Genomic DNA, 141,735 nt, shown 5'->3' with positions numbered 1-141,735 from the left:
CATCCAAGAGTTGCACGAAGGAATTTGCGGAACTCACTCCGGCGCACGGACAATGGCTGCCAAAGTATTCCGGGCTGGATACTACTGGCCGACCGTCCAAGGTGACTGCACCAATTTCGTACAAAAATGTCTTAAATGCCAAGAGTTTGGCAATTTGTCCCATCAAAAGCCTGAGGAACTCCATTTTATGTTATCACCTTGGCCGTTCGTCCAATGGGGTATGGACATCATTGGTCCTTTCGCCCCCGGTAAAGGCCAGTGTAAATTCTTACTAGTCGGCATTGATTACTTCACCAAGTGGATCGAAGCCGAGCCCCTGACTGCAATCACCGCCCGCAATGTTCAAAATTTCGTATGGAAAAATATCGTTTGCCGCTTCGGGCTTCCACAAATCATCATCACCGATAACAGTCGGCAATTCACCGACCGAACGTTAGCTGAATTTTACGAGAAGCTCCACATCAAACACATCGCTAGTTCAGTCGAACATCCGCAAACAAACGGACAGGCAGAAGCTGGAAACAAAATTATTTTGAACGAACTGAAGAAACGTCTCGGCCCAGCAAAGGGCAACTGGACTGAAGAACTCTTAGAAGTATTATGGGCATATCGCTGTACTCCTCAGACGACTACACAAGAAACGCCGTACAGCCTAACGTATGGCACCGAAGCTATGATCCCCGTCGAGATTGGCGAACCCTCTCTCCGCCGGCAAACCCTTGATCTTGATCTAAACAAGGAAAGCCTCTCGGTCGGTCTCGATCTCATCAACGAACTCCGGGACAAGTGTAGAATTAGAGAAGAAGCATGCAAAATTCGGGCGGCCAGACGATACAACTCCAAAGTTAAACCAAGATTGTTCCACAAAGGCGACTTAGTATGGCGAATGCGGAGCAGCGCACGGAAGGAAGGAGGCAAGTTCTCCAACAATTGGGAAGGACCTTTCCGCATAGCTGATACGGCAGCCGGTGGAGCCTATTATTTAGAATATTTATCTGGGAAGGAAATACCGAGAACGTGGAATGCCACACATCTCAAATTTTATTACAGTTGAACTCTTTCCTCGCTCAGTCGGTTTTTCCCTAAGGAGGGTTTACGACCGGGAAGGTTTTAACGAGGCACTAAAGTAAAATCCAAATCTCCTAGTCCTTTACTCAATTCATATCTCGTTCGGTTTCATAGGTATTTAACGAAATCAGAATTTATCGGATTTATATATGCCTCGTTCGGCATCAGAATTATTACTTTTTACGTAGTCAGAATTTTATATGCCTCGTTCGGCATCAGAATTATTACTTTAACGTAATAATAATTATTTATGCCTCGTTCGGCATCAGAATTTATCGGATTTATATATGCCTCGTTCGGCATCTGAATTATTACAACGTAATCAGAATTATTTATGTCACGTTCGGCATCAGAATTATTTACTCAATCTGATGCCTCGTTCGGCATCTGAATTATTACCTCAACGTAATCAGAATTATTTATGCCACGTTCGACATCCGAATTATTTACTCAATCTTATGCCTCGTTCGACATCTGAATTATTACCTTAACGTAATCAGACTTTTTTATGCCACGTTCGGCATCAGAATTATTCACTTATTTATGCCTCGTTCGGCATCAGAATTATTCACTTTTTTATGCCTCGTTCGGCATCAGAATTATTCACTTATTTATGCCTCGTTCGGCATCAGAATTATATTATTACCTCAACGTAATCATAATTATTATGCCACGTTCGGCATCCGAATTATTTACTCAATCTTATGCCTCGTTCGGCATCTGAATTATTACCTTAACGTAATCAGACTTTTTTATGCCACGTTCGGCATCAGAATTATTCACTTATTTATGCCTCGTTCGGCATCAGAATTATTCACTTTTTTATGCCTCGTTCGGCATCAGAATTATTCACTTATTTATGCCTCGTTCGGCATCAGAATTATATTATTACCTCAACGTAATCATAATTATTATGCCACGTTCGGCATCCGAATTATTTACTCAATCTTATGCCTCGTTCGGCATCTGAATTATTACCTTAACGTAATCAGACTTTTTTATGCCACGTTCGGCATCAGAATTATTCACTTATTTATGCCTCGTTCGGCATCAGAATTATTCACTTATTTATGCCTCGTTCGGTATCAGAATTATCTTATTACTAATGTAATCAGAATTATTTATGCTTCGTCCGGCATTAGAATTATCTTATTACTTTAATGTAATCAGAATTATTTATGCAAGTGTGCATTGCCCACATGTCGGGTCCAGCAATTTTCTATGCCACATTGTTCATTAACTCTTCAAAAGAGGCGTCAGGCTGTGAGCCAGGGGTCTCCCCCTCGGCCTCCTCATTTAAATTATCATCGGGGTTGATCGGCACCAGCTTTCCATCAACTATTATTTTTTCTGTCGTACTGGTCGTCCTCCAGGGGTGCTCCATGCAGGCAGGCCGCTTGTCCGATGCCTAACCGAAAATATTCTTCGCTAATGCGAACGTCCCGTCATTCCGTTAAATTTAATGTCTGACAACTCGAAAGGCACAACAATTATTACGACTCTTCGGCTTTTATTCACCTCGAGCCTGGGGGGCAAGTGTACTGGTAGGCACCGGACGTACGCACGTGGCCGACCGGCCTTATACACTAAATGGAAACGTACGCACGTGGCCGACCGGCCTTATACACTAAATGGAAACGAACGCACGTGGCCGACCGGCCTTATACACTAAATGGAAACGAACGCACGTGGCCGACCGGCCTTATACACAATAAATGTAAGGGCATTTATGTGACAAGCTAAGGTGGTTAAGATACACCTCCGAAGAATAAGGAATATGCGTTTAGAGAATATATGTTCCCCGGGTATTCCGGAGCACGACTGACAAGACATATCCATAACCACCCTGAGCCCAAGGGATAGAAAGCCCATTAGGCAATCCTATAAATACTGTGCTCAAGCCAGAGAAAGGTACGTTTTCATTCACTTACGAAACTGCGCTTAGAATCTCATACTTACTTGAGCGTCGGAGTGCCTTCGCAGGTACCCTCCCCCGCCCGACCGAAGTTGATAGCACGAAGGGACGACCGACCAAAGGAGACAGCAAGAAAGGACAATCGACCAGAGGAGAAGAAGATCAACACGTCAGCAATTACACCACGTCAACCGACCGTGCCTGGGCCCCATCTCTCCACTCAGGTACAGTTTCCACAGTTGACGCTAAATATTCTTATCGAGTTTGACGTTTAACCTTTCAAGGTGTTAAATTTGAGTTTTGACGGTATCCACTCTGTTCGTTAGAGGATTGTGAAACTTTATTGAGTATTGAGTAAAAAAAAAAAACTCTCAAATACTCAAAACAAAAACAATAAGTGTGTATTAATATTTAAATAATAAGTGAGTATGAAGAATTCTGTAAATAAGAAATGTTCGGTGAAAGTATATTTATAGATGGTAGAACTCAATAACCGCTAAAAGGGACCAAGTTTCACAATGCATCCCATATTTTATTAAAACTATTGAAATAACCGATGAATGGTTAATAGCGAAATCTTAGAAATATCTGCATGTGGTTATCCATTTTGATGGATATTAATTGCCTTGACTTCTTGGGCCAAACCCGGATTCATGGGTCGGGTAGTACACTAATTTTGTATACAATAATTAAAAAAATCATTATATTAATTTGAATAAGGTAAAATAAATAAAATGTAAGGGGAAAGATTACTATAATAATTATAACACTTATATGATTTTTAACTTGAAATTTTAGATAACAGATGATCTAAAAATATGAAATTATAACTTCATCTAACCTTGAAAAAGTATTTATAACACTAAATTTAATAAATTGTTGTAGCAGTATCATAGGCAACATTATGATTGAAGATAGACATTGTTCTCATTGAATATAGAAAACCATAAAAAAATTGAAAGGAATAAACCATGTTTCTATGAATTAAAAATATCTTTCTCTACCAACCCTCTCTTCACTAAAAATTATCTTCTTCCCCTAAGCCAAATCCCTCACTCAAGTAAAAATCCACTTCTCCCTCATTAGCCAAATCCCCTTTCTGTAATAACTTTCTAAATGAAAACTATAGGGAATGAAATACAAATAGAAAAGAAAAATAAAAGAGAGAGAAAATGATACGAATGTGTAACGGAGATATTAAGAACACCAATAATTTCACTATCCGTACATTTGTAATTTATAAATATAGAATTGATTCACATTCTCATAAATATTCTGTACATAAAAAATAGGTTTTGGAGATTGGTAATAGATTCTTTATCCTGAATTCTTAATCACTGTTTTAAAGAAATGCTTTGTCCTATGCACAAAATTTCAGGTTCATGCATACAAAAGTAATAGAAAATAGTAGTAAATTGAGGAATCTGGTTCATGTTCTACAACTCAATTCCTGCTTAAACTTTTCCCTCAACAGGCTCAACCATGGGAACAGATATGTGTAAACATCATTGTGCCCGGCACATGCAAGAAACACATCACTTCGTTGCTGAAAGGGTTGGATTATTTTCACCACTAAAGAAACACAAAATCAAATGGGACCCTTTTTGATACCATTGGGATAGCCACAGCAGAACAGACAAATGAAGAACCAACAAAATGACCATAAGCAGGCCCCCAAAAACGTGTCATCTGTTGCCCTTTATATCCCTCACAACATTATCCTAGTATTCACAAGATAAAGCTCTTACATAACCTCTCATAAATGTTAACCTTGTTTGTTGCAATAGGACAAACTTTGATGGTAACAAGTAACATCAACTTCATTTTTAAAATGTTTTACTTTAAGTTTAAGAAAAATAACACAAAAAATGGTAGTTATGTCTGAATACCATGCTGAAAATAACCAAAGGTTAATCCATTTACACCATCCAAATTAAAACTACTTTAAATAGCATTTATTTTTCATATAAACAAAGTGAACCAAGATTACAAACACTAAACTATATACTTTGAACTACTTACTAAGTAAAATATATCAGTACTTAGTTTTGTTTTCTCAACTGTAATATATTCTCATTTTCGGACAATCATGAAGTGGAAAACAGTGTGATTATGATGACAAAGACATTTGGATTTGTCATCAAGAGATGACAGTAAATACAAGATTGTGAAAAGCAGAAAATTTACATCTTCATTACTGCCATAAAAGGGGATACATGTCATGTTTATCCATGGACATATCATTTCCTAACTTGATATTTATAGAAGTTTATCTGTTGTTGTTGTTTGGTCGCAGCAATATGGCTAAGATTTCAGAGAACTGAGGGCGTTTGGAAGGGGTGTTGTTCCAGCACTTTGTCATAATGTATTTTAGAGTTTGTTGGCAGTCTTTTGGGATTTCAGGTCTAAGGCCACATGCAGCAATGCCCACTGCTGCTTGCACAGGTGAAAATGAAGAATATGCTGCCTCACCAGTTACCATCTCCCAAATTACCATCCCAAAACTATACACATTACTCATCCATGTCTCTGTCACATTCTCTGGGTCCCCTGCTATTATCTGTTCTCAGCCCAACAAGAAAAAGGTAAAAAAACTAGTGAGTATGAAGACAATGTAACTATTGTCATGTTTGAATAAAAAAAAGAGAGTAAATAGTGAATGCACTGAATGTGTAAAGGATTCATCTAACTATAAAATGCTATTAAATTTATTGACTTACAAGGAAAAAATTTGTGAAATCTATAAAATTAATCAATCACTGGTTTTCATTTTTTTAAAGAGAATATAACATGCACATTTAAAAGTAAAAAAAAAAAGGAGTCTGATTAAACATTATAAGGAAACATATTAGTTCACAACTGTACATGGTGACAACTTGTCATCTCAGTCATTTGTGTGGTTGTGTCTGGGTCACGCAAGATGAATGTTTGTCACCTACACACGTGAACTGGTGTGTTTGTAAGTGATGTGTAACGAGATTTTCTCAAGCAAGACTTGCTAATAAAGTATGACAACCAAGTTGTTTATTCACAACAACCAAATAATCACTCTTGTGAGTGAAAACTTTTACATGTCTTTCTATTCAGTTATCACTTTTTCTCTTTGAATGAATGGCTTTAGTGGGTAGCTTTTGTGTGTTTTTTTCTGCCTGCACACGAGGTGTGAGGGTTTTGTGAGTACCCTTTATCAGTAGGACAAATAGCTAGAGTGCTGGGGAAAAGATCATGCTAAAGGCTTAAAGCCTTAGGACATGCGGGCTCCAGCAAGGAATTAATTCTGGTATAATTGGTATCACACAAGCACACTTATTTTCCTAATGATATACACGAGTGCCCAGATAAAGGTAAACACAAAAAAGTGAAAGCTAAAAAACAATTATTAGGACATGTTAGGCATGCTCTAACAATGATGCCAGGACAAGTGACGTAAAGTTTCTTTTAAATCTAGGATAGTTCAGCATTGCTTTACATACAATGGATCTAAACAGCATTCTCTGAGACAATAAAACACACCAAAGTTACTCTAAATTGCCTATAGTTGAACATCTAGTATGTCATTTTCAAGGTGTACTGAAACATGAGGAACAGACAAAAAAGATAAGATAGCTAAAACACTTTAGACTGGAATTTGTCACCGAACTAGATAGTGTATGTATATGAGGACAAATAGAGAGAGAAGAAAATTCAAACTACAATTTGATCCTAGTCCTGAACAGTACGTTTGCTGAAACATTATTTAGGACAATGAACAAATTACAGGCACTAAACTTAACAAGGATACAGTGAGATTTTTAAGAAACTTCATTAGAGTTAGACTGCAAGAGATAAACTGTTTTTTTCAGAGTAAGAAGGGAAAGAGAAAAAGGCTTGAGTAATTAGGTGCTACAATGCTGGTAAGTAGGTAATGTTCTAAAATTCCCATAGGAGTACACCAGGTTGGCCAAATAAGCATAAGATACAAGCAACATTTTTTTTTATTGATTGAGGAAGCATATAGCGAATCCATGAGCATAGGATAGGAGCATTAGGATATGTTCACCCTATGTTTAGAAGAAGCAGACCATTTTGTGTCAAAAGATTTTCTTGAGAACAGTAGGTAAAAAGCATAGAAATTCTCCTCCATTATCTTACCTAAAAGCCATGAGGACCTATAGAGAAGTAGGGACCCTATCTTTCAAAAAGGATAGATACCAAATTGTGATCAAATTCTTCACTTTTTATTTCTTATAAAGAAAAGGGTGATGGTCAGCTGGAGAATATTACGGACTATGCATGGCAAAGACACTACAGAACTACATATGACTATGGAACATATTCCTGAGACTCAATTTTACGCAATTGCAACAAGTATTTTGCTAAATAAAACGAGCGCGAATGAATAGGGACAAACCTCAGGAGCTAGCCACCTGTAACCATCAGTTTCATACTCCATAGCTTCTCCAACACTCTTGCAGGCAGTGACGATACCCATATCTCCCAAGCAAGCATTTCCGTGCCTATCCAACAGAATTCTCTGTGTATTAAGGTCTCTATATGCAACACCATGTTCATTCATAAACTTGATCCCTTCAGCCACATCAACTGCAATCCTCACAATATCCTTATTCTGCAGCTTCTTGTTCTTCAACATCAGATCATGAACAGATCCACCTTCCATGAACTTGGTCACCACGCACAACCCATGATTATCATCCACGCAAATACCGCAGAACTGCAAAATGTTCCTATGACCACAAGTCATGAGTTCCAGCAGATCTTTGTGGAGCTCAAACTCATAAGAATTCCCTTTATCACATCCCTTCAGCTTCTCAATCCCAACCCTCTTTCCCATATATACTCCCTTATACGAATTTGGCCCCATCTGCTCTACAAACTCAACACTATCTGAGTTCAACAACCATTTCTCAATCTCATCCCCACCTGACTTTACGGTCTGCCATTCATCCACTGAAACAACAAAACATGAAGAAGGCAAAGGCACCTGAAGCTGAATCCTTTGACTTGAATTCTCAAACTCCTTTCCCCGGTAACCATCACCGTTTTCTTCTTCAATCTCCACAAGATCTCTCCCTTTGGAATTTTCCTCCTGGCACCCACAAAGCCCGAAAGGAAGCTTCACAGCACCAGTTTTAGGCTTCTTCATAGCAAACTTCAGAGCATTTTCAACCCTGGTCCTCACCAACTTATCATGCCCAGACTGAACCACAAGAAGCACAACTCCCAAGGTGAAACCCTTCTTCTCAAAGATCTGCATCCTCTTGCAGCAAATGGAGGAACTATCCAATGCCCCCGACATCGCAGGCCACGAAATTGGAGAGTTGCAAGCAAACGTGAGCCTCAGAGCAGTACCTTGAACCTCATCATCACACTCCTCTTGAATCAAAATCGCAGGCTGGTCACTCTCCGAAGCTTGCTCCATCAACTTTATGTGAAGAAACACATCCTTCATATCAAACTCAGCCTGTGCATAACTGCAACACATCGAAAAAAACACATCTTGTTAAAAAAATAATAATAAGAAGAAAAAGCAATAAAAAAACACCCATGATTCCACAACCCATATCCGTTGTCTTTTAAGTCGTTTAAAGCTAAAAGCTTCACTAAAAAAAAAGTCCACCACCGCGATTTCAGACACAAACATCAAGGTTTTTAAAGTATCTAAACTTCAATTGCGACTGCATCAGTTGCATTTATCAACAAGAAATGTGATAAAACCAAGATGGCAGCCACAATTTAAAACACAGAGTGAACTTGGGAGGGTGAGGCATGAAAAACAGCAAAACCCACGACGAAAAAACGAAAAGCGGAAACTAAGATCAAGCATTGGTATGGCAAGATCGAAACTTGACAAAATCGGCGACCGCATCAACATTTTCAAAACAACCTCATCCCAGTTGAGCCACAATGTAAAAGTTTCCATCCACGATCAGCTTGAGACACATCACTCACATGTCAAGACTTTCAAACTCTCCAAACGCACAAAACTTCGAACTTTCCCACAACACCCAAAAAGGAAACTGCTAGTAAAGATAAAAACTTCGGGTGACATTAATTTTTTGGGACCTGAGGGGCAATGAATCATAATGCTTGCGGATGTTTGACATGAGTTTCTCGGGGAGTTGGCTTCCGGGGTAGAGCTGAGTGAGGTTGCGAACGACACTTCCCCAGGCAAGTTTCCGGGAAGAGGCATCAGCTTTGGAGGAAGGAGGTGAATCGAGGTTGAGCGAGTTTCTGAAGGAGGCGATGGCTTCAGAGACGTTGCGGGTGAGTTTCTGAAACTTCTTGTGGACGTTGGGGATGGAGGAGGGGTCCTTGGGGGTGGAAGCCGAGCCTTCGGATCTGTGATGGGTGCGCATGAGGACCTGCTCCACCGTGTCATCGTCGGCGGCGGTGGTGGCGCGGCTGGACCAGCACTCTAAAGCTGCAGCCATTGTTGGATTGGGTTGAGAGAGGAAGATGGTGAGTGGAGATGGAGAGAGTGAGCGATGAGGAGTAATAAATGAGTGTAATCATTTTGCAATGTAACCGCCGGATATTTTGATGACAACTTTTTTAGGTAAATAAATCACTGAACAAACAAAGATGGAAAACAAAAGAGACTTTCTTTCAGTGCCATGCCATGGATTACCTTCCACTACAACATAAGCTTTTCAACTATCTTCATTTCTACTTTAACACTACTTAGTATTTTACATTTTTTTACTAACAACTTTTCCTCTTCTCCCCCAACATAAAAGAACATGTTTCATTATTCCACTCGAACTAGCTTGGAGTTTGTTGTGTCAAATTGTGTTGGGTTATGTGATGAGTTGAAAAAAAATGTGTTATTATGAGTTGAAAAAGTCTCCTTCTACCTTGCATAAATGGTTAGAAGAGTAATGCTAATAGTTAACAAAAACATCTATTATTTTCTCTTAAACCGCTATTGCCAATGTATATTCTCACATTGTAAAGTACATTTGATCTTTATGTAAATCACTAGATTCAAACTACTTATCATACAAGTCATACATAATCTCATATTATTCAATATTCCTTTGGTATAATTGGCGTAATATATATTTTAAAATACATAAAGTTAAGAATGTTGTTTATAATATGCTTTCTTACTTTTGATACAAAATATAAAAAACATAATTATAATTTAATAATTGAGTTAATAAAAATTACATCTATATAAAATGATTTATTACTAACTATGAGAAACTGGTAACTTGTAGAGTAATACTTTAATTCCTTGCCATAAATAAACCAAGTAATTTGAAAATACATATTTTAAATAACATTTTTTTTTTCAATTTAACTAAGTGGGGCATGCCAAATATTAGTGAATGAATGTTTTCAGAGCAAAAAGAATAAACTGGTCAAAGTTTTAAGCCATAGTAAAACAACAATTTATTACTCCTGGGAAATAATTCAATTAAAAAACCACTGTGTCAAACTAGTTGAACATGTTGGGTATAGTTTGATTTTAAAGGTGTTAAGTTTTCTGAATGTCAAATTTAAGGGTGCATAAGTCATGTTTGGTTGGCTGCATTACCATACATTTATATCAGGAAATATACCAAGAAGTGTTTTTGGATTGTTGTTGTTCGGCCTTACTCAAACATATTCACACTTTTCCTTCAATGCACAAAACTAAGAAGATAAGAAAAAAAAAGAATAAAATGTTTAACTGATTTTTGTTTTCTGTCATTAATGTTATTGATAAGTGTTATAGTTGGATAATTATTATTTTTTTCTGATTTTTTATTTTTTTATAACTTTTATGGAACTATTTAGAGAGCGATTAATTATTTATACTGAATTGTCTGGTTGTATCGAATGATCGATATACCGAGAATATCATAAACTAAATTATTAATAATTTTTAATTTTTTTAATGCTATTTTTGGTCTTATATTTGATAAAATGTGTAATTTTGTTTTGAATTTTTTTCCAGCAATTTGAGTTGTGTAGTTTTTTAATATGTGTAAGTTTTGTGAAAGTCCATTGAAAGAAGAGAGAAGAAGTGAGTGCACTGATTACAGTGGAAGGTGGCAAAATAAATGATGATAGATGGTCATATTGATTGAACTATGTGGGCCCCAAGGGGCTTGATAGGAGGCCAAAGTTGTTGGTACCTGGTCTGCCATGTGGCCCACATCCTTCATAAATCAATTAATAATGGGCTTTATCTGGCCCGTTAATTAGGGGAATCAATCAGTTTTGTGACAAATTACTTGCCTTTTTTTGTTTCCTCTTCCTTTTCTTTTCAGAGGGCCCACTTTCCGGACAATGAATCACTTTCCTTCTACTTTTTCAGTCCAATAAATAATCTTAAGTTTCAACTATTTATTTTGTTAGAAGTGAGAAAATATTGTAAATTGTTTATTACAATATTGGTTTGAATATTAAGATTCACGTACCAAGAATGATAGAGAAATTTTAAAAATCAAAGGACAACAAAATATAATTTATGGATTTTTTTATCAATAAATTTCTCTTATTATTAACAAGTGTTTTCACTATGTTTTTTTAAGTAATACACACTAACTAATTTAATAATAAAAAGCAAGATTTATAATTTATTTTTTTAACTTTCTAAACTGTATTTTTAAAAGTTTTTTAGAAACCTATCGCTTTATATAAAAATTAGAGTGATTATTTATAAGCTATTTTTCAATCAGGGTACTTCTAAGAATATTTTTTTAAATTTTTTGACCACTTATTTATTTTAATATATCTTTTCATCTTTGTTTTTCTTTATGGGATTTCAATATTTTTAAAAAATATAAAATATAAAAATTATCAACACACACTGTATGTGTGTATATATATAAAGTAAAACAATAATTCTTCAAATCAGATAGTTAAACTCATAAAAGTAGATTAGTGGTTAAATCTAAATGATATAATATAAGGTTAGTTATTATAAATGATAAGATAAGATTAGATATCAGTTTAGATAAGATAAACAAAAGTATGATTAAACAAATAATATTTATAAAAATGATATGGAAGTGGTTTATGAGGAAAAAAACTTGCTTTCCTTCATCATAGTATAACTCAATATCATTTATGGTTTGATGACACTGCATAATAGTAATTCCAAGGCATAATTGAATTCACCTTTTCTCATAGGTACTTATTTTTTTAAAATATATACTTACCCTTTTAATTTATTTATTCATAATATATATTTACCTTTCTAAATATATTTTTCCTATTTTCTATAATTATATATTGTTATTATTAGTATTATTATTATTACTATTTAGGAGAGATAAATTATGTGACAGATACAGCAGGTTATCATATTGGGCTGGGCTTATTTTTAGGCCCAAATAAAAGAGCCCGACAACATCCTATGCAAACCAAGTTAACTACATAAACCTCGCTGTGTTTCTGCCGCCACCGGCAGCATTGTGAATTCGTGATTTTTTCCGAAAACCCTGGTCTTTGAAATTCACCGGCAAAAACGTGAAGTGAAGTGAAGCCATTGCGTTGCTGGGTTGAGAATGGGGAAGAAAGCAAAAGGGTCAAGGAAGGGTAAGAAGGCGTGGAGGGCTAACATCAGCACCGAAGAGATCGAAGATTTCTTCGAGAAATCAACGAAGGACGCTCTTTCTGGTGGCTCTCTCCAAGCCCTTTCTAGTGATTCCCTCTTTTATGAAGACAAGTCCAAAGGTAATTTCTTTCTCAGGTTCTCTTTTCTGGGCATGCTTTTTTTTATCGTACCTATTGGCCTGTATCTGAAAATCGTCTTCTTTATAACTAGTTTTGATGTGAGTGTTCCCTTATAAATTATGCAAAACAAAAAAATTAGAAGATGAAAGATTATAATTAGTAGTGTTTTACCATGATTTGCATAAAATTGTGTATTATAATATGCTCTTTTTTTTTTTCAATTTTGTTGGAAATTGAGGTTTCATTATAGTATACACTATAGGACGTGGTGTTTGGGCTTTAAGGTCACATAAGATAATTTATTAATTTACTGCAGCACCAGTAGCTACATATACGGTAAGATGTGAAGATATCTGAAACATGTCGGTTGTATGGGTGTTGTGTTTGTTTCCCCAAGAGTTAGTTTTTTCTCCCTTTCTTGCACCAAATTAAATTTTTAGCTTGACATAAGTAATTGCTAGAATTTTCGTTTTAATTTAAAGTCTAACGTTGACACCACTGAATATGGATTAATTGGCGGGATTTTTCTATCATTGTGGTTTCAAGTTTGATTTTTTGGTATGCATTGTAGATGAAGAGTTTTTCAGCCCATAGTGGTCCTATTAACTTGGACATGATGGGGATGACTGTGATTTTTAAAATAGCATACATTTGACATATTTCTTGGTAATTTCTTGTTAAAAAGAAATTAAAAACCATACATATCACCATATTTATGTAAAGAGGATTTATGTTATAATGCTTCTGCTTGGGTGTTTGTTATAGAAAACCTGTATTTTTTTCGCCTGAGGGGGTTTACAACATATAGTTTTTTTCATCCTTGGATACATTGGGTTTGCCTAATTTAATGATGTGATTACACTTCTAGATCTTGCGGTGAAGAGGAAGATTGAGAAGCACAGGGAGAAAGTGCTGCGCTGTGATAGCCTGCTACAGAAAAACCAGTTTGTTAAGCCAGTGCCATCTTCTATTCTGAAGAAGTGTTCTAAAAACCGCAAAACGGTCTCTAATGTGAAAGAGGTCATTCAAGATGGTACCAAGGTCAGTATGTTGCCCATTAATGCAGAAAGGATGAATAGTTGTAGGAGCTGGCCATGTTTGAAATGGTCGGCTACAAAGTGCAAACCTATGTGAACAAAAAGGAGGGGTTATTTTTTTTTGCTCTTCACCTCAAACCCTATGTTGAATTTGTTTTATTGATATTTCTTGTTTCTAATATATTTTCCAGGATGATTCTACCATGTTTGATCTATGGAATGAGAAAGGTACCTTCTACGTTTGTTCATTTAAAGTTTTGGTTACTTTTTGTGTTAATTATGGATGTTAAACACGGTTTTATTTGATATCATCATGCAGGTGAGGACAACAAGCAAGTGAAAAAGGTATATTTTCAAGCAGTGGTGATTCTAACAATATATGGATTTCATATTCATATTACATTCTATATCTTCTGTACTTTCAGTGCTGTAGTTGATAATTTGATGGCTACCTTCTTAACAGGTATCAAAGCCTACTCTCATTCCAGCAGTAGAAGTTGATCCTCCAGGCTGTTCTTTCAATCCCTCATATGAAAGTCATCAGGTAGTTTCAGAATAAATGCACATTCCCCTGTCATTTTTTTTTTCTTTTTGTCATGCATCTTGATGGAAATTTTAAATTTTACTGTTAAACCAGGACACATTAGCTTCTGCTGTTGCGGAAGAAATGCAAAAAGTCTACAAAAAAGAATTGGGGCCTGAACCTGTGCCATTAACTGTTCCTGGAGAAGCTATTGCTGAAGAAGATGTGAGTCTCGTTCTCTTTATTTATATTTATATAATTATGTGAGTTGAAAATGTTTTTCACATTTATTATGCTTTATAGAGGTACTTGAGTTTGTATGGATTATGTGATTGGTTCTACTTTGTCAACAATCTACTTTTTTGTCAGATGTATTTTCTTGATGTGGATGATGGGGATGACGATGATGATAGTAATCCTGAAAATGAGGATGAAAATGAAGATTCTGCATCAGAGAAAAAGTTAGTATCTTAAATTTTAATTAATTGGACTGCCTTTGTTTAAATATTGTTTATGAACCACATATTTTTCTCCATATTCCTTTTGACAATATACATTACCTTTGATCCTTAACATGTTCTCAATAGTTTCTCTTGCTAATGTTAATGAAGTTTCTTTGATGCTTATTACACGATGCTATTTTTGGTATACACTGTCTAAATGCTATTGATTTCTTACACAATCTCCATTTTTGAATACTGTATTATATCTACATAGTGTGTTTGCACCCAATAATAGTTGTAGTTTTTTATTTTCTGAACCAATAATTTATGGTCGTCTGATTGTTTGAATAATCATTGGACAGGCCTATTAAAAAAAAAAGAGTGACCAAAGTTGTGTTGAATAAGAGAGCTAGGCGGAAAGAACAACTTAAAAAAGAAGCAGAAGCTAAGAAGATAAAGGAGTTGTCAAAGGAAATTGATAGGTAATATCATCCCTCTTTTTCACACTGTGCCACAACAAAAAAACGTTTTTTTAAGCATATTTTGTTTTCTGGTTACAGCATACCCGACATTATTCAGGAAATTGAGCAAGAAGAGGAGGAAAAGAAGAAGAAACATCTTAGGCGAAAAGTTGCTAAACAGGAGATGTTAAAGACACGCCCACCTCGCATAGGAAAGCACAAGTAAGTAGTCTTTTGTGTTTATCTTAATTTACTTCTCTTCCCATAGTTCAGGGGATGAGTGAGTTGTTAACTGCTATTCAACATTTTAGTAAACCATTATTAACTCCATTTGTAGTTTTGTTCAAGTAAAATTTAGAGTTAAGTTTTTGTGGAATTTCTTTTTAACGTGTACCTTAAATACGGTTCCTTACTTTTATGAATGTTGTTTATAAATTCCATTGTCATAACAGATTTGAGCCTGCACCTGTTCAAGTTTTATTAAGTGAAGAAATTACTGGATCAATTCGGAAGCTTAAGGTTGACTTGTCATCTTTGCTCTGATTTTGATTGTTTTGGTATCTCAGTTTTGGTGAACATGCAAGTAAATTTTCCCATGTTTGTTGGTTATCTAGGGCTGCTGCACCCTTATAAAGGATCGATACAAAAGCCTAGAAAAGAGAGGATTGATTCTTCCAACAAAAAGAAGGTTAGTTTCAAGCTTCTGTTATTTTGTCAAACAGATTTGGTGGAAGGATTTGCATTTTGTTTTTGGATAAATATGGATCATGCACTGCATTGTGTTGCTACTTTCTTCTGACTTGTCTTACCCTTTACTTATTTCTGCATTGTGGGTTTATATGATTTTACCGAAGAAATTGCTGCACAATTTTTCATTTGGAATTTGATTATGATGGACCACTGCATTTTTTTAAACAAAGTTAATAATTCATGTGTTTTGAGACATTATGCATGCAAAGCTTCTGATGTTATTATGTTTATTCATTGTACAGGAATTAGACTTCCCTGTATCAGCTACACCTTGTGTCAACTCCAAAATTCTTAAGGAAGATCATCTCTGTCCACTGTTTGGCTTAATTTTGACAAATTTTGTGTATTTTTTTATATTTAGAAAGTGAAATGTTTACATGTATTAGAACAAACTTCATTATGCATCTTTATAATAGTATTTAAGAATTTCTTCACCTGTTATTTAATGATTTTAGTCACGTCCTTAACCTATCTTGGAGAAATGTTGAGTATGGGCAATCTTCTCAATGGTCATGAACCACTCGAGAGGGAGATTATTTTTTCACTGCATGGAATGAATGGTAATCACTATGCTATTCCTACTGCTTGTGTTTCCCAACAAAACAAAAGACTGAAATTAATATATTCAATTTTGTATAATTGTCAGTTCATTTATCGTGAAAGTGATTGTATTATATTTATGTGTTCTGATAATATATTTATGAATAGTATTGCATTAATAATAGTATCACTCTATTAGAGTGTTGTTATTAATGTGTTTCTTTGATTAAGACAACAAACCTTTATTTTTGGTATTGACGTCTTTTAATATCATAATGGTACTGTGAGAGTTACATATATTTATACTATTAGAAGATGAGAAATGAAAAAAGTGAAAAATAATGGAAAAAAACCTGGAAAATAAAATTGTTTAAATTAGATAATATGAATAAAAGTAGATAGAAAGTTAAATACATTTATTTCTTATTAGTATAATTATTGTTTGTTATTTAAATTATTTATTTTACTATAATAAAGAAACACATAAATATTAAAAAAAATTAAACGTCAATAATCTATTGATTATATTTTTAACTTAATTATTATTTAAAGTAAATACATAAATATTTACAATATAATTAATTATATCTTCATCTATTGAATATGAATTTTCAGCATAAATCTCTTAGTTTTGTATGAAAAATTTAGCAATGCATTTCACAATTTATTTTGTCAATACTCATGTAATACTTTACCCATGCATTTTAGTCAATCTCTCAAAATTGTATATAACAATATATGATCAATCCAATATTTCAAAATCATATTCAATATAAGTTATTATAGATAATGAAAATATAAATTATATTTATCATTCGATATTCAATCAAACATTTCAAAATATTATTCGACATAGATTATTACAGACAATGGAAAATACACAAGAAATATGATACCAAAGCAAAAAATAGGATTGTTATGACAATGAAACAACGAACTCGTTGCAAGGAGGACGATGATCCAACAATTGTCGTCGATAATGGCGGTCAAAAATAACAATTACCGTGAAAAGAGTTTCGCACCTCGGTACTATGATAATGAGAAGAGTGAGACATGTTAGATGGTTTGCGATGAGACTGAGAACAGTGAGAAGGCTTTGCAGTGAGAGTGAGAATAGAGATTTACGATGAGAGTGAGAAGAGGGGTTTGTGGTGAGATTGTGAAGGGTTTCTAATGAGAGTGAGAAAAGAGGTTTGCAATGAGAGGTGAGAAGGAAGGATTTGCACAAAGTAAGAAAGATTTGCACATAATGAGAAGAGTTCCAGTGAACGAGGGAACAAAATCAAAAGTGAAAGAAAAAATACGAAAAAAGAATTAAAGAAAAGTTTGTATATTTTCAAAATGTATATTTTCAAAAGGTTAGAGAAAAATAAACATTGAGAAAGAGAAAGGTTAAGAATGAAATAAAACATTTATTTTGAAAGATAACTATTACAGTTCTAAATATCATATTTTGGATAATAATTATGATAATTATAAAGTCATAGTATTATAGAGATAAACTGTGTTGGTTGTTAATAACTGTTATATTATAATCAGCATCACATAAATGTTTTCTTGCACTGATATAGAAACAATTTTATAGTTTTCATAATCCAAAATCACGTGTAAATATAAAATTATTTGTTAAGTAAGAAAGCTATATGGGATATACTCCTTAGATAACACTACAATTACATATATATATATATATATATATATATATATATATATATATATATATATATATATATAAGAGGGCTTTTGGTTTTCTGGTTTTGGCGATGTATGTTGAAAAAGTGGAGATGCATGCATAGTGAGTGATGAATGATTAATTTTGTGAGTTTGTGAAATTGGGTTTTGAAAAGTAGGGAAGTAATTGGTTATGGAATGATAGATTATTATGATGTTTGTTGGCGTGGAATCTTTCTAGGGTTACTTCCCTCATTACTATTAGTACTTTTATTCCAAATAACATTTTATATTAAATCTTCCATTGATTTTATTCTAGACAATGCATCACGGGATCAGGAATCAAACCTCCACTACTCTGGATTAATATTAATTATTATTATCATAATAAACTCACAATTTTAATGCCCATTACTTTTATCAAACCAAATTTCTATACCCCAAAACATCCCCATAATCTCTATTACAACACTCAAATAGTGGTCTCATTTAAGAACTAATTATGGACAGTAATACAAAATGCAAAATTAGATTTATATGATTATAATCTCACAATTTATTATTTTTTTATTAACCAAAAATAAATTAATTTACCCTACTAATAAAAATAATATATGATCTTAAGATCAAATTTCATTAAAACGATGTATCTCAAAGCAAAAAGACAACAATTAGCTGATTAAAACCTGACCTAAATCAGAGACAGAAGTATGCATAGATGTGGGTTTGGCCTCTGGATTTTATTTATTTATTTCAGTTATATATAATTAATTAATTAGTTTTATGTAGAAGTTTAACTATATACACATGTCATATATATTTTTTTTATATTTTAAACAAATGTTATCTTATTTTATATTTTTTATTATAAAAACAAGTGCATTTATTATTATTAAATTATAAATACTTTTAATTTAAAATTAAATATTCTATTTACTTTTTTTGATAAATTAAGGATTAAAATTCACTTACTAGCCTTGTCAGTGATCAAATTTACGTTATATATATATATATATATATATATAAAATGGTTGACGACTTAAATTTTGCTAATGAATATTTTATCTCTACATACATATTTTTTCTTTTTTCTCGAATGTTTTTCTCACTGTAAATTTGACAAACTTCTAGTCAGAAGGCTATAAAGGGTTATATACATTATTAAAAAATCATTAAATAAAAATTAATTTAAAAAAAAAAGTTAGTTATTATATTAATTATATTGATAAGAAATTTGAAAAAACTAATACAAAATACTAATTTCTATACTAAATTTAGGAAAGACGTATAATGTTGTCTTAAAAAATTATCTATCATATATATTCTTTGATTATTTTGAAAAGTTAAAATATTTTGTATGAATTATAATACTTACAATTGATTGAATTTTAGATCCCATCTAGTAAATTTTGGAGTGAAGGTTATGAACAATATTAGTTATTATTTTGAAGAATTACTAATACTTAGCTTGTTAAAATATATATATAATTTAATTGTGTGGCTATAAGTTGATTAATAATGCAGAAGATTTAATTAGAATATGATGTAGTGAAGAATAAGATGTTAAGAATCCTTTAATATAATTTGATGGGTCAAATTTAGATGAAATGCTATCTATTTTCCATAGATTCGGATTTCCCAAATCTTAGAATGTATTCTCATTAGTCGTTGTTGTTGTTAATCCATTTCGCATCTATCTCTTCTTCAAATCCCTTTTCTCACTTCTCAATCTCTTTCAAAAATTTAATCATTTTTTTTTCTTTCTCATCTTTCTACATCACATTCTCAACTAACACTATAACTATTATTATTAGCCCACACATAACTTAATCATTAATTACTACCTCAATAATAGCTTGGAAATTGTGAAGTTAGGAATATACTACCAATTATTTAATGAATTAAATTTTTTTTTTCTGTATTATAACATAAAACTGATTTTTTTTTTCTTTTGTTCAAATTCTTAGATTATTTAGATATTTGTAATATAAATATAATTGGAATTGATATTTTGTATATGAAATTATTGTTAATTTTTTTAAGATTAATAGTTTCTTTCAAAAATTCGTTGTTATTTTGATTGCGATCTGATATCTACGAATGAATGAAGTGGAACCTCAAATTGAATCAATTTCACTTAAAAACTCATTTTAATCATTTTCATACTACAAACAAGCACCGGTATGATATAAAATTTGGATAAAATTAAAAAACAATTTTATGTCACAGGAGAGGACACAAAATATATGTAAAATTTATTTAATTGTATAAGATTTAATAATTTACTTCATCCAACTCTTTATTTATTCTCAAATTGGTTCGATTGTTATTATTAAAATTATACTTTTAGTTCCATTTTTAAAAAAAAAAATATTAAATGTATTTCTCTTTATTAAGTTTAGTTGTCACGTGAAAGAGTGCAATGGGGCACTTTGAGAGTTTTGTCATTCCCTTTATTAGTTTGGTTACACCATTTCTTAAATAGTCAAACTATAGAAGGTTGGTTACACTTGTCTTTCAACATATCTAACTTATTATTTATATAATTTTTGAATTGATAAAAACTAATAACTCCATTCTTGTAAAAAGTTTGGTTATAATAATAAAAAATTATAGTTATTTTATAGCTAAACAAAAAACAGTTAATATTAATAATCTTAAACGTCTTTTAAGAATAAAACATATGGAGTTCCAAACTCTAAACGAACAATAGTTACGATGATTGACTTTAATGATGTTATCTTAATAAATTTAAAGTTAAAATATTGATATTGTGTATGAAAATGAAAAAGTGATTATAAAAATAACCCTTAGAACTTGTTTCAGTATGTTCAATAATCTCATATCGATCAGTATTCGATGTCTGAACATAATCTCATATCGATTAGTATTCGATGTCAATGTCAATTTCAATACAACATTCACTCTTTATTCTTTTAGAAGTATTTTTCAAACTCTAATATAATATTATGATTGAATCTACTGATATTATACCAACAGATTGATATCGAAACAAATTTCCTACTAAATTTAAATATCATTAGGAGAAATTGTAATTATGAATATACAAAATTAATTATTAACGTAATTGTTTATAGATTGATTTATATGGATTAAGTACTTTTTTTTTTCTCTCCTCGATAGTCTAATAACACCTTTTCATTAATGATTGGAAGTATTTTTTCAATAATTAATTAATAACTAGTCGAAGAAACTAGTTTCTTATAATATAATAAATCAAAGTTCAAATCTTAATCATGAAGGTGTTTAAATTTAGTGTCCAAACGTGTCTTAAATAAATAAATTAGTTTAATATATATATATGAGAAACTATATAAAAAGTTTTATTTTACTACTTTTTTAAAAAAAATAGAAAATCATTTATATCATATTTTGTGTGTATAGGATTAAAATATTTCTTAAACTTAATTTTGAACCATGTCTTACTAAAGTAAATAAAATGTATGAATGAAGTTAAGTAGTGTTTGGCACGCTAGAAAAATCGTAGCTGAGACGTCCACGAAAGAATGAGAAGAGAATGTTAAATATATGATAGTTAGGGTTCCCATAATTGGATAGAGCAATAGAATAGAATGAATGATTGTTTATTGTTATATATTATAGTATACAGTGTTATATATGTAATTGCAATTTATGTTTCTTTAGAATTGTGATATTTCTAATTTTGTGCAATGAGTCATTTCAATCACTATTGCCCTTTTGAGGGAACATTAATTCCCAAGCAAGGGCTACCTACCCGATTTAGTACCCTGCACACTCTTATTTTCATAGGCCTCACCCTTATCCTACCTCTACCTTCCACCAAACTTTAGGGTATATTTATTCATCCAATATTTTCTTTTTACACTTAATTCTATATCATTCCTAATTTATATATTCATGTTTAGATAATATTTAATTGTCAAGTGAGGAAAATTTTGCATGTAAATTAAATTTCTTGGTAATAATTATTCTTAAATCAACTAATTTAAATATTATTCTATCTCTTTCAATTAGATGTTTCAATATTTATCTTCTCCTCTTTGATTTCACATATTATTCTTAAATTTATTTAATCTTTTCAATCATCTATCTCTTATGATAAATTTGGTATTTATAATGGTTTATCATTTCTCGTGATCTCTATTTATTTATTATTTTTTATTGATAAAAATTTATTTATCATTTTTAATCAGTTATATATGAATTTTCTTTTATTTTGAATTTAGTATTTTTTTAATGTAAATAATTACACTACAAGAAAATCAGTAAATAAAAACCAATTTTAGAGATAAAAAATAATTAGTTGCTATAGTAACTAAATTATATATCATTTTAAAGACTTAAAAAAAAAATTAAATTAGTTTCTATTATTGTTAAATATTTCTAAATTGGTATCTAATTAGCTATCAAGATTTTTGCTGCCAAATTTAGAATATAAATAATTGGTAGTTAAAACCTTGGTAGCTAATTAGATACCAATTTATAAACTATTAAACCATAATAGAAATTAATTTAGAAACCAACAAAAATTTTAGTCTCTAAAATGATCTCTAATTTAATTAGTATAACAACTAATTATTTATTGTCTATAAAATTGGTTTCTGTTTCATGACTTTCTTGTAATGTTAAAACAAATATCTCTCTCTCATTATATATATTAAAATATAATTTATATATCTAAATATATTTATTAAACATTTTAATTATATGAAAAATATATATTTATCTTGTTTGAGGTAGGGCTTAAAATACTAGTTTGTGAAAATTGATTGAGTCTAGGAAAGTATTAAAAATTAAAAATGCATATATGGTAAATGTAGTGTTTTTTTGTTCTTCTTAAAAGATGAGACGAAGATGCATATATGGTATGAGGAAGAAGATGAAGAGAAATACAATAAACTAAGGAGTGATAGCAATAATAGTTCTCACCATTTAAAAAAGTGGTGACCATTTCATCATCTCCTTAATGCCCTCAAAGGAAGGAACAACTACTTAGTGCCTTTTCATCATTCGTTACACACTAAGTAGGGACATAAACCAAAAAGCTACACATGCTCCATGCACTCGTTAAATTTAGTATCAGAATTTTTTCTCATATATTGATTTTTTTTTGACAATTTAAACTCTTTTTATCTTTCTTTTATGAGTAGAAAGAATAGAATAAATGAAAATATTGAGTATTCTAATCCTTTTATAGAAAAAATTAACAAAATTCTACCACTTAGATTAAATATGTATCTCCTCCACTTACTATACTTATGAGTAAAAAAACATCTAAACAAAATAAATACATAATAAAAACTCATAATACATTAATTTAGCTAATACAAAATAGAATTGAACCACATAATTTTTTTTTATCAACAATAAATTAAATATGAATCACTTCAGGATGATCCAACTCTTATACAGATTCTGACAACCCTCACAACACTAACTCTAGAACTACCTGACAAAATTATATCACTTAACCAACCTCATACAAACCAATAGATCAATACATCAGTTAGAATAGGAAAAAAATCAGAATGTAACTTAAAAGTAACCCAAGACCAAACATTTAATTGAACCACGTAAATAACCATCAAGATATTTTGTAAATCATATTAAAACACTACATACTATAAATACGACATAAACAAAAAGATAATTTTTAGACTTATTATTCAGTAGATGATATCAACTACACTACTAGATGAACTTGACAACAACAGTCAACTGAATCTCAATCTCATCCCTTGCTTAGAGCTCCAACCATCCAAATTTTTCTTCCCATGAAAACTAATTTACACATTCTAATTGTACCTTTATATGGCATAAGTTTGATTCCATAATTGAATGTGATGGAAAATAATTTGGTTTCACAATTTTAGAAATCAATGATTCTCATTTTGAATGGATTGCTAAAACACTTTTGCAAGGAAAGCAGCACTCATGATTCATGCAAACATCTAAAACCTGAAATAGCTTCAAGAGTTTGCCTTTTAAATGTGAGATTTGAATGAGTCTTAAATTTGATTTTATTTATCGTGGCTTAAAAATATGTGTTACTATTTAACTATTATCGTTTCACGTGATCCAAATTTTTTTTCTTGCAAGTTTATTTATTATATTTATCAATTCAAAACCTTTAAAAAGTCAACATTCTATCACAATTTTTTTTTATAAAGCAACGTGGTTTTTTAATAATATAATGGTAAAATGCTAAACATTTAAGAAATAGGACGGCACAATGTAAAGAAAAAATAAATCTAGGTGGTAAAATACGTGAAAATTGAAAATTTGTCAATCAAATATATAATTACTGATAATCATTTTTTTAAATTACTTTTTATATTGATTATTACAACGATTGTATAACTATGTTCGATTTGAAGAGTGGAAAAAATTCTATATTAATTATCAATCGATCTAGAAAATGAATATATCATATGAATTGATTTCTAAAATTGATATTGAATATTTTATGTTTGACTCAAATACAATACAAAAGGACAATTTCTTTATATAATTCATGTAGAAAGTGAATATAGAACATTTATTTGTTTCACGACATAAGGGTTTTGTTATGAGGGTGGTGTTGGCTTCTTAGAGAGTGACTGTGGGAAGTGAAAAACCTTTATGTGAATAAAGAGAACAAAAATAAGAAAGACGACTTAAGTTGCATAAGCCAAAAAAAGAAGTATATAGATACACACTTAATTGATGTTCTAAAATTAGAACATACACACTTAATTTATATACTTAATTTATATGATTAAGATTAAGGATGAATATCTTATCAATACTTTTCCTAATTAAAAACATATATTAATCTTTTATTATTTATAATTTTACATTATTTTTTATTAAAAAATAATAAATAAAATCATATAAACACTTGAGGGATGTTCGAATCCTATTACATGTAGAAGGTTTAATAAAGAAGACCTTTAACTAAACCTAGAAGACTAAACAGAATTACATATTCTTTGTTCCAAAACCAATATTATAAAAAAAGTTTTTCCAAAATCTTATTCTATTAATAATTTAATGAAAATCAACTCCTAAAAAATCTTATTTCATATATACTTAATTTTCTCACGACCTTGTACTCATATGTTATATTAAATACATTAATTAAGTGTTTTTTAATAAAAAAAATTAAAATAATTTCAAACAATATTATTTGTTGGTTTAAGTTATTGTTGTTTTATATTATATTAAATGAAAATATTGTGGCAATTAAAGTGGTACCACTACTTTACACTTTTTGGCAGTAAGATTTATGATGGTGTGAGACAGTCACATATACAATGATGGTGATAAATGACATTATATATAATAAATTTTATCATTATTAATATGATTTTTTTTTTTTAGTGTGTGAATAATAAAATTTAAGATAAAAAATATTTATATAATATTGGTAATGTTATGCATAGATATATTTGATTTGAACGAGTTAATACAACAAAATTATGGTACTATATTACAAAAGTGAAAGGACCTACTACAACAACTTTATTATGTTCATCAACTTCAAGAAAATCTATAAAAAAAAAACCGAAATAGAAGATAAAACTAAGCAACTTCAGGAGTTGCATCCAAAACTTCAAGTTCTGATTCATTTTTTAAAACTATACTAATTATTTATGAACCAATTTTATGGAATACATAACTCTAGACTAGAGATATATTTAGTGAGTATTAAAAGAAATAAAAGTAAATTGCCCTATGATAATATATTTCAAATTCTAGTACATAAAAGGTAATATGTAAATCATATTTCAATGTAAATAAAATAGTATAATTTAACTCATGAAGTAAGTGTGTTGCTAAAATTTCTTTAATTGTTATTTTATCATCATGTTGGTCTAATAGTTAACTCAAATATGAAAACTGCAAATATTTTGATATGCGTATTTTCTATTTATGTCAGGAATCTCCAACAATTATAAGTCTTACAAGATTTATATTTCAAAGTTATTCAATTACGATTACTTGAATACTTTAAGTGATAAGAACTTTAACAAGTATACTTTATAATTTTATTTCTTAAATAATTCATGAAAGCATAAATCAAGCTCAAAAATCTCAATCTATTATAACTTATATTTTAATAAAGAGAATATAAAAATTTAAACAAAACTCAAATAAAGTAATTCAAAAAATACCACTATTAGAAAATCATTAAATAGAAACAAATTTTAGAGACAAAAAATAATTAGTTGTTATATTGACTAAATTAGATATTATTTTAGAGACTAAAAAGTTATTGGTATCTAAATTAATTTTTATTATTGATAAATAGTTTATACATGTATATCTAATTAACTACTAAGGTTTTAACTATAAATTATTTAGATTCTAAAGTTGGTAGTTAAAACCTTGGTAGTTAATTAGATACCAATAATTTTTTTAGTGTCCAAAATAATATCTAATTTAGCCAATATAGTAAGTAATTGTTTTTTATCTCTAAAATTTATTTTTATTTGATGATTTTCTTGCAGTGTACACCTATTTTAGGCAAGAATTTCAGTTGTGAAGGTCTCACATTTTAAGAACTCTATTTTCTTAGAAAGTTTCATTTTGCACTATATAGAGGAAGAAAAATGAAATAGGAGAACGAATCACCGAAAATAATGACTTAATTGGGAGAAGATGGTAAAAAGGAAGGAAAAGAATGACACGAAAGCAATAATGGTGAAAAAATTAGTTTGTGATCCTTATGCCTTGAGCAATAAGGAATTCACTCAACTCTATTATGTGAAAGAGAATTTGCTTGAGACTATTTATACTTGTCATGTTGATGTTTGGAGGTGAATTTATTGAGTGAATTCTTATTTTATTGGGTTAATCACTAAAATTTCAATTTCACTGCCTTGAATTTGTTAAGTGAATTATAAACCATTGAATGAAGACACTTCAAAGAGAAAATATGGAACTTTTTGTAAGCCAATTTTTTTGAACAACTAGACATTCGTTAAGCGAATGTGTCACATTCCATTGGTGGACATCAAAGTGCTCAATGGAATGTCTCTAAAAGGGAAAAACTTGATTTTGAGTTACAAAGCTAAATTTTGCTAAGCGAAATGAAAATGGTTGAGCAAAATTAAGAATAATTGAACAAATTTAAAATTGTCAAGTGAACTACACAAAAAAAAAAAACTTCAATTTTTGTTTTCTGTCCAAGTTAGAATCTATTTAAACTAGTTTGACTCCAATTTCACCAACTAAAATACCAAACTATGATTAAGACAACTCAAGGTACTTTTTGATCAAATTTGTGACTCACTATACTAGAGTATTATATTGAAATCTTGTTATACTCAATCGAATTGAACTATAATACCACTTAATTTCACATACAATCTCATTTTTACAATCTAAATGCACTAATTCACTCATAACCTAACATGAAATTTAGAACAAAGTTAGTTTCCTAATTTTGGATTCATTATACTCAAGGTATTTATAAGTTGAAGAAGATGATGAAGCTAAAAGTACTTTAATATTTCCTTGATCACGTATAAGCTTGGAATGTTAACCATCAAACATCCTACCATAATCTAAAAGTCAACAAAAATTCATTTCTCTCCACAATCCAAACATGTATGCAAGGCTAGAAAGATAAAAGAGAATTGAAAAACTTACCATAGGCTATACTTCACAATTTGTATTATATGCTTGTTGACAACTATCTTATAGCCAATAATTTCATAATAGAGGTAAGAATATTGCCATGGGAAAAAGCCCATTGGCTAAGTCCATGGGTTTTAGAGAGAAGATGAAATAGAGAGGAGAATAAATAATTCATTTTACTCTAGTTAATAACCTTATAATTTCTACTTACACCACCTCCAATTTACAAAAATCACCTCTGTTAATTTAAGTCTAAAGCTCAACAACCTTAACCTAATTATTTACTATAAATACCACCCCAAATTCTATTCTCACCCCTAATTTAAAATACAACTATTATATTCCATTTAAATTCAAAAACCATCTCAAATATATATTAAACATAATTACCTATTAATAAATTCACACTTTTATCTTATAAGATAAAAGTCTTTAAAAATATATTTTAAAAAAATATAAATATAAATATGTGTAAAATAAAAAAGTATGTGCATTTAACACTAGTAAAAAAATAATATAATAAAATCAAATAAATACTAATTAATTTATACTTTTAATACTCTTAATCTCTTATATCTTTTCACCTCGTATTAATTGTTTTTTCTATTATAAAATTTAAAATTTATTTTTATTTGGATATTTTAGTTACAGAAATAAAATATTACTATTGATGTAATGATTTTTCTTAGTATGTCACCAGTTTTTTTCTGCTAATAAATATAATCAATCATTTTCAATGATATTTTTAACTTAACACTAAAAAGTTATAAGATACTAAATTTGGAAAGGAAACCTCAGTACTAAAATAAGGTATTATAATTGATGCAATAATTTTTAGAGAATATTTTCTAAAATATTAATTTTCGAGATATTATTAAAAGGGTTATTTTAATTTTGATTAAAATATTGAAATACAAGATGGTTTCTAATATATTTTTTAATTTTATTTTGAATTTCCGATGACATGAAAAAAATACTATTGCTTCAATAATAATATCTTATTTCAAATTAAAATATTAAAAGAAACGAATGAAAATGTAAATTTATTTTAATATAGATTCGTTAAGTTGTAATTAAAATAAATGATATCAAAATACAATTTATATATAGTTTATTTAGTTTATAATATTATATTATTTATTTACTGCTAGTAAATATAAAAAATCAATTATATTATGAATGCATTTTTTCATTCATTAAAAAGTGAGGTTAGCTAAAAACTTAAACACACTTGATTAAATTTAATTTCAATTTGTGTATGCTGCCATAGTTACAAATGGAAAAACACTTTACCCTCCATTCTCCTTCTTAATTCTAATCATATATTCGAATTGACGTCATACATTATAAATTGAAATAAATGGACTAATAACCTATATGCTACTGATTCATGAATGTGACAAATAAAATTAAAATAAACAAATTTAACACAAACTTATTATTCATTCCATAACTAAAAAAATATATATTTAATTACGAGGGGAACTTGTTAACTAGCCCGAATCGTTTCTGTTTAATTAATAATTTTGAATTTCGATATATATAATTACATTAAATATTTAAAAACAATATTTTATTGTTTTATAATGCACTGTTTCAAAATTAGGTTCTATAAAGATACACGTGCGTGACATTAGAAAATACAGATATTTTTATTTCATTACTTATAACTAATGCAACAAATGTAATATAATATTCAAAGTATTGTTTATTTGAATTTGAAATAGTGTTAGAGAGTGAGGTTTTTTAAGCATACTTATGGAGTCGTATAACTTGATTTCATGGAATAATTATCTTTAAATTGAATAGAAACTATAATTACTCTTCCTAAATGTATAGTATTATTCTGAATAAATAATGTAAGTTGTTACTTTGTCTCACTGGATTAGTTCATTTATAGTAGTAGTTGTAGTAGCAAGTTAACTTTGTAAAACAATGGGGAAAAAATAATCACCATCTTCTTCCCCATTGGCTTCAACAATTGGAAAAGAATCTCCTCTCTCTCTCTCTCACTCTCTGTTTTTGGGTTTAGTACACTTTTTTTCCTGCACTTAATTATTTAAATGTAAAAAAAAAACAAATAAACTGAAGCAAAGGGCATTATTGAAGAAGGCAAAGACGAAGGGCAGACAACAACTGAATATTCGACATAAATTTAAAAAGCAGAAGAAAACAATTTTAGAAATTAAAAAAAAAAGAGTATTGTACTTAGGCGTTGGGACTACAGTAGGAGGCTAATATATTTATTCCAATAGTTTATAAATATAAAAATGAAGACGCACTTCGATTATCCTATAAAATTCGTATACTTCTCTTAAATAGTATGTCTATCTCGTATATACATATTGTGATGGGAAAAACGTACGCGGAAACAACACATAATCACGAATTAACTGTAAAAATAAACGACACAAGATTTAACGTGGTTCGGTCGTCAACTGCAACCTACATCCACACGGGCAACTATTAGGTTTACATTATATTCTGTTGCACCCAATTACAAGTACAATGATCTCTCTTTAAATAGAGATAAATAGAGATAATAAAGAGACACAATGATTAAGCCCACTCACTAAAACATGTATATTCAGCCCAACCCAATTGGTCTTGATTTCATACTCAACATATTAGACACTGATATTTGTGTCGGTGAAGTGTTTAATTCAGAAAATATTTATTAAATTTTTGACAATTTTAACACGATTCTAACATAATTTAAAAAATATATATATATTAATTTTCTAAAAATTCAAATTTATTGTATACATTTTTATTATGATTAAAAAAATAATAAACAAACCCTTTTAAACTAGTTAAAAAAATATCTTTTAATTAAAAAAAAAAAACTAATATATCTTGTACACATAAAATTGTTTCTATACCATACATTTTTGAAATTATACGGATTTTTTTATATTTTATATCGTCTATCACTAGTGTGTGATACATGGAATATAAGATTACAAATTGAAAGAAGAAGATGAAGAAGAGGAGGGGCTAGCATGAAATATTTGACTAGTTGAAGACTCCATTTATTAGTGATGGGATCTAGCGAGGGCAGGCGCAATATGAAGTGTTGCAAGTTGAAAAACCAGAGAGAGGCATTATTTAACAGTGGGAAGTTTATGCAGCATCTTAATAATGTGACGTGTAGTTATTGTTAAGCGAGCGAGGAGCGAAGATTATTGGTTTGTGAGATAGAAAAATGGTTATTAAGAGATGAAAAAATGGAGGGAGGGAGGGAGGGGAGGGGCCAAGGTGGTGAATAGTAAAGTGGTCATGTCAAGAGGGGCCACCATGTGAATTTGTGAACACTGTGCAAAACGCTCTTCACTCGCCCCCACCAGCATCACTCAACCAAACACCTTCTCCCTCTCATTCATTCAATTCATTCAACTCGCCTTTTTTACGTCCCATCACCCAATCTTTCTCTCTCTCTCTCTCTCCCTCAACCCTCAATAACACAACACATAAACAAATATATTTATTTAACCCTTCTCTCTTCTGCTCCCTCTTCTCTTTTCTTCTCTTCTCTTCTCTTCTCTTCTCTTCTCTCCATTTCCCCAATCCAACGACCTCTTTCTGCTTCCTGTTACTCCTCACCATCCTCATGGACGCTGCAGCAGGTGCAGCCACAACGCCCGCCGCCTCCGAGGCTCCGGCCGAGGGATCAGCACCAGCTCTGCAGGCCGAGGGGTCAGGACCTCAGGCGGTGCCAAGCCGCTACGAATCGCAGAAGCGGCGGGACTGGAACACGTTCTTGCAGTACCTGCGGAACCACAAGCCGCCATTGACGTTGGCGCGGTGCAGTGGGGCGCACGTGATCGAGTTTCTCAAGTACCTCGACCAGTTCGGGAAGACTAAGGTGCATATTTCGGGGTGTCCTTATTTCGGACACCCCAACCCTCCAGCGCCTTGCGCCTGCCCTCTGAAGCAGGCCTGGGGCAGCCTCGACGCCCTAATCGGACGACTCAGGGCGGCCTTTGAAGAAAACGGAGGCCGTCCCGAATCCAATCCCTTCGCCACTCGGGCTGTCCGAATTTACCTCAGAGAGGTAAGGGAAGCCCAGGCCAAAGCACGAGGAATTCCCTACGAGAAGAAGAAGCGCAAGAGAACCACAACCACTATCTCCACCACTGTCACCACCGCCACGGTTTCTACTGTAACCACCACTACTTCTAATAACCCTACTAACGGAGCTCCCGTTACTGATGCTCCTACTGCTATTCCTAATGTTACTACTGCTACTACTTCCGTATAGTATAATTCTCATCATTTTTTTTCCAATTCATACTCATATTATCTATCTTTATTTTTAAGGAAATTATCTCTGCTTGCGCTTTATATATATATATATATATTTATTTATTTATGCTGATTTATCTATGGTTAGTGTAAAAATTTAACCCCTAACAAGGAATACATATATAGAGTAATATATATGTATATATAGTGTAACTAAAACTATCTGATTCTGTTATACTTTGAAGTGGTGTTTCAGTTTCAGTACTAGGTTTCTCAATGTTTGATCTTCTTTGTTTTGTTTTCCGGTGTTTCATGAAATGAGGTAGCTGAATGGAAGTGGTGGAGGCATAGATTAAAATTAACACCTTGTTTTGCTTGCAGAAGAGTCCAAGGCCTTTCACTTTCATGTGAAATCCATTCCTCGTTTTCTTATGATGAAGTTTACTGTTCGAGAGTGTGAGGGAGAGAATCGTATCCCTCTTTATGGATTTTTCTTTGCATTATATATATATATATATATATATATATATATATATATATATTTATTTGTTTATTCTCACTGGGTAGCGTATATTTCTGATGCCATGAGCGAGAACAACACATCTCATTTCATTTCAATTTCATTTTGACATTTTGTCTTCACCCGGTGAAGCTCCAAGGTGCAGTTGGAAAACAAATTCGGTGAGAGATAGATTGATGGGAAAAGAAGAATCATATATATACATACACAGCAATGATGTGATTCTGCAGAACAGTGCAATTTATGGAAGGAAACCAAGGAATTGAATTTAGCCTTCCATTTTAGTTTGGTAGATAAATGAATTAAAAAATGAAAAGCTTATGATTCTTTTTTATCTTTCATCCTTGTCTTGTTTTGGATCTGGTGTTTGAAACAAGGGCAACAAGAACACATGGAGTCAAATAAGGTCTAATCCTTCTTTTATATATAAAGATTAGTTCCCAGCAACACTGTTCATCTGGTCCCCGGGGTTGTATCAGATCTGTTGGCCTCAATCTATCTACAATGATGCACACGTGCACTTATCATTTACAGCTTTTCTTTCACTTCTGTTCAGGTGCTCCTCCTTTGCAACTTCATCTCAGATTTTCTGCTCTTAGATTTTCTTCTCAAGTTTCACCACTTTGCCTCTTTTTTTCCCTATCTTTTCCTTTCTTTCTCGAGGTATAGCTAGGTTATTCCCTTCTGCACTATTCATCAGCTCCAATTGCCTTTGCTGTGATAACAACACTTGCAGAAAATAATATTCCATCATATAAATCTTTAATTTAGTTATTGGAAGTGTATACAATTTTACACCATCATCCAATGTATATATATGAGGTTAATTTAGGTTAAGATAATTATTTTGAAAATGGTAGTTAATTAAGAATAATGTGTTGTGGTAGAAGCGATCCTTGTGATTGCTGGTGATATTTTTTATTGTGGTAAACCCCACCTAAGCGTGAAAAGGACTTGTAGCCAACCGATCCTTACATTGTATAAAAAAATTTGCAATATTGATTTGTATTATCATAACCCACCCATTGTTTAATGGTTTATTTGTTATTATATAGCATAGACCCACTAGGCACTTCCAAACAAAACCACATTTCTGAATTCTAATTTGGAACTTTGGACCCATATCCACTAAATTCATCATTCATCTACTCATGATAATGTACTGAAAACATTTCTTTGCATTACTTTTTTGTCTGTTTCTTTTCTTGCAATAATTTTTTCGCCCTCCTCTCCATCAACACTTTTGCATTCAAGGGGAACTTTCGCTTTCTGGCCTTTTGTAGAACCACGTAATTTCGTATAGGGCACTTTATTTATCACTTTCTTTTGTTTTTTCTTTATTATGTCCGGTGGCCACTTTAACCATTTCGATTTCTAAAAAGTCAAAAAGATAATTTTTTTTTTAAAAAATAGTAATGAAATTGAGATCCCATTCCTTTCTTTTTCCCTCTCTTTCTCGATTTGGCATACCATTTTACTTGCACCCACCGTATGTGTGTGCGAACACAGAGACGCAGAGATAGTTATTTGTTACGTTGTTTGATCCTCTGATGTGGTGCAGAAGAATATGGGTGAGGGAGGTGTGAGCAGAGTGAAGTGCGAAAGGAGTAAAATCACGAAGTTGATAAGGATAAAGAGTATCCCACTAAGTTTCTCAGTTTCATCCTCTTTTGTCGCCACATACAACACCATCCACGTCTCAATTAATGTTCTTTGTCTACTCTACACTTCATTCATATTTCAACAGAGAGGTTGGACTGTGGAATCAACGGGGTTTTGTGACTACTCACAAATATGTTTTGCTTCTGGTTTTTAGTGGGGCTTCCTTGCTTTTATGATTCTCCCATGTCACCTGCACCTTCTCATTAATCTTCTCCTTCTCACTGCCAACAACATTTAACATCCTCAAATTCTGAAACGTCTAATAGTTTCAAAATAACTCAATAACTCTGATTTTATATTAATATCTCAAAATAACTATGATAGATCATTTTTATTCTTATTATGAATATGATAAGTTTTTATTATGAATTTTATAAAGAAAATATTATTTGGGTATTGGAGATAATGTGAAATGATTAGTTGAAGGGATAATAAGCAGGTGTGTTATCCCTAATAATGGCGATTTGAAATGTGGCATTATTGAGGAATGATTTTGAAGAGAGAATATATACCTAAAATTTATGAAGCTTAGCCCCCTCAATATGGAGCCCAATGAGGTCACCCACATGATCTTGCTTCTCGCGACACAAATAAACGGACGATGTAGCAACACGTGGCTAAATGTCCCCTCCACCATGCACTTCTTCTTTTTCAACAAATTTTATGCTCTAATTTTGCCCCAAAAATGAAGGCTCAGAAAATAACATCAAGAATGAAACCATTTTATATTATATAATTCATGACAAAAATACTAATTCACTAGTAAAAATAATATTTCACGTGAACAGTTATTTTATACGCACTAAATAAGTTATTGCTTCAACCTTAGGTTGTTGGGCAGCATCGTTATGGTCAATTACCGCATTCGAGGTATTGTTCGTTTTGAAGGTCGGTGCTCTGTCACTATTTTGTCCTTAAAATGCGTCTTGAAGGATGAATTGAGTATATAAACTGTCATTGACTTCGATTCTTAAGCGATGTGGGACTGTATTAGCATACGGGAACAATTATCACTAATAAAGAAATAAAATAAGCTATCACTGATGAAGAACAGATGTTATTTTGTGTAGTAAATAAACTTTTCCAAATTTAATTTTAGGGTGAGCCGGCTAATTTTTTATAAAAAATTAATATGATACAAATTATCTATTTTTATAAATAATCTTCTAATTTTTCACTTGTTGTGCCGACATTTTCATTTCTAATATATTTATAGATGATTAATCACTTTCATCAATTAAATTTATTTCTATAACTTTTTTATGAATAGTAACAAATTTAGAAGTCTTGATTGATTTTTTTTTCTTTTTCTTAATTTTTGTTACTGAATTCCCACCTTTTGTTTGATATTTTCTAATTTTATAACTAAAACAAAAAATAACGATAATTAAAAATACTTTTTCGGTAATTAGAAAATAATAAAAGGATAGAACCTGAAACGAAAAGAACTGCATGTCGAAGTTGTCTATTCTAATAATTTAGAATTGACAAGTCACTTTGAGAGATAACTTCAAAAAAACTTCAAAAGAATATAAATCTGAGAAGGTAAAAAAGAATTTAAGTTACTTCAAGTCTTTGTAAGAATGTAAATATGAAAATAAAAGACAAGAATAAAAATATTAAGAGTTATATATAGAGAGAGAGAAAATAAAAAATATCTATAATATATATATATATATATATATTAAAAGAAAAAATATATAAATATAAATTTAGAGGCATTTTATTCGTTACTATTAAATTAATTAGTCACACGTAAAACTCGGTAATTCATCATTTTCTTAGTTTATATAATAGTTTATTTCTTATTTAATGTTGATATTTGAAGTTTAAAATAAAATAATATGCTAACGCACAAAAAAGTGAAAAAATGCCGGAAATTTGTTATTACCGCATGTAAAAAAGTATAATTATTATTTTACCAAAAATAAATTGTATAATCAAATATGGGAGAATTCATAATTCATTATACACTTCTCTCCCATGATAATCATAGTAATATAAATAATGCCAATAAAAGAAATAAAATAATAATAACATAATAACATTATAAATAACAAAAGGTTAATGCTAATACATAACCTTAAAATTAAAAATATCAAAAATTAAATTGTATTTTATTTCTCCTATAATGTTCTTCCATCAAACTATCTCTATTTTATTTTATTCTCACCTATTTTATTAAATTAAATCACCTCTAATTTACTATACTTATTACTTACTGTTCTTATTTTCTTTTCTCTTTCACTTATCTTCTCTCTTTTTCTTTCCTCTACTAAACAAGTCATTTCTAATCTCCCACTATTTATTAAAAAAGTCAAAATTTTGTGTCCTTCCATCATATTTATCCTATTCTAAAAGACAGGCATGTGATTTTTTGAAATCTTATTATCCTATTTTGAATATTCCTTCAAATTAGCGTGCATTATTCATAGTTAAATACGTACGATTATATTTTACTGATATAAATAAATATTTCACATTTTAAAAATAGAAACAAATCTATCATTAAATAATTTTGAATAAATAGATGAAATATAGAGAAATAACAAATGGATTGATTTTAATAGATAACATAATCGAAACTAGTTCTCAATAACTTAATAAACATTCTTTTTTTACGACATAATTTAAATAATTATGTTACAACATAATTCTAACATCGTAATTAATCTGATTGTTCATTCTAATTTATGTTTAATATAAAAAAAATTACCACTATCCTATAAATATACAATGAAATCAAGATAAATGTATCAATTGAACAATATTTAGGGTTGAACAAAGTTCTCTTGTAATTCCTTTACGTACTTCAACTGGATTTTGAACCCATTGAATTGTATGAGGCTGGTTGTTTAATGCTTTCTTTAGTTGGTTTGGTTATTCCTTATTTAAGTTGGAAGATGTTTTTTGGTTGGAGGTTGATAAAACGCTAGTTCTTTATGTATAAGGGTTGGACCACTCCTAAAGTGATTTTTTTTTTTATTACTGATAAAAAAAAATTAAACAATATTTATTCCATTCAAACATCATATACCAAATACTTAGATTAGAAGAAGTATTAATATAATAAGCAAGGAGAGTTTTTCCCGATCATACAACAGAACAGAAATTAAAAAATGTATAAAATTAAGTTAGAGATGAAATTGTAAAGTTTTATTAAAAAATGAAAAGATGGAATGAATAACTTTTACGCTGGACCCGTGATGTAGCATGGATTTTGAGACTTTAGACTAAAACAATGGGCGACAAATGAGTGGAACGTTTGTAATGGCTCTTCAAAGGAACAGATCCAATAATTGAATGGTTGGAAAAAGTGCCACTTTTCATTGGGGACACCGTTAGTAATTAAAAGACATGTTTTATTTTATGTACTTCTACTTAATTTCCCTCCCCCAATACAATATAAACTATTTTAATTCTATCAATTTTTTAATTTAAAATTCATGTAAATAGTACATTCCAACCCCAATTAGTTTTACCTAGTTTTTAAAGAAATAGGTCATAAATTATTTTTCTAAACCCTTAATTCTACAAGTGTTTCATAATTCAACTTACTTTTCATGAGAATATTTTGGAGTTCGTATTCACAACTTTGTTTCACATTCAAGGACTACACCACATGCTTAATCGCATTTGCATAAAACAACATTTCTGCCAAACAAATAAAAAAAATTGCAAACTCGAATGCATTTATGTTATAATAATAGTTAATTAAACGTCTTATGCCTTACAATCATATATAATCTCTCCAATGTAAATCGAAATGTAAAGTAAGTTTTTATGTTAAACAGAAATTATTTAAAAAATAAAGGTTAAAGTGATAAAGTTATATTTAAGATATAAATTAAAATTTTAATTAATTAGTAATTCATTTATAAACCTTATCGTTTCTCTAAAAAAAATTATTTATATTTTTTTTTCTCTTTAAATTTTTGAAACCTTTTTCATTTTTCCTTTGGCTAGAAGATACAAGTTTATAATAATTTAATCTTTTTATATGTTTACTTTTAATAATATTTTTCTCTTATATTTCAATTTCTTTTTTTACAGTATAATATATGCATGTATAAAGTTTTGTTGAGATATGGGTTGAATAGATTATAAATTTTAACTACTAATTATTTAGATTCTAAATTTGGTAGAAAAACTTTGGTAGTTAATCAGATATCAATTTAAAAACCATTTAACAATAATATAAACTAATTTATAAATTAATTTTTTTTTAGTTTTTAAAATAGTCTCTAATTTAATCATTATAACAACTAATTATTATTTTTTTTAAATTGGTCTATTTCATGAATTTTTTTAGTGATTTAAGTTAGAAATATTTTTTTCTAATTTTTTTTCAAAATTGCTTTTGTTTTTGTTTTGATATCCTTGAATATTGCAAGCTTACTTCATCTTCATGAGTCAACACCTCTTAGATTTGATACATCCTCCCTCTTTTGAAGAATACTTCAAGTAAGAGTTCATAACAATTATTCATATTTTTTTATATTTTAGATTATTGTAACTTACAAATATTATATGTTGACACATACACACATATTTATGTGTATGGATAACTCATGACATTATGTTATGTTTCAGATTTTATATGTAAGATATTTTCAAAATTTTAACAATAAAAATTTGTTCCTAAGTAATTAAAAAACTAATTTTAATATTAAAGGTGTTACCCTCTCAAAGTTATTAGATGGAATATTACTTAATTGATGAAGTTTTGATAATTTTTAGGAGTTCTCATCATTTTTACTATTTAAATGAAATAGAATTTTGTTGGTGATAGTTGTATAAGAATTATTTTGGAAGAATTTTAGACAATAACATAATTTTTTTTAATCCTTTTTATAAAAATATCATGATAAATATCACAAAGTTTAACATTCAAGACACCATATATTTCAACAATCATATTTTATCACATAGAAAAATAATATAAAAAATATTTTTAAAAAGGAATAAAGTAACTTAATTGGAAACATGAAATTCGATAACTTTGTCAAATATTCTAAGTTTTCCAAGTGTTAACATGCATTATTTAAGCAAATATATTACTTCAATTAATGCATTATTAACTCTCTTAAATACATTACTATTTTTTTATGTTATGTATCCAACTCAACTAATTCTATAAAAAGTTATAAAAGGAGGAAGCTTAATAATTGGTTAGATTCCTGCAAAATATATTAATTATTTAATATTTGTTGTTTGCAATAATCTCTCTCTAAAGATGTATTAATGTAAGATTTGCTGTCGTTGATGACGTGTCTTCTACCAGTCCCTCTTATTCTAGAAGTCTAATAAAATAACTTATTTTGATTGTGTTGCGTAGCGTATGTGCTTCAACAATTTATTTGGCTTTGCATTTTATTTCTTTAAAAGTGTATATTTATATAAATAATGCAAAGAGTGTCATGATTTGGACAATTTGTAGAAGGTACTACGATAAATTAAGTGATAAAAATAAAATAAAACGTTGTATAATTAATTTATTTAATCGGGTTTAATCTATTAAAATTGTAGTTTAATTATTTTTTAATTTCATCATATATCATCTAAAATTTATATTAATACCAATTTATTGATAAAAATATGCATAAACTTTCTTTGGAAAAATAGTTTTTATATATATATATATGTATATTTTTATAAAAGCTTTCATTTAGGTATTTAAATGCAATTTTGCATCTTAACTAGACTAACACTTAAAGTAACAATAATCATCTGCCATTATATGAAAAAAATATTATTAAAAAAAAACAAAAAAATATGGGGGACAAAATAAGAACAAACTAGATTGAAACCTATTGTACTAATAAAATGATTTTATATGAATAAATCCTTAATTAGTCAACTTACAGCACACACATTTTCTTCACGAAAAATATGAGTAACCCTAAACTTGATTTTCCCACCGTAATTAAGATAATTATTTCATTGATTACGAAAAATTCACCGAACATTAGTCTTAGCAATAAAAAAATATAAATCATTTGTAAGCCCCGTCTTTTGAGTTTCCTCCATAGTATATATAACTTCATAAAATTCATCAACCATAGCAATCTGAACTTCAAGAAATGCAGAGAAAACACCAATAAACTCCCTCCTACTCCCACAAAAAATACCTCCATGAGTAGCAAGACCAGGATATCTCCTAGCAGCTCCATTAATGTTAATTTTAACCTAACTTGGTGAAGGGAACTCACATCTAACAGGAAGGGGACGGAGAAATTTACTAGTAATACCAAAAAACTTAATCACGTTGAAATCCAACATATCATTTTTCATTGAAACTTTAAACAAACTTCCCACAGGACAAGTTAAATCTTTAATTATCGAAATAGTCTTAGAAACATCAATCTTATACAGAAATCTAGCATAGTTTCTCATACGTCATATCATTCAAATAGAAAAAGTTATCACACTAAGCTTAATCAATTTAACCAAATGAGTATCATCACTCTTAATAAAAGAAAGAAAATCATCCTTATTAGAGAAATAAGAAGTAAGAAAAATTTGTAAATATTAGAACATTCAAAAAAATAAATGTTAAATAATATATACAATATTCAATCATTCTAAAAAACCTCTTTTAAAAAACAAATTTCAATTAACTCATTCATAAAAAAATGTCTAAGTCCAATTCTACACACTAAACTGAAATGCGTAATTTTGCATAATTACCTGTAACACCAACATCTGTAGAAAAAAAACTCTAGAAAAATATTATCCGTAAATAAATATCCTTATTCTGACGGTGTATTAATCACTATTGCCACTCTAGTCCGGACCAATCACTTTTTTTAACCATATACAATCTTCCTCAATATTAACTAAATGATTTATAAATTTTTTAAAAATACATTAAAATTTACCAGAAAACAAATTTCATTGAGTAATAGCAAATCAAATTTGAGTAATTTACAATTAATTGTAGTATAAATTAATTTCATAATTGACTATAAATTAATTTATCTGAAACATAAAAATAATTTAGAGTTTAGAATTTAGATTATATATATATATATATTAATAATCAAAACATGATTTGATGGGTTACTATTTAAATGTTATCCTACTTTATTATATTTTATTCTAATGGATTGGTATGTAGTAATGATGAAAGAAATGAATAAGATATTGGTGACGTATGATCGATCACAAATCGACGGCTCTATTTATGTATGTTTTTATATAAAAATCAACTCCGTTTTCTTTAATTGTTCTTTGAGGGATGATTTTTAAATCTAAATTCTCTCTCATTTTGACATGCCAATATATAGTTTAAGATGGACTAAATTTTACTTATTGACATAATATACTATTTTTAAAATTATATAAAATCAAAGAAATATATAACTACTTAATTTATAATTTTGCGATAGATAATACTAATATAAATATAATACTATATTAGATAAATTAATCAAAAATCACTTTGGGTAGGGTAGAATTAATAGGGCAAGATGAGTTTGTAGCTGGTAAGAATTATTTAGCCATAAGAAAATGAGTATTTTTTACTTCAAAAATAGTACAAAATCATTCGTCCAGTGCCAAAGCATATCATACTTATATATGGTAAATTTATTAACTTCTGCAACAACTATCTTAATTTAAAATCATGTTAATGGTAGAATATGATTGATTATTGACAATGTAAACTCTTTATTACACTGATACCACTATTAAATTTATTATATTTTTGTTCCTCCAAAGGTGGACAACTATCAATGCAGTGATAGTATTTCAAGTACGAAAAGTTGAATACACAAAATTCTAAATCTATTTTTTAAATGATCAGGTAATTAACCACTTTAAAACAGTCAAATAACTCTATAATTTAATTTCAGTCATTCATTTATAATTGTAGATTTTTCTCTTCGCATTCTTTCCCTTTTTAAGTGAGTATATAAACTCACTCTTACATCAGTATAACTCACCTGAACAGATTAAGATGAAGTTACATTTGGTAGAGATGAACTTGAAGCTGAATTTTTTGACTAAGGTAAGGTTCAGATGAAGAAACTAACGTATAGGGTGACACACACCATGGTGTGCATGTGGAGATTGGAAAGTGCAGAATGAAAGAAAAAGTGGTAAAATGAGATATAAGGAAACAAAAAGCAACAGAGGAGGTGGAGATTTTTGAGTTGCAGAGAAAAAGTACAGCAGGGCCTAGGTATGCATTTGGGGTTAAATGAAAGTTGGTGTTGGTGGAAGAGTGATGAAGTGGGGAAGTGTATGTGTTTGGTCCAAAGGAAGAGAAGACAACATATACATATTTCAAAAGATGGAGAAGTAAATAGGTAAATGGTTTATGAAGATGGACATGATGCGTGTGAGTGAAATGGGACCAAAACTACTTTGACAATTTGCTGGTTCAGTCACCGACAGGGGTATCTTGCACGTAGATTCGTTTCCTGACACTCCTTGTCTCTCTCTCATTCTCACTCTCTCCTCTCATTAAGGTACTCAATACGTACAAACTCCAACCTCTTCACACTACTATGTTGTTTGGTATGCTTCATTACCTCGTCCAACATCACTGTAATTGTGTTTATCATATAGCTCTTCCTTCCTCTCAAATTATAAAGTGTTCACTTGAGTTTAAACCACAAGTTTAAAGGTCATAGTATAATGTATCTGTTTCAGTTTGCCCTAATGTTGAAATTGTTTTTTTTTTCTCATTTAGAGTAAATGTAATCAAGGAAAATCATTCTTAATGAAATTTATCTTGGTGAGTGGTTTTTTATAAAATCATGATTTCATCCTGCAACTTTAATTAGTTACACAAAAATAATGTGTTCTCAATTTGGACATGGACTATATAATGTACACTACAATAAAATCATTAAATAGAAATCAATTTTTAGAAAATAAAATAATTAGTTGTAATAGTAACTAAATTAGAGACTATTTTAGAAACTAAAAAAAAATGGTTCTAAATTAGTTTCTATTATTGTTAAATAGTTTTTAAATTAATATCTAATTAGTTACTGAGGCTTTAACTACCAATTATTTAATTTCTAAATTTGGTACCAAACACTTTGCTGGCTAATTAGATACCAATTTAGAAATTATTTAACAATAATAAAAACTAATTTAAAAACCAATAATTTATTTAAACCCTAAAATATTTTTTCATTAGGTTAACAATTTTACTTATTTAGACACATTGAGGATATGCTAGTTTTAATACATAAAGGTGAAAGATTTCTTTATTGAAATTTTATGTTTTATGTGATAGTTGCAAGGATCTATTCAGATTATTGTTAGTTGCTCATCTCGAAACTTTACGAAAACTATAAAAAATGGTCTTTTTTCTTTTCTTTTATAAGGATTTTTTTTTATAGAATTTTGTATACCTATATGTTCTTTTATTTATATATATTTTTTTTATTAAAAAAATAGAACTCAATTAGTGATTGATAAATTATATCTGTTTCACTCTTAATTCAATGTATAAGAGAATATTTGTTAAAAAATGTTAATTCCTTCTTCTTAGTCAGAGAAAACTTAAAAAAAAGGTGCACTTTTCTTAATATGATAAACCAAACTGCAGACACTCAGAATATAAGGTAACAGGAAAAGAAAAATGTAATTTATTTCATTACAATTACTTCTCTGAAATGTTGTCTATAATGAAGGAGCTTATACATTTGTCACCATGTACAGATCTTAAATATCTAATTCATTGCAAGAAATTACTATTAATATTTTTAATATTATTTAGGCAAAAAAAGTTTGACCCCAAAAGAAAACTTGTCACGGAATTGTAAAATGGAAAGGAAAAAAAAGTTTAAACAGTCATAATATTAACTTTTTTTAAAATTTATGACAATCGCTTGACTAATTTTTGTAACAAGTTAATTTACCTTAAAAAACATATGATAGAAATATAGAATATTATTAGCTAGCAATAATTAATAGTAATCACAACGATGACAAGTACACGCATATTTTTCTATTAAGTAAATTTTCAAAACATGAGGGGCCACTAAATACGAGTTTAATTAATGATGATAAAATTGCAGATTAAAAAACAGATTTTTTTTACCTTAAAGTAATAGATTTTGCAATTACGTGTGGTTGAAAAAAAATCCCCCTCTCTTCTTCAACAGAATTATTTTTAATCATTAATTTTCTCCAGTGTACTTACATAATTTCGACAGTCTGTCATTGTTATATTTTTGAATAATTATTTTTTTAAGAAGGAAAAATGAACTTTCAAGTGATGCAAACCAAAATTAGATTTCATATGTTAATACATATGGGTATTGATTAACTAATATTTCCTATTAAGATTTCAACAAAATTATTCTGTGGATAACTTGATATTTTTAAGAATTAATTAATGGATTTTTTTTTATCATTAGATAATTAATTTACAACTATTTTAAAAAGTTAATAAAAATCATATTAGTTAATAAAATATCTTAATTATAGTTGAACAAGGTATTACTATTATTCTCAATGTATGTTCAAAATATCTTAACAACTTTTTAAACTCATGTGCTAAAAATTCTTTATATTAAAACCTATTTTAATTAATGAAACCAAGAAGAAGATATACTAAGGTTGACTATAATAAATAATACATGAAATAAAATCAATACTGGTTAAAAAAATATGGACATTAATATAAATCTATTTTAAGGTTTTAATATTAAATGAAACATCGTTTATACTACAATAAACTATAAGTAATCTATTTTTAGATAAAACTGGACACGTCTCTTTTCTAATATATCATAATTGTTAATTTAATTATAAATATTTTAAATTGATAATTTAATCAATAAATCAATAAAATGTTATTTTCTGCTGACATCCTTTATTCCAAAGGCTAAAAATTATATAAAAGAAGATTTCGATCCAAAGGAGTATAGTTTCATAACTTAAAGGACCATTTTTCTTTCACATTAAAATTCATAATATTTTCTTATATTAATATATTTGAATGCCAAAATTTTTTCTGAAAACCTTCATTCGGTATTCGAACACGTCTTCTAGAATTTTCACACATTACTATATTAAATATTATTAAATAATATGAAAATTAAAAATTAAATAAATATTTTATAAGAGTTATATTACGGTAAAATAAAATATTTTGACAAAATTAAACTATATTTATATTATAATCAAATGTAAAATACATAAATAAAATATTGCAAAAAGGACTGTTAGGAGTTAGGTCTACTCCCTAGGATAAGAATAATTTGAAAGTTTTAAAAGTAAAGCTCACTATGTGACATGACACTAAGATAAGACTAAATATTAATTATTCGTCAATATAAAAGGGCACTAAAAGAATAATCCATTAATTTTTTGTTTACTTTCATTTGGTTGCTCAATACTTAAATTTGGTATTCAAAAGAGTGACTCACTTTTTTATTTTAAGTTTTAAAATTTTAAAATTAAATAAAATATAATTTATAATTTTAGGTCAAAATTTAAAAAATTTGTATCTCATAGAAGGTAAATTATCCTTTTAAATCTCTTTATTTTTTTATTAAATTAATTTCAATATCTTTAATCCACATATTTGTACTTGAATCAATAACATATGATACCTTTTTTTTTTCTTTTTTTTTTGAAATATATCACACTTTTGGCTAGCACTTGGAAAACTATTAAATACCTTTGAAATGAGTATATTTGAAGGGAAATCTGGTTGCATGTAATTAGATATGAAGTGCAGGATATAGCAAATTTAATTTTTTTATATTAATTAAAATCATATTTTCTAAATACAATATGCTTTAAAAATTTGATTGCAAAAAGTTTACAAATGTTATGTGAAGAATATGATTCTTTGAAAATGTTGAAACTCACCATCATATAATATGATTTTTTTCAAAATTAACTCACTTCCAATATACAATTTGTCCAATTCAACAATAAAATTTTAATTTGTCGATTTTCAAAAACTCAAAAGCATATTACACTATTATAAAAAAAAAATCTGAGAGTAAAGGGATATCCAAGGCTATGACTCCTCGAAAACTTAAAATGTATTAATAGTAATATACTATTATTTGTGATTATATATTTTATTGAATGGAAAAATAAAAATATTTATTTTTAGCCTCTCATTCTAGAGCTTTGTCTCCGCTGTTCTCACATTTGTTTGATCTACTTATTTGTCATCTCGTTGATTTGTAATTTTCCATATATATCTTTGCGAGAAATAAAAAAGTTTAGCAAGTCCATATGAAAATTTGTTAGAAATTAGAGTTTTTTATTCATTATATAACCTGAAAAAGAATTTCAGAAGAAATGGTTTACAAGTATGTTGTTTGAGACCATAATGTTTTTTTTTTATCAGAAAAAAATGTACTGAATACCAAGTATGGTTTGTTTTATGTGACAGGTCTGCAGTCACTGCATTGGATCTGTTCATATATTATATTGGATCTGCAGTCATAGTGTGGAAAGAGTAGAGAAACATGTAAATTCTACAAGTGATTCAAGTAGCAAAGAAATATACCATACCAATATGCATCCTTGTAAATCATGGATAATGCAAAAAAAAAAAATCACTTTAATTGATATTCGATAGATTTAGTGGATTAAAACAAAGACTCATGATTAAACACTATAAATAAACCCTTTAACAAAAAATAAAATATACTTTAATTAACTTTTACTATGCAATCTTAACACAGAGTATCTACTTCATCATTAGAATACTTGTTTTTGGTAAACTTCGATCAAGTACAAACAATTAAAAAAAAACTTAAAATAAAGAACGAGAAAATAACCGACATATAAAAAACTGTAGAACCAATTTCAAATATTATTTAGATTTTTTTTCTGTATAAATACAAATATAATCAATTTAAACTTAATAAGACTTTACTTTTATCACTTGTTATTTTGACACGACTTCTATACCTCTCACCTTACAACTTCTTTTATATTTATAATTTTTAAAATCAACTCTCACTTTAAAATAAAATAAAAAAACAAAGATATAAGTAAGTAGTCTTGAAGAAAAGAAAGGAAATCCACTAGGGTGAAATTGGATGGTGAAGACGAAGTTGTAAACTGTGATGTCATTGTTTTGTTGAGATTGAATACCTGGAAAGGTTAAAAGGAAGTGAGAAGGTGTGGAAAATTTAGGGCACAGGAATCCTATGACAGATAATGGGTATGTATGGAATTTGATATTGATTAATTAATTAATTGATGATGTTCCTCTTTCATTGCGAGACTGTGACAGTGAATGAGTTCAAAACTGTGAAGTGTACTATTGGAGGGTCCCTCATTGGTGATGTATAGTGTAATTTTGGGTAGTACGTTGATGAAGGGACACATTCTTCATAGACACCAACTCATACACAATAAATTAGAATCACAGTTTTCTTGTTAGTGTGTCTCCCTCAGGTGAACTTTCCTAATTAATTCATTTCAAAGCTACTCCTAAATATGTGTCTGCCAACTGCACCTATTCATCTACGAGGGGATCTGTGACTCTCAATCACCAATTTATTCCATGCCTCGTTTAAGAACTTTCATTTCAACTTTGAAAGAGACCTAAGAAATCACGTGAATTGCCACTCACAATTTGAAAGTGATCTCCATCATCTACATGCATGGACTCCATTATTTTCTTGGCCCATAGTCTTCAACTCATTTATAGTTTCAAACTCATGTTCTAAGCTAATTAGTCTAAGGTCGATTTCTAAACAACTGCAAGTATGAAAGAGGGATGGAAGTGACTCTCTTATCACCAAATATAGTGTATTCTATAAGATACAATAAATATATTTGCAACACACTCTGAAGTCTTCCAGATGCAACACCCCTTATAGACTTCTTAGAGCTGACTTAGTCTAATGTGTGCAATAATAGAGCTAGGGTCACTCCCTTGGATTCGAGGTCAAGGGAAGAAACCTCCAGAAAACAAATAAGAGAGAAGATAAGAAATAATTATTTTTCTTATTCTCATTCCTTTCATCATAGTAGTATTTAAACAAATTATCTAACGCCAATCAATGGCAACCCGCAATACAAGGAAACAACAAAACAGAATTTGATTGCGTATCTACCCCTATGACTCAGCAGAAAAACAGAATTGTATATGACTCATCATAATTCTCCTTCACACATAGTCACTTAGGTAAGTGGGTTTTCGGGTCATCCTAATGGGTTTGGACGAGTGGGCCTCTGCATTCCTATCATGCACCCTGACATTGTCTCATCTTTGAGGATGTATCACCCTGGTCAATCCTTAATAACTTCACCAAAATAGTTGAATTTACAAAGAATTTCATGAGGATGTACGTAGGAAATTGTCCCAATGAAAGATATAGAACGCCGACACATCATTCGACAATATCGTCATTTTACCATTCAGAATGTAGAAGGCGTTGGTATGCTTGTGTCACCTCTCCACAAAGACTGAAAACAATCCCCTAAGGGTGGGCAAAAAATCCAAATTACAAAATCCAATCCATAATAATCCAAATCCATATTAGTTTTGATCCATTTAAATGGATTTATTTCAAATCCAAATCCATATTTTTGGATTTTAAATCCAATCCATTTAATTGGATATGGATTAGATATGAATTGGATACATTTTTGGATTATCCAAATTGTATTTTGGGTTGGATTTTGACTTGGCCCGATCCAGGTTGAGCCAAGACAATTCAGGCGCAGGTTGAGCAAAGTTGACCCAAGTCCACGTCAAGCCGAATGAGCCCGGGCCGATGTCAAGCCGAGTGGGCCCGGACTGATGACGGGCCAAGCGGGTCCAAGCTCATGTCGAGCCGAGGGGGCCAGGGTCGATATCTAGTCATTCGAGCTTAGGCCAATGTTGAGTCGTGCGGGCCGAGGCCGATGTCGAGTCGTGTGGGCCCGAGCCGATGTCTAGTCGTGTAGGCTCGGGCCGATTTTGAATCGTTCAGGCTCGGGCTGGTGTTGAGCCGAGCGAATCCAAATCGATGTCAAAGCGGCGGGTCTGGTCGATGTCGAGACGGTTGGGCCCGGACATATGTCGAGGCAAGCGGGCCCGATCCGATTTCGAGGCGAGCGGGCCCGGTCCGATTTCGAGGCGAGAGGGACCGGACCGATTTTGAGGTGAGCGGGCCCGGGCAGATGTCGAGCCGACCGGGCCCGGGCCGATGTCGAGCAAACTAGGCTCAGGTAGATGTCGAGTCGAGCGGGCCCGTGCAGATGTCAATGCGACTGGGCCTGGGTCATTGTCGAGTCGAGCGGGCCTGGGCCGATTTCGAGCCGAGCGGGCTCAGGCCGATGTCGAGCCGAGCGGGCTCAAGCTGATGTAGAGTCGAACGGGCCCGATCCGATGTCGAGCCGAACGGGCACGGGCCGATGTCGAGCTGAGCGGGCCCAGGCCGATGTCGAGTCGAGCGGGCCTGGGCGGATGTCGAGCCGAGCGGGCCCGAGCCGATGTCGAGCCCAGCGGGCCCGACCGATATCGAGCCGAGCGTGCCCGGGCCAATGACGAGCCGAGCGGGCCCGAGCCGATGTCGAAGCGAGTGGACCCAGGCCGATGTCGAGTTTGGCGGGCCCGGGTCGATGTCGAAGCGAGCGGGCCCGGTCGATGTCGAGACGATCGGGCCCCAACCTGATGTCGAGGCGAGCGGGCTCAAGCTGATGTCGAGCCGATGTCGAGTCGAACAGGACCAAGCCGATGTCAAGCCGAACGGGCCCGGGCAGATGTCGATGCGACCGGGCCTGAGCCGTTTTCGAGTCGAGCGGGCCCGGGCCGATTTCGAGGCGAGCGGGCCTGGGCCGATGTCGAGCCGAGCGGGCTCCAACTGATGTCGAGTCGAACAAGCCCGATTCGATGTTGAGCTGAGCGGGCCCGGGCCGATGTCGAGCCGAGCGGGCTCAAGCTGTTGTCGAGTCGAACGGGCCCGAGCCAATGTCGAGTCGAGCGGGCCCGGGCCAATGTCGAGCTGAGCGGGCCGATGTCGAGTCGAGCGGGCCCAACTGATATCGAGTCTAGCGCGCCCAGGCCGATGTCGAGCCGAGCGAGCCTGGGCCGATGTCTAGTCTGGCGGGCCCGGGACGATGTCGAGTCGTTCGACCCAGGCTGATGTCCAGTCGTTTTGGCCCAGGCCGATCTCGAGCCGATCGAACCCAAATCGATGTCGAAGCGAGCGGGCCCGGTCGATGTTGAGACGATCGGGCCCCAACCGATGTCGAGGCGAGCGAGCCCGGGACGATGTCGACGGGCCCGAGCCAATATCGAGTCGTTCAGGCCAAGACCGATGTCGAGTCGTTCGGACCCGAGCCGATGTATAGTCGTTTGGGCCGAGGCCGATGTCGAGTCGTTTGGGTTGGGGCCGATGTAGAACCGAGTTGTTCTGCGTCCAGATTGAGTCGGCTTAGGCTTAGTTCGAGCTAAGTTAGTCTCTGTGGATTTTAAATCCAACCCACTTATTTGGATTTGGATTTAGATTGGATTTTGGAAAATCCAATCCATGTACACCCTACAATCCCCTATCAACCACTTCATAATTGTTATTGTGCGTGACAATAATCCCGAAATAAACACAAGTGTGTTGATTTGAGGATGAGATACCCCGAATTTGCTTAATTTCCGACCACCATGAGAGACCAACTTTTTTATTATCTATCATCTTAACAAATACATTTATGTTATTGAATATACACCAACGCTATGATTAATAAAAAAACTTTAACTAATCAATTGGCATATAAATGAATGAGTTTTTTTGGGTTGGTGGATAAAAATGAAAAGAATTTTTCATTCTTACCTTCTTACCTCACCCTGAAAGTAAAGTGATGTGATCTGCTAAATTTATTGGCATAGAAATATGAGTTTTTTTGGGTTGGATAAAAATGAATTTGGGCTCAAGTGATGATGTAGTCTGTAGTTGACCCAAACAAAGTTGTAGAACCACACAGAAAACAACGTGTAGTGTTCATGCGGATTTTTTTTTTTTTAAAACAATAAATATTAATAATTGAACTTTTACAACTAGGTTAATTCAAGTGTTGAAGAAGAACTAAATTAATTCTCACCCATGTACTAATTGCGTTAGACTTATATAATGGAAGGTTTTAAAACCTACCCAGAAGTTAACATGTTTAAGGTTAAAAAAGGAAAATTTCTTTTGGGGGGTGGGGCATTAAAAAACTTCTAACGTGAGTTTTTCTTCTAAACACATATAATTCAAATGATAATTTTGGAGGGCAATTTTTTGTGTGTGTGGAAGGGGGCTATAATATCGAAATTTATTTTTTGACATGCAAAACATTATCCAGTGAAAGATATATAAAAGAGAGAAAAATATAAAGATGATAAAAAAAAAGAGATAAAATAATAATATACGTTAATTTATTTTGGAAAAACAAGATGTAAAAAATTATTTTTCTTTCCATATAATAATAATGATAATATTGTTTTCAGAATAAAAGAATGCATTTTTTATAATATTGTTTTCAAACAACAATCATTTTAATTTCTCTTAATTATATTTCATTGCTTGTTTTTTCTTATTTGAAATCCCTTCTTTTTTACTTACAAATAATTTTTAACGAATACATTTTCAGTTTTTTTCTTCAAAGATGAAAAAAATTGATTGAATATTTTAATGAATGAAAAGTAATATGGTATCATAGAAAGATGTAAAATATACAATATAGCCCAAGTCAAGCACCAAAGCATGGAAGTTTTGGGTGAAAGATGTTAGAATTTTCGATAAAGAATTTTTAGTAAAATGGGTTTAGAATATGTTTCGAATGAGAGAATTAATGTGGTGTTAATAGGAGATTTTTATCAGCACACAAAAATAATATTTCAGGAATACCTTAACCTTCATATAAAAACTATTGTATAAAGTCTCACAACAAAATCAGAGAATCATAATACTAAAAAGAAAAACGGCAGGAGTAAAAACAGTAAGACCTTCCATCATTAATACCAAACACATCAGCAAAATACTTAGTTTTAAACCAATATTCTTATCCAACCTTGTACACTATAAACAACACTTGAGTTGATCCATTAGAAAAAAATTACAAACAAAAACATCTACAAGACATGATTTATCTGAACTAATCCTAATATTTTACTTCTTCTCTATCAGTATCCAACATTGCTATTTCTACCACTCTGTTGTATGAAAATGTAAAGATCTTCTAAAGGAGTTGAATAAAAAAAAAAAAATTATGTTCGAAATATATGAGAACATGGAACTAAAACAAATGGGAATGAAATTTAGAGGAGATGGTTCTTTTAGTAATCTCAAGACTATTTCAGAAATGCTAAGTAGATATAGGCTTAAAGATCTTACTGACTGTTTGCATAGGAAGTTTTCGTATTAATTCGGTGACTAAATTTTTTTCTAACTTTGTAGTTGTTGTTAGTGCTGAATTTTTTTTTTTTTTCTGATTGGTAATGTCCCTATTTGAAGAAGGTTGGTTGTGTATTGGCAGGTTTTAATGTTTTTTTGGGTGCTTAAAGAATTTTCTGATTAAAAAGAAGGAAGCAAATGAAAAAAAAAAATTAGAAATGAATTGATACACCACATTACTTACATGACTTGGCCCAGAAGAGAATGAAGATTAAAAACAAAACTATTCGACCTACACACTACTTACATGACTAGGTCCCAAAGAGAATGAAGATTAAAAAAAAACTATTGGACCTACACATTACTTACATGACTTGGTCCCAAAGAACATGTTAGTTTTAACTACATGCTTCACTTTTATTTATTCACTACAAATTGTATAATGTTGTTTCCGCATTTATCGACACATTTAACTACATTTTGTTACCTTGCATACTTCTAAAGAAAAGTATAAAATTATATAGAGAGAGAGGACCAAAGGAATAAATAAAATAATAACTTCTTTTCTTTTTTAAATTTAATGTTCTGTATAAAAAATTGATACAACAGTTACTCTCTGCACAACAAAAGTGTGACCATGTCCTTATTTTATGTAAATAATTCATTACATAGCATATATATTCGGAAAAAACGAGAGGAAAAGGTGGATTTATAACTAGAGAATCTTATTGTTACAGAATTATGGTTATGGTTCGAAAAAATCGATGAACCAGTTCTCTAAGAATTACTATTACTATTAGTATCATCACACTTCACGTACAATTTCCTGAACTCATTCTTCTTCTCTTGATTTCAGAGTGGTTCTGAGTCTTTTGACCATGCTCTCGGGAACTTCTTCATTCGTCCGTGTCTCGCTCTCTGAAAGAGTGAAGCTTGTCCCTTCTCTGTCTTCCTCTGGACCCTTTTTCAACCCTGTGAATGGTGTGAGATTCTGCAAGAGAAATGGGGGTTGTGGGGTTGTGGCTAAGGCCTCCAAGGACACTATGAACCAACCCATTTCGAATATAGCGTTTGAACCTTTTGAGGAAGTGAAAAAAGAGCTTCTTGTCATCCCCACAGAGCTCCATGCATCACTGGCTCGCCAGAAGTACACTCATCAGTCTGAGGCTGCACTCAATACACAGATCAAGTGAGCTTATTTTTGTTTTGTTTTATGTGAAAATCTCAGATTAATTAAAGATTAGAGCATTTCATAGTAGAGGCAAATCTTATCTAAACTGGTTTATAATTTATCACAGTTTTTAGGGTCAAAACTCGAATATAGCTAACTGGTTTTTTAATTGGAATTGGAGCTTATCTGTGTATCTAATATACTAACAGTATGTATCTAAGTTTTTTCCATAAATTTAAAGGGGTGCTTGAGAAATTACGAAGTTTAATTTTTTTTTAAGAATTGTTTTGCTCTCGTTGGCACATTCATGCAAATATCTTATGCTAATTTTGATTTTGTTTTGATTCAGCGTGGAATACAATGTCTCCTACGTGTATCATGCCATGTACGCCTATTTCGACAGAGATAATGTTGCTCTGAAAGGATTAGCCAAGTATTACCCTTGAAAATATCAAGTTCTTTTGTAATTTGAATTTTATTATGACATAATTGTTGGTAATTATTACACAAAATTTTCCAGATTTTTCAAGGACGCAAGTATGGAGGAAAGACATCATGCTGAGATGATGATGGAATATCAGGCATTTTTCTATATCAGTGATTCATACACTTCATGACAGTAGTTTTTCTGGCATTCCTTTTTGTAAATTATTTTTATTCCTGACGATATTAATTACCAGAATAAAAGAGGAGGCAAGGTTCAGCTGCAGTCAATGCTGATGCCATTTTCAGAGTTTGATCATGCAGAAAAGGGTGATGCATTATATGGTAACTTTTTCTCTCTCACACACCCACACCCACACATATATATGTGTAATTAATATTTCACTCAAAACTGTTTTCTTGAATGCTTTCTCAGTTTCTTCAATTATACTTACGATTCCTGTTTCCTCCCATTTTGCAGCAATGGAACTTGCATTGTCTTTGGAAAGGCTGAACAATGAGAAGCTTCTAAATTTACACAGCGTACAACTTATAGCTATATTTTCTTATTTTTTTCTGTCAATTCAACTCAAACACTTTTTAGTCTCGCTATCTTCCAGTGGAATTTTCCATATGTTTTTTCCTTTTGCTATAGTTATTCTGCATGACAATGTTTTTATGCCAATAACTAGTTTTTATTACTATTATGCAGTTAGCAAATGAAAACAACGATGCTCAATTTGTTGACTTTCTGGAAAGCCAGTTTTTATTCGATCAGGTAAAGAATCTCTTGGCCTAAATGCAGTCAAATGTTACTCCATTTGTATACTGTTTGAACCTGAGTATAAAATTATTTATTGCATACATTAGCTAGCTGAAATTCCAATTCTAGTTTACAAAATTTTGCATCTGTTTTGAGTAGCATGAAAAGAAATGTTCTCATTAGTTTATTCTTTTGCTTAAAGGTGGAAGATATTAAGAAGATCTCAGAATATGTGGCTCAGTTAAGAAGGGTGGGCAAAGGACATGGTTTGTTGCTTGTACCTAATAAATCAAATTGGTTGATTCACTATTCACATATATTTGGTGAAATTGAAGTAATGTTGTTGGACTTGTAGGTGTGTGGCACTTTGATCAGATGCTTCTAAATGGAGGTGTAGCTGCATGATAGTTCTAACTATCATCTAAGCAAAAAACATTATATCCATAAACTTAGATACATATTTTCATTAATCCAGTTTCAATCTCTTTTCCCATGCTTCTTTCTAGTTTGTCTTGTTTCTTTTTTATGTTTTTATTGGATATGTTAGTCTAGTCAAAGCAGTTAGGTTGGGGTTAGTTTCAAACTTGAGTGAAGCTTGAATGAATCTTGGTGTAAATGTGTTTGATTATTTGAATAAAGATGCTATGACAGAAGAAAAGATGTTGTATATTAATCCAATCATAGATGATTAAGTGTATTTTCTTTTATCAGCAAGAAAAAAAAATAGATATATAAAGTTTCACAAATCAACGGACGATTGAAAAAGATAAATTTTAATAGACACCATGATATTTTACGTATTATATATTATTAATGATATATTAATTTTAACATTGCTATAAAATACTTACTAATATAAACACATCAACACGTTTTATAACATAGGTAATGCTTTGAGGAAATAAAATTGAAGAATGAATGTAGCTGTGAAAGATGTGTAACTTATATATGTAAGATTAAACATGAATAAATGTAAATTGAACACATACAATAATGTTATCAGATCTTATCATATTATGATTCTCACACAATCATACAATCAATAAGGAATAGGCACTTTCCTTGATCCATGAGTGATCCTAATTGAGCAATTACTTTATCTCCTTCTTCCCAATCTATCTCTTAGCAATTCCGTATTGTCACACACTTTCGTGATGGTTAACAGTGAGACAACTATTATTTGCAGAGACAGAACCCTATAGCCTTTAGTTCCCAATCTCCATCAGATGTGGGTTTTCCATTAGGTATATCATCATATATATATTTCTCACATTAACCAATGGGCCTTTAATTCTATTATTATTATTAAATCATATTCGGGCCCAAAGCCCAAACTCTAAGTGATGTGAGTCACTTTATAGAAATTAATTTACATAATTTCTTACATTCTCCCACTTCATATGAGTTATAATACTTTCATGATTTAATAATGACATAAATGCGCATTTAAAAGGCCTTACATAAATTGGTTCTAACATTAATCAAGATCAAGGATACAAAAATAATAAGAGTCATGCGGTTACATGTCATTTCAATCAACACATCTCCTTCCATGTACTTTATAGTGAGAAATTCATAATAGGTTCAAACATAATGTCATTGTCATCAATAACAACATAATTTGTTTTCCACACCATCATAACATAATTTGCATGCATATACATAAAGTAGAAAACAACATAAATTTCAGAAACTTTATTTATCAATGAGCTCAAAGTGTCAAATAAGCATTAATAACAACATTCATAATTCACTAGTAACATAATGCCCATATTTACAACATGACCAGTAAATGTTTTGGGCGGTAACCCTTTTGTTAAAGGGTCAGCAATCATAAGATCAGTGCTAATATGTTCTATTGACACTTTATGTTTCTGAACTTCTTCTTTAACGGAAAAGTATTTCAATTCCATATGTTTAGCACCTTTAGAATACTTGTCGTTTTTAGAAAAGAAGACTGCTGCGGAATTATCACAATAAATTTTCAGCGGCTTGACAATACTGTCAACAATTCCAAGTCCTGAACGCAACAAAGTATGCCACAAATTCAGCTTCCATAGTGGACGCAACAATGACTGACTGCTTCGCACTTTTCCATGAAATCGCTCCTCTGGTTAAAAGATACACATAACCAAATGTAGACTTTCGTGTATCCACACAGCCAGCAAAATCTGAATCTGTATATCCAATCACGTCAAGATAATTTGATCTTTTATAAGTAAGCATGTGATTCTTTGTTCCTTGCAAGTATCTTAAAACTTTCTTTGCAGCTTTCCAATGATCCAATCCTGGATTACTCTGGTATCTACCAAGCATACCAGCTGCAAAACTAATATCTGGTCGTGTACAAGTTTGAGCATACATTAAACTCCCAACAATAGATGCATAAGGTATTTTCTCCATTTGTTTCCGTTCCAAATCATTCTTTGGACATTGCATGAGACTAAATTTGTCTCCTTTCTGTATTGGAACAGGAGATTTTGAATATCCATTCTGAATCTCTCTAAAACTTTATTAATATATGCTTTCTGAGACAAACCTAACAGTCCTTGTGATCTATCACAAAATATTTCTATTCCTATCACATATTATGCCTCACCCATAATCTCAAAGTTATTAGAGAGAAACTTCTTAGTCTCACTTAATAGACCAAGATCATTAGTTTCCATGAGAGTCACATTTAGTCTTAAAGACCCATTTACACCCGACTCTCTTGCATCCTTCTGGCAATTCTATAAGGCCCCATACATCATTCTATGCCATTGATTTAAGCTCATCTTTCATAGCATCTAACCAGTTATCAGAATTATCATCATTGATGGCGTCTGAAAATGAAATTGGATCATTATCAATACTTAAGTCATTTTCTGACTCTTGTAGATAAACCACATAATCATTCGAAATAGTAGATCTTCTTTATACTATTTCTTGTGGTTGTTCTACTACAGGTTCATTGTTAACTTCATGATTATTAATTTGTTGTTCTTCTTCATTGTTGAGTGGTTCAACTACATTAGGAACAACAATACTTGGAGTAGAGGTACTAGTTAAAGGAACATGTACTCTAACTTTCTTAATCTCCACATTTTGTGAAGTATCACTCCCACTGGTTTCACCATTTTCAATGAACCATGCATTTCCAGATTCAATAATTCTTGTGCTATGGGTAGGACAATAAAACATATACCCTTTTGACTTTGCTGGATAACCAATGAAATATTCACTGATTGTTCTTGCATCCAATTTCTTTTCTTGCGGATTGTATATTCTAACTTCTGCCTGGCATCCTCAAACATGCAGATGTCTCAAATTGGGTTTCCTTCCTGTCCACAATTCAAAAGGTGTCTTTTGAACTGCCTTACTAGGAAACTTGTTCAACAGATGCATGACAGTTTTTAAAGCATACATCCACATTGAAACAGGTACAGTTGACTTACTTAACATGCTCCTAACCATATCCATTAAGGTTCGATTACGCCTTTCTGAAACACCATTTTGTTGTGGTGTACCTGACATTGTGTATTGAGCACAAATACCACGTCTCTCAAGGAACTTAGCAAACGGACCAGGGTGTTGTCCACTTTCATCATACTTTCCATAATATTCACCACCTCTATCTGACCTGACAATTTTCACCTTTCTGTCTAATTGCCTTTTCACCTCATTTATATAAACTTCCAAGGCATTCATCGCTTGCGATTTTTCATGCAGTAAATAGACATAACCATAATGTAAAAAATCATCAATAAAGGTGATAAAATACCTTTCTTTATTTAAAGAACTTGCATCAAAAGGTCCACATATATCAATGTGTATAATTTCAAGAAGCTGAGTACTTCTTGTGGCTCCCTTCTTTGTGTGTTTTGTTTGTTTTCCTTTAATACAATCCACACATACATTCAAATCAGTAAAATCAAAACTTGGAAGTATTTCATTCTTTACCAATCTCTCCATCCTTTCTTTGGAAATATGTCCCAAACGTTTGTGCCATAAGAAAGCAGAACATTCATTCACTAAACTACGTTTAGTGCCAACATTATGATGCGAGGTCATAAGAGTTTCAGCATATAGATTATCAAGGTTCAATCTATATAATCCATCATAAAGAGTACCAAATCCAATCAAATAGGTACGCTAATATAAACTGAAACATCCATTCCCAAATTTAAAAGAGTATCCGGCAACATCAAGTTTAGACAATGAAACTAAATTCCTAGATATACTAGGTACATAAAAAGCATCCATCAAGTCTAAATAAAATCCAATGTCGAGGATTAAACGATAAGTCCCAACTGCTTTCATTGGAACCTTTTCTCTATTCCCTATGAAGACAAACTTTTCATTTGGCTTTATGGTTCGGGTTAAAAGGAATCCTTGCATCATGTTAGAAACATGAGTTGTGCATCCAGAATCAATCCACCAAGAATTATGTCAAACTTCAGTTAAGTTTGATTCAAAACATACATAATAAGCATTATGCTTACCCTTCTTTTCGAACCAAGCCTTAATTTTCAGACAATCCTTTTGGAAATGTCTAGATTTCTTGCATAAATGACATTTGCCATTCTTCTTCTGGAGCTTAGTAGAGGACTCATTTATCTTCAGTGGTCCTTTACCCTTTCCTTGTTTCTTGAAGCCTTTCTTTCTAGCTCCCTGATTGTTCACATAATGTATGGAGTGGTTTCCTCGATTATTCAATCTAGTCTCTTCCTGAACTAACATGCTATGCAATTCATGCATATTCCACTTATCTTTCATAGTGTTATAGTTCATCTGGAAAAGATCATACTCAGACGGTAAATAGTTCAAAATGAACTGTACGAGAAAATTATCATCCACTGCCATTCCCAGAGACTTAAGTCTTGTCGCAATATTAGTCATTTCAATGACATGTTCGTGCATAGTACGAGAACCATCAAATTCCATGGTGGTTAATGTACTCATTAATGTCCCAACAAGAGACTTATCAGTAGTTTGGGAGCGCTCTTCCACAAATTTCATAAATTCTTTTGCACTATCAGTTTTGGGAAGAGCCGACTTAATATTACTTGTTATGCTCATTCGCATAAAGATACAGGAACAGATACTTGATCACACATGCTTAACATTAATACTTTGATTCATAAACTAAACATACAATACAGATTCAGAAAACATTCTATATATACTAATGTTCTCCTTTGGGAGATTCATTAATACACAAAACATAATGATGCTAATAGTATTAACTTTATTTGGTAAGATATATGCATTAACTAGAAACACTTGTTATCTTTGGATATACAAGCAAAACTAATAACACATACTCACTACCAACAATCATATCTATTAATTATAAGGACAACTAATCAACCTTTGGGTGATCCAAAATGCCCTATAATAATGAATTTCCATTTACCCATATATATAAATAATTTAGCATCCATTCTATAGGTAATTGGAATAAAATTTATCAGTAATCTGGAATTAAATAAAACTTAAAGATTTGATCACTTTGGTGATTAACAAATCTATCATACAAATAATTCCAGAAATTATATCATTAATTGAAATAAAATTCATCCATAATTTGGAATTAAATAAAACTTAAAGATTTTATGACTTTGGTGATTACAAATCTATCATACAAATAATTCCATAAATAATATCATTATATGAAATAAAATTTCATCCATAATTTGGAATTAAATAAAACTTAAAGATTTGATCACTTTGGTGATTACAAATCCATCATACAAGTAATTCCAAAATTTCAATTTAAAATTAAATACATAAAGCGGAAATATAATTTTCCATTCCTCACTTTCAATCAATTAATTAAACTTTAATTTAATGCAAATTAAATTACATTATGACATAATAAAATTTCATTAAAACTTTAATTTAATGCAAATAAAATTACACATAATAAAATTTCATTAAAACTTTAATTAAGCATTAATTTAATTCAAATAAAATTACATTATAACATAACAAAATTTCTTAAAAATTACATTACAAATATAATAAAATAAAATAAATAAAATAAAAAAATCATACATGATACTATTTTATTTTCCCGTAACACAAATGCAACCAAATTAGTTGATACTATTCACAATAATAGGTGCATCCAAAAGGGACGTAAGGTGCAGGGAAGAATAATGGGCCATTCCATACGAGTCAACTATTATTGTGAATTCAATAGGTGCAGGAACGAATTCACACGTGTAGTTTCATCCCTTATCCAGACACCAAACGGTAGTTGATGTAAACCTTAATACATAAACTCTAATTTTAAAATTAGGGTTTTTCAATTGGGATTATTTTAAAATTATGTTTCTTTGATTTTGATGGTTTAGGACAATTAGGGATCTATTATAGAGGAATGAAAATCTTAATCTATAAATCCTATTTTTTTTTTAAATTAGGGTTCTTGAAATTGGGAATATTTTAAAATTAGGGTTCTTCAATATTTTGGAAAAACATTAATGGAGAATTACAAAAAATGAGCAACGTAAGAAGAAATAGGCACTTACCTTGATCCATGAGTAATCCTAATTGAGCAATTACTTTATCTCCTTCTTCAACCCTATAGCCTTTAGTTCCCAATCTCCATCAGATGTGGGTTTTCCATTAGGTATATCATCATCATCATCATCATATATATATATATATATATATATATATATATATATATATATATATATATTTCTCACATTAACCAATGAGCCTTTAATTCTATTATTATTATTAAATCATATTCGGATCCAAAGCCCAAACTCTAAGTCATGTGAGTCACTTTATAGAAATTAATTTACATCATTTCTTACAAGTATTCCACTAACCAATATAATCCCACATGGTTTCAGAATCGAATAACAGTTTATATATTATCTTCTCCTCCAATCCAGATGTTTTTTAAGGATAAAACTAATAATATTTTAGATGCGGTGATTAACTTACATCCTTATTTTCTTAGTAAAATTTAATAATATTTCTTATTGATCATTTACATCATTGTTTCTTTTCTTGTTAAAATGTTTATAAGCATTCTTTAGAATTTTTTTTAAGAAATCCACAAAGTTTGACCTCGTAACCTAACTAATAGAGTACATACACGTAATAATATACAATCATCAAAAGAATCATATAATTTACAAAAATAAAAGAAGTATTAAAAAGAACAAAATGATGATATGGATTATGAATTTCACAAATTTCTAACATTTTGAGTTTACTTTGGTTGTTCGCTAGGATGGTGCATGAGGTATGTGTGAAGTGACCCCCGTTAGGGGTGGCAATGCAGGTTGGCTCGTCCCAAGTTTGGTCCATAAAATGTGGGTCAAGTTGGCCCACCCCACAAAAGGAGTGCAAACTCATTCCGTTGACCCGCCCCGCATCAGATGTAACCCGCGAGCGTGTGGGCCAACTTGTATAAGAAAAATATTTTTTTCTCAAAAATTAAAATTTCATTAATTTTTAAAAAAATTATTCCTACTACTAAAAAATTAAAATTTTATCCTTGTTTCAAATCATTCAATTAAGGTAAAAATATAAATTAAAGTATGAGGATTGTTAGAAGGCTTGATTAAAAATAATTAAAGTTTTGCTTTGCATCTATTTTTCCTATATACGTGTGTAAATGTATAAGAATATTTTATCAAAGTTTTGCTACAAAATATTTTAATGAAGATGACTAATATTTTAACCATCCTATTGAAATCTCTTATTTATATTATTTTTTTATTAACAAATTTTAAATATAAGACTTTACTTAAAACTAAATTCAGTGTCACTCTTCATATTAACTCTATCACTCAACTAAAGGCCTGGTCGTGTGGGCAACCTCAAGTCCCTTATGCTTGTTTCTTGTTTTTCTAATTAGTGTTTGGATCTCCTAGTTTGTATGTCTTCGATAAAACATGTGATTTATTTATGTTGGTCAGATTGTATTTGTTATAGTAGGAAGTTAGTGACAAACTTATGGGAGGATGACTTGTTCGTTTATGTGCGATTTTGTACATGAGTTGGATCACCCCTAAATTGGTTCTTATTTATTTACTTTTAATTGCTAATAAAAAAACTAACTCATTTAAATGATTAAAATAAAACATTCTTTTTTTTAGTACATTATATTCAAAAAAATTAATAAAATAAAATAAATGTCACACTGCAATAATGGATGAATGAAGTATGATTTTTTTTACAAAAAAATAAAATAATTACTTTTGTATTTATACGGGTTAGCGGGCCAACTCGTCCCGCTATGCTGTTGGCCCGCGCGTGCTGCGGGTTATGTCGGACGAGCCTAAACGGGTCAGCGGGCTAGATTAGTGAGCCCATCCTGTGCCTTTTGGTAGCAGGTTGCAGCTTGACCCGCTTCGCATTATCATCCCTAACCCCAGTGGAGGGCACCAAGCGGAATTTCTCTAATGTGACTGTTATCCGTATACAATTATCATAGTGGACCAGTCGAACTTGAAGTTGTGTAGAATATTTATAATTTATAATTCAAGTTGGACAATTCTATTAGTTAGTAGGTTCCTGTTACCAATGTTACATTGTTCAAAATGTTTAAAGTAATAGATTTTATTTTTGATGTCAGTTCACCTTATTCATCATATCCCTAACCACTCTGCAAAAACTTAGACTATGTCTTCACTTCCTAAACTATTTTTCTGGATGACCAACAAATTAACCTCAACCATACTTAAGTCAAATTGTTCAGTACTTTAGTAAATAAAATCTTTCATACTAGACTTAATCACACTATACATTGAAGCATAAAATAATCAGTTTGAATAAAATTATAAAAATAATGTCAAAAAGGTTCAATTCAAAATTATGCTTGCAATAAATATTTATTTTATTCAAAAATATATTTGACTAGATTAAATTGGAATTGTGAGAATATAAAGATAAATAAATAACATTAAGTTAAAAAAATATTATTATAGTTATTATTCATATTAACATTATTATTATTTTATTGTAATTACTACTAATATTAATATTATTACTAATAATAATAATATTATTATTATTTAAATTATTATTAATATTATTTATTATTATTATTATTATTAAAATTAATAATAATAAAATACTAAAACCGAAATTAATATTAATATTAGAATTATTACGAAACCCCAAAACAAAAAACTACAAAAAAGTTAGAAAATGATTCCAATATTAGAAAAGATCACACACTATTAAAATATTAAAAAAAATTATGCGTATTTGTCAGAATATCTAGAATATCCGGATCCTTTAAAAAATTGAATTGGTTTTCGTACTCAACTTGTAAGACTTGGCTATTTTAATTGAATTGGTTTTCGTACTTCTGGAACCAACTTTTGCATAGGAGTTATGACACAATAAATATTAATATTTATTTTTTTAAAAAAAACTTTTCAACAAAAATATATATAAGACTTATTTTTTTTAAATTAATAAAATTATAAATTTTTATAAATAATTAGAATACTAATATTTATTAAATTGTAGGATGGAATTGCTTTTGTAAAATAAACATTTGGTTCCTATAATTAATTTCTACTAATATTAATATTAATAATTTTATTATATTATTATAATTATTATTAATATTAATATTATTATTAATAATAAAATCCTAAAACCGAAGTCAATTACAAAACAATACAGAAGAAAAAAAGATGTTTGAGTGCAGAAAGAAAAATTTGCAAATACATAGTAAAGCTAAAAAAAAAAACCCGAATAGAAAAAGATTACAATATCAGAGAAGATCACAGACTATTAAAATATTAATACTTTTTCAGAGTTATATGGTGTGTACGTTGTCAAAATATCCGGATCCTTTAAAATATTGAGTTGGTTTTCGTAGTAGGTCATTCCTACTTCTGCTCCCAACTTTCCTATAATTAATTCTCCTGTCCCTGTCTTCCCTTTTCTTTTTTTTATAAATATACTTTGACAACTAAATATATATATATATATATATATAATAATAATAAGAATTAAGTTTGTAATTACATTATATGAAAAAAATATTTGTAACTATTTAAAAGATATTTTCAATTATAACTATTTTTTTTAAACAATTTTTATTTATTTTATCCTTATTTAATTATATCATTTTATTAATATAATATAGTATTTTATAATTTATTAATATATGTCATTTTATTAATATTTATCTGCAATTTTCCCACTTTTTCTAATTTTTTATTTAAAAATAAAAATAAATAAATATATATATATATATACTCAACACAAAATCTCAAATATCAAATAAAATAATATTCATTTTCAATAATTTTCTTCGCTACATTTCAAATTTTTTGATAAAACCATTATCATTACACTTTACAATATCAAAACTACTAATAAAAATAATTATTTAATTAATTTATTATTTTTTTACATATATATTTTTTTTGTCATTTCACTATCCAAAATTATTTATATATATATATATATATTAAATTTTTATCGTAAAAATGGAATAAAATATTAAAATGTGAATACACATACACCTAAAGGGATCTGGGTTTCCTAGTTAAAATAATAGTAAAAGTTGTAATCTAATTCTATAAAAATGTGTATTTTCAACATATCATTACACTTCTTTCTTTCTTTCTTCTTCTCTTGAATTCATAGTGGACTTCTCCAGTCTCTCGTGATCGTTTTCGTGTTAGAATTAAGTTGCAAAATGGAGAAGGTGGTGTGTGTCACCGGCGGCAGCGGCGCAATCGGTTCCTGGCTCGTCCACCTCCTTCTGGACCGCGGCTACACCGTTCACGCCACCGTCCAAAATCTCAGTTAGTACATTCCACACTCTCAATATTATTCATTCGTTTCACCCCAATACTAACACATCACAACACAACTTTTCTAACAGACGACGAGGCCGAGACAAAGCATCTACAAGCCTTGGATGGAGCGTCGGAGCGCCTCCGCCTCTTCCAGATGGAGCTCCTCCACTACGTCTCCGTACTCGAAGCCATCCGCGGCTGCGCCGGCGTATTCCACATAGCCTCTCCCTGCATTGTTGGTCAAGTCCAGGACCCCCAGGTCTTGCTCTCTCGATCTTCTCGCAAATTTTCAATCTTTTGGGTTTTTGCATAATCCCATTTGGGTGTTCATGCAGAAGGATCTTCTGGACCCGGCGATAAAGGGCACCGCGAACGTGCTAACGGCAGCGAAAGAAGCAGGAGTGCGTCGCGTGGTGGTGACGTCCTCCGTGGCGGCGATTATTCCGAGCCCCACTTGGCCCGGTGATGTTCCAAAGAGGGAGGAGTGTTGGGCTGACGTTGAACTTTGCAAGCAAAAAGCGGTTAGAAAGGGTTTTAATTTTTTGAATTTTGTGTTTGTTTTTGTTATGTGTTGGTGTGTGAAGTGTTTGTGTGTGGAACAGTTGTGGTATTCATTGTCGAAGACATTGGCGGAGAAAGCAGTTTGGGATTTTGCAAAGGAGAGTGGGTTGGATGTTGTTACAGTGAATCCTGGCATTGTTTTGGGTGAGGTTATTGCACCCAGGCTTAATGCAAGCATGCTCATGCTCTTGCGCCTTCTTCAAGGTAGAGAGAGACTTATGCTTAATCAATTGCCTTTTCCAAATATTGCTTTCTAATCTTGCAGTAGGAGTCTCTTGAATATTGAGAAGTGCTGAAATATTCTGCATTATTACAGAAGTATTACTGAGCCACTAGAGAAACGTTGATTGCATGGAAAGGTGTGTCTGAGAGACACTCAGAAAGACAAAGGAATTTTTCTTTTAAAGGAAAATATCCTTTGAGAAGAATTGTATACTAAAGTCATAGTTGCATACCATTATTGAAAACCATGTTGGTAGATTGTCATGTTTTGGGTTTGTTTTAGAAACTTGTTTATTGAATATAAGAGATCTAGTTAGTTATGACTTATAACGGTTGAATTGAAATATTTTGATTATTTTTTTTTCTCATAAAAAAACTATTTAACACCATGTTAGGGACCTTGTTATTATGAATAATGTATAATATTTTAACTGAATAAAATGGTATCATGTGAATAGGGCTACTGTTTCTGTTACCTAGTTATTAGACTAATTTCACAAGACCTGCTACAACTTAGTTCATGGTATATAGTTGCGTAGGGCATTTAGAACTTGATGCCTTCGTGAAAAGTATTAGACTTATTTGATTATGCTATGCTCTTCTCTTTATATTTTTGCACACTATAGTCGTTGACCCGAATACAAATATCAAACTCTACCCAATTTATGATTTTTCAGGGGAATTACTGAGAATTTGTGACATTTTGTATGTTGCGTCTCAGGTTGTGATGATACATATGAGGACATTTTTATGGGATCGGTTCACTTTAAGGATGTAGCATTGGCACATATTTTGGTGTATGAGAACAAATCTGCAGCTGGTAGGCATGTGTGTGTTGAAGCTATCTCTCACTATGGTGATTTTGCAGCCAAAGTTGGTGAACTTTATCCAGAGTACAAAGTGCCTAAGTAAGTTAGCCACACACTTGATACATGTATTGTTAATGCATAACTTACTTGTAAATGATGTGCTTTGTGATTTTGCTTGAAAGGATGCAACGAGATACCCAACCAGGATTATTGAGAGTGAAGGATGGATCAAAGAAACTTATGGATTTGGGTTTGCAAATCACTCCAATTGAGGAGATTATTAAGGATTCTGTAGAGGATTTGAAGAAAAAAGGATTCCTTCCATAATTGCTGCTGCAATATGAGTCCTTATGGCACATATGTTTGGTGCAAATTCCTGTTGTTGTAAAATAAGGCACGATCATATGTGTTGTTAAACTTTTGTTGGTGTGGTTAGTTTTATTATTAGTATGAAGGAATAAATAAATATGAATTATTTTAAAAATTGTTTAATTCTATTACAAATCAAAGCAGAAAATCAGTTCTTCAATTCAATAAATTTGAGTTAATAAATAGATAAACATAATAATATAATATCAACTTTCTACTCAAAGTTAAAGTCTGCAAAATCAAGAATTTTTAATTATAAACCAATATGTCAATGTTCTTATTGACACCTAAATGATTTCCTCTTCAGACATTCACATGGGGATCAGAACAAAAGAAAGATTTATAATTAAATGATATAAAAAAAGTAGTAAATAAAAGAAAGGAAAGAAAAAAGGGGTGGTTGTTTATGTTTTTTGTTATAAAAGAAGAAAGAATAAGTGGGGATGTTACTATAAATGGTTAGAGAATGAAAGTGAGATACTGTTTAGAATGTGAAAGAATCTTAATTATTCATTCATCCATCACAACCACTCATTCTCATAACGTTGTGGCATCACCCTTCCTTACAATGCCTTCACATGCCATTCTTTTCTTTCCTCATTCTTTTCTATATTTCCTGCAAACCCTATTTTTTTATTTACTCATTATTTTCTGTTTGCTGCAAGTGGGGTCATCGTGTTTTCTTTGCCCATTATTTGCTGTTTGCTGCAAGTGGGCCACCACGTTTTTTACAACAATTGTAGAAAAGGAAGAAAGAAAGAGTGAGATATGCTCCTTTTGGGTTTTTTAGATGTCTTAGAGATACTTTTGTAATTGCACATGAATGTTGGGGTGCAGGAAGAAAAATATAAAGGTGCAGAAAGAAACACCCATGAAGGAAGGGTGATACCAAAATGTGATGAAAAAAGTAGTCCCATATGCACAAAATTGATGGCGAATTCTCTTTGCACCTCCATATCTTCATCCTCCACTTACATACTCTTTTTTAATTCCAACAATACTTGATGGAGAGTGTTGTATCTTCTTCATTTTCAAGTGATGATGATTGTTCGGTGGTGACTCTGTTTTTGTTTTTTTTTTTTTTTTTGGAAACCACAAAAAAACAATGTGTAAAAATGAAGTACAAAACTAAAAAAATTGTCTTTCCACTAGAGAATGTCAAATACAACAAATCTTCTCGTCAAGCCTCTTACACACGATGAAATTATGGTACTTGTACTTGTATAGACAAAGTGAGACTAGATATAACATGAGATTGACTGTAACAATTGTTTTGGTTGTCGGTCCCTCCCTTGCTCCTCAGTACTTCACTCATTTAAACTTCAAGACTCCTTCTCCTCAATTTCTCAATAGTCGATTAGGAGTTAACTTGCAAAAGGTTTTTCAACGATCAAGTAAGTACCTTGTGTTAAGAGTGTATAGTGAAATTGATCAAAAGCGTATCTTCCTTCTTTGTAAAGGGTTTACTCATGAGTCATTTCTTGTTATGGGTCGAATTTATCAAATATCAGTGTTAAGTGATTTTTTAAGGAGATTCCCTGATTTATAGATATGTATATTTAGATAATATATTCAATAAATTAATATTAATTATTTTCCCGGAGTATCACCGAGATGGGATATGACTTTGATTTGTAGGTAGTTTTCATAATTGTTGCAACTCATTTATTGAGTGTCTTAAATGTATTTTAATGTGGTTGATAAATTTTCAAAGTGAAATAACTCACTCATTTGGTATTGATCGATCCAAAAACTACTTTTTCAAATATTACAACTAAAAATATATAAGAAAGATATAAAAATACGGAAGTATAACTGAAATTATATATAAATAAATTAAATTATTAATTTTAATATTAATATTTACATATAAAATATTGAAAAAATTCCCGTGCGTTCCACGGTTCAACGTACTAATTATTTTAAAAAGTGAAGTTATTCTTTTATTTAGAGTTACTCTTTCTTTCTTGTACGTCTTCAACTCCTTATTTCCAATTTTCATGCAAACAAATAAGCGCTCCCCATGTGAATGTATGACAAAAGAGAAAAGTTACTTTAAAACCATAAACAATAAACAACAGTAAATAAGATACACTTATAATAATATAATAATATTTTGAATTAAAAATAAAATGAAAATGAATAAAGTAAAATAGCAACAAACAAAAAGTGGGTCCATATGCATAAAGTAAAAATTGGGAAACCATAAACAATGTTACCAAATATTAAAATGATGCAGGTATTGAAGAAGCCCACTTGGTTTTTTTTTTATCAGCAAGCCCACTTGGTTAATCAAAGTCAAATTATATATATTAAGAAAATAAAGTGTACTTTACATTTTGTCATAATGTTATGGATAGAAATGCTTTTATAATTATCTCAATGAGTTGGAAATTAAATTAATGAAAAAAAAGTTATCCTTTGGTACTATGAGTTTGTGTTCCTCTATGATTGAGTCTTGGAATGATCTATAATATTCAATAATAGATTTTTCAAATAATTTTATTCGATATTTCAATAAGTTCAAAAATCTATAAATATGATTTTATTTTAAAAAAATACATACTAAATATAACTTGAACGTAAAAAAAAACTAATACAAAATTATGATTCTATAATAATTTATTATACTATTGTAATACATCCATCAAAATAAATAAAATAAAATGATAATAAAATTGTTTTTTTATTATCAATAAAAAATAATAAATATGAACCACTACATAGTGGTCTAACCCTTATACAAATTTGTACTTTATCCTCTTTCTACCAAGGAACGTCTACCATACCGACAAAGCCACACAGTCAAACAAAATATAAAATCTCAAACAAGGCATTGAGAAAACAGTCTCGTACAAGCTGAATTTCTCTAATGTTACTGTTATCCGTGTACAATTATTATAACGAATCAATCCAACTTGTAGTTGTGTAGAATAATTTTAATTTATGATTTAAGACAATTTTATTAGTTAGTAGGTCTTTGTTATCCATATTAACAATCATGTTTAAAGTAATAGATTTCATTTTTCATGTGAAAAATAAATTTCATGTGAATAATAAATTTAATGTGTTATAAACAAACTCAATTCACCTTATTCATCATCCTCTCTAACCGTTAGACTAGGTCACCACTTCCTAAACCATTTTTTTAAATGACCAACGGATTAACCTCAATCATACTCGAGTCCAATTGCTCAGTACTTCAATAAATAAAATCTTTCATACTAAATTTAATCACAATATGAAATTTAAACATAAAAAAAATCATTTTGAATAAAATTATAACAATGATGTCAAAAAATCCAATTCAAAATTATGTTTGACAATAAATATTTTTTTTCTTTAAGAATATATTTGACTAAATTAAATCGGAATTGTAAGAATATAAAGATAAATAAATAACACTAGTTAAAAAATATTATTATAATAATAATAATTATTATTATTATAATTACTACTAATACTAATATTATTACTAATAATAATAATATTATTATAATTAGTAGTAATATTAAAATTATTTTTATTATTTAAATTATTATTAATATTAGTATTAGTATTATTATTAATTTTAATAATAGTATTAATAAAAATAATATTATTATGAATAACGATAACAATAAATAAAACCGAGATCAAATAAAAACAATACAGAAGAAAAAATAAATGTTTCAGTGCACAAAGAAAAATTTGCAAATACATAGTGAAGCTTAAAAAAAAGAAAGAAACCTCAAAATATGAAAACTACAAAAAAGATAAGAAAAAGATTCCAATATGACAGAAGATCACACACTATTAAAATATTAAGATTTTTTCAGAGTTATACGATGCGTACGTTGTCAAAAATCCGGATCCTTTAAAAAATTGGATTGGTTTTCGTACTCACCAACTTTCCTATAATTAATTCTGCATTGCTGATTTCGATATTTTTGTTGTCAAATTTTCCATGTCTTTCGTTTTCTGTCAAATTAATTCTACTGTCCCTGTCTTTTTTTTTTTAATACAGTTTGACAATTAAATATATATAATAAAGACTAACTTTGAAATTAAATAATATAAAAAAATATTTATATCTATATATAATTTTTTTATTATAATCGATTTTTAGTGTATAATTTATTTTATCTTTATTTAATATATCTCATTTTATTAATATAATTAAATATTTTATTATTTTATATAAATTAATTAAAAATTAAAACTATTTTTTATTTTAATATTATTGCATATGCACATCTCCTACTCTTTTCTTAATTTTAAGACAAAAGAAAAAAATAAAACATACGATCAAGTTTTTACATAAAATTTAACAAATAAAATAACATTTATTTTCAATTCCTCATTAGAAACAATTATATTTTTTTATAAAATCATTATCATCATTATACTCTCTCATTCCAAAACTATCAATGGAAGAAGAGTAAAAACTTCAAAAAAAAAAAACTCAAATTGAAAAAGAAAATAAATATTTTTTAAGTAATATTTTTTATATATTTAATGTTAATTTTTTATGAAATTTAACATAAAAATTGAATAAAATAATAAAATACGGATGTATAGATGTTTAAAATAATAGTATTGAAGTGATATTATTCTATAAAAATGTGTATGTTCGTCACATCATTACACTTGTTTCTTTCTTCTTCTCTTGATTTCAAAGTGGACTTCTCAAGTCTCTAGTGATCGTTTTCGTGTTAGAATTAAGTTGCAAAATGGAGAAGGTGGTGTGTGTCACCGGCGGCAGCGGCGCCATCGCTTCCTGGCTCGTCCACCTCCTTCTGGACCGCGGCTACACCGTTCACGCCACCGTCCGAAATCTCAGTTAGTACATTCCACACTCTCATTATTCATTCGTTTCATCCCAATATATACTTACACAGCACAACACAACTTTTCTAACAGACGATGAGGCCGAGACAAAGCATCTAAAAGCCTTGGATGGAGCGTCGGAGCGCCTCCGCCTCTTCCAGATGGAGCTCCTCCACTACGACTCCGTACTCGAAGCCATGCGCGGCTGCGCCGGCGTATTCCACATCGCCTCTCCCTGCATTGTTGATGAAGTCCAGGACCCCCAGGTTTTGTTCTCTCGATCTTCTTGCAAATTTTCAATCTTTAGGGTTTTTGCATCATCCCATTTGGGTCTTCATGCAGAAGGATCTTCTGGACCCGGCGGTAAAGGGCACCGTGAACGTGCTAACGGCAGCGAAAGAAGCTGGAGTGCGTCGCGTGGTGGTGACGTCCTCCATCACCGCGATTGTTCCGAGCCCCAATTGGCCCGGTGATGTTCCAAAGAAGGAGGAGTGCTGGACTGACGTTGAATTTTGCAAGGAAAAAGCGGTTAGAAAGGGTTTTCATTTTTTGAATTTTGTGTTTGTTTTTGTTATGTGTTGGGGTGTGAAGTGTTTGTGTGTGCAACAGTTGTGGTATCCATTGTCGAAGACATTGGCCGAGAAAGCAGCGTGGGATTTGGCAAAGGAGAGTGAGTGGGATGTTGTTGTAGTGAATCCTGGGATGGTGTTGGGTCCGGTTATTGCACCGAGGCTTAATGCAAGCATGCTCATGCTTTTGCACCTTCTTCAAGGTAGAGACTATTTTATTATTATTATTTTATATTTCTTTATTGTTTGACTACTTATTATTATTACATTGTATTATATTGTATAATTAATTATGTTTAGAATAAAAATACAAATATTAATCAATTAATAATATCACTAAAAAAAAACATCAAATAGAAAACTATGTTTAGAGAATAAAAAATATTTAGTTGATATAGTAACTAAATTATAAATCATTTTAGAGAAAAAAAAACTTTAGTTTCTAAATTAGTTTGTATTATCATTAAATAATTTTTAAATTAGTATTTAATTAGCAACCAAAATTTTTACGACCAAATTTAGAAATTAAATAATTGGGAGTTAAAACCTTGGTAGCTAATTAAATACAAATTACAAAACTATTTAATAATAATATAAACTAATTTAAAAATTATTTTTTTTAGTTTTTAAAATAATTTCTAATTTAGTTATTATAACAACTAATTATTTTTTTTACTATATTTATATTTTTTTTAGTGTATATATATAATATAATAATTATATAAAAATATAATAACATGTATATTCCATAATCAATTATATTATTAAAAAAATGGATTATTTGATAAATATATGTCATCAGACTATGTAATGATCCGTTATAGAATATATATTTTATTGTAAATATATGATTATAATGTTTATTCAACTTTCTTTGCTACTCCTCACAGCTATGCGAGGAAAGAATCTAACAATTTTTTACTTTTGATTTTCATGCTTTCTGTTTGTATTCATCCGTCCAAATCTGTGGACGGAACCACTAAAGTCATAGTCGCATACCACTATTTAACACCATGTTAGGGATCTTGTGATGAATGATGCATACATTTTTAACTGATTAAAATGGTATAATGTGAATAGGGCTACTGTTGTTGTTACCTAACTATTAGACTAATTTCACAAGACCTGCTACAACTTGGTCGATGGTATAGATGCGTAGGACATTTATAATTCGTGAAAATCACTACACTTTTTTTTTATTAAATTTTTTACCATATAATCTATAATCGTTGACCGGAATATTAACATGAAACTACCCAATTTATGATGTTTTAGGGGAATTACTGAGAATTTGTGACCTTTTGTATGTGGCGTGGCAGGTTCTGATGAAACATATGAGAACATTTTTATGGGATCGGTCCACTTTAAGGATGTAGCATTGGCACATATCTTGGTGTATGAGAACAAATCTGCAGTTGGTAGGCATCTGTGTGCTGAAGCTATCTCTCACTTTGGTGATTTTGCAGCCCAAGTTGGTGAACTTTATCCAGAGTACAATGTGCCTAAGTAAGTTACCCACACACTTCATACATGTATTGTTAATGCATAACGTACTTGTAAATGATGTAGTTTGTGATTTTGCTTGAAAGGATGCAACGAGATACCCAACCAGGATTACTGAGAGTGAAGGATGCATCAACGAAACTTATGGATTTGGGTTTGCAATTCACTCCAATTGAAGAGATTATTAAGGATGCTGTAGAAGATTTGAAGAAAAAAGGATTCCTTGCATAATTGCTGCTGCAATACGAGTCCTAAAAGCCACATGTTTGCTGCAAATTCCTCTTAGTTCTAAAATGAGGCACTATCATATGTATCGTTAAACTTTTGTTGGTGTGGTTAGTTTTAATAAATATGAATTATTTTAATAATTGTTTAATTCTATTATAAATTAAAGAAAAAAATCAGTTATTCAATTCAATTAAATTTGAACTAATAAATATAAACATAATAATATAACATCAACTTCCTACTCAAAGTTAAAAATATGTAGAATCAAGAATTTTTAATTATAAACCAATATGTCAATGTTCTTTTTGACACCTAGATGATTTACTCTTCAAACATTCACATGGAGAGCAGAATAAAAGAATGATTTATAATTAAATGATATAAAAAAATATTAAAATAATAATATTAAAAGTAGTAAATTAAAAAAGAAAAGAGAAAAGGGGTGGTTGTTTTTGTTTTTGTTATAAAAGAAGAAAGAATACGTGGGGATATTACTATAAATGGTTAGAGAATGAAAGTGAGATACTGTTTAGAATGTGAAGGAATCTTAATTATTCATTCATCCATCACAACCACTCATTCTGATCACGATGTGGCATCACCCTTCCTTACAGTGCCTTCACATGCCATTCTTTTCTTTCCTCATTGTTTTCTATATTTCCTGCAAACCCTATTTTTTTATTTACTCGTTATTTTCTGTTTGCTGCAAGTGGGGCACCACGTTTTTTACAAAAAAAGTCTGGATCCATTTGGCTGCTACAAGAGTTTTCTATTTGCCATTACAGCTAGGAATTACAACCATGTTTATAAAGTGTAAATAACCACACAAATACACCAATCTAGTTAATTCTTGGATCAATGTGCTCTATTACGGACTCACTTGTCTCTGAAATCCTAAAAGTTGCATTACGGAATTCAAAATTAGTTAAAAAATTAAACATCCAATATGTAACCAAAAAATAATATTACTTATCTTCTTTTCTCAATACAGTGTAAACAAAAAATAATATTACTTATCTTCTTTTCTTAATACAGAGTCATCTTAGAAATCATCTAACCACCATCAAGATTTCAGAAAATGAACCACCAACAACATCCCAATGCATTACCACTTATTGTCCTTTGTTCGCTCCTTGAACAAGGTGCACAACAATTGTAGAAAAGGAAGAAAGAAAGAGTGAGATATGCTCCTTTTGGGTTTTTTTAGATGTCTTAGAGATACTTTGTAATTACACATGAATGTAGGGGTGCAAGAAGAAAAATGTAGAGGTGCAAGAAGAAAAATGTAGAGGTGCAGAAAGAAACACCTATGAAGGAAGGGTGATACCAAAATGTGATGCAAAAAGTAATCCCATATGCACAAAATTGATGGCAAATTCTCCTTGCATCTCCGTACCTTCATTCTCCACTTCCATACTCTTTTTTAATTCCAACAATATTTGATGGAGAGTGTTGTGTCTTCTTCATTTTCAAGTGATGGTGATTGCTCATGGTGACTGTGTTTTTATTCATTTATTTTTTTTCTTTTTTTGGAAGCCACAAAATTCATAAAAAAATGATGTGCAAAAATGAAGTATAAAACTAAAAAAAAAAAATTATCTTCGCATTGGGGAATGTCGAATACAACAAATCTTCTCGTCAAGCCTCTTACACACGTTGAAATGATGGAACTTGTACTTGTATTGACAAAGTGAGCATAAATAGTACATGGGATTGACTGTAACAATTGTTTTGGTTGTCGGTCCCTCCCTTGCTCCTTAGTACTTCACTCCTTCAAACTTCAAGACTCCCTATCCTCAATTTCTCAATAGTCGATTAGGAGTTAACTTGCAAAAGATTTTTCGACGATCAAGTGAGTACCTTGTGTTAAGAGTGTATAGTGAAACTGATAAAAAACATACATTCCTCTTTTGTAAAATATTTATTTATAATGTTTAGTCATGAGTCATTTTGTGTGATGAACCGCATTTATCAAATATCAGTGTTAAGTGGCTTTTTAGGGGATTCCTTGAATTATAGAGATGTATATTTGGAGAATATCTTCAATAAATCAATATTAGCTATTTTCTTGGGGGTGTCACCCAAATTCGATGGAATATGACTTTGATTTGTCGGAAGTTTTCATAATTGTAACAATAGTCATTTATTGAGTGTATTAAATGTATTTTAACGCAGTTGATCGATTTCCGAAACTAAATGACTCACCCGTTCGATATTGATTGATAAAAAACTACTTTTTCTAATTTTACGACATAAGAATGAAAGTACTGTAAATAAAAGAAAGTTATAAGAATGTTACTGAAATTATTTTAAAAAATAAAGTTATTCTTTGTTTAGAGCTACTCTTTCTTTCTTGTACATCTGCAACTCTTAGTATTTCAATTTTCATGCAAACAAATGAGCACTCCCCATGTGAATGTATGACAAAAGAGAAAAGTTTCTTTAAAACCATAAACAATAAAAAACAGTAAATAAGATACACTTAACAAACACTTATAATAATATAATAATATTTTGAATTAAAAATAAAATGAAAAGGAATAAAGTAAAATAGCAACAAACAAAAAGCGGGTCCATATGCATAAAGTAAAAATTGGGAAACGATACGTGGTGGGCTTTAGTTGGTCTGAGATAAGAACCAGAAAATGAGAAACAGGTACACAATAATGGAGCCAAATATTAAAATGATTTAGGCATTGAAGAAGCCCACTTGGTTAATAAAAGTCAAATTATATATATTAAGAAAATAAGGTGTACTCTACATTTTGTCATAATGTTATGGATAGAAACGCTTTTATAATTATCTCAATGAGTTGGAAATTAAATTAATGAAAAGAAAAAATTATCTACTATGAGTTTGTGTTCCTCTATGATTGAGTCTTGGAATGATCCAACAATTGTATAGATTTATTTTTCTTTCTTTTGTTGCTTATATACACTCATTTAAGCTTAAGTGTGCTCAAATCCTCTTATTAAAGCATACCATATCCTCTCCTAAACTATATCAAATACTTATTACAAAAATCAGTAAAATAACCATAAATAATAATTTATAAATAAATCATCAAATTACACTAAACTCTACGTGTCAGTTCTTTTATTTAATTTATATGCTATTTTTGTGATTGTGGGACCACCACTTTTTTTGTACATGACGGTTAATTTGCTATCATTTTTTCCTTGCCTTTTAAAACCTTCAGCTAGCAAGTTGGGCACCATTATTTAACCTCCATTTCACTACAATTCTACATAATAGACAAATATGACAATTACATTATACAAGTATTCTTTAAAAATTTATAATTCAATATTAATTTAGTCACTAAAAAATAAAACCTAATATTTTGCTGTTTGGAACTGTTTGCTTCGGTCATTTTTTGCCTTTTATCTGAACGTCGTTTTCATTTTTTCTCTGTTCTTTCTGTGGCTGTCTTTCGTTTTCTTTGTTTCTTCCTCTCTTACACGTGTCATCATTATCTTAGTACAGTGGAGTTCTTCAAGTAGTGCATCTTAGAATACAGCTGCAAAATGGAGAAGGTGGTGTGTGTCACCGGCGGCAGCGGCGGCATCGGTTCATGGCTCGTGCACCTCCTTCTGGACCGCGGCTACACCGTTCACGCCACCGTCCAAAATCTCAGTTAGCACATTCCAAACTTTTATTATTCATTCGTTTCATCCCAATATATACTTACACAGCACAACACAACTTTTCTAACAGACGATGAGGCCGAGACAAAGCATCTACAAGACTTGGATGGAGCGTCGGAGCGCCTCCGCCTCTTTCAGATGGAGCTCCTCCACTATGACTCCGTACTCGCTGCCATGCGCGGCTGCGCCGGCGTTTTCCACCTCGCCTCTCCCTGCATTGTTGATCAAGTCTCGGATCCCCAGGTCTTGTTTCCTCGATCTCTTCACAAATTTTCAATCTTTTGGGTTTTTTCATCATCCCATTTGAGTCTTCATGCAGAAGGATCTTCTGGACCCGGCGATAAAGGGTACCGTGAACGTATTAACGGCAGCGAAAGAAGCAGGAGTGCGTCGCGTGGTGGTCACGTCCTCCGTCTCGGCGATTATTCCGAGCCCCAGTTGGCCCGGTGATGTTCCAAAGAGGGAGGACTGCTGGGCTGACGTTGAATTTTGCAAGCAAAAAGGGGTTAGAAAGGGTTTCATTTTTTTCATTTTCTGTTTCTTTTTCTTATATGTGTTGGTGTGTGAAGTGTTTGTGTGTGCAACAGTTGTGGTATCCATTGTCGAAGACTTTGGCGGAGAAAGCAGCTTGGGAATTTGCAAAGGAGAGTGGGTTGGATGTTGTTGTAGTGAATCCTGGCACTGTGATGGGTCCGATTATTTCACCCAGGCTTAATGCAAGCATGCTCATGCTCTTGCGCCTTCTTCAAGGTAGAGACACTAATGCTTAATCAGTTGGATTTTCCAAATATTTCTTTCTATTTTTGCAGCAGGAGTTTCCTTCAATATTGGAAATGTGAACTGGAAAAGTTCTAAAATGGGTGGTCATACAATAATAAAAAAATCCACTTGACAAATCCTTAAAATAATATTTTAATTATATTTAATTTATTTTTAATTTAAAATATTATTATATTATTATAATATGGTATCAAGAAATCTTCTACTACCCAAAAAGCTTGAGAATGCTTTATCTTTTGGGTTAATCATATAATCATACAATGCAGTATTTTTATACAATTTTCAATATTATTATTTTAATATATATTTTTTATATTATATAAGTATAAATTTATTCTTTATTTTAGATAGTTATTTTTAAACTCATTGTATCAAGTTGGGTTTTTTTCAAATGGAGAGTAAATTTGATACTGGGAATTTGAGGAGTTGAGTAAAATGAAGTTTTTTGAATTAAGTTTATTACTAATTTGATAAATATAATAAATTTTAAAAAATTTAAAAATAATATATATAATAATTAATTAATTTATATTATTATAAACTAATTTAATTAAATAAAAAATATAATATTATAATTAGTTTATAATTTTAATTTTAATATTTTTACTATCAGTTATTTTTATTATTTATTACAAAATAAACTTTAAGTCTAAGTCAACTCCATAAAATCGATTTTCATTTACTTATATACAATGAAATGACTCACAAGTTCATAAATTTAAGGTTTGCACCCACTTATATACAATGAAAGACTCTAATCTTTAGTCGATGTGAGATCTCCAACATTATTATTGTTTATTATTTATTATTATTTTAATTATTTAATTATTATTATGTTATTAATTTATTATTCATATTTTTATTTTATTATTATTTTATATGTTTTCTAAGACCTGCGACAGTGTAGTTGATGGTGTAGCTGTGTAGGATATTTAGAACTTGATGCCTTCGTGAAAAGTATTAGACTTGTTTGATTGTGCTATACTCTTTTCATTAGATTTTGCACAGTATAATTGTTGACTCGAATACTAATATCAAACTCCCCAAGTTATGATTTTTTTAGGGGAATTACTGATAATTTGAGACAAATTTGTATGTCGCGTCGCAGGTTCTGATGAAACATACGAGGACATTTATATGGGATCGGTCCACTTGAAGGATGTAACATTGGCACATATTTTGGTGTATGAGAACAAATCTGCAGTTGGTAGGCATGTGTGTGTTGAATCTATCTCTCACTTTGGTGATTTTGCGGCCAAAGTTGGTGAACTTTATCCAGAGTACAATGTGCCTAAGTAAGTTACCCACACACTTCATACATCTATTGTTAATGCATAACTTAGTTGCGAATGATGTATTTTGTGATTTTGCTTGAAAGGATGCAACGAGATACCCAACCAGGATTATTGAGAGTGAAGGATGGATCAAAGAAACTTATGGATTTGGGTTTGCAAATCACTCCAATTGAGGAGATTATTAAGGATTCTGTAGAGGATTTGAAGAAAAAAGGATTCCTTCCATAATTGCTGCTGCAATATGAGTCCTTATGGCACATATGTTTGGTGCAAATTCCTGTTGTTGTTAATCTGTTATATTTGTTGGTGTGGTTGTTGTTATGTTTGCATTGTTCTAAAACAAGTGACGAGAGACATCTTTGTAAAACATTTTCTACCTAATTTTAGTTCATGGGTGGATCTCTATTTCTGTCATGTTTCTGTGTTGTCTTCACATTTTTGTATCTCTGTTACCTTTAGACGCTCTTCTATGACATAATCTACACTTCTCTAATAGTATGAAAAAGGAACTTGCGTATGAGTAGCTCTCACCTGTTTGTTTCTTTTTTCAAAATGAAGATGGAATGCTTAAACTTATTGTCCACAAAGAAATTAATAGAAAACGTGTAAAGAACATGGAAAACGAAAAACAATTTCTTTACTATATGTATGAGGAGGATTTGGAAGGAAATTGATATAATTGAATGAGTATTAGTATTTAAATAGTTTTTATTATTAATAAAAATTATAAAATAATTTTTAAATTGTATCTAATTAGTTATTAAGATTTTAGTTATTAATTATTATTTTCATTAACTATAATATAATGTATGTATCAAATTGTTAAACAAATTAGTTTTAAATCATGAGAAAAATCATTTTTTCAAAATTCAATTTATTAATAATATTATAAATTAATAAGGATAATTTATATGGGTACAGTAAGAAAAACGTGGGGTGTTTACATGCGAATGGAAACCCTAGTTACATTTTGTTTTATGCATATGGACCACTATTTGTTTGTAGGTCATTTGTGAAGAATTGAAATGTGCATGAAAATTAGAATATAAAGTGTTGCATACGTACAAAAAAGGAAAGAGAAAAGGGCATTAGTTTGGCAAATTCTCCTCCACTCTCTATTTTCCCCATGCACCTTCATATAACAATTTAAGTTTTTTTTTTAAATAATCTCAATGAAGGTGTACTTTTAAGTAGTAAGTCATGAAAGTAGACGTTGGATGAGGGAGGAAAACGATGTTAGTTTGGGTTGTCATATCCTATAATAATACTTGTGAAATACATTTTGATTTGATTGAATGTATGGTTGAGTCTTTAAATTCACCAAATTAATTTTTTGATGTATATTATAATTTGTCCTCTTGATTATGTTATTGTATGCGAGGATATTGATTTTTCCTGTGTTTTTATTTATATTATTGTATGATTGAGTGTACAATTCTCAGTCTTTGTTTATAGCTTGAAACATTGAGAAGCCTCCATGCCTAGAACTCACGGGAAATAGTTTATGGGCGTAGATTAGAGTATGACCAACTCGTGGTAGGTAGGGTCTTTGTGTTGTAATTGTCATTCATATCTTTTTATTATGAAATGAGAATGTACATTGATTTCTTTAGATGTATGAATGACATCACTCATTTTAATATAGATGTATACTCATTTTAACACAGATGTATATGATTTATACTCTATTCAATACTTTCCACTAAGATAGAGATGTGACTTTAAGCCTAACTCAACCCCATAAAACCGGCTCACAGGGTTGAGGTTTGCATCCATTTATATACAATAAAAGGCTCTAATCCCTAGTCGATGTGAGATCTCCAACTGAGCAACTTCTAGTTCGGGTAATCAAGTTTGTCAAAGGAATATGTAGAATATGATGGGTTATTTGTTTACAAGTAGTGCATCTTGAGATAAGGACATGCTTTACTTCGAATCTTTTGTAAATACTTTTAGGAATGTGAATTACAAATGAATTTGTTATATAACAATAATCAAATATACTTACTTATGCCTTGATATGTTCATTAAGCTATATGTATAAAAGTAACTTATTGCGAAGTGGACTTTAAGGCTAACTCAACCCCATAAAACCGGCTCATAAGATTGAGGTCTGCACCCATTTATATATTATGAAATGTCCTTATCTCTAGTCGATGTGGGATCTCCAACATAACTTAGTATATTTCTTGAAATTAAAATTTTTAATAAAGTCCATTTCAAGTAAGTTCTTTGTAATGTTCTCTTGAGATTCACTTAACTATTTATCTATATTGTTGTCCATCTTCTTTTGTACTTATTTTACTTCAAATTCTTAGATTACATGTGCATTAGTGGTGTAAGTGTGCTGCTGGAGTCTTAGTGTCAATTGCACTTGAACTTTAGGATGCGGCTAATTTACTTTTCACTAGCATTAATTTCTTGCTTTAATTTCATGCTTTTATTTCTTTCCTTTATTTCTTTCCTTTATTTTCTTGCTTTTAAGTATCTGTGATACATAGGATTTTTATCTTTTTTTGCTTATTAGTAGATCTTCCTTTGATCTTTAGTTTCATTTCGACATTCAAACACTCACTCTCATTTCTAAAATTATTTTGAGGGAACTTATGTTGAGAATTATTTGGGATAAGCTCTTGGTATGTAAGTAGTCCATTGTGACTCACCTCACTTTTCGTGGGAGTGAACTTGGAGAACTCTCATACTTGATCTATTTACTTCACCAAAAATTAAAAAAATATTTTCAAAAAATATTTTGATCACTCAATTGAATTGTAAATTTTTGTGAAAACTTTTTCTATTTTAATTCAACAATGGGTGATCCTTCACATCAATCTAGTGTTCATGGTAATCAAAACACTCAAGATTCTTTTAATGTCTATGAAAGAGTAACAAAACAAGCAAATGAATTTTTCAGAATTGAAAGAAATAATTTCTAAATTTGTGATTTCCTAAGAGAGGGATCTCACAAACATATAAGCAATCATCATACAATCCCTTACCAAAGCCAATATGATTATAGTAGGTATCACAATACATACTACTACCAATAAAATGCTAGACAACATAGACATCGAGCCCATCATGTGCCTAAAGAGCCTAAGATTGACCTTCCTTATTTTCATTTTTCATCAAATATAGAAGATTACGTAACCTTGGAGATGAAGGTTGAAATTTTTTTCGGCTCACCAAATAAATCATGAGAGGAGGGATACCTTAGCTACCCTTAGTTTTCAAGATTCAACCATGACTTGGTGGACCACCTATACAAAAGATCTTAGGTTGCATAATTTTCCCTAAATAAGGTATTGGAATGAGTTTAGATCAGCCCTTAGGAAGAGGTATGAGCCTTCCTAATATGATAGAGAGTTGATGAAACAACTCAATAAGTTAACGCATATAAACATGATTGTAGAACAATAGAAGCAGATAATTGAGTTATTTATGTTAAGGGCACGGATTAGGGCTCGATTCCAAAGTGGTCTTAATTATGAAATTAAGGATAAAGTTGAACTTTTTCCTTATAATGATTTAAATGATTTAGTTCAACTTTGTGTTAGAGTAGAGGAACAACTAAAGAGAAAATCTCAAATCTCAAAGGGTAGAATTAGATACTCATGTTGGGCATTACAAGCATGGAAAACAAGAAGAAAAAAAAAATCTAGGATGTATCTCCTTGACGGAGTTGCCAATATTTGGTGTGTTGATGAATCCTTCAAAGCCAGAGGTTAAATAAACAGGACATAAATAAATAGAATAACACAGAAATCCGTAAATATAAACTAACATTAAAATTTTGCTTTAGCTGCCAATCTAATTGTGTGCAACAAATTAGATTAAAATGTTACACAATCTGGACATCCAACAACATAAGAGGTTCATAATTACATAATCATATAAAAAAAAGCAAAAATACATAAAAACAAAATAAGCAAACCAAATTTGTTAAAACTTGTGAAGAAGAAGGAACAACATTGTATTCTTGCATACTAAAAGATTTTTGTAGTTGCGAAGATTTGGTGTGTTGATCAATTAGTCAAAGACATAGGTCAAATAAGAAAGGACATAAATAAATAGAAGAACACATACATCCGTAAATATAAACTAACAATAAAACTTTGTTTTAGCTGCCAATGTTAGTGTGTGCAACAAACCAGATTCAAATGTTACACAATCTGAATAAGAGGTTCATAAATACAAAATCTTATGACAAAAAAAAGAAAAACATAAAAACAACATAAGCATATATAGGTTAAACAAAACAACTAGAATAAAATTGAGAAAAATATAATGAAAAAGAACACATAACGAAATAGTGGTTTTCTCTTTAAGTTGCACTATACATTTTACTGTGAAATGAAAGACTTTTATGAGACAACACATAAATAAAATCTAGCGGAGCACAATACATGCCTAAATAGTATTATATTTTTTTAAAAAAACAACGAGAACAAAAATATTTAGAAAACAGCTGATGTTGTAGTTGTAAAGGTCATTTCTTTAGCACAAAAGCTTGAAATCCACCATGAAAGAAGTAATAAGTTTTAATTTTAATAGAAAACAGAGTAAGTAAGCAATGGAAAAAAATCATACAAAAATAATTGAAGATGCATTTAATCCGAAATGCCAATATAAAGATAACTAAAAATTAAACTTAAAAATTAGAATGCAGACAAAGAACAATAACCATAAGTGAAAACAAACAACATATGGAGAAGTTCTTCATAAGCCATTTTGTTGAAAATAAGATATGAAAAGGACAGACAACCATAAAAAAAAAACATTGGATAAAACAATCGATTTAAATTGCAAGAGTTTGAAACAAAAATTTGAATAACGTCTTACAAAAATAAGTGAACAATCTGAACTTCTGATGCGATGAAGGACAAATGAGGTAAAGTGTGAGCACAACCATGTAAGAAGAAAGTTGCTTAAGCAAGTTGTAGGTAATAAACTTTATGAAGTAGAGTGTAAGAGAAGCACATTAAAAATGATGACAAAAGGAAAGATAAGGAATAAAGACACTGCAGAAAGCTAAATCAAGCGTTAATTGAATACTGTGAGAGCTAAAGGTGTAATGTACTTAAGGTGTAACATCTGTCACGTGAAGCAGGTCGTAGTTGAGTCCTTTAAAAAAATCCACTCAAATGAATAAATGTTTTACTTGAAAATTTTGAATAAACGAAAATCCAAATAAAAACATACACAAAAATCCAAAGGATAATAACATTAATAATATAATAACATATATGTTGACATCATATTTTAATATAGTACAAATTGCAATTAAAGGGTGGGTTTACGTTGTAACAATAATATTATGAACGTTTAATATAACATTAATTATAGTAGTATTAGCAGTATATTAAAACAATAAAAATGGTTTTTAATCACATTATATTATAACTATTATACTACTTTTTCAACAACAGAAGTCACTGACCTGTTTCTTACATCTAGTAGAACAATATCCAGTGATTAAAATACTTCTATAATATATTATTGCTTAATGAATAATAATAAGCATGCCAATTTTCATCACAACATTGTATATGCTATCATCTGATTTCTGGTTCAATTCCTGCATCTGTTGCAAAATGTGATGCAATTTGTGGTTTTGCTGATATGGTGCATGTAAGATGATAATATAATAATAATAAAATTTAATGAGATTTTTGTGAGTGTTGAGATTCATTATGCACCACTCATATATATTTTTTTGTACAGATATGACTTCAAATTATAATTATTTTTTGCCTCAGCAGATTACACTGGAACAGTACAAAACTGGAGGTTGATAGAATACAGTTGCCAAATGGAGAAGGTGGTGTGTGTCACCGGCGGCAGCGGCGCCATCGGTTCATGGCTCGTCCACCTCCTTCTGGACCGCGGCTACACCGTTCACGCCACCGTCCAAAATCTCAGTTAATACAATCCACACTCTCATTATTCATTCATTTGATCTCAATACTTACACAGCACAACACAACTTTTTCTAACAGACGATGAGGGCGAGACGAAGCATCTAGAAGCCTTGGATGGAGCGTCGGAGCGCCTCCGCCTCTTCCAGATGGAGCTCCTCCACTACGACTCCGTCCTCGCCGCCGTGTGCGGCTGCGCCGGCGTATTCCATGTCGCCTCTCCCTGCACTGTTGAACAAGTCCAGGACCCCCAGGTCTTGTTCCCCCGAGCTCCTCGAAAATTTTCAATCTTTTGGGTTTTTGCATGACCCCATTTGGGTCTTAATGCAGAAGGAGCTTTTGGACCCTGCGATAAAGGGCACCATGAACGTGCTGACGGCAGCGAAAGAAGCTGGAGTTCGTCGCGTGGTGGTCACGTCCTCTGTCTCCGCGATTACTCCGAGCCCCAATTGGCCCGGTGATGTTCCAAAGACGGAGAACTGCTGGACTGACGTTGAATTTTGCAAGCAAAATGGGGTTAGAAAGGGTTTTCATTTTTTTTCAGTTTCTGTTTCTTTTTCTTATATGTGTGTGTGAAGTGTTTGTGTGTGCAACAGTTGTGGTATCCATTGTCCAAGACTTTGGCCGAGAAAGCAGCTTGGGATTTTGCAAAGGAGACTGGGTTGGATGTTGTAGTAGTGAATCCTGGCAATGTGGTGGGTCCGGTTATTGCACCGAGGCTTAATGGAAGCATGGTCATGTTCGTGCGCCTTCTTCAAGGTACAAACTGCTGGTTAATCAATTGGATTTTGCAAATATTTCTTTCTAATTTTGCAGTAGGAGTGTCCCTGAATATTGGGAATGTGAACTGGAGAAGTGGCATTGTTACTGAAGTATCTTTGAGTCACAAGAGAAAAGTAGATTGCTTGGTTTTTAACTGTGTGAAAAGGGATTTGCAATGTACTAAGAAGAATAAAGGAATTTTAGGGGTCAAGGTTTTAAAATGGCAAATAAATGCCGCAACAGTTGCTGTGACATAGTTATTAGGCTTATTTTACAAAACCAGCTACTGCGTAGTTGATAGTATAGCTGAGTAGGACATTTAGAACTTGATAACTTCTTGAAAAGTATCAGGCTTGTTTGATTATGTTGTATTCCTTTCATTAGATTTTGCCATCTACAATCATTGTTGACCCGAATACTAATATCAAACTACCCAATTTATAACTTTTTAGGGGAGTTACTGAGAATTTGTGATATTTTGTATTTTGTGTTGCAGGTTGTGATGATACATATGAGAACTTTTTTATGGGAACAGTCCACTTTAAGGATGTAGCATTGGCGCATATTTTGGTGTATGAGAACAAATCTGCAGTTGGTAGGCATGTGTGTGTTGAATCTATCTCTCACTATGGTGATTTTGTTGCCAAAGTTGCTGAACTTTATCCAGAGTACAATGTGCCTAAGTAAGTTAGCCACACACTAGTAGATGTATAGTCAATGCAATGCAATAATCGTTTGGTCGGTAATTCAGGAATTAGATATATTGCTTGAATGAGTGTTATTGAAGAAACTTCTTACTCTTATTTGAACACAACAATTTGGTTCATGTGCACTGCAACGTTGGTTTTTACTTTTCAGTCATGCTCTTACTGATGTATCTATCTTGTATGCCATTAATCTTTAGGTTGTTGTTTCTTATGCTTATTTATGAACTAGGCTTTTGTTGCAAGAGATAGTACATGTTGTAGTTAGTGTGCAGCTTTCCTATTAGTTCTTGAACAGGCAAGGAAGAAGTGATTAGTTAATCTGAATAGTTCTTTTAGACTTGTTTGTATATTGTCTTCATAATCAAAATACAAGGTTAATATAATTCTTCTAGTGATACTTTGACACATAACATACTTGTAAATGATGTACTATGTGATTTTGCTTGAAAGGATGCAACGAGATACCCAACCAGGATTATTGAGAGTGAAGGATGGATCAAAGAAACTTATGGATTTGGGTTTGCAATTCATTCCAATGGAGAAGATTATTAAGGATGCTGTAGAGGATTTGAAGAGAAAAGGGTACCTTTCATAGTTGCTGCTGCAATATGAGTGCTTATGGCACATGTTTCTGCATAATTTGTTACCTCAATGCCTGTGCAAATTGAGTGGTATGATATGTATTGTTAATTTGACACTTTTCTATATTAATAAGAAAAAGGAGAGATGACAAAGAAATGAATAGAAAACATGCAAACAGAGAAAACGAAAAGACAATTATTTTAAACTTTCTGGCCATACAAAGAGGATTTAGAAGGAAGTTAGGTATATAAACGAATAGGAGTAATATATTATTTATAATCGCGTTTTCTTGAATGAATAATTAATATAACAAGTAAAATTAATTTATTTCAATTTCAATAGTGTTAAAGAAATTTATTTTAATATATTATTATTATTTTGAAAATATCTGTTTTATTTATGAAATTTTATAATAATTTTATTTTCACTCTGATTTATATTTTTCAAATTTATTAATATATAAAAAAATTATTACATCAACCAATTACCATCTTTATAAATATAATATAGTACATAAAAAATGGACAATTTTCAAGAAAATAAGGCAAAATAAAAATGTAAATTTCTTATTTTATTAGTTAGATAATAGTTTACTTAGATTAATAGAATTTATGATCATAACATTAAAACTCAGGATTTAATGTAAACTTCACAACTATATAGATGAGGGAAATAATCTCATTTAATTTTTTATTGAACTTAATTTTATTGTTAAAAATATTTCTTATTCAATAATGTGTGTACCTATAATTAATCGTTATGAAAAAATATTATAAAATCTAACTCGCGAGTTCAATTAAAAGTTTGACCTGATTTATTTTAATTTTTTTATCTAACACAATTGAAATAAGTAACTCTAAAATGAAAATAAAATCCAACAAAATATAATTTGTAGTAAAAAATAATATAATACATGATCAATTAACTATGTAAAAAGCAAAAAAAAGTGGTAAATATTATAATCATACATTTTTTTTTAAAATTAGTGTTTAAACAAATATTATTTAAAATATCATTAATTATTAAAAATGTCATTTATCAAATATTGACAACAAAATTACAGAAAATTTCAGTTAATAAAAAATAAAAACTAATTTAAAAATCTTATCAAAGATAAGCTTTATACTATTTTTAATTTCATTATTAAAGCACCCTTCATTTTTATTTTCATCTCTCCCTATTATCACCTCAACAATTAACAAAATCTAGTATAGAAAATTTAAATATTACAAAGCTATTATAAATAAGTGATTCTAAAATATTAAAATGAAAATAAATTTATTTCATAAATTTAAATTCAATAAATAAAACAGCTTAAATTATTCTCACATTTAAATTAAGTTCTTATTCTTATTATATTTAAGACCAGTTACAGAGTTACAGTCCTGTATCATACGTTGTACTTCTACAACTTCTCTTCCTCTCTTTGCCGTTTCTGCAATTCCTTATTGGATTCCAATCATGTCTGGAAATTACGATCAAGGTGGTGGCGGATATGGGCGTAACGATGGCGGCGGTCACGGTGGTCGAGGAGGTGGAGGATTCGGCGGACGAGGTTTCGAATATTCTCTCTTAATTTGCTTCCTTATCTTTTTTGAATCGTAAAATATCTTAATTTTGTGTTAATCGTGACAGGTGGGTATCAAGGCGGGGATCGTGGTGGGCGAGGTGGTGGCCGCGGCGGCGGAAGTGGTAGAGACGGTGACTGGCGTTGCCCTAACTCGAGGTTTGAGATTTTACCCGCCGATTTGCTTTTTTTATTTTGCCCTTTTTTTATGGAGGATATTTTGTGTTTTCAGTAGTTGGAATGGAACTGTGGATATAAAACACACCTAACGATTCTTACGTTTCTGTATTTGATTGGAAAATTGGTATTATTATATAGTTGTGGGAATTTGAACTTTGCAAGAAGGGTTGAATGTAACAAATGTGGTGCTCCTTCTCCTGCTGGTGCTAATGATCGTGGTGGTGGTGGTGGCGGTGGCGGTGGTGGCTATAATAGAGGGGGATATGGCAACAGTCGTGGGGGTAGATCTGGTAACTATGATGAAGGAAGAGGTAATGGCTATAACAGTGGTAGGGGAAATAACAATGTTGGTAGAAGTGGGGGAGGCAATAGAGGTAGTCAAGGCAGAGAAGATGGTGGATATGGTCAAGCTCCTGCACCTGCAGCTCAACCTTATGGTGGGGCTGGTGGAAACTATCCACCTGCATACAATTCTTCTGGTGGCAGTTCAAATTATGGAACTGATGTGGTTCCTCCACCTGCAAGCTATACTGGTGGACCTGCATCTTATCCTTCACCATATGGGAGTAATACTGGTGGTTATGGTGCTGGTAGCCAAGGTGGATTTGGTGGAGCTCCTGCTGACTCCCCCGCTAAGGTGAAGCAATGTGACGAGAATTGTGGGGATTCCTGTGACAACTCTAGAATCTACATATCAAACTTACCTCCGGATGTGACTATTGAAGAATTGAGAGAACTTTTTGGGGGCATTGGACAAGTAATATTCTGATCTGTTGAATTTAGTACGAGCTCTACGAAGAGAGTTATTTGTTCTATGAGCAATGGTTTGCATGAAAATGCCTTTTTTCAAAGTAAATTAACATAGTATCCATATTCTTACCGAGCATGCATGTGTATGTCAGTTAATTCTGCTTTATTTACACTTGAAATAGTTGACCCCTCGTGGCTTCCTGAGCATATTTGCTATTTTTCTTGTGAAGTGACAGGACATGCTATAGATTATGTTTCCTATATTTATGTGCATATCTCTGATTTTGCCGATGTGTTGAGCTTCATACTCTAATGTCTTTGTAACTGTTTAGGTTGGAAGAATAAAACAAAAGAGGGGGTACAAAGACCAGTGGCCTTGGAACATAAAGCTATACACTGATGAGAAAGGAAACAACAAGGGTGATGGTTGTCTAGTGTATGAAGACCCTTCCGCAGCTCATTCTGCTGGCGGTTTTTACAATAGTATTTGATCTAACTGCTACTACTATACTACTACTTTTGTGATACTACAGTTTATCTTCTATCGTAAAGAGACACTTACCATTAATCTTTCATCTCAGATTATGATTTGAGGGGTCACAAAATCGCTGTTACAATGGCAGAAAAGTCTGCACCAAAAGCTCCACCTGCACATAACCAGGGGTATTCCATATTTCAATTGTTTATCATTTTTCACACTGTTGGTGACTTTTTATTTTGCCACTGAAAACGACTGCTCTTGAAATATCTAGTTATACTAGTGTCAACATGTAAATGCTTTAATTCTCTTTTAATGATGTCATAGTAGTAGCAGTGGTTGACAGCACCCCCTTCAACACCATGTTTAAGAATAACAATAATATCACATATGAGTACCAGTTTTCTATATAATTTTGGAGTTTACATTAAGATAGTTCATTGGCTTGATACTGGAATCCATTTGTCAGAATTTAAATAATAGATACACAATATGTCTAAACTTTTGCAGTGGTATATTTTCGAAAGCTATGGCCATAATATAAAAAAAAAACTAAGTAGTGGTAAAATGTGTCTTTTCATGCTGTTATTGTGTCAATGTTGCAATCTGTGTCCTCTACATAAGTGTGGAAAAATTGCAGCTGCCACATTAATCTTATTTTTAAAAGCCCCAATTTGTCCATCTTGTGCTGTCTCATGTTGTTTTTAGTACATTTTGATGATTTTTGTGAATTTTCTCCTCCCTCGTGAATAATAACTACCTTGAAAAACCTTAATTTTTTTTTTCTGATCAAATTCAGCCCTTTCCAACCGCCCCCACCTCTGTACTTACGTCTTTGTGCTGTCTTCTATGTTTTGTTGCTTTTGCATATCTTCTTTCTCATTCTATCTTCTGCATTGCTCTGCCCATCTCTGTTTTTTAGACGGTTATTTTTTTATTTGGGCACGTAGATCACCTAGTCTCCAAACTTGCTATGCAATTGTATTTTGCCATTTCTTACGTTTTTTTTTCTATTTGCTAAGATTTGGTAAGTCCCTTCCACTGCTATTTTATTTCCAGCCATGTCCACTTCCCTGCTTCTATCTTATACTTATTTAGGCCTTTGTCATAAAAGATATGTTATGTGTCTAAATTTTTTGACTTTTGATTATTAATGATGAATATATCTTCATTTTCTTTTTTGTTTCCTAAGTAGTTGTATGTGGGTGATTTAAATTTATAAGCTCTGGTATAGTAGCCATCTCACCAAAGTTAAGAGTATTTTTGGGATCAGTCGCTCAACACCACTCTTTGGGATTGACAACAATGCAACCGAGCATATTTAAAAGCTATATTTGTAACTAGAAATCTAGTATCTCCATTTGTCATGATTAATGATTTGGTTAGACAGGATTCCTAAAGCAATAGATATCAGGTTATGGCTGATTAGTTGTTATGTAGCTTTGAAGTTGCTTATAATTTCTTTGTGGATGTCTGACATATTGGTGAAAATCACATTGGAATAATGTGTGAATGAGTTACTCGAAATATAATAATTAATTGATGAAAGGGCTGCTATTGGTTTTTATTCTAGGGGTTGAGTTGATTAGAGTGGGATGTATTTTGTACTATAACAGTTTTAAATGTATTATTAGCTATACAAATGACTTCCTAATTCTCAGTAATAAATGTTTGTGTTATTAAGTTAATGTATTAACTTTTGTTTTATGTTTTTAAATTCTATAGGGGCAATAGGGGTGGCTATGGACGCAGAGACAATTACAGAGATGGAGGTGGTTCTGGTCCTGATAGGCGTGATAATTATGGTGGGAACCGTTCACGGCCATACTGAGGGCTTCAACAGAGAACATTTTATGTACTATGATGTATGTCTGAGGGATTTGTTGTATTCTATTGGCGGGTAACTTGAGATGATAGCAAAGAGGTAGGTTGTTCACTTACTTTTACATGACCTCTTTGCTCCTTCTGTTTTTTTTGTCACTTGCTGGTGGGATTTTACTTTTAGGCTGGGATTAATACAATCATGTGAATGCTTTTAAAGGGGCAAGTGCATAGTCTCCAAGCTGCTAAGGTAGGTTTTATTTTTGTTTCTAGTGACTCCTGCTTTCATGAAAACATGTTCTATTCTTGGTTGGATACTGAACTGTTATTTTCTGGATAAATGCTTGCATCCTTGGCTCATCCCATGTGGCATCTGGTTCAAACAGGTGGTGGGATTAAAGGGATGTTTTATGTTAAGTCATAGTTCCATGGATTTTTCCTAGAAAAAAAGAGTTTTCCTTGTCTGCATGTTGCATTTAACCTTAATATCTGTATGATAAGTTAAAATATATACAATCATAACCTGTTGTAAACTAAATGTTGAATTCATGCTCAATTTAGGTCACATGATGACTATGTTGAAAGTTTTGGTTTGAACTCTTTAAACTTTAAATTTGCTACCAAGAAGTTCAATATAAAGTTATATGAGGCCAGTAGTGCTAATTGTACCCATAATGACCTAATAAAAGAGTGCAAGTTCTCGAGCTAATGAAGTTCCTTTATTTTTTAAATTCATCAAATTTTGCCCTGTTTTCTATTTTGTTGCACTTAGAAAATTCAAGCTGTTACTTTTTGTTTGCATCATTTTTTCTTTTTGAAATAACTACTACCCATCCAAGACTTGAAGATTCCTTTTTATTTTTTGTTTTGCCTAATTGCACCAGGTAGAACCTTTATAACTGTAATAGGAATCCTAAACGTTATGCTTTATTTTCTATTAAAATTTTAGTGTTGGTTATGGCTACTGCATCGTGAGCTATAGATGTTCATAGCAGTTGTCTGATTCTTAGCATACTTCTTTCAAATGTTTTTAATGATGATTAAGGACAGTTGTACTGGTAAGAGTTGCTACTTCTTTGGCTTTTGATCATCTTGCAGGTAGCTTCCTGGAATTTTGTGGTTTGGCCGTGCCAAAATTTGTTTTCTTTGAGGCTGAGCTATTGCATAGATTGATGCCATTATTGTGTTATAAGCTTTGTTCGCCATTCCAAAAACATAGATAGATTATATACTCGCTCCTGTAGGTAGATAGAAATCTATTGATTGTTAAAAACATTTCTCTAATAACCGCTGAAGATTTTTCATATGGTTGGATGAGAACATGAGGCGCCACAAAATGCTTTTTCGCCTCAGAAAGCTTCAGAAAATTTTATTCGCACAAGTGTTTTCTAATGTTTGTAATGATTTACTATGTATGATGAGTAATGCATAAACACGTTTCTAAAAAAATGTTAAACTCTGTAACTAGTTAATAACTACCATTTATAGTGATATTGTGTTGTATTTTTTCCATGATATATAGTCTCAAGCGTTTGAATACATTTGTAACACAACTAGTTAATATTTAAAAGCCAAATAGATTTACTTTAAGTAAAGCCTTTCAAAACCTTTAAAATGTTTAACTATAATAGTTGAAACAAATTTAAAGTTACATTTATGTAGATTTTTAAAGTTAAGATATAGATAACAAAACACTTTTTTCACCAAACTGGCATAATTTTTAAAGAAATTTATCAATATGGACAAATATTTCAAAGATTAAAAAAAGGAACAAGTTGTGTTTAGGGAAAACAATTCTAAAATAAAGAAGTTATGTTTCTCAAAGATAACTTTAAATTAATGAAGATGAATCTTGTTTTAAAATCATGTTTTAGAGGTATGACTTTAATTTTTTATTTTTGTTGAAATCGTTCTGTTTAAAAAAGACTTTTTTTTTTCTTCAAAATATGCGACTTCTCTACTTCTTTTCTATTTTTTTTTTGTTTTTTTAATCTATATATAAACATATTTTTTCATTTAAATTATTTTTTAAGAATTTGATTAATGAATTTTTAAACATTTTACGTGTTTCTAAGCTTTTATACAATCATATATATAAATTTTATTTTCAGATATTTATTTTAATAATATAATTTTTTTGATAATCTTTTATATGTTAAAATAATTTGATTATTATTTTTTTAAAATTTGCATGTAAACATATTTGCAAATTTTTTTATTATTAAATTTTATATGTGATTTTTACTTGTTAGTATATATAATTATTTAAAATAAGAAAAAATATTGTTATATAAAAACTTAATAATAAAAATCATTTAAAAAAATGTTTACATAAAAAAAATTATAAAAAATGTTATATTGTTAAAATAAATATCTGAAAATAAAAGTAAGATTATATAAAACTTTAGCAACACCTAAAAGGTTTAAAAAAATCCATTAATCAAATTAACAATTTAAAATAAAAAATATGTCTATATAATAATTTATAAAAAAGAAAAAAGAAGAAGTATAAAGGTACAACTTCTAAAAAAATAAAATAAAAATATAAAAATGTAAAACAAAACAAAAATAGGAAAAGAATAAGTTCTTAACCATATACACAGCTTCTGTAAAAATTAAATAAAAATCATATATTTAAAATAAGATTTAAGAAAACTTAGAAGATGTAATTTCAAATTGTGACTTAGATTTTTATTAGTCTAAAATTGTTTAAGTCATATTTTTCAAACACATCTTGCACATTTCTGTATTTTTTTTTATAAAAAATTTACCATATCTTAAATTTCTTTAAAAAATTAGACCAATTTCAAGAAAAGATAGTTACAAAACTGGAAGAGACAGAAGAAAGCAGTTGCAGAGCATCCATATCCACGCTCACTCACTCAACTGCTACTCTTTCCTCTCTATTCTGCATCAAATTAAAACCTCACTCTCTTCAAATCGCAAAATGGCGGGGCGCAAACACGCGCCCTCCTCCTTCACGCGCCTCGCACATTCCTCCTCCGCTGCCACGGCGGTCCGCGCCCTCGAGGAGCGCGTCGAAACGCGCCATCGCGAGATCCAGAACCTCATCTCCGACAACCAGCGCCTCGCTGGCATCCACGTGGCCCTAAAGCAGGACCTCGCCGCCACTCAGGAGGAGCTCTGTCGCCTATCCGCCAACGGTGCCGAGGTCAAGGCGGAGCGCGACGCGGAGGTGCGCGAGATCTATGAGAAGTCGCTGAAGGTGGACGCTGAGGTGCGAGCCGTCGCCGCAATGAGCGCTGAGCTGAATCGGGTGAGGGTGGACGTACAGGAACTCGCGGCGGCGCAGAAGGAGCTCGCAGCGCAGCTGCAGACCATCGAGGACGACCTCGGGAGGGTGCGCGCCGAGGCGCAGTTTGTGCCGGCCATTAAAGCCGATTTAGAGGCCATGCTCCATGAGATTCAACGAGGAAGGTAAAATTGTTCATATATTTATTTTCTTATGTGAATTATTGTTTATTTGTGGCCATGACTTTTTGAGGTCATTCATTTATTTGTTTACTGTTTCTTGTGAGGTGACTTGGACTTTTTTGTTTTCATTTTTTATTTTTTGGTGAATGGTGTTTTTCTTTTTTGGCTTGGATGTGAAAATTAGTAGAGAAAGGAATGTGCAACTTGAAAGCCTTTTAGATATAGGTTGCTGAATGTTATTGGGTGAATGCAAGGTTTTATAATGAGGGTGTGCTTCTGACTAAGCACAGATATTTTTATGTGATCTTCTTGTTAGGGTAGTTTGTGCAGGATCTTGCACTAAATGGTTGTGGATACTGCCCCAAGGACCACGTTTTGTTCGTCCTCATTAGTTGTTGTTTAGGTTTCCCTTCTCTGAACATGTAGTGGAAGTTTCAGAATCAGAATGAACTGTAGCATAGAAACAGGTGTTTGGATCATTGAGATCAGGGGAGTAAAGTAATTTTATTTGTTCTTCGTGTTTCAGAATCAGAATGAACTGTAGCATAGAAACATGTGTTTGGATCATTGAGATCAGGGGAGTAAAGTAATTTTATTTGTTCTTCGTGTTTGTCACTCACTACTCCTTTAATTGTAAATAGTTTCTAATTTTTGTTTTCCCTCAAAATGGGAGTCAGTTGTCAATATGGCAGCTAACACACCATCTGCACTGGTGTTCATTTTAGCTTTCTGCAAGTGCCTGCCATTTAATTCGTGCTATTGACAATATTGATGTTGAGAAGAAATGCAAAGACATTCATATATTGTTTATGGCTCTACCCTTGTGAGGCTCATGGACAGTATTAGTTAAACTAGATTGTGTATTCAAACATAATCAGTTATGCATATAGCATAATAGATTACTAAAAATCTCTAATTCCTATCCAATTAAAAATAACAGAAACTAAAAGGGAATTTTGTCTATTTCTTTAAAGTTTCTTTGCGTGTGCATGTGAATAGTGAGGAACATATATGATATCTGCTATAAACAAAAATGGAGGGTGAGGGTCTCCACGCACGCAACAGTTACCCGCAAATAGAGATGAAGGTGTTAATGCAACATGATCATATAATCAATTATGTAAATTGTATAGTCAATTATATGTTGATATATGTCAACAAATAATTGATTACACAGTCTTTTATAGTCAATTATGCCTGTAAATGTAAAAATCAAAGAAGGATAATATAGTATTTTTATTAATATATTAATTTCTTTTCTTTTCTCTATTTAATCAAGCAATTTCAGAATTTATTATTACTACTATTCTCTTAAACCAAACAACCTATATGACCATTTTGTTTTTCACCATTACTCTTTGTTTCTCTGTACACTAGCTTTTGTGATTTATTTTGTATTATCAGTCCATTGGTTTATGATTTATTTACTAGTTAGACTATGACTCTCTGAATGCATTGAGTCTGCTGATTCTAAAATCCTGATGCTGGCGTCTGAGTTCCTTTGAACTTTGAAACTTGATGATGCCACCATGGGGTTCGCAGAAGAGGTAAAAACTGTAAAAACTAATGTTGATGGGTATTGTTCACTGTGTACAGAAGCATGTCAGATTTATATATCATTCTTTGTTTATTTTGATTTCTTATATTGAATCCTGTGATTAGTTCAGATACTTGTCAGCCTATATAACAAAATAAGATTTAATCTGACTAACTAACTAGATTTTGTTATTGCCTGTGTATCTACTGATTCCAGGCTTCCTAATTCAACTAATCTGTCTTTTCCTGTTGGAAGAGTGATATTTCCTGCATCTTATCAGATGCAAGGGAAAAAGTTCACTTAGTCTGAAATATTGTGCAATGTGCATGCTTTACATTTTCATTTATTGTTGAATACAGGAATGCTATTGAATTTGAGAAGAAGACACATGCTAGTAACCTTGAACACAGACGGGCAATGGACAACAATATGATTATAATGTCCAGTGAGGTTGAAAAGTTACGTGCTGAGTTGGCTAATGCAGAAAAGAGGGCAAGGGCTGCAATGGCTGCAGATGCTAAACCAAGTAATTTAACTTTCTTGGTCGTTCATCTTAAGTTCTTAATTAATACAACAGAAGTATAACTTGAAAACTTGGTTAAACTTTGTTCTTCAGGGGGGGAACTGTTTAATTTTTTTAAAAAGAAGAAAAATATTTTTAATTAGAAAACACATTCTTAAAATTATCATGATAAATAAAACCTCAAAAAGTTGGTTATTTTAATGATTCTCTCTCAAGTTAGAAAGTTTGAATCCATTTGTATAAGCTTTGGAAAAGGCTATTTTATGATATAGTGCGTTTTTTCAATACTTTTTCAGAGACTACAATTTTTTAGCGATAACATATATTTTTAATTCTTTCTAGATGCATATTATAAATCTATGGATTTGTTTCTATACAGGTCCTGGATATCCTCCTGATAACTATGACAATCGTGAGATATATGGAGGAGTCAGATACCCTCCTAGTTCTTATAGCATGCATCAGGTATGTATACCCCACTCTTACAAGTTTGATATGCCTTTTACAGGCTAGTCTCGCAGTGTGAATCTGGTTCTGATTTATGAATGAACATTGTGTTTTTTCACTTCAAATCCATAAAAAATATGTAGAAACAATTTATATTTGTTTAGCAGTTGCTTTCTGCACCTAAAATAAATTCTCTGAATCTTTTCACCATTCTGATTCCTCAATTCAGAATGCAAAATCATATTTGGGATTGACCAATTTGGAATGTAAAGTCATATTTGGCGATATAAAAAGTTCATTCTGATTTGGTGACTTCTGGACTGGAGAAGGTAGAAAAACATTCCAGATATGTCAACAAGAAATTTTTGGGATGCAGAAAGCAACTGCCTATTTGTTTTGGTTACGCCTGTCAAATCTTTTCCTAAACGCCGAGCCCTACACTAGATTAATTATGTTGTCAATTTACATGAGCAGAACTCTGCCTTGATCGGTAGAGTGGAGGTGGAAAGATGAAGAGAATTAATATCGTGTGTTGGGTGGAAGGAGAAAAGAAAGGAAACAATTTTTATAAATTAGGAGATCCACTATTGTTTCTTATCTATTTTTATTAATCTCTTCATCTCTCTTTTTATTTCTTATTAAATAGACCAACCTACACAGTTTTCCAAATACTTTATTTCTATTCCTACTCTACAAAATAATTAAACATTCAATTTTTTTTGTTTTCTATTTATTCTCTATTTATATTCCCCTTCAAAACCAAGCAGGACGTAAATGAGTCCCCAGTCTGAATCTGAAATATCACTCACTGTTCACTTAAAAAGGTCTAACAATACAAATGACTCTTGAATACTAACATTTGTTTTTATTAAATCGAAAAATAAAAAAATTCTAATGTTTATTAGCATTTAACTTTACAATGATGATAAAAGAAGATCGAACTTTACAAAATAGGAAATTGCTGCCGATTTGGTCATTTGACGCACTTCCATTGGCTTAATCCCAACTTTCTTTTCTTGTTTTCGTCTTTGAAGTCATCTTATTTCTTGGGAACAAAAACTTGCTCTGCTACTGACCTGTATTCTATTGCTGAATGTATGTATCCAAGTGGATATTTTGTTTCCATATTTAACTGTGTTCCTAATATATTACCTTCGCATAACCTCAAATAATTCGAATTTGCTTAACTTTTCAGATGCAAGCTGGGGTTGACTCACATTCTCAAGATACAACCGGAGCACCCTTACATCATTCTTATGATCACCAACGTACGCAAGTACCTAGATAGGCTTCTGGCGATGCTGTAATTTTTGAAAGAGTTAAAAGAAATGTAACTTCTGGCGATGCTGTAATTTTTGAAAGAGTTAAAAGAAATGTAACTTAGGAATGCAATGTCTCTTTCCCCCAAATGAAACTTACTCAACATAGCGCATATAATTTTACTTTACTGATATCTGAAAATGTTCATAAATTTAAAGTTTGTATAATCACCGTGTTTATTATTATCATTCTTGTAACCAGTTCAGGTAGTCTACGAAGGTTCAATTTTCTTGTATATTTCATTCTTTAGCACTTGTTAAAATTCAGAAGGCTAATTTGTTTTTTTTAAAAGCTTAAAAGTACCTGACTGAGATTTTAGCTTAAACGCAAATTTTCGTGCTTGTTTATGTAATTGGATTATATAGTCTTCCTTTTATAAGTTTGAAGGGGTTTCTATTCTGCAAAAACACCTTTGGTAATTGAAGCTTGGTTATGATAAAAGATATTAGAAAATTGAGTTTAGTGAGAAGCGAATATAACGCTGCAAGCTCTACCTAATTGAGTTACGATTCAAATATTAAACATTACGATTCAAGTATTAAACATGAGTAAAATGATGCTTGATATAAATTTATAATTAAATGATATAAAAAAATATTAAAACAATAATATTGAGAGTTACATAAAAAATATGGGTTGTTAGTATATTATTACTAGAAACGTTATGTCTTAGGTGGATGAATGTTATGTCTTAGGGTGGATGGACATAAGAAATCGAAGAAGTATGTAAAAATATAAACTCAGAGGTTCTGTAATTGAAAATTGTATGTGATCAATATTTTTAAAATTGGACAGGTCATTCAATCCTTAAAAATATAGATTTAACGGTTAACTGAAGTTGCCAATAAATAATAATAATATATTAAATATTTTAATTCTATATAATATTTACTGAAATAAAAATATAATTTTATACATTTTTAACCTTCAAAGTCAGGTAAAATATAAATCAAATTAGAATAAAGGACGAGAAGGTTGTTTTCTCTTATACAAATAGTTCTTCATTTGTCTTGAATTTTTTTAACTCTTTCTTCCTGCTCCACATCTTTGGCACCCTCATAAGTTAGAAGAAAAAATATTTTAAAAAAATATATTCTAAATTTTATAATATAAAAAATATTTTTTTTCTATTTATACTTTTTGAATTGTAGGATGTTATTCTCAGATTCGGAAATATCATTTTACAATTTAAAATATTTCTTTTATTTAAAATAAAATTTGGAAAGTATTACCACTTTCTGATTCTTAAATTTAGAAATACCTTTTCTTGATTTTATAATCTGTTTTTTTTAAAAAAATCATTAAAAAATTTAAATTAACAAAATAAAAAATAAAACATATTTCAAGCTAATAGTATATTAATATTAAATTTTTATTTAATGAACAACCGTGATAATTATAAAAACTAAATGTATTCAATTATCTCAATCATTAACCAAGTTTAATAAAATATAATAGAATTAAAAAATTTCTAGTAATATTGTAATTTTTTTTATTGTATTAAAAACAAAACATCTCATTACTTATTGTGTTATTGTAGAGAATCAATTATTTATCCTGTTTTATATTTTCATTCTACATAAAATTCAATTTAATTATAATTTTTTAAAAATATTTTGAACTAAAAATTAATAAAGTATCAAAACACGCCACGTATAAGTTTTTTTAAGTTAAACGTGTTGAATTAATGAGAAGTCAAATTAGTTGGATAGTTATATGTTGATGCAGAAACTAAGTTACTATTAGGCTTACATTTTAACATTTAGGTAACTCTGCCTTCTCAAATTGTAGCATTTTCATATACATTGGAAAAAAAGGCAAATTAATAGCATTCACATCATTCTTTAACATGTGATCAACATGATCTAAGAAATTACTTAAAGGGATTGAAAGTGATGGTCAAATAAATCTCACTTTGATTAGTTGAAATAAGCACTTTCAATATCACAAACAAGAAAGATAAAAAAAAATAACTAAAAATTATAAATACTTGAGACAGTATTTATTTATTTATTTATTTTATTGATAAAAAATAATATATAAATATAGAGATATTTGGGTACTCCACTTAAATTCATCTTCCATCTTAAACATTAAGATTATTATAGTTACAATTTTTTTTTATCAAGAAAAAATATTTAATTCACGAATATTATCATAAAATTTATTTCCAATTGAAAAATACACACAAAAATATTTACTTTTTCATTAATCTTTGTTAAAATAGGAAGATAAGATATATTAAAAAAAATTGTAAATTAAAATTAATTTAAAATTAGTTTACATACTAACTTTTATAAAAGAAAAACCCTTAACTAATTTTTTAAGAAAAAAGAGATGGACAAATTAATTTAATGTATTGAAGAAGTTTACTTGTTTTATCTATTTATTTTATAAATTCTTGTATAGTTAAGGGGCAAATGGTCCCATGATATCCTAATATCCATTAACATATGAAAAATATATTAAAATAAATTGATATTTACATAAATTAAATTATAAGAAAAACTAGTTAATACATCCTTAATTATAATACATATGCTAATCTTTGCTCAATCATAAAATACTGTCAAAATCATATAATTACACACAACAAGATAAAGTTAATTATTTTGTATTTATGACATCAACATATGAAACACTTATTTCTTATTTAAAAGTTTAATAATTTTTTTGCAGGTGATGAAGCTCGAATATAAGAGAATAACAGGAAGAAAGAAGCCCTAAACCCTAAGGCAAGTGCGTTAAACAATGTGAAATTATCATCTCTGAAATCATGTTTCCCACATTCAGTCCATTTATTCTATTCCTTCAAAAGCGTTATTCTACTGGTTAATGTCGATATTCAAACTACTTTCAGACACGTAAATACTTTCAACAAACTACTTTCAGACACGTAAATACTTTCAACAATATACGTCAAATATGACAACTGTTCTTGTTAGACAAGACACTGTAATCACAACATCATTATAAACATGTTACATGTTACATTAATTTCTTGCACATATAAATTCGGATTCAGGAAAAACCAAAAACACTTTGCTTCTGGGGTGGTCAACATCGAATCTTGGATTTTGAAATGGGTGGTAATTCTTCCCCTTGTGCTTCCTGCAAGTTCTTGAGACGCCGTTGCTCTCAGGATTGCATCTTTGCTCCTTATTTTCCTTCCAATGATCTCTGCAACTTTGCCATTGTGCACAAGGTCTTTGGCTGCAGCAATATCATCAAAATGCTAAAGGTTTGATCAGTTTAATATATCTATTTTTGTTTTATAATCAAGCTAAAAGAACTTCACTAAGAGATGATCAACAATTTACAATATGTAATATTAACCTACAGTTAAATATTTCTTAGGTTCAATGCAGTTCTTAACTTGTTTTTGTATGTTTTTGCATGCAGGATGTTCCAGTTGATCAAAGAGGAGATGCAGTGAAGAGTTTAGTTTATGAGGCAAATGCAAGAGTCAGAAACCCTGTTTATGGTTGTGTTGGAATCATATCTAACCTAGAAATTCAAGTTTCTGAGTTACAAATGCAGCTTGCAGTAGTTCAGGAAGAGATTCTCAGCATAAAAAAGCAGCAAGAATTTACCTTCACCAATGCTATATAACCATGACAATATATAACTACGAATTTCTTTTCTGATGAAAAAAATTTAACTACGAATTTTGTCTCTCATTTATATCTTACCTTCATTGTATCTGAAAAAGACTCATTTAACATAAAGTCTTTATGGACTTAATTTATTTTGGTTCACTTTCCTCTCTTTTATTCACATATTTTGGTCTTAATTTATATATGTCGGTCAACTTCACACAGAATATGCCTATTCAGGCATGTTGTATATTCAGGCGTGTTAATATGATAAAGGGAGAGGGAAAAGAAAAAAGTGGCATATGCATGTGCTTATGAGTAAGAAAAAACAGTAAAACAAGAGGATCACAATTTAGAGAACAAATTAATTAATCCATTAAATAATTGACCCAATATATTACTTGAAAAAATTATTTTTAATTGGATTATATTTAACGTTTTTGGTTTTTTTCTGTCGTAACAAATTATTGATGATTTTTATAATACGATTTATATTTAAAAAAGTATGTGGTAAATAATAAATATGTTGGATATTTTAATGGACCCAGGCTTTTCAGAAAATAGTGGTGCATATATGAAAAACACGAGTGGCAAATAACAAAAGTGGCGAATGGATGGGCTAGGTTTTTAAAAAAACTTAAATTAGAAAAGGAGTATACGTGAAGCCCAAACCTCATGAGTCTCCTTATTTTTAACTTTTAATTTTCGGGAAAAGGTATATTGCTTAATATAATTAGGAAAAATAATTGGGACTAGTTTTGACAAGTTTCTCAACAAATGCTTACAAGACAAAAAAAATAAGAATAAAACCTGAAACTAATTTCTATATTAATTAATTTGTAAAAAATTTCTCATATATTTTTTATAAATTTTTATTTTTAGCTAATTTATTAGAGAATTTTATCTTTGATAAACGTATATAGAGAAAATCATTTGAAGAGACTGTTTTGCATAACACATTTTATTTTGATATCTCTAATCTATTAACAATTTCTAATATGCTAACATTAGTGAAAACAATATTGACTTTTTGCGTTTCATGAAAGTTGCTTTATATGAGAGGTCATTTTCATTTATGAAGATCAAAAACTAAGTTCATAAGTAATTGATTGAGATTCTATTATTCGTCAATATTGTGATATGATCAAAGATGGTAAGTTGATAATTGATAATTAACATAGAAATCACTTGTACAATATTAAGTTGTTCTATTTGATGTGTTAGTATGAAAAAAAATCTTTAATAACTATTCTGTATCAATATCATACTTATAAAAAAAACAAGAGTATATATTTTAGAATAAAAAAAATACTTTAACACCTTAAAAAATTAAAAACATTGGTTTGACAACTCATTATAATATATACATATATATATATATATATATATTTTAAATAAAAAATAAAATAAATATTAATTTATTGAGTTGTTGGATAGATATATATATCAAAATATTATGATTATTTAAAGGATTAAATATAATTTTTATGTTCCGGTATTTGAAATTGATTTTGTTTATAATTCAAACTTTAAATTTTTATGATATTTGTAATAAAAAAATTATTATATTCTTATACGAGATAACCAAATTTTTATGATTAATATTATAATATTTTGTTTTAATAATTTTTTAACTATACCTAGAAGGTCTTAGACCAGAGACGAAAATTAATCTTTGCGTAAAATTACAAGTGGAAGTATACTTAACCTTTTTTTAGCTAAAATAAAATAGGAGAAAACATTTTCCAAAAAAGAAATATAAAATATAATTCACTAAAATGAGCATTTCAATACGTAACAAAATTCCTAACAATTTCTTTATGTCATACTTGACCAGAGAGGGAATCTATATTCATTACAACAATTGTACTTTGAACAAGTCAACATTCAGAAAGTAACATGAAAATATCTCTCACTGACATAATTCAGAAAAAAAATAGACATTTATTTTTTCTAGTTCACTTGCAAGATATGTCATGCTTACATGTTTAAGGTACCAAACTTAGCGAAAAAGTTCATCACTCAACTAAATTGGCAAAAATAAAATGCTATATTATTAGAACCCCAAAAGATAGATTTGTAAAGAAACTAATCAAAAGAAGATTAATTTGAGTAATATGAAGTTCTTGTGGAATATTATATGATTTGAGAATCGAATCTAAAACCACTTTTGTACCAAATCAAATCATACCAAATCATAAACCACTTTTGTACCCAGAAAAAGGAAAATGAAAAAGAAGTAGACGGTGGTAGATCCACCATATTCTTTTTCTTTTTTTTCTTGTGAGTGTGTTTTATTTTTCTCTTTTTGATGACTGATGGGTGGGTATATCCAAATGAAAGTTGGAATCAATAAATTAGGACCATCAACCTTGGAAATTGGCAAAGGAGAAAGACAAGAACAAGAGAGTTAAGGTTTAATCTGTTTTATTATTTTGACGTTAAATTTGTTCATCTAAACCTTAAAATTTACAATTTCTACACATAAGATCAAAATAGTAAAGTAAAGATAAACAACAAGCGTGGACATGAAGACGCATGAAATTCCAAAATTGTTTTTCTTTCTTATATATTTGAAATGGAATGAATTTTATACTGAGATCAGAAGCAGTGAAGTTGATTTCTTTTTTCTTTCCTTTTTTTGAAGTTGTGTAGAGATAATTTGAATGGATAAATACAAGAAAATAATGTTTGAAGTTGAAAAGAAATGTACAGTGGCATTAGATATTTTGGGAGATATTTTGGGTTTGAGATCTTTGTGGAGCAACTTCAGTGTCTCTTCACAAAGCGACCCTACAACAAAAATATCGGAAAAGCTGCTTTCATAACAAAACAAAATGACCATACTGCAAAACCCAATGGCACCAAAAGAAACACAAAATTCATAAGTGAAAGACCTTGATTCTTGGTCTTTTATCAGCGTTTAGTTTCCGAACTTGGTATCTTATCTTCTTTGAGAACAATCTGTTCTGACGCTTCTCTTTGTATCTAAGAACACTTGCTTCTCTTCTTGCTCTCTCTTCTTCCAACACTGGCACTTCTCCATTCTAAACCACAATCATATATCATTCATTGCTACTCTCTCTCTATATATATATTACCATACACAAAGTAACAAAAACATCCAAAAATTAACGTTGGAGTTATCCAAAAATAAGTACACATACCTAAAACTAAAACTACCTGTTAATACTAAAATCATACCCAAAGGAATTCCAATCACTGCATATCTATCAAACACTAAAAGAATTGAAGATATGCAAGTTATTAATTGCAGGCATGCATTTGAATAAGCATATAGGTAAAGTAAAAGGATTGAGGAAGAAGCATGTGATAAGATTAATGGATGGTAGATACTAACATAGCAGCTATTATTGGTGGCCAATGAAAGAGAGCATTCATCAGCCCAGAGAGAGCCTCGGTTAGACCATGCATCCAAAACCTCTTGATAGTTCAAGTTCAAGTTCAAAGACAGCATCTTCTCATCATCCATTTCCCAGAACCCAACTATGTTTTCTCTCTTTATCTGCTGCTCCTCAAAAGGGTACTGGCTCATGCTCTCTGTCACCTGTTCTTTCCCTTCGTTTTCATCTTCTCCTTCCTCTCCAAAGGGGGCCAATTCCTCCCATTCCATGAAATCCCAATGAAGTTCCCCACTTGAAGAGTTCTGTTGCAGCAACTCTTGTTCCTCCTTGGAGTTGAAGACCCCTTCCAGTTCCTCCAAAATATTGAAATCTTCATAGGTGTAAGATTGGTTAGAATTTGGTAACAAGGAGGTGAAAGCATCTGGTACCTCTTGTTCTTCCTTCTTGGGGCTTCTCAGTAGTGAAGTGCATCCCATCTTATCTCAACTAAGTTTCTTTCTCTCTCTCTCTCTTTCTCTCACTTTCTCTCACCAATGGACTTATGTAGTTGCATAATAATAATGCATGTGCTCCTACCATACCACGTTATGTATCCATCAATGGTATGAAGTACGCATGTTATATAGTGGGAACAAACAATCACAATGAAATAATTGACCCTCTCCCTTCATTTGTTCCATTATTTTCTAATATTTCATTGTTTGTATATTCTTTATGTTTAATCCTTACTTTGTAAACTATTTGCTTCAAATTATACATCTTTTTAACTCATTTGAATCCATACACATACATTAATCTATATATTTTATTTTGTTTTTGTTTTATACCTTATTAAAAGGAATTCAAATGTGTTTACATAAGACTAAACCATAAAATTTTGTAAATATGAAAGTAAAGAAGTAATTAAAGGTGATAATAATAATAATATATAATATATTATTATTATTATAATAATAGTTGTTTTTATTATAAATAATAATATTATATTATTATGGTCTTTATGGACGAATTTAATTGATGAATAAAACCATTACACTAAGAATTGACTTTGACGCTTGACGAATTTTATCACTACAAAAATATTTAATTCTAAAAGAGGTTTGTTATCCAAAATAAGCTTAGTTTATTGACGTACCACTACAAAAATATTTAATTTTAAAAAAGTTTTCTTATCCAAAATTCTAATATCTTAAGAAAATTATAAAAAGACAAAATATAATTAGTTATTATAATAACTAAATTAGAAATATTTAAAAAAAATTGATTTTTAAATTAATTTTTATTATTATTAAATAATTTTTAAATTGATATCTAATTAACTATCATAATTTTTTTACCAGATTTACTAGTTGTATTTTATGGTATGTATTGACAACAATTTATCGTGACATTGTAATATAATATTTTATGTTATTATATTGTTAAGTTTGATTACAAATGTAGTTTCTTTTAATAGTTTATAATTTTATTTTTATTTATTAACTAATTATTTATTGACTTATTTAATTTAAATGCGTTGAAATAATTTCATGCATTTAACAATAAATTTCTATCAAAAGCACCTAAAATATTTAGCGATAATAATTTTCACACTATTACTTCTATATTATTTTATTATTTTATTTAATCATATTTTTTAAATTATCAAGAATATTATTATTTTTATTTTTGTTACTTATTTATAGATTATGTGTTAGACTTTATAAAAAATGGAAAGTTTTCCGTTGTATTAAATAATAATTACCTATATGATTTATTATTATTTCAAAATTATATGATAGTAAATTTTCATATGTATTACATATTATGTATTATTTTAAATCCTTATAGTTTTATGAAAATAAATTTGTATAGTAAATATATTATACTTTTAAAAGACCTGTCGTGAGTTCCCCTTAAAGTACAGTTGAAATAGAATTAGATATTGATTATTACTTTGCTATTGACTGAATTTAGACACTGACGTTTCATTTTCGTCACTAGCTAAAATTAAATTAAAAGACCGACTTTTCATTCACCAGTGAAACTATAAGCATTTTGAAAATTTATGTGTGATTAAATAATTAAAGACAAATCTTCAAATAATTTTGTGTGTGATTGCTTAGCTTGTTCTAAAGTCTGTTATTATTAAACAAATAAAGGAAAAACACAATTTAACCATCAGCAACTAAAATGACTGTGTCCAATTAAAACATAATAGACAAAAAGATATTATTAATACAAAGTAATTTCGATTTTATTAATGATTAAATCTTATCCAAAGATTTTATGGATATTTTTAATAATGTATTTCTTTCCATCGTATTTTTTCATTTATAACAGTCTAATCTCCAATGTTAATTAAGGATTGAATACATCAATTACTCAATTCAAAATGTGTTATGTACTTTTTCTAACATAATTTATTAGCATTTTAAGATTTGATCTCATATTAATACATGTTTTAGTTAGAAAATAAATAAGATCTGATTAAAATTATATTGATGAAGAATCTAACTCTACAGTGTTTAAATTATTATTTAAAGCAGCCATGTTGTTGTTTAATACTGGAAACTGCACCAGTCAAGAAGATTGCAAATACATAGAACACTCCAGAAGACAACAAACCCAACACTCACACTCATTGATCCACTTCTCCGGCTATGCATAACTCCGGCGGAAGCGGCGGCGTATGCCACTTGGTGGCTATGCCGTTCCCGGGCAGAGGCCACATCAACCCCATGATGAACCTGTGCAAGATCCTGGCATCGAGAAGACCCAAGGAGATTCTCATAACCTTCGTGGTCACCGAGGAGTGGCTCGGCTTTATAGGCTCCGATCCCAAGCCGGAAGCCATTCGCTTCGCCGCCATCCCCAACGTCGTCCCTAACGAGCGCCACAAAGCCGCCAATTTTCCCGCTTTCTACGAAGCCGTCATGACAAACATGGAAGCGCCCTTCGATCGGCTCCTCGATCGGCTCGAGCCGCCGCCGACCGCGATTCTAGGCTGCGTTGAGCTGCGCTGGCCCATCGCCCTTGCAAATCGGAGGAATATTCCCGTGGCTGCGTTTTGGACCATGTCGGCGTCGTTTTACTCCATGCTGCATCACCTTGATGTCTTTGCACAACAACGGCGTTTGAACGTTGACAAAGATACGCTGGGTATATATCGCTTTTTTTACATCTGATTTTGTTTATTTACTTTCCCACTGGTAAATCATGAAGAAGAAAATTAAGGTTTATGCACAAGCCATTTATGGGAAAGACAAATGTTAAATTTGGGATGTTGTGAGAATTTACAAGTATGATTGCTTATATCAGTCTTAATCTCTAACTGTTAAAAGGGTGAAACTTTCGCTATTGCTAATCATGTGCAAAAGGGTAATGCAATTGTATATAGGTGCATGTCTTATCTGTGGGGTTTTGTAAATGATGCAGATGGAGAAGTAGAGAACATTCCTGGAATTTCTTCGGCTCATTTGGCAGACCTTCGAACTGTGCTTCATGAAAATGATCAACGGGTCCTGCAGCTTGCATTGGAATGTATTTCGAAGGTTCCCAAAGCAAATTATCTTTTACTCACCACAGTCCATGAATTAGAAGCTGAAACAATTGAATCCTTAAAAGCTATATTTCCATTTCCAATATATCCTATTGGCCCTGCTATACCATATTTAGAATTAGGAGAAAACCCTTCTTCAGTGAACAATGATCATAACCCTGACTATATAAAATGGCTAGATTCTCAGCCTCCTGAATCGGTATTGTACATTTCTTTGGGCAGTTTCCTTTCAGTGTCTAGTGCTCAAATGGATCAAATTGTTGAGGCACTAAACAGTAGCAACGTTCGTTATCTTTGGGTGGCTAGAGCGGATGCTTCTTGGTTGAAAGACAAGTGTGGAGATAAGGGTGTGGTGGTGCCATGGTGTGACCAATTGAAGGTGTTGTCTCATTCTTCCGTAGGTGGATTCTGGAGCCATTGTGGATGGAATTCCACTCTTGAAGCTCTCTTTGCTGGTGTACCAATGCTCACATTCCCTCTTTTCTTGGATCAAGTTCCAAATAGCAGCCAAATTGTAGATGAGTGGAGGAATGGGTGTAAGGTGGAACAAGAGAAGTTGGACATTGAAGAGATTGTGGCAAAAGAAAAGATAGAAAAGCTGGTTAAGAGGTTTATGGATCATGAAAGCCAAGAGGGAAAGCAGATCAGAGGCAGGGCAAGGGAAATCAGGGCCACGTGTCTCAAAGCCATTGGCACAGGTGGGTCCTCAGATGGGAACCTTGATGCATTTATTAGAGACATTTCCTAAAACTGATGCATTCATAAGCTTTGAGTGACAGATTAAAACGAACTTATCTTTATGTACGGATAATCTTAATTGTCGTTACCTGACTTTCCATAGTGGATTTAATTTTGGGCTTGGTAAAATGTCAAGAAGTTATTCTTATTCACAAGAGTCTAAAAATGATCTGAACTCCACTATAATACCGCAAGTTCCCTAGTCTTAGATCGAAGTCTTATGGACTAATTAATCGAAACCAACCTATGATTTCATTAGGTAAACAAACACTAATAAGGGATCATGAAATTCATATGATATCATAGGACCCAACAGTCATCAAATACCAAACGACACCACCATCAACAAAAATATCACCAATTTACAAATCAAAACTACAACCCTAAAAACCCACCTTTGTTTTTTGTTTGCTGGGCAGATTCAAGAAACTATTCGGTGATACTCTAAACCCAAACTTTCCCTTTTCACCTTTTCACTTTTTTTGCGAAAAAACACCCCCTCGTTATTTTCAACCTTCCAAATTTTAATTTTTATCCTGCAATGACAAACATTCTGAATCATGTCATCAATGCCTGCCACGTGAGAATCAATGCCTGCCATCAGAATTATATAGGGTTGCTATTCGTTCCGTCGTCGGCGTCAGGGACACATTTTCGTACAATATATGCACTTGTGGTGCGTCGAAAATGTCGATCTGCGGACGAATTTTTCCTTTTAGTTTTGGGAGGTACTTCGCCATCATCTTGTGGAAGCGAATTGCTTTGAGTGAGTAGATGCTCTTGTGCATCTTCTGGTGAGGTACCTACAGAACTACCAACATCAGCATTAGCTTCTTGTGACATTTGACTCTCTGAATCATCTATTTGAATGGTTACTTGATTTTGGACCTGGAGCTGAAGATTCTCCCCTTCTGTGTCGCGCGGACAGTAACGAAGCTGGAGGAGGGAATAACTGAAGCCACCTCCACCAATCACTAACCACAATTTGATCTTCATGAGTTGCACTGTTAGACTTCCGCAGAAGAAATATAGAAGATCAATCTGGAATCCGAGTTGAGTCAGATTTGACAAGCCAAGCGACATGGTAGCAAAAGCAGCACAAGAGATAAGGCTGTATGCATCTGCTTTACCCTTCACCACGTTATCAAACCAAAAGGAATAAACGGAAGTGAGTATTAGAACCAAAAACGCTAAATGTGCTTCCAGCCGGAGAGAGGTGGAGCTGGACCTGGCCTGTGTGAAGAAGACGGCAAGGCAAATGATGAAACTGAAAACAATGTAAAGAAGCATCTTCCACCAGATCCGGTTTCCTAGTAAATGGTTGAAAGAGGAACTGAGTACATAACAGAGGAGTCCAACAACAGATGAAGCAAGACATACAAATCTCAGTACCTTTGGCTTCTTCAGCCAACTCCAGCCATTCACCCACCTCAAACACAGAGCCTCCATTTTCGGATGAGAGAAACCCTCAATCTCATGAAAACTTTATAGAACTAGAATTTCAAGTTCAAAAAATCTAAAGTGAAACAAGTAAAGTTTAAATAAAAAATTCTTACACAATGAGTCATATAGATAGACCCCACACGTTCTCTGTTTGGGGTTTTCCACCAACTTTCCGAGAACCGGAAAAGGTTTTAAAAATTAAAATAAAATAATTAAAATATTAATTTATTTGTTTGTTAAGAATGTACGGATCCTTCCGAGAAAGATACTTGCAAATAATATACCTATGCAATATTATTCTGTTATTTTCATTTATCCCTTCTTAATAATCCAATTATTATTTTATAATTTATTATTAATCATTTAAATATTGAATTTTTAATTAATAAATCAAATATATATAAAACATAAACCCTTAGTTAACATTCACCAAATGATAAATCTAAGTAAAAATCAAAGTCTCATCTATTAGAAATAGAAAAAGTAACAAAATTAATGAGCCAAAATGCGAACCCTACAAAGTTAGAAGAGATGGTTAAAAACACCAAAATACATAAAAAAAAACACAAAAATTAGATGAGATGGTTAAAAACACCAGATATATAAAAAAAAAATTGGAAGAGGTGATTAAAAACATCAGCTAAATAAAAATAATGGAACAAAAAATATGAAGAAAAAATTACTAAGATAAATATGATGACACCATAATTAACATCACTGAGATTTCTTCAGAAAAAATAACATCACTGTAACCTCCAACAATTGTTTTTTCATCTGCCTAATCCAAATACGCTCAATCCAATTCATACGATCAAAGATGTATATCATATGTAAGTTAAATTATCATAATTGGATATGCTTTAATTTAATTGTCACTTTTTTATTCAAAAATATTATAAAAAAAGGTTAATAACATTTTTAAAGTGTCATCACTTTATTAAAAAAAATTACTAAATATTTTTATAATGTTACTTATTTTAAAAAACTATTACTAAATAAAATTTAGTAACATTTTTTATATGTCAACTCTTTATTAAAAAAAATTACTAAAAATTTTAATTTAAAAATATTATTAAATTTTTTAAATAATATTTTTATAATGTTATATTTCATAAAAAAATTAGTAAAATTTTTAAAATGTCACATTTTGTTAAAAGAATTACTAAAAAATTTAGTAATATTTTTACAGTGTTACTTTTATTAAAAAAATAATAAAACTTTTAAAATATTATCTTTTTACTAAATAAATATTATTAAAAATATTTACTGACATTTTTATAAATGTTTCTGTTAATATGTTAAAATTAGAGTATTCGTTATATTTAATAAAATGTTACTAAATCATCTTAGTAACATTTTTCTTTGATTTAATAATATTTTTTTAATGTTCATAGAGTTTGTGGTAGTAGTAGTGTTACTTTTCATTTAAAGGAATAGTGTACTATCGCAATCTAGTCCTTGACGTATAAAAGATCAATTGGAGAAAGGAAAATATAGTGTCACAACTCTTAGGTTTAGAAATAAATATATATATTAAAAGGTAAATTTGTAATTAAATAATATAAAAAAATATTAAAATAATAGTATTGAGAATTGTAATGTGATTGTATAAAAAAATGGAGTTGTAATGTGATTGTATAAAAAAATGGAGTTGTAATGTGATTGTATAAAAAAATGGAGTTGTACATTTATCATTAATGTTAATAATGAAATAGTTTAAAGGAAACAATAACTAATAATTAAAGTGAAACAGTAAAACGCAATTTATAACGCTGCAACTGTGTTTGTTGTGACAATGTATAATAAATTGTTTCAAACTTCATTTTATTTTCTTGTCTTGCAGATCCATTTCCTCGTCTATAAGAAACAAATGGCTGAGACAATTTTGAATGTCTACAATTCCGAACTTAATATAATCATAAGCTTGATTACCAAAAACAGCTCGGAACCTGTCAGTAAAATTTCCATATTCTGGCAACAAGAGTGCTTCTATGGATTTTACTATTCGTTCCCTCCGTTGTTTATCAAAGACAGTCAATGTAGATTGAATTGTGCATGTCTCCTCAAAGTGAAGGTTGAACAAATGGAGTTTATCTTTCATTAACTCCATTGACTCATTTGTCTCAAATTTCAAAAAGTCCAACAACTTATTCCACGAGCTTCTTAGATAGAGGTTCCAGTTTTGTTTCACCTTCGCTGTGTTTTGTCCAAACCAATCATGGTCGAATTTGAAATCAGGCATCTTTTGTCCTATGTAGCTGAGATTATTGATCATAAAAACATAGGACAATGCGGGGTCAGTGTAGTAGACTTTAGACTTGGCTTCCAACTCGCTCTCTAACAACTCAATCATCCTTCCTATCACCACCCAAAATGTAGAATTTTCGTTGTGGTCAGATCGGCGAAACCAACGCCCTCCAATATCTTCAGAAATTCTAAGGATGTAGTTCATTGCTTCTTTAGTAATCAGATGAAGCCGTCCGTCGGTAACAGGTGCCTGCACATTATTAGGGTAAATAATTTTCCTCAACCTGTTTACAATAACTAATCTTTGACGAACTTTTTGAAGATCATCTACAAACGACAATTCGGGAAATTTCGGTAAGATGAACTCCGGTATCAACTCTTCCAATGACTCCGACATTTTAGGTACGATGCTAAACAAAAGATTCGATTGATAAAGTGTTGCTGTTAGGATGGTATCGACAAAACTCAGGAGACCAATGGTTAGTTCCTTGCAAACCTTCTCGTATGAGACACCCGCAGCGTCAGAGAACCCTGAAAAGAGGTAATCGCAGAATATCCTTTCATTGGGAAACAATATCTTCCCAGCTGCCCTGCACGTTTTTAACCACTTCTCAACGTCCTCATTATTGGGAGTTTGAAATTGCAACCCAAGTGCCCGCAGACACTGTTGTAGAAACTCCCTTCGCCATTTGCTGTAAATCTCGCTGCATTCCTCCTCAAGACCTGCTTCCACCATCAGCTTCACGCTTTCCTTAAGGCGCCTCATAATTCCCGATGGATATGCATCCATCACCAAGTTGACGTCAGGATGCGGTACTTCCCTCATTTCATTCTGCTCCTCACCTTTGTCTTTGGACTCAAACACGGCTTTAAGTTATTTCTCCACGTGACTACAAACCATGGGAACAACCATCTGATTCTCCTTCTCAAGCTCCTTTATACAATTCATGAGCTGTTGTTTGATGATAAGATCATCATCTTGTCGATGTGAATTGCTTTGCATGAGTAGATCCCCATCTTCTGGTGAGGTACCTAGAATACTATCAACATCAGCATCAGCTTCTTGTGACATATGACTCTCTAAATCATCTACTTGAATGGTTACTTGATTTGGGACCTGGCGCTGAAGATTCTGCCCTTGTGTGTCGCGGGGATAGTAACGAAGCTGGAGGAGGGAATAACTGAAGCCCCCTCCAACAATGACTAACCACAATTTGATCTTCATGAGTTGTACTGTTAGACTTCCACAGAAGAAATATAGTAGATCAATCTGGAATCCAAGTTGAGTCAGATTTGACAAGCCAAGCGACATGGTAGCAAAAGCAGCACAAGAGATAAGGCTGTATGCATCTGGTTTACCCTTCACCACGTTATCAAACCAAAAGGAATAAACAGAAGTGATTATTAGAACAAAAAATGCTAAATGAGCTTTCAGCCGGTGAGAGGTGGAGCTGGACCTTGGCGGTGCGAACCAGACGGCAAGGAAAATGATGAAACTGAAAACAATGTAAAGAAGCATCTTCCACCAGCTCCAGTTTCCCAGTAAACGGTTGAAAGTGGAACTGAGTGCATAACAAATAAGTCCAACAACAGATGAAGCAAGACATACAAGTCTCTGTACCTTTGGTTTCTTCAGCCAACTCCAGCCATTCACCCACCTCAAATAAATAGCCTCCATTTTTGGACGGGAGAAACCCTTAATGTGATGAAAACTTTACAGAAACTAAAATTTCTTGTTCAAAAAACTAAAAAGGAAAAAAAGTAAATTTAAACTAAAAACTCTTGCACAGTTACACAGACGGAGTCATAGACTTAGAGACCCTAGACGCGAGTCCGAGATACAGACCCCACAGGTTTTCGGAAACTTTCGGAGAAAACAAATGCAAACTATGATGTTTTTAGATAAGTCCTGCAGTGTCAGAGACGTCATAAAGCGTGTTGAATTGGAAAAAATAAATAAAGATGATTTGTGGAAGGACAAAGTTTAACAAGAGAAACTGAAAATGGAAAAGGTCAACAATACTTGCATTCTTTTTCAAATTACACTTTTTCTTTTGGTGATGATATTTTCACATCCACTTTACCATCCAACAAAATATTAATATTTATAATAAAAAAAATTTATAAAATAAAAAAAAGTCCTTAATGAAAATATAAATAAAATATAAAATGTTAAAATAATTTTAAAATTAAATAAATTAAAATATTAATATTTAGTGGGGTGTAGGGTGGAATAATGGTGTCAAAAAACCATTTTCCTTTTCTTTTAGCATTTATATGCTATTGTTTTAGAGATGAAAATAATTAGTTGCAATAGTAACTAAATTAGAAACCATTTTAGAAACTAAAAATAATTTGTTTCTAAATTAGTTTCTATCATTATTAAATAGTTTTTAAATTTGTATTTAATTAGTCACTAAGGTTTTAACTACCAATTATTTAGTTTCTAAATTTTGTCTCTAAAACTAGCTAATTAGATACCAATTTAGAAACTATTTAACAATAATAGAAACTAATTTAGAAACCAATTTTTTTATTTAGTTTCTAAAATGTCTCTAATTTAGTTACTATTCCAACTAATTATTTTGATCTTTAAAAATTGATTTTTATTTCATGATTTTCTTGTAATGTTTAAAAAAAATATTTATAAACGTGTTTCAATAATTGAAAGTTGTAAATTTAGAATCTCTAACTTAACCCGGATTACACTACAGCATTTTTGTATTTTTAGTTACATTTTCAATACATAAGTTTTAGTAACATTTTTTATATATAAATATTACTATAAATAAAATAAACATAATATTGTGACATTTGGTAAATAAATGTTACTTTAATATAGTATCAATTTTTTTAAATGTTTTTTAGTTAACTCTTTTTAATTAAATAAATAAAAAAAGAATAAAATTGGTTTGTATTTTTCACAATTACTATATTACTAAAAATATCAATAAATGTAGATTAGTTTAAAAACAATTTTTTTATATTTATTAAATTACAAGTTCAAATTTATGGATCATTTTCTCCAAAAAAAATTGACATCTTTGAGAGAACTGGGAGAGAGTTTTCACTCTTCAAGAAGAGAATTTTGATAACTTTATTTCAGTTTCTAAAAAATTAAATTAACACCGCTAGGAAAATATAAATCAATAAATATATCATCCCGTAAAATAATATGAGTTTCAAAATCTCCGTTAAATACCACGAGTTTAAAAATCTTCAACCCCATTTTCCACCATCTCTAACAATCCTCCCGACTTCTCTCTTCTACCGCAGACACACTGCTCTCCAACACAGGTTTAATGGCCGTCACCGATAGTCCTAACAAGGAATCAAAATTCAGCCACACTTATGTCTATTATATCTAAGGAGAAGAAACCCTAAATAAGACACTATTTTCTTCTTACTCCAATATTGCTTCTTCCATCACTTTAGTGTCCGAACTCGGATCACAAGCCACTATTACCTAACTTGACAACCATTGGTGTTTATCACTGCTTTATATATCCTAAATAATTGCATTATCTATTAGATGTGAGCATTAAAACATATTGCTAGGAGAAATTAACTTTATCATTTGTCACTCTCACAGTGAATTAATTATTAGATGCATTTTAAAATAAAGACCTTAATTTAAAATATTTCAAAATTATGAAAATTAAATATTAACAATTACAACTAAAACTAAAATTACACATAAAAATATGTACATCAAAAGCTAAAACAAAATAAGTCATTTTTTTGAAGTGTGAGCTTGCAACAAAAAAAATTAGGAATTATATAAACCAACACTACTAGAAAGTTATTAAATAGAAACCAATTTTATAGACTAAAAATAACTAGTTGCTATATTGACTAAATTAAATATAGTTTAGAGACTAAAAAAATTATTGGTTTCTAAATTAGTTTCTATTATTGATAAATAGTTTATACCAAGATTTTAACTACCAATTATTTAGATTCTAAATTTAGTAGAAAAACCTTAGATACCAATTTAGAAATTATTCATCAATAATATAAATTAATTTAGAAACCAATTTTTTTTTTTAGTTTCTAAAATAGTCTCTAATTTAGTCAATATAGCAACTAATTATTTTTTGTTTCTAAAATATGTTTTTATTTCATAATTTTTTTTTGTAGTGTTATTATATATAGTGTATGTCATGTAGTCTTTTTTAAGTATATGCATATGGCCATTATTGACCACCAATAAATAAATGGTTGTATATAGGAGTATTATTGGTGGTAGTACTAGTACTACATTGTTATCTTAATGAAGACTCTTTTTTCTGATGCATGAATTGGGAGCAAGATGAGTTTTGGTGACTGGAACACCAATGGCCTCACTTTGGCAAGCTACCAAGTCATGTACATGTATTGGAAATGGAGTGGATAAGTTTTAGAAAAAAAATCATTATTGTGTTAGTTGCCTAACTGCTTCATCAACAATTTTTTCTTTTCTGTTGGCTAAAGCCTAACTTGAAATTTTTTGGCTCATTTTATGTCCTTGTAAATATATATGCTTAAGGTCGTATCTGTTGCATGGTTATATCAGAATCTCATATTTAATATATATGTGTGTGCCCATGATGATCCATTGTGATGTAAGGTTTTTTTTTTTTGCAGTGGCGGAGGAATGGCAGGAATTGTTGCTGGTGGTGCTTTAAGAAGCTCTTGTTTTTTTTCTTCGTAGGTAGCTTTAGGAAGGGTAATAGTGCCCGTTCTAGATATAGATAGTATCATTCTCTTTATTCGTAAACGGGTTGAGATATGTATAAAGTATCTTTTACTTAATTTAATTCTTTGCTTATATAATAAAAAATTGTGTGCCCATGATGATGCAAACTTTATCTGAATGGTAGCGAATCAAATCTTGCCTTCAATGATATTGAATTGGCCATGAAGGACTTGGGAAGTAAAAGGTCTTCCAATTCTACTACTTCCACTTTAATCACACCACCTTCCTTTTGTTGAACAATTTAAATTACCTCCACAAGTTTATCTATAATTTTGTGTGTATCAGGTAACATTTTCATTTTTTACAATTACCATATGATGGTTGTTTCATGACTAATTATTAGAGCAACGATATATGGATGGCCACACACCTATGTCTTTACAAAGGCAATGGGAGAAATGATTGTAGGAACTACAAAGGGAAACATGAATATAGTAATTGTACGTCCCACAATCATTACTAATACTTACAGAGAACCTTTCCCTGGTTGGATAGAAAGTTTAAGGTACTTAATCAAATCTCAGACATAGGTGTATATGCTTTCAATTATGTCCCTTTTGTTTTTGCTTTCCAAGGAAGTGGTATCAAGCAATGGAAACACTACATAATAACCAAAATTTTCTTATCTGATGGGAGTTTACAACAGAACCATAGACAACTTGATTGTTGCTTATGGTAAAGGAAAGTTAACTTAAGGCTGTTTTTGACGTGGTAAGTCAGTAACCAAACTCTTTCTTCTTTTATTGGTTTTATGAAACCTTTTCTATAGTTCTTTTAAAAAAAAGTTGATATTTAAGAATGTTTGTTAGGATCATGTGTTTAACATCCTACAAGTTAGCTTTTTTTTGTTATTGAATAAGTCTCCAGATTTTTAGAAAATTAATTAATTCTGTTTTAACTATTGGTTTGTTACCATATTTATTTTCTGTTTTTTAGAACAATCTTTATTCATTCTGTGTACAAATGCACAACTTTCCAACTTTAATATATCATCTCAATTGATCAATCAAATATTATTTGTTTTGAAACTAACAAATTGGTATCAAAGCACTCTTCTTAAGGGATCTGTGAGGTCAAAATGGAAGGAGAATCAAGTTTTTCAGCTGTTGCACCACCAGTCTTTGATGGAGACAATTATCAAATGTGGGCAATTCGTATGGAGACTTATCTCAAGGCTTTGGATCTTTGGGAAGCAGTAGAAGAAGATTACGAAGTCCCTCCACTTCCAGCAAATCCTACTGTTGCACAAATCAAAGCATAGAAGGAGAAAAAAACCATAAAATCAAAGGAAAAAGCTTGCCTATTTGCAGTTATATCTCAAATGATCTTCACACAAATAATGTCCCTCAAAACAACAAAGGAAATTTGGGATTACCTCAAGGGTGAATTTGCAGGAGATGAGAGGATTCGTGGAATGAAAGTCCTGAATTTGATTCAGGATTTCGAGTTGCAGAAGAGGAAGGAGTTTGAGTCAATGAAGGAGTACTCTGACAGACTTCTCAGCATTGCCAATAAGGTGAGATTACTTGGTTCTGTGTGTATTGACTCTAGGATTGTTGAAAAGCTGCAGGTCACTGTTCCCGGGAAGTTTGAAGCCACCATTACTACTCTGGAGAACACCTAAGACCTGTCAAAAATCTCTCTTACAGAGCTCTTGAATGCTTTACAAGCACAAGAGCAAAGAAGGTCTATGAGGCAAGAAGGGGTGATTGAAGGAGCTTTACCTGTCAAGCATCAAGACAACAACAGGTACAAAAAGAAGAAAAACTTAAAAAAGGAAGAAGGTTCCAAAAAATCCTACCCACCTTGCCGCCACTGTGAGAAGAAAGGTCATCCACCATACAAGTGTTGGAGAAGACCCGATGCAAAATGCTCCAAATGCAATCAACTTGGACATGAAGCTGTGATCTGCAAAGTCAAAGGTCAGGTGCAAGAAGTAGATGCACAAGTTGTTGGTCAAGAAGAAGATCAATTGTTCGTGGTCACTTGTTTCTCAAGTAGAGAATCAAGTGAGAGCTGGTTGATTGACAGTGGGTGCACAAATCATATGACATATGACAAGGAGCTTTTCGAAGAATTAAAAAACACTGAAGTTAAGAGAGTGAGAATTGGAAATGGTGAACTCTTGGAAGTCAAGGGAAAAAGGCACAGTAGCTATAGCAAGCTATGAAGGTACAAAATTTGTTTCAGATGTTTTATTTGTACCTAAAATTGATCAAAATCTCTTAAGTGTTGGCCACCTACTCGATAAAGGCTATAAAGTGTTGTTTGAGAATAAACAGTGCTTGATTAGAGATGCTAGTGGCAAAGACTTGTTCAATGTCAAAATGAAAGGAAAAAGCTTTGCTTTAAATCCAATGGAGAAAGAACAAATGGCCTTCAAGTCCAGAGCTAGTGCCACTGAGATTTGGCACAAAAGACTTGGGCACTTTCATCATCAAGGATTGTTTCAGATGCAATCAAAGAAGCTAGTTGAAGGACTCGCAGACATTGATGATAATATTCCTCCTTGTCATGCCTGCAATTTTGGGAAGCAACACAGACAACCTTTCCCTAAACAAGCTTGGAGAGCCTCGAAAAAGCTGCAACTGGTGCACACTGATTTGTGTGGTCCTCAGAGAACACCTTCATTAAATGGTAACCTCTACTACATAATTTTTATTGATGATCTAACAAGAATGTGTTGGATTTTCATGTTGAAACAAAAGTTAGAGGTTCCCAGTATATTCTGGAAATTCAAAACCAGAGTTGAAAATGAAAGTGGATGCTCAATTCAGATTATAAGGTCTGACAATGGCAAGGAATACACCTCTGATGCTTTCAACAAATTTTGTGAAGAAGCTGGAATTCAACATCAATTAACAACACCATATACTCCTCGACAGAATGGTGTCAGTGAAAGGAAGAACAGATTCATTATGGAGATGACAAGGTGTATGCTCCATGAAAAGAATCTTCCAAAAGGGTTATGGGGGGAGGCAACAAACACTGTTGTATTCCTACAAAATCGAATTTCTACAAAAGCCTTGAAAGATCTGACACCATATGAAGCTTGGTATGGCTACAAACCTTCTTTAAAATTTCTCAAAATATTTGGTTGTCTTTGCTTCACTTATATTCCACAGGTCAAGCGTGATAAGCTTGATAAAAAAGCATAAGCAAGCATCTTTGTTGGATATAGCACTGTATCCAAAGCTTACAAAATTTTTCAGCCACAAATTGGTCGTGTGATTGTAAGCAGAGATGTTCATTTTGTTGAAAATGAACAATGGGATTGGGAAAGTTCAACTAAGGTGAATCAAAGTCCAAATGCTCCAAACAGTTCAACCCTTGGGAGCATGACTGAAGAATCTGAAGATGATGCTACAGTTGATGATGCACCTGTCAGAGGAACAAGACTATTGTCTGACATCTGTCAAAGGTGCAATGTAGCTGTTTGTGAGCCTGCAGGATTTCACGATGCAAAAAACAGTCAACACTGGATGGCTGCAATGTAGGAGGAGCTTTCTATGATTGAGAAAAATAAAACCTGGGAGTTGGTTGGTCGACTAAACAGAAAAATAATTGGAGTAAGATGGGTTTTCAGAACCAAGCTAAGTCCTGATGGTTCTATCAACAAATTCAAAGCAAGACTTGTTGTGAAAGGATATGCACAAGTTTTTGGTGTTGATTATTCAAAGACATTTGCACCTGTTGCCAGGCTTGACACTGTAATATTATTGCTTGCTCTTGCTGCTCAAAGGAGCTGGAAAGTATACCATTTGGATGTTAAATCTGCATTCTTAAATGGAGATTTGCAAGAAGAAATTTTTGTTGAACAACCTGAAGGCTTTGTGAATGAGGGCAATGAAAATAAAGTCTACTTTTTGAAAAAGGATTTATATGGATTAAAGCTAGCTCCACGAGCCTGGTACAACAAGGTTGATGATCATCTGGTGCACCTTGGCTTTCATAAAAGCCAATCTGAACTCACATTGTATGTCAAACATCAAGGTACAAATATTTTGGTAATTTCTCTTTATGTGGATGTCATGTTAGTTACAGGAAGCAATGTTGAAGAAATCAACCAGTTCAAACTGGAAATGAAAAAGGTCTTTGAAATGACAGATCTTGGTCTTATGTCATACTTTCTTGGCATTGAGATCAAACAGAATCAGGATGAAGTTTTCTTAAGTCAAAGAAAACATGCAAAGGAAATACTCAAGAAATTTCTGATGGAAGATTGCAAAACTGTGAACACTCCCATGAATCAAAAGGAGAAGCTAATCAAAGATGATGGTTCTGACAAGGTTAATGAATCTAAGTTTAGAAGTTTGATAGGTTGTCTGATGTACTTAACAACAACCAGACCTGACATCCTAAATGTTGTGAGTATTCTTTCAAGGTTCATGCACTGTCCAAACGAAACACATATGAAAGCTGCAAAAAGAGTTATCAGATACATCAAAACGTAAAACACACCTCTTCGTTCTCTTTTTATCTCCCTCGTCCTTCTTTTCTTCTCTGTTTTCTTTTTTCTTGCATCGTGTTTACTATACTCTGCACTTCAAGTACTAAAGAAATACTAATTAGTCCACTTCTCACTGTTTTTTAAACCTAGATTGATATATGGTTTAAAAATCTATATTTAATTCAGACTAAAGTTAAAAAGGAATTCCTAAAATACCGTAACAAACAATAAATTACCTAGAGTTAAGATGATGAGTAAGAAGCAACTTACAGGAATTGGAACAGAAGTAATCCTTGATCATCTCCCTGAACTGCTATAAAACTTTAATACTGATTTCGTTCTCAAAGCAGTAAAATCAGTAGACGTGATTTCAGAACTTAGCTGGGAATAGCGTTGCACTCTTGCAAAATTTCAGAACCATAAGCAAGTTGCAGATGATTAAAACACCGTAGAAAATCAGTTGACGTTTTGAACCTCTAACTGAACCGAGAAATGAATTTCATCCTGTAAAAAATCAGTTCGTGGATCCAGTAAAAAACACAGCACGGAAACGGAAACGCCAATTCATCCAACAAAAATCACCTTGAAACGTGTATTGCAGAAGTGGTAGTCACCTTTTGTACCTTGAAATCCAACAAATCGCAGAACACATCTTGCGTGAACGAAACGCGGTTTGTAGAGAAGTGGTTTCCCGGTGGAGGAAAGCCAGAAGCAGCTTCGTGGTGGACCAGAGGTAGAAAGAGGATTAAGGGTTAGGAGAGCGTGAGTATGCAGTGGGAGTGAGGGATTACGTGTTTAGTGGAAGAGAAAGAGGAAAAGTAACAAAAAAAAGAGAGAGGGAAAACAAAATAAAATAAAATAAAAATATTAAAATTATATGTTTTTAAATTATTTATATATAAAAAAATATTTAATTATATTTATTTATTGAAACTTGAAAAGATTGAAGTATTTTGGTGAGGTTCTAAAACAAATTTGTTTTTATCTAGAAAAAGTTGTGAGGTGTATGTGAATTTGGCAAGAGCTTTTAGTTGTTTCAACATGTGCCACTGCAGAAATTTTTTTTACGTTTATGTAAATAAGAATAGAAATAATTTTTTATTACGTGTATCCTATTATTAAAGTGATTTCACAGTTATTTGGTAGTTAAGACTAAACAATAAAGTAAACTTTAGCCATTTTCATCCACTAACACTAAATGATGTTTTAAAATCTCTATTATTTAAGTGTTGGTAGTACAAAATCTTATAAAATTTAATCAAAATTAAAAATATGTCTGTTGTTAATTAAATCTATTTTTAAGTTATATTAATTAACATATAATAAATAATCTCCATTAAAACAATTCTTTCTTGTACAAACTAATATAATTGCCTAGTGTTGGGTGTAGTTAGCAAATGTGACCACAAGTGAACCACCTGCCAAAAGAAATGGCCAAACGTTTGATATTGTTCAACTGAGATGCCGAAATGATTTAATAACTTAATCTGTAATTCATGAAGTTGAGTAGCAACATATATTTTGATAATTAAAATATTAGTTTGAATATACCTTTTTTAAAGTACTAGGAGAAAAAGAAAAGGAATTAAGTAGACTACATGCGTACAATGTAAAAGTTTATTTTACATTACAAAAGAAGTTTGATTCAATTTCTTCTACTATATTATTATAGAGAAATTAATCCAAATTGATTCTAAATATAACGGTAGTTCTCTATAAATTAAAGCATAACTACGACTTTTAATGGCATCTCCAAGTTTCCTGTTTTTGAATTTTTGGTTTGGAATTTTATTGTAAAACTATAATTATATTTCTAAATTTTGATCCAAGCACTAATGAAAATAGTGAATGTAAAGTTACTACGGGTGAAATGTTAGACATTTCTTTCAACTTCTTAGTTTTAAATATTGTAATTTGACTGTTAGAGTTGTGAATCATTTTATACTGTTGAAATTCTGTGTAATAGACCTTTTATATTATAATTTTTTTAGATTTTTTTTTTTGATTAATTGAGATATTTCAAAAATATTTTTTCTAAAACTCTAACTCTACCTTTTGGTATGTGAATTATTCATGTATCAAAATTTGATCTCAGGATATATGATGATTATAAATCAGGAAATGAGTTTGTATTGTATTTTTCATTTCTAATAGTTATTCCCTTCCTTATCCAAGAAGGAGATATATATATTTTTCATAGTTTAGCTAGATCATTAATTTTATAAATTTAATTTAGTTATTAAAACATTTGAAGTTTTATTTCAAAGGTCAATCCCTTCAACAAATCATTGTGGTGAGATTTCTTAAAACCTCAATTATTGACAGTAATGTAACAAATTTTCTATTAAACAATTTAGTAATATATTTAATGGAATGTTACAAAATATTTATATTAGTGATATTTTTATAATGTCACCTTTATAAAAAAATATTTAAACTGAAATTGCTATAATTTTTAATAACATTTTTATAAGAAGGGTTCTATGGATTTTACTATTGGTTCCCTCTGTGGTTTATGAGAGACAGTCCATGTAGATTGAAGTGTGCATGTCTCCTCAAAGTGGAGTTTATCTTTCATTAACTCCGCTGTCAAATCTGCTTCCGCTGACTCATTTGTCTCAAGTTTCAAAAACTTATTCCTTAGATAGAGGTTGCAGTTTTGTTCCACCTTTTGTCGAAACCAATCATGGTCGAATTTCAAATCATGCCTCTTTTTTCCTATGTGGCTGAGTTTATTGATCCTAAAAACATAGGCCAATCTAAGGATTGCTTCTTTAGTAATCATCAGATGAAGCCCTCCGTCGGTAACAGGTGTCTGCACATTCTTAGGGTAAATAATTTTCCTCAACATCTGATTCTCCTTTATACAATTCATGAGGTGTTGTTGCATGATAAGACCATCATCTTGTGGATGTGAATTGCTTTGCCTGAGTAGATCCCCATCTTCTGGTGAGGTACCTACAGTACTATCAACATCATGAGCATTAGCTTGTTGTGAGATTTGCCTCTCTAAATCATCAATTTGAATGATTACTTGATTTTGGACCTGGAGCTGAAGATTATTATGGTCTTGTGTGTCGTGCGGATGGTAACGAAGTTGGAGCTGAAGGAGGCAATAACTGAAGCCCCCTCCAACAATGACTAACCACAAGTTCATCTTCATGAGTTGTACTATTAGACTTCCAGAGAAGAAGTATAGTAGATCAACCCAAAATCCGAGTTGAGTCAGATTTGACAAGCCAAGCGGCATGGTAGCAAAAGCAGCACAGGAGATAAGGCTGAATGCATCTGGTTTACCCTTCGCCGCGTTATCAAACAAAAAGGAAGAAACAGAAGTGACTATTAGAACCAAATATGCTAAATGAGCTTCCAGCCGGAGAGAGGTGGTGCTGGACCTTTTCGGTGAGAAGAAGACGGCAAGGCAAATGATGAAACTGAAAACAATGTAAAGAAGGATCTTCCACCAGGTCCAGTTTCCCAGTAAATGGTTGAAAGTGGAACTGAGTGCATAACAGATCACTCCAACAACTGATGAAGCAAGACATACAAGTCTCAGTACCATTGGTTTCTTCAGCCATCTCAAATAAACAGACTCCATTTTTATTTTTTACTACAGAAACCCTCACTGTGATCAAAGCTTTATACTCTTACACAATTACACAGACGGAGTCATAGAGTTAGAGAACCCACACGTGAGTCCCAGATACAGACCCCACACGTGTTAGAGACTGAAAATGGAAAAGGTCACTCTGCTCCCATTCTTATACGGGATTGTATATATATGTCATATTATTATGTTATTTTCATTTATAGCTAGAAAATTACTTAATTAATAACCCACTTGTTATTTTATAATTTATTATTAATTTATTTACACATTGATTTTTTAATTAATAAATAAAATGTATCTCCTATAAAACATAAAACCTTAACAAACATTCAGCTAATGATAAATCTAAGAAAAAATCAAAATCTCATGAATAGAATCTGAAAGGCTCGAGGATTGAGTTGGATTTGGATGATAACTGGTCTGGAAGGAAGGTGAGTTTTCTTCTTACTCGGTTACTCCTACGTATGTTTTCTTAAGGACAGGCTAGAAGGGTGAAACAATTCTGTGTATGTTAATTTTTGGAGGATTAAAGTTTTGTCATCGGTTCACGTCACAACACGGCTTTAAAGTATTTCTCCACGTGACTACAAACCATGCGAACAACCATCCGATTCTCCTTCTCAAGCTCCTTTATACAATTCATGAGTTGTTGTTGGATGATAAGACCATCATCTTGTGGATGTGAGTTGCTTTGCGTGAGTAGATCCCCATCTTCTAGTGAGGTAGCTAGAGTACTATCAACATCAGCATTAGCATGTTGTGACATTTGACTCTCTGAATCATCAACTTCAATGATTACTTGATTTTGGACCTGGAGCTGAAGATTCTCCCCTAGTGTGTCGCGGGGATAGTAACGAAGCTGGAGGAGGGAATAACTGAACCCCCCTCCAACAATTACTAACCACAATTTGATCTTCATGAGTTGTACTATTAGACTTCCACAGAAGAAGTATAGTAGATCAATCTGGACTCCGAGTTGAGTCAGATTTGACAAGCCAAGCGACATGGTAGCAAAAGCAGCACAAGAGATAAGGCTGTATGCATCTGCTTTACCCTTCACCACGTTGTCAAACAAAAAGGAATAAACAGAAGTCAGTATTATAACCAAAAATGCTAAATGAACTTCAAGCCGGAGAGAGGTGGAGCTGGACCTTGCCGGTGCGAACCAGACGGCAAGGCAAATGATGAAAATGAAAACAATATAAAGAAGCATCTTCCACCAGATCCAGTTTCCGAGTAAATGATTGAAAGTGGAACTGAGTGCATAACAGATCAGTCCCACAACAGATGAAGCAAGACATACAAGTCTCTGTACCTTTGGTTTCTTCAGCCAACTCTAGCCATTCACCCACCTCGAACAGAGAGCCTCCATTTTCGGATGAGAGAAACCCTCAATGTGATGAAAACTTTATAGAACTAAAATTTCAAGTTCAAAAAACTAAAACTAAAGGGAAACAAGTAAATTTAAACTCAACAATTCTTACACAATTAACACCTACTCATATAGATAAAACCCACACGTTTTCTGCTGGTGGTTTCCACGAACTTTCAGAGCAAAATAATTGTAGACTAAGGTTGTCAGAAAGAGTCCTCAATTCAAATGTTAGAGAACTCGCCATGTACCCGCATAACACGGTATTTTATAAAAAAAAAAAAATACAATAATAAAAAATTATAAAGATTATTTGTGGAAGGAGAAAGTTATTATACAAGAGAAACTGAAAATGAGAAAGGTAATACTCACATTCTTTTTCGATTTACACTTATCCTAATTTTTTTAAATTCTTTGTAAGGTTTTTCCCTTTTTAATAATATTCCATTTTTTTAAATTGCACGTAAATTTTATGAAATTTTAAACGTATATTTATACTCATAATAAAAGAGACTATTGTAATGGGTAAAAAAAAGTATAAAACTAATTTTAAAAGAAAACGAAATATTATCATATTTTTTACTCAAAATATGAAAATATTTAAGTCCTTTAATACATAAACTTACTCGTTCTTAAGTGTTACACGAACTATGTTTTTGAAATAAATAAAGATAAAAGTCTGACTTCTTTAATTTTGTCTTTTTTTATACCTACTTATTAAAATAAACTTTGTTTCTATATTACATATATATTATTCTGTTATTTTCATTTATCTCAGAAAACTACTTCTTAATAATCCAATTATTATTTTATAATTTATTATTAATGATTTAAATATTGATTTTTTAATTAATAAATCAAATATATGTCCTATAAAACTTAAAACCTTATAGTTAGTATTCACCAAATGATAAATCTAAATAAAAATCAAAGTCTCAACTATTAGAAATAGAAAAAATAACAAATTTAATGAGCCAAAATGCAAACCCTACAAAATTAGAAAAGGTAAAATACATAAGAAATTATTATAAAATATAATAGAGATGAACAAAAGAGAAAAAAAAAAAAGATATGAGAAAGAATTATATTTTATTTTTTTTACTTAAATCAAAGCAAAGAATCTGGATATATAAATAAGCAGTACATTCATTCTAAGTAACTAAAGAGACAATGTAAAATAAAAAGTCAATAAAGGCTAGACATATGTATAAAGAGAAATAACTAAAGATTAAAAATGACAAAATTAATATTAGTTTCTTTCTATAAGCCTTGTATCCATATTTTTTGTTAGTCCTTCGCAAGTTAGGAAGCAAATATTAATGAGACCTAATATGGAACAAATACTCTTGAAAGATTGGTAGTCTATAAAAGGTTAGTTTTAAAAGTTGATAATTAACTGTAATAATTGAGATATTTTAAGTTTGGACTCAATGAAAATTATCATTAGAACTTAATTAATCAGGGCAAGTTAAAATTATTGGAACCCTAAATTAAACACGATTTCATCATAAATGCTATCTTGATGTTCATCAAATTAATCTTTTTTAATTGAATCTTTTTTAATTGAATGTTACCTTCACTCCACTTAACCTTGTTAACAATGCTTACTGATGAAAAATGTTACAATTGTTACTTATGAAAATTGTTATAATTGTTAATTATCACTAAAAAAAATGGTTTTGACAAAACTTCATTTTTACATTACCAAGGATTAACATCTACGTTAAATCATTTAGCTGAGATTGTAGTTTCCACAGGCAAAACCATTCGTTGGGAAAGTGTTCCGTGGGTTTTTTTTAAACCCCAATAAAAGACTCTATTTAACAAAGGTTTTAAAACCCGTGTTAACTATCATCGATTTCAGAACCTTCATAGAATATAATGGATTTACAAAAACCTTGTTAATTACCATGGGTTTCAGAACCTCCATAAAATTTCATAAGTTTCAAAGCCTTAGTTAAATACCACAAGTTTGAAAATCTTCGTAGAATATCATGAGTTTCAAAACATTCATAAACTATCATAAATTTCAAATCTATGAACATTTATTTTTTTACTCATTTAAGCATTCATGTGTTTTTTAAACCATAATTGTTTACATCTATTATATTTCTTTATCTATGTTTGATAAAAAAAAACAAATAAATTGATATAACAATATCAATTGACAAGTTATATATAACTAAATTTAAATTTATGTATGAATTAAAAAACTAGAAGAAAATAACAAAATGTGATGAAAAATTTATAGAACTAAATTTTCAAGTCCAAAAAACTAAAGGGAAACAAGTAAGTTTTAAATAAATAAAAAATCCTAGTCATATAGATAGACCCCACACGTTTTTTTGTTTCTTCCAACATCTTTCCGAGAAAGATACTTGCAGTGGATTCCTCAAGTCAAATGTTAGAGACGTTATAAAGCGTGTTTAATTGTTAAAAAATAAAGATGATTTGTGGAAGGACAAAGTTTAACAAGAAAAACTGAAAATGAGAAAGGTAAATTACTCACATTCTTTTTCGAATTACACTAATCCTATTTTTTTTTAAATTCTTTGTAAGCTTTTCCCTTTTTTAATAGTATCCCCTTTTTTTAGATTGTTCGTAAATTTTCTGAATTTTAAAATTATATTTACACTCATAATAAAAGAGACCATGGTAATGGCTAAAAAAAGTGTAAAAGTAATTTTAAAAAACAAAAATGTTATCATAATTTTTACTCAAAATATGAAAATATTTCAGTCCTTTATTACATAAAATCACTCATTTCTTAAGTGTTTTCGTGAAACATACTATACACGAACTATGTTTTTTTTAAATGAATGAAGATCAAAGTCTCACTTCTTTAATTCTATATGTTGTATACCTACTTATCAAAATAAACCTTGTTTCTACATTATATATGCTATATTATTCTGTTATTTTTATTTATCGTAAGGAAACTAGTCCGTAATAACTCAATTATTACTTTATAATTTATCATTAATTATTTAAATATTAAAATGTATGTGTACATAGAAAGTTGTTGAAGGTCAAAATGAAGACTCAACATGTAGATAATGAGATTGTGTTGGTCAAGCTTTTGTGAGGTGGTGTACTATTGAAAAACAATGCAATATCTTAGATAAATAAAAAGGCATAATAAAATCTATTATGAAGTGAACTTACATCATGATATATTGATAATAAAATTTAATTCAAATTTCTATTATTATTTTTATTTTTCTTTTTATTTTGTACTATTAACTTATAGTTTCATTTTCTCCAATTATCCAACAAAATAATCAAACAAATAGTAATATATAACTGCATAAATTAAACAACTAATTTCCATATTATCCCTAATCATAAATCTTATATTAATTTTTCTAATTTTAACATATATTAATTTTTTTATTGAATAAATTATTCATCTTATATTTTTTTAATAAATATACAATATTAATTTTTAAATTTCACAAATAATATCTTCATATAAACAATCAATAATAACATATTAATCATTTTTTTAAATGTGAATATTAATATTAATATAAATAATAATATTAAAAACTATAGACTAAATTAAAAAAAAAAATCTCATGCAAAATTTGAGTAAATGGTAAGCGACTTGAATAAAATATAAGAACAACTGAAATCACATCATCTCTACATGAGTTTAATTCAAATAAGATCATATTAAAGTTTTATTATTCTTATATAACTTCAAACTTATATCACAAAAATTAATACACTGTCAATATTATACGACTTCATTTAAAAAAAAAATAGAAATAAGAGTAAGTGCAATCAAAATTGTGTTTCATACATACAATTTTTTTAAATGTTCTCTTGACAATTGAATCATACACTAAAAAAAAAACATTAATCAGAAATTAATTTTAAAGATAAAAAAAAATTACACCAAATGTAAAAAAAAAAAAAAAGTTACTGTTTTAATAGTCGTTATAGAGTATAAGAGAGACTTTGACACAACAAAGAACATTGAAGACTTGTATGTGAACATTGCAGAGGAGGGTGCAGTGATCATTCAATAGTCACGTGCTCTGCTCACATTGCTTGTTGCACTGTTCTTATCTCTATGGCGCATCTGGTTGAACAACCACCAACCATGGCCTGCCACGTGGTAGCGGTGCCGTACCCAGGACGAGGTCACGTGAATCCCATGATGAACCTCTGCAAGTTGCTCCTCTCCAAAAACTCTCAAATCCTGGTAACCTTCGTCGTCACCGAAGAATGGCTCGGCTTCATCGACTCCGACACCAAACCCGACAACATCCGATTCGCCACAATCCCCAACGTTATTCCATCCGAAGAGGGTCGAGCCAAGGACTTCGTCACCTTCCTTGAAGCCGTTATGACCAAAATGGAGGCGCCCTTTGAAGACTTCCTCAACCGTCTTCACCTTCCACCCACAGTAATCATATACGACACTTTCCTCTACTGGGTGGTTCGCGTCGCCAACGCTAGAAACATTCCCGTGGCGTCGTTTTGGCCCATGTCCGCGTCGTTTTTCGCCGTGCTCAAACACTACCATCTTCTCCGGCGAAACGGCCACTACCCTGTAAACGTATCAGGTCAGTTACCCTCACAAAACCATGTTTGAAAATTACCATGACTGTTCTAGAGCTTCACTCACCAATCTCTCTACAAGAATTAAATGTAGCCAGTTAATTATTTTTATTAATTATTATAATAATCATTAGGGTTGGTCCAATAGAACCATCTTCACCCTTGGAATTGTTTTTTTATCAGTTTGGCTGATGAAAGAGGATCTGCCCTTTCCTATTCCCGAAAAATCGATTTTAATTTTTCCACCCCCATTTTAGAAGAATTAAAAACAGTAAACAATTTGAATTTTTTTCATTTTTAATTCTAGAAGTTTTCGTTGAAAATTTACACTCTTTTTAAATTTACAATCTTAGCGTATGGTAGAGTTTCTTAAAATTTGTTTGAGCAACTTAACAATAAAAAATAATATTTTATTAAGTTTATATTTAAGTCTGAATTAACAGAATATAAAATTGTAAATTGTTAAAAGGACATATGTTGCTCGAGGCAACTTCTTTTTACTAGAGAAGCCCAACAAATGATACATTAAGTTTGTTTTAAAAATTGTTTGAGTTGTTTAGTCAAGCATATGTTACTTCAGAATAACAAATATCATTTTATCATGCACGACTTTTTTGTGTTAGTTTTTTTTTAGGTTTTTATAGTTTTAGATACAAAAATATGAACTTTTCCTTTAGGTTTTAGATGACCAAATCTTGATATGCTTATTTTCGTATAATTATGTTATGGTTATGATTTGCATGGAAATTAAATAGTACTAGGGTTAGCTTGGAAATTAAATAGTTTAGTTTTATGTATTTATATATTTCTTTATGTTTGATTATTTAGTAGAAGAGTGAAAAAAAAAAGCAATTTATAATTTTACGGTAAAAACAATAAGAGGAAAGTTAAGAATGGAAATTAATATAAGAAAGGAAATTAAAATTAAATTTGAGCATAATAATGTTACATTAGGAAAATAATTTATTTATGAGAGACCTACCACAAGGTAATCTTCTCCTTTGTTTTCTAAGTCTTCTTTGAGGGTCATATTTAGTAGCTTTGTATTCATCATTCTAACTGTGATTAAAGTTGTGCATGAGTCACACCACTTTTGCGTCGTGTTGGTCAATTGGGGGGATTGAAAGTCTTCTTTAGGTAACATGACTTCTTTATAATGAAGTTGCTTGCTTTATAATGAAATTGTCTCATGCAAGCACAACTTATCCAGGTTGGTAATGTTCCTAATTCTTTTAGGAATTGTCCATTTCTATTGGAATATGGTCTCCATGACCCACATTATGCAGCACAATGATCTTCCTTGCTGCTTAATTGTGTGTGACAGATTTCACATGTATTGAATTGTGATTGTGCGGTGGAAAAGAGAAAAAGGATAAAGGATAAGATGGAAGAAAAAGTATTATATTCATATTATAATGTGAAAGGAATACAAGTTATATATAGGCTCTCTTAAAACAGAAAAACAGAGTAACCGAATCTCATAAAACCCAATATTCCCCTCAAGCTTAGCGGTAGATGTTGATCAACCCAAGCTTGGAAATAGCATAAATAAAATCACCACGTTCAAGTGGTTTTGTGAGAACATCAGCAGTTTGATGGTTGGAGGAGATTGGCAGCAGCTGGAAAAGTTTGGATTGTAGTTTTTCACGTACGACATGGCAATCTATTTCTATGTGCTTCGGTTTTTGATGGAAGCTTGGATTGTGAGCTATATACCTTGCGAATTGATTATCACAATAGACAATAGCTGGAGTCTGGACCTTTATCTTGAACTCATTGATCAAATACTTCAGCCACTGAATCTCACAGGTTAAAGTAGCGAGGGCACGATATTCTGCTTCGGATGATGATCACGACACAGTAGACTGTTTCTTGGATTTCCAGCTAATCGGCGAATAGCCCAGAAAAACACAAAAACCGGTTGTTGATCACCTAGTTTGTGGACAGCTTGCCCAATCTGAATCACAAAAACCTTTAAGCTGGAGATCAGAACTGGCAGAGAAGAAAAGCCCTTGTCCAGGAGTTCCCTTAATGTAGCGTAGAACTTGGTGTGCAGCACTGTGATGTTCTGAAGTTGGTGCCCGCTGGAATTGACTTAGAAACTGGACATAATAGCTTATGTCGGGCCTGGTATTTGTAAGATATATTAGCCTCCCAATGATTCTTTGATAAGCAGTAACATCTTTTATGGGAATTCCTTCTCGAAACATGTTCTTTGTATCCTTCATCATAGGTGTGGCACAAGGTTTAGCAACAATTAGACCAACATCGTTGATGATGTCTAGAGCATATTTCCTTTGCGAAACATGAATGCCCTTATTAGATTTGGCTATCTCGAGACCAAGAAAGAACTTCAAATCGCCCAAGTCTTTTACTTTAAAAACTTTGTCTAGGTGTCGTGTAACTTGTTCTATGTCTGATATAGATTTTCCTGCAAGAATAATGTCATCCACATATACCAGTAATATAGTAAAACTGTTTTCAGAGTTTCTTATGAATAATGAATGATCATTAACAGATTGAGTGAAACCAATTTTGTTAAGAGATGAAGTAAGCTTAGCAAACCATTGTCGTCTTGCTTGTTTCAAACCATATAATGATTTTACTAGCTTGCAAACCTGTCCAGTTTTAACCTTGATGCCAGGTGGAGGAAGCATGTAGACTTCCTCATTTAGATCCCCATCCAGAAACGCATTGTTCACATCTAGTTGTTTAAGGTGCCAATTCTCTGTGGCAGCAATGGCAAGCAACATTCTTATAGTTGTAAGTTTGACCACAGGAGAAAAAGTGTCCAAGTAATCTATTCCTTCTAGTTGTGTATACCCTTTCGCGTATACCCTTTCGCGACAAGTCTTGCCTTGTACCTTTCTATGTCACCTTTCGCATTGTATTTTATCTTGTACACCCACTTACATCCAATGGGTTGCTTGCCGTGGGGAAGGTCAGTGAGAATCCATGTTTCATTTTCTTCCAAGGCTTTAATTTTCTTTTCCATGGCTTCACACCATTCAAGTTTTTGTATAGCTTCATTGTAATTATGCGGCTCTTTTCATTAGAAGATATGGCTAAAACATAGTTAAGGTGTTTAGTAGTTAGATTGCCATAATCAAGATATATAGATAGGGAATGAAGAACTTTACCATAATGATTTAGTCGTTTGGTGTCAATGTGACTAGAAAGTTGGCAATGATAGTCCTTGAGATAGCTAGGAGATCTTTTGTGTCTATCAGACCTTCGCAAGCTGTTTTCTTCAGTAATATTCTCCTCAGTTTGATCAATATGACAACTCTCATTCGTGTCAACAGGTTCAAAATTAAAATCAAAAGCATCAATTTGCTGATTACCCTTTTCTTTGTTACAATTATTATTTTCAGTATAGGGAAAAACAGGTTCATAGAAGTTTACATTTCTTGACACAAAAATCTCCTTATTATGAACATTAAACACAACATAACCCTTCATACCAGTTTTATATCCAAGGAAAATACATTTTCTTGCTCTCGGATCTAGCTTAGATCTATTTCTTTGCAAACTTGAAGCAAAACATAAAGAACCAAAAACCTTTAAATTTTGAAGATTGGGTTGTTCTTTATATAACAAATCATAAGGAGTTTGCATCTCGAGAACATCAGTAGGTATTCTGTTTATTAGATGTGTGGCATAAGTCACAGCATAGGACCAAAAAGCAACAGGCAAATTAGACTGAAATAAAAGACTACGTGTAACATTCAAAATGTGCTGATGTTTTCTCTCAACAACAGAGTTTTGTTGTGGTGTTTCCACACAACTAGTTTGATGTAGGATACCCAAACTTTCATACAACGTGGCACAAGCAAACTCATTTCCATTATCAGAATGGATGGCCTTTATGACAGTATTAAATTGATTATATATAAGAGTAATGAATCTACTTAAGGCATCCCTAGTTTCAGATTTTGCTATCATAGGATAAACCCAAGTGAACCTACTGTGATCATCCACTATGGTAAGAAAAAACTTGTGACCATGCATAGAAGCAGTCCCAAAAGGGCCCCATTTATCCACATGAATCATATCAAATATGTGTTTAGTACGAGTACTATTATGAGTGAAAGAAAGTTTGTGCTGCTTAGCATAATGACATACATCACACGGTTTATTTTCATAGAAACTACTATAAGGAAAAATGTTACTCATATGCTGTAAAACTCTATTAGATGGATGTCCCAGCCTGTGATGCCAAATATTCTTTGTAACACTTTGATCTGGATGATTCAAATTTCCTGCAGTATTGATAGTGACTTCATGCTTTGATGTATTTATAAGATATAATCCTTTGTTCAGCCTAGCACATCCAATCATCTTCAATGATTCCGCATTTTGAATCTGACAAAACTCAGAAGTAATAGTGAGTTTACAGTTATGATTTTTAACCAGTTTTTGCACAGAAACAAGATTAAAAGCAAATTCTGGTACATATAATATGTTATATAGGAAAAAGTTTTCAAATAATGCTACTGCTCCATCGTAAGCAACAACATGTGAACCATTTGGCAAACTAATGCGAATAGGATTTATTCTAGGAAAAGTCAAAAAATTATTTATAGAATAATTCACATGATCTGTGGCACCTGTATCTAAAACCCAAGATTTTTCATTGTTCTTACCTTTCGCATGTTCTCATCTGAAGAATCATTCACAAAATTGTTCACCTTATGCGTCGAATCTTTCTTTGTTTCTTGGATAAGTTGCATGATTTGATATATCTGACCTTGTGTGAACTGATTCTCGTTATTTGCGTCTGACTTATTTTCTTGCTCCTCTTCAACTTTCATATTCTTATCCATCACAACACTGTTTGTCACTCTTTCATTCTTTTCACCTTTTTGTTTATACCAAGGGGGAAACCCATACTTGAAATAACATTCATCTATGGTATGATTCAATCTGTGACAATGTGTACACTGCTTACCATTGTTTTGATACCTGAATTTTCCTCTTCCTTGACTAATGCTTGATTCTGGATGGGATCTTTACTGCGGCTAGTGTTAGCTTCCATCACGAATCACAAACAAAAAAACAAGAAGCAGAATCAAGAACAAAAGAAATAGCGGAAGCAGAGCGGGACTTTAACCCGCTCTGATACCATATTGGAATATGGTCTCCATGACCCACATTATGCAGCACAATGATCTTTCTTGCTGCTTAATTGTGTGTGAGAGATGACACATGTATTGAATTGTGATTGTGCGGTGGACGCATTAGATTATGCGGTGGAAAAGAGAAAAAAGGTAAAGGATAAGATGGAAGAAAAAGTATTATATTCATATTATAATGTGAAAGGAATACAAGTTATATATAGGCTCTGTTAAAACAGAAAAACAGAGTAAACGAATCTCATAAAACCCAATAATTTCGGTAAAATTGAAGGAAAATTACACTACTTTATTAAATTTTTCCACTTGATTTGTCTGTTAGTTGAATCTCTTCACATTCTCTTAACTAGGAAAAAATAGCAGAACTGTTTATCGGTCTGAAGTTTAAATTTTGGGATGTAAATCTTTTTTTAGCATTCAGATTATGAATTTGAATAGAGATTTTGTGAGTTGTGGTATATAAGATGGTAATTTTTCTATATATATGTCTTGCAATGGAACTCGCAAATTTTCTCCTTGTGTTAATATTCTATCTATCAAAATTGTGTAAATTTGTTCTATACTATAATATCATGTGTATCTATCTACAAGATTCTAAGGTTGATTTACTTTTTTCTCCACTCAATTTCTACATATCAGTTCTTGATGTGATAATTAAAAAGTAAGATATTTGTTGCAGAAGATGGTGAGAAACGTGTGGATTATATTCCGGGGAACTCATCAATTCGTCTGGCAGATTTTCCACTCAGTGATGAAAGTTGGCGTAGTCGAAGATTGTTGGAATTGGCTTTGAATGTTATACCGTGGGTGCAGAAAGCGCAATATCTGTTATTCCCCACCATATATGAACTTGAGCCTCAAGCCATTGATGCTTTGAAAGCAGAGTTCTCTATACCTATTTACACTGTTGGCCCTGCCATTCCTTGTTTTGCCAATGGCCACATTGATGCCTCTAAACATGGCTACTTTCAGTGGCTTGACAACCAACCCTCTGCCTCTGTGTTGTACATTTCTCAAGGGAGCTTTCTTTCTGTTTCCAATGAACAGTTTGATGAAATTGCTGCTGGTGTGGGTGATAGTGGTGTTCGGTTCTTGTGGGTGCAACCCAGAGAAAATGGTAGGTTGAAAGAGCTGTGTGGGGATAGAGGACTAGTTTTGCCATGGTGTGACCAATTGAGGGTGTTGCAGCATCCTGCAATTGGTGGGTTTTGGTCTCATTGTGGCTGGAATTCTACTAGAGAAGGTGTTTTCAGTGGTGTTCCTTTTTTGGCATTTCCTATATTTATGGACCAACCCCTTAATGGTAAGTTTTTAGTGGAGGAATGGAAGGTGGGGTGGAGGGTGAAGAAGGAGGTAAAAAAGGACACTTTGATCAGAAAAAATGAAATTGCTAATCTTATAAGAAAATTCATGGATTTTGATGGTGATGAAGTGATGAGGAAAAGAAGCAGAGAGTTGAAACAGTTATGCCACAGTGCAATTGCAAGTGGGGGATCATCAGAAACTGATATCACTGCTTTTCTTTCAAATATATTACATGGTGCCAAGCCAAAGTAGGAATGTTGGCTTTATTTTATACCTGCAGTCTCTGTTTTCAGAAAACTTAAATTCTGTACCAGTTCATGTTATTCTCTTATCATATTTAAATACACTTTTTTATACTGAAATGATTTAAATTTTACAGCAATGGATAAAAGAAAAGAGAGGGAAAAAATGGAGTAGTTATGGTTTGTGAAAATATATATAAACTAAATAATGTACATGAGAGTGTATTTGCTTCTTAAAATTCGTGTAACGAGTTGATGGAATGAGTTAAAGAAGGGTTATATTTCATAGATTTTAAGGCATGATTAACTCTGAATTTTGTTTATTGTAGTTTTGGACATGACACATAGTTGATTGTTGTTCATTTTTCTGTAACAAGACAGTAATATTTTCTGGATATTGATGGTCAGCTTGTAACATGCACTCTATTTTCGTTCCTCGTTCAACAAACTAAGATTTGGTTCTTTCAAAAGTTGTCTTCACAAGAGCACATATGGGTAACGATCGTGCTCCCTTTAATACAAAGTTCATGCACTAAGCTAAATTTGTTGTCATGTGGTCATACCTCTCCGTCATATGCTTGTGTCAATTTTTTCGAAGGTATTTGATCTATCCAGGCAAAAGCTTGTTGAAATTGTGATCTTAGAGCCAACAACTTTACCTGAACAATTGGTTGTTTTATTTCATAACCTGTGAAATGTACAAAATTAAATTATTTAAAGTGATTGTGTTGCAACAAGAATAATCAATATAAGTCAATTAAATTGATATAAATACTCGTGTTTATTAATTGTCTCTTCGCCTCGGCATTTTTGAATTTCTTATTGAAGTTAGATGTAATGTGGCGTATGCAATATACTGATAGGAGACCATGTCCTTCCCAAGCTACTTATGGAGATTTTAATGCTGATAAAATGGCCTTTCCTCTATCAATTATCATGCAGATATTTTGTTGTGGTATGACATGTGATCGCAACAGGCGGAAGAACTAGATC

The 141,735-nt window shown here is 31.3% G+C and overlaps 16 protein-coding genes, 1 long non-coding RNA gene and 1 other non-coding gene across 23 annotated transcripts; 12 read left to right on the top strand and 6 right to left on the bottom strand.

Annotated features, from left to right (window-relative positions):
• Window positions 1-5,029: 5,029 nt before the first annotated feature.
• LOC137825517 (uncharacterized) lies at window positions 5,030-9,779 on the bottom strand. The gene is made up of 3 exons (XM_068631199.2): window positions 9,047-9,779; window positions 7,374-8,454; window positions 5,030-5,543 (listed from the first exon to the last, which is right to left on the bottom strand). Exons 1-3 carry the CDS (start codon window positions 9,412-9,414, stop codon window positions 5,253-5,255), a joined length of 1,740 nt encoding a protein of 579 aa, XP_068487300.1. The 5' UTR covers window positions 9,415-9,779; the 3' UTR covers window positions 5,030-5,252.
• A 2,561-nt stretch (window positions 9,780-12,340) lies between these two features.
• On the top strand, window positions 12,341-16,312 carry LOC137824255 (Nop53 protein). The gene is made up of 12 exons (XM_068629811.2): window positions 12,341-12,652; window positions 13,521-13,693; window positions 13,881-13,917; window positions 14,009-14,034; window positions 14,153-14,233; window positions 14,327-14,437; window positions 14,582-14,673; window positions 15,018-15,137; window positions 15,216-15,338; window positions 15,569-15,635; window positions 15,731-15,804; window positions 16,109-16,312. Exons 1-12 carry the CDS (start codon window positions 12,484-12,486, stop codon window positions 16,113-16,115), a joined length of 1,080 nt encoding a protein of 359 aa, XP_068485912.1. The 5' UTR covers window positions 12,341-12,483; the 3' UTR covers window positions 16,116-16,312.
• Window positions 16,313-31,023: 14,711 nt separating this feature from the next.
• On the top strand, window positions 31,024-32,048 carry LOC137825995 (protein LIGHT-DEPENDENT SHORT HYPOCOTYLS 6). The gene has a single exon (XM_068631830.2). It carries the CDS (start codon window positions 31,315-31,317, stop codon window positions 31,963-31,965), a length of 651 nt encoding a protein of 216 aa, XP_068487931.1. The 5' UTR covers window positions 31,024-31,314; the 3' UTR covers window positions 31,966-32,048.
• Window positions 32,049-52,997: 20,949 nt separating this feature from the next.
• LOC137824315 (ferritin-3, chloroplastic) lies at window positions 52,998-55,464 on the top strand. The gene is made up of 8 exons (XM_068629896.2): window positions 52,998-53,625; window positions 53,957-54,040; window positions 54,128-54,188; window positions 54,288-54,375; window positions 54,512-54,573; window positions 54,743-54,808; window positions 54,996-55,059; window positions 55,149-55,464. Exons 1-8 carry the CDS (start codon window positions 53,315-53,317, stop codon window positions 55,196-55,198), a joined length of 786 nt encoding a protein of 261 aa, XP_068485997.1. The 5' UTR covers window positions 52,998-53,314; the 3' UTR covers window positions 55,199-55,464.
• A 9,895-nt stretch (window positions 55,465-65,359) lies between these two features.
• LOC137824437 (cinnamoyl-CoA reductase 2) lies at window positions 65,360-67,647 on the top strand. Its single transcript, XM_068630084.2, has 6 exons — window positions 65,360-65,577; window positions 65,658-65,830; window positions 65,907-66,092; window positions 66,174-66,336; window positions 67,076-67,262; window positions 67,346-67,647. Exons 1-6 carry the CDS (start codon window positions 65,469-65,471, stop codon window positions 67,488-67,490), a joined length of 963 nt encoding a protein of 320 aa, XP_068486185.2. The 5' UTR covers window positions 65,360-65,468; the 3' UTR covers window positions 67,491-67,647.
• A 4,470-nt stretch (window positions 67,648-72,117) lies between these two features.
• LOC137824436 (cinnamoyl-CoA reductase 1) lies at window positions 72,118-74,781 on the top strand. Its single transcript, XM_068630083.2, has 6 exons — window positions 72,118-72,353; window positions 72,435-72,607; window positions 72,684-72,869; window positions 72,951-73,113; window positions 74,230-74,416; window positions 74,500-74,781. The coding sequence occupies exons 1-6, from the start codon at window positions 72,245-72,247 to the stop codon at window positions 74,642-74,644; spliced, it is 963 nt and encodes a 320-aa protein (XP_068486184.1). The 5' UTR covers window positions 72,118-72,244; the 3' UTR covers window positions 74,645-74,781.
• A 3,114-nt stretch (window positions 74,782-77,895) lies between these two features.
• LOC137824435 (cinnamoyl-CoA reductase 1) lies at window positions 77,896-80,778 on the top strand. Its single transcript, XM_068630082.2, has 6 exons — window positions 77,896-78,278; window positions 78,360-78,532; window positions 78,609-78,794; window positions 78,877-79,039; window positions 80,178-80,364; window positions 80,448-80,778. Exons 1-6 carry the CDS (start codon window positions 78,170-78,172, stop codon window positions 80,590-80,592), a joined length of 963 nt encoding a protein of 320 aa, XP_068486183.1. The 5' UTR covers window positions 77,896-78,169; the 3' UTR covers window positions 80,593-80,778.
• A 5,133-nt stretch (window positions 80,779-85,911) lies between these two features.
• On the top strand, window positions 85,912-88,489 carry LOC137824434 (phenylacetaldehyde reductase). The gene is made up of 7 exons (XM_068630081.1): window positions 85,912-85,995; window positions 86,127-86,285; window positions 86,364-86,536; window positions 86,613-86,798; window positions 86,879-87,041; window positions 87,541-87,727; window positions 88,202-88,489. The coding sequence occupies exons 2-7, from the start codon at window positions 86,177-86,179 to the stop codon at window positions 88,344-88,346; spliced, it is 963 nt and encodes a 320-aa protein (XP_068486182.1). The 5' UTR covers window positions 85,912-85,995; window positions 86,127-86,176; the 3' UTR covers window positions 88,347-88,489.
• Window positions 88,490-89,707: 1,218 nt separating this feature from the next.
• Window positions 89,708-93,546, top strand: LOC137823765 (transcription initiation factor TFIID subunit 15b). Of its 2 annotated transcripts, XR_011083160.2 has the most exons (7): window positions 89,708-89,888; window positions 89,969-90,059; window positions 90,219-90,837; window positions 91,163-91,313; window positions 91,412-91,493; window positions 93,034-93,232; window positions 93,314-93,546. XR_011083160.2 is itself a non-coding variant. In XM_068629026.2 (6 exons), exons 1-6 carry the CDS (start codon window positions 89,795-89,797, stop codon window positions 93,137-93,139), a joined length of 1,143 nt encoding a protein of 380 aa, XP_068485127.1. In that variant the 5' UTR covers window positions 89,708-89,794; the 3' UTR covers window positions 93,140-93,546. The 2 variants fall into 2 exon arrangements, 1 of the variants encoding a protein (XP_068485127.1); XM_068629026.2 differs by having other exon boundaries at window positions 93,034-93,546.
• Window positions 93,547-95,056: 1,510 nt separating this feature from the next.
• Window positions 95,057-100,558, top strand: LOC137823767 (protein FLC EXPRESSOR). The gene is made up of 4 exons (XM_068629027.2): window positions 95,057-96,567; window positions 98,461-98,627; window positions 99,004-99,089; window positions 100,267-100,558. The coding sequence occupies exons 1-4, from the start codon at window positions 96,077-96,079 to the stop codon at window positions 100,357-100,359; spliced, it is 837 nt and encodes a 278-aa protein (XP_068485128.1). The 5' UTR covers window positions 95,057-96,076; the 3' UTR covers window positions 100,360-100,558.
• A 2,893-nt stretch (window positions 100,559-103,451) lies between these two features.
• LOC137827103 (LOB domain-containing protein 12) lies at window positions 103,452-104,043 on the top strand. The gene is made up of 2 exons (XM_068633315.2): window positions 103,452-103,632; window positions 103,794-104,043. Exons 1-2 carry the CDS (start codon window positions 103,474-103,476, stop codon window positions 104,001-104,003), a joined length of 369 nt encoding a protein of 122 aa, XP_068489416.1. The 5' UTR covers window positions 103,452-103,473; the 3' UTR covers window positions 104,004-104,043.
• Window positions 104,044-106,534: 2,491 nt separating this feature from the next.
• Window positions 106,535-107,828, bottom strand: LOC137826568 (CCT motif family protein). 2 transcript variants are annotated; one of them, XM_068632578.2, is made up of 3 exons: window positions 107,349-107,828; window positions 106,885-107,034; window positions 106,535-106,780 (listed from the first exon to the last, which is right to left on the bottom strand). In XM_068632578.2, exons 1-3 carry the CDS (start codon window positions 107,826-107,828, stop codon window positions 106,757-106,759), a joined length of 654 nt encoding a protein of 217 aa, XP_068488679.1. In that variant the 3' UTR covers window positions 106,535-106,756. The 2 variants fall into 2 exon arrangements, with proteins under 2 accessions (XP_068488679.1, XP_090149533.1); XM_090293407.1 differs by lacking the exon at window positions 106,535-106,780 and having other exon boundaries at window positions 106,894-107,073.
• A 2,055-nt stretch (window positions 107,829-109,883) lies between these two features.
• Window positions 109,884-111,783, top strand: LOC137827099 (UDP-glycosyltransferase 87A1). The gene is made up of 2 exons (XM_068633311.2): window positions 109,884-110,493; window positions 110,770-111,783. Exons 1-2 carry the CDS (start codon window positions 109,995-109,997, stop codon window positions 111,639-111,641), a joined length of 1,371 nt encoding a protein of 456 aa, XP_068489412.2. The 5' UTR covers window positions 109,884-109,994; the 3' UTR covers window positions 111,642-111,783.
• Window positions 111,784-111,860: 77 nt separating this feature from the next.
• Window positions 111,861-113,080, bottom strand: LOC137827101 (uncharacterized). The gene has a single exon (XM_090293380.1). It carries the CDS (start codon window positions 113,078-113,080, stop codon window positions 112,238-112,240), a length of 843 nt encoding a protein of 280 aa, XP_090149506.1. The 3' UTR covers window positions 111,861-112,237.
• LOC137827102 (exocyst complex component EXO70B1) lies at window positions 111,861-117,145 on the bottom strand. Its single transcript, XR_016514490.1, has one exon. It is a non-coding gene; the product is annotated as an exocyst complex component EXO70B1 (transcript).
• A 1,240-nt stretch (window positions 117,146-118,385) lies between these two features.
• On the bottom strand, window positions 118,386-125,332 carry LOC137827104 (uncharacterized). 3 transcript variants are annotated; one of them, XR_011083664.2, is made up of 4 exons: window positions 125,092-125,332; window positions 124,780-125,013; window positions 124,521-124,612; window positions 118,386-118,642 (listed from the first exon to the last, which is right to left on the bottom strand). It is a non-coding gene; the product is annotated as an uncharacterized LOC137827104 (long non-coding RNA). The 3 variants fall into 3 exon arrangements; XR_016514492.1 differs by lacking the exon at window positions 124,521-124,612 and having other exon boundaries at window positions 125,092-125,279; XR_016514491.1 differs by lacking the exon at window positions 118,386-118,642 and having other exon boundaries at window positions 124,165-124,612; window positions 125,092-125,300.
• A 3,140-nt stretch (window positions 125,333-128,472) lies between these two features.
• On the bottom strand, window positions 128,473-129,738 carry LOC137827098 (uncharacterized). Its single transcript, XM_090294175.1, has 2 exons — window positions 129,640-129,738; window positions 128,473-129,455 (listed from the first exon to the last, which is right to left on the bottom strand). Exons 1-2 carry the CDS (start codon window positions 129,736-129,738, stop codon window positions 128,670-128,672), a joined length of 885 nt encoding a protein of 294 aa, XP_090150301.1. The 3' UTR covers window positions 128,473-128,669.
• A 3,712-nt stretch (window positions 129,739-133,450) lies between these two features.
• On the top strand, window positions 133,451-140,862 carry LOC137824266 (UDP-glycosyltransferase 87A1). 2 transcript variants are annotated; one of them, XM_068629826.2, is made up of 2 exons: window positions 133,451-134,065; window positions 139,875-140,862. In XM_068629826.2, exons 1-2 carry the CDS (start codon window positions 133,570-133,572, stop codon window positions 140,750-140,752), a joined length of 1,374 nt encoding a protein of 457 aa, XP_068485927.1. In that variant the 5' UTR covers window positions 133,451-133,569; the 3' UTR covers window positions 140,753-140,862. The 2 variants fall into 2 exon arrangements, with proteins under 2 accessions (XP_068485927.1, XP_068485928.1); XM_068629827.2 differs by having other exon boundaries at window positions 133,474-134,065; window positions 139,878-140,862.
• The last annotated feature ends 873 nt before the right edge of the window (window positions 140,863-141,735 follow it).

This window comes from Phaseolus vulgaris, chromosome 8, assembly GCF_051622355.1.
Source record: "Phaseolus vulgaris cultivar YP4 chromosome 8, ASM5162235v1, whole genome shotgun sequence".
NCBI classification, from domain to species: Eukaryota; Viridiplantae; Streptophyta; class Magnoliopsida; order Fabales; family Fabaceae; genus Phaseolus; species Phaseolus vulgaris.
The sequence above is the reverse complement of the archived record's forward strand: the minus strand, read 5'-3'. Positions and strand labels throughout refer to the sequence as shown.

Excerpts from the sequence above, each read along its gene's own strand:
- LOC137824437 (XM_068630084.2), top strand. The coding sequence starts at position 65,469 with ATGGAGAAGGTGGTGTGTGTCACCGGCGGCAGCGGCGCAATCGGTTCC. Across the intron at positions 65,578-65,657 it reads CGCCACCGTCCAAAATCTCA|ACGACGAGGCCGAGACAAAG; the intron begins GTTAGTACATTC and ends CTTTTCTAACAG. Across the intron at positions 65,831-65,906 it reads GTCAAGTCCAGGACCCCCAG|AAGGATCTTCTGGACCCGGC; the intron begins GTCTTGCTCTCT and ends GTGTTCATGCAG.
- LOC137824266 (XM_068629826.2), top strand. The coding sequence starts at position 133,570 with ATGGCGCATCTGGTTGAACAACCACCAACCATGGCCTGCCACGTGGTA. Across the intron at positions 134,066-139,874 it reads CTACCCTGTAAACGTATCAG|AAGATGGTGAGAAACGTGTG; the intron begins GTCAGTTACCCT and ends TATTTGTTGCAG.
- LOC137823767 (XM_068629027.2), top strand. The coding sequence starts at position 96,077 with ATGGCGGGGCGCAAACACGCGCCCTCCTCCTTCACGCGCCTCGCACAT. Across the intron at positions 96,568-98,460 it reads CATGAGATTCAACGAGGAAG|GAATGCTATTGAATTTGAGA; the intron begins GTAAAATTGTTC and ends TGTTGAATACAG. Across the intron at positions 99,090-100,266 it reads GTTCTTATAGCATGCATCAG|ATGCAAGCTGGGGTTGACTC; the intron begins GTATGTATACCC and ends TTAACTTTTCAG.
- LOC137827101 (XM_090293380.1), bottom strand. The coding sequence starts at position 113,080 with ATGGAGGCTCTGTGTTTGAGGTGGGTGAATGGCTGGAGTTGGCTGAAG.
- LOC137824255 (XM_068629811.2), top strand. The coding sequence starts at position 12,484 with ATGGGGAAGAAAGCAAAAGGGTCAAGGAAGGGTAAGAAGGCGTGGAGG. Across the intron at positions 14,035-14,152 it reads ACAACAAGCAAGTGAAAAAG|GTATCAAAGCCTACTCTCAT; the intron begins GTATATTTTCAA and ends CCTTCTTAACAG. Across the intron at positions 14,234-14,326 it reads CCTCATATGAAAGTCATCAG|GACACATTAGCTTCTGCTGT; the intron begins GTAGTTTCAGAA and ends CTGTTAAACCAG.
- LOC137826568 (XM_068632578.2), bottom strand. The coding sequence starts at position 107,828 with ATGGGATGCACTTCACTACTGAGAAGCCCCAAGAAGGAAGAACAAGAG. Across the intron at positions 107,035-107,348 it reads CCACCAATAATAGCTGCTAT|AATGGAGAAGTGCCAGTGTT; the intron begins GTTAGTATCTAC and ends ATTGTGGTTTAG. Across the intron at positions 106,781-106,884 it reads ATAAAAGACCAAGAATCAAG|GGTCGCTTTGTGAAGAGACA; the intron begins GTCTTTCACTTA and ends TTTTTGTTGTAG.
- LOC137824436 (XM_068630083.2), top strand. The coding sequence starts at position 72,245 with ATGGAGAAGGTGGTGTGTGTCACCGGCGGCAGCGGCGCCATCGCTTCC. Across the intron at positions 72,354-72,434 it reads CGCCACCGTCCGAAATCTCA|ACGATGAGGCCGAGACAAAG; the intron begins GTTAGTACATTC and ends CTTTTCTAACAG. Across the intron at positions 72,870-72,950 it reads AATTTTGCAAGGAAAAAGCG|TTGTGGTATCCATTGTCGAA; the intron begins GTTAGAAAGGGT and ends TGTGTGCAACAG.
- LOC137825517 (XM_068631199.2), bottom strand. The coding sequence starts at position 9,414 with ATGGCTGCAGCTTTAGAGTGCTGGTCCAGCCGCGCCACCACCGCCGCC. Across the intron at positions 8,455-9,046 it reads TATGATTCATTGCCCCTCAG|TTATGCACAGGCTGAGTTTG; the intron begins GTCCCAAAAAAT and ends GATGTGTTGCAG. Across the intron at positions 5,544-7,373 it reads ACAGGTGGCTAGCTCCTGAG|ATAATAGCAGGGGACCCAGA; the intron begins GTTTGTCCCTAT and ends GGCTGAGAACAG.
- LOC137824315 (XM_068629896.2), top strand. The coding sequence starts at position 53,315 with ATGCTCTCGGGAACTTCTTCATTCGTCCGTGTCTCGCTCTCTGAAAGA. Across the intron at positions 54,376-54,511 it reads AAAGGGTGATGCATTATATG|CAATGGAACTTGCATTGTCT; the intron begins GTAACTTTTTCT and ends CCCATTTTGCAG. Across the intron at positions 54,809-54,995 it reads GCCAGTTTTTATTCGATCAG|GTGGAAGATATTAAGAAGAT; the intron begins GTAAAGAATCTC and ends TTTTGCTTAAAG.
- LOC137827103 (XM_068633315.2), top strand. The coding sequence starts at position 103,474 with ATGGGTGGTAATTCTTCCCCTTGTGCTTCCTGCAAGTTCTTGAGACGC. Across the intron at positions 103,633-103,793 it reads ATATCATCAAAATGCTAAAG|GATGTTCCAGTTGATCAAAG; the intron begins GTTTGATCAGTT and ends TTTTGCATGCAG.
- LOC137827099 (XM_068633311.2), top strand. The coding sequence starts at position 109,995 with ATGCATAACTCCGGCGGAAGCGGCGGCGTATGCCACTTGGTGGCTATG. Across the intron at positions 110,494-110,769 it reads CGTTGACAAAGATACGCTGG|ATGGAGAAGTAGAGAACATT; the intron begins GTATATATCGCT and ends TAAATGATGCAG.
- LOC137827098 (XM_090294175.1), bottom strand. The coding sequence starts at position 129,738 with ATGGCGAGTTCTCTAACATTTGAATTGAGGACTCTTTCTGACAACCTT. Across the intron at positions 129,456-129,639 it reads GGAAACCACCAGCAGAAAAC|AGTTGGCTGAAGAAACCAAA; the intron begins GTGTGGGTTTTA and ends GTGAATGGCTAG.
- LOC137824434 (XM_068630081.1), top strand. The coding sequence starts at position 86,177 with ATGGAGAAGGTGGTGTGTGTCACCGGCGGCAGCGGCGCCATCGGTTCA. Across the intron at positions 86,286-86,363 it reads CGCCACCGTCCAAAATCTCA|ACGATGAGGGCGAGACGAAG; the intron begins GTTAATACAATC and ends TTTTTCTAACAG. Across the intron at positions 87,042-87,540 it reads GTTCGTGCGCCTTCTTCAAG|GTTGTGATGATACATATGAG; the intron begins GTACAAACTGCT and ends TTTGTGTTGCAG.
- LOC137825995 (XM_068631830.2), top strand. The coding sequence starts at position 31,315 with ATGGACGCTGCAGCAGGTGCAGCCACAACGCCCGCCGCCTCCGAGGCT.
- LOC137824435 (XM_068630082.2), top strand. The coding sequence starts at position 78,170 with ATGGAGAAGGTGGTGTGTGTCACCGGCGGCAGCGGCGGCATCGGTTCA. Across the intron at positions 78,279-78,359 it reads CGCCACCGTCCAAAATCTCA|ACGATGAGGCCGAGACAAAG; the intron begins GTTAGCACATTC and ends CTTTTCTAACAG. Across the intron at positions 78,795-78,876 it reads AATTTTGCAAGCAAAAAGGG|TTGTGGTATCCATTGTCGAA; the intron begins GTTAGAAAGGGT and ends TGTGTGCAACAG.
- LOC137823765 (XM_068629026.2), top strand. The coding sequence starts at position 89,795 with ATGTCTGGAAATTACGATCAAGGTGGTGGCGGATATGGGCGTAACGAT. Across the intron at positions 90,838-91,162 it reads TTTTTGGGGGCATTGGACAA|GTTGGAAGAATAAAACAAAA; the intron begins GTAATATTCTGA and ends GTAACTGTTTAG. Across the intron at positions 91,314-91,411 it reads TGCTGGCGGTTTTTACAATA|ATTATGATTTGAGGGGTCAC; the intron begins GTATTTGATCTA and ends CTTTCATCTCAG.